At 42.6% G+C, this 127,606-nt stretch overlaps 1 protein-coding gene and 1 long non-coding RNA gene across 6 annotated transcripts; both read left to right on the top strand.

Annotated features, from left to right (window-relative positions):
• The first annotated feature begins 46,840 nt into the window (after positions 1-46,840).
• On the top strand, positions 46,841-119,421 carry LOC310754314 (uncharacterized protein). Of its 5 annotated transcripts, none has more exons than XR_014543704.1 (5): positions 46,841-47,028; positions 47,129-47,308; positions 49,485-49,597; positions 54,366-54,523; positions 88,664-88,843. XR_014543704.1 is itself a non-coding variant. In XM_083596154.1 (5 exons), exons 1-5 carry the CDS (start codon positions 46,896-46,898, stop codon positions 119,293-119,295), a joined length of 543 nt encoding a protein of 180 aa, XP_083452280.1. In that variant the 5' UTR covers positions 46,841-46,895; the 3' UTR covers positions 119,296-119,421. The 5 variants fall into 5 exon arrangements, 3 of the variants coding, with proteins under 3 accessions (XP_083452280.1, XP_083452281.1, XP_083452282.1); XM_083596154.1 differs by lacking the exons at positions 47,129-47,308; positions 49,485-49,597; positions 88,664-88,843 and adding exons at positions 96,234-96,294; positions 116,043-116,174; positions 119,237-119,421; XR_014543705.1 differs by lacking the exon at positions 88,664-88,843 and having other exon boundaries at positions 54,366-55,721.
• Positions 119,422-122,907: 3,486 nt separating this feature from the next.
• Positions 122,908-126,817, top strand: LOC310754680. Its single transcript, XR_014543953.1, has 2 exons — positions 122,908-123,035; positions 126,714-126,817. It is a non-coding gene; the product is annotated as an uncharacterized lncRNA (long non-coding RNA).
• Positions 126,818-127,606: the final 789 nt, after the last annotated feature.

The following is a 127,606-nucleotide window of genomic DNA, read 5'->3' as shown; positions in this document are numbered from 1 at the left end:
TGCATAATCAATCACATGATGCCGCACACATGCACTATTTGAATGGCAATACCCATCCACTTTATTGGGGGGGGGCAGCCAAGGGGGTGCAACTGCCCCTCCATCCAGTAAATAAATAAATAAATAAAAGTCTTTAATTAACTAACCAATCATGCTGCAGATAACTCGGTTCTGCCCGCCCCCGTCCAACAAAGCGCCTCTACATCCATGCCTGGCCCCCTCAAATGTTTTTATGGGGGGCAAAGGGACCTCAGGCCCCTAGGAGTTGGCTCCTATGGATTCTGCAATGAAACGTGTAGAACTTGGCGGCTTTGGAACAGGCCTGCTAAACGTGCCTCATACTGTACTGTATTGCAATATAACCAGGGACCAGAAAGGTTCTTGTCTGACTCCCATTTTCAAAACATAAAAAGTTGCTGCTGCTCTTAAGATTAAATAGCATAACCTGAAATGAAAGCAAGCCAAACCACCAAGAAAACAGTTTCCGGATGAGGCAGGAAAATTACCCAGCAACATGTGCTGTATGATAGCACAGCGCCAGCACTCAGTCATCATTTTGTATCTTTCTGGTATCTCTGAATTTCATACAGCGCTAGTCAACTGCACACTCAGAGATGGGTTACCTCTGCTTCAAACAGATAGTGGAAACTTAGTGCAAGATGTTTTTGTGAGATGATCTGATACATTAACCACATGTCAGGGAAACCACATGTAAAGTGTGTGTTCTGTATACATTAGAACTTCTGCAAGTACTGTTTAGATAGGCCTTGGGTGTTTCCACATAGTTTGTTGTGGCCTCAGTGCAGCTCAGACACACAGGTTTGTTTGTTTGTTTGTTTGCAACAATCACATAACTTTATATTCATTAAAAATAGCATCCCATATTTCTTCCTCCCCTCATTTAATCTAGATTTATTGCTTCAGTTGTTTGTATGTACTTACCACCCCAGCAGCTCCTCTTAGGGTCCGTTTTCTGGCATTGTCTGAACACCTCATCTTGCTCTGTGGTCTATCAGCCCCTTGATCTCCTCTGCAGCACCTTCTCTTTCCTAGGCTTTGGAACTTTAGGCCGATGTTTGCCACAGTCCTTCCCCACCCTCTTCCTCATTTATAAGGATCATAGAACCCCATTGCCAACAGCTGTATGTCTCCCTCACCCAGCCCTTTCTTATTTGTCTCATCGGGTCCCACTGCAAGGAGGAGAAATGGTTGTTTGGTTGCAGGGTTGTTTCTCAGCTGATCTCCATCAGCAAGCCTTGCTCACCTGCATATTCACAAGATAGAAGCAGAGAGCAGGGCAGTCCCTGGTGATCCTCCACACCAGGTCTAATGAAGAAAGTCTATGGAAGTTTTTAATGTTTGATGTCTCATTATGTCGTTGTTGTTGTTTGTATTCTGTTATAAGCACATAGGCCTGCGCTTTCCTGGTCTGTATATGAGCACTTTCTCCCCCTCTCCCATTTTTCCCAGGAAGACCCAATATCTACCAATGATTTGGAGCAAATGGCAATTCAAGTTTTCTGTGGATTGTTGTTTGCTCCAATTCAGCAGCAAAAAACAGCACTTTCTCATGGAGAAAGTGTTGGGGCAAAAAAACAACAACACTCTGACACAGACCTGGAAAGCCTAGAAATGTAGAGCATTGGTAAATGTGGGTGGAGCCTTACTCAACCTTTTTCTAAACCAAAAAGTCCCAGACACTGTAATCGTTCTTCATAAGGGTGTTGGCATTAAATCTGGACCAGGACCTGTGTCATCCCAGACAAACTATGAGCAGCGCCAAAGTTTGTTCAGTTGCCTTTTTTGTGCTTTCTGGGCGGCAAGGGGTGGGGGTGGGGAAATAAAAAATGTACCTATTTCATCCTACAGTCATATCCACACCATGTATTTAAAACATATTTATAGCACTATGAGTCATGGCTTACCTCAAAGAATCCTGGACCTAATTGTCAGCGGTCCCTTTACCTTTACCTTTAAGAGTGCTTTAACGCTGCTGAAAAGTTCTGCAGGTTCAGGTTGGAGAGTCAAACAAAGATTATAGCCAGGATATAGAAGCAAAACAGCAGCCAAGGGGCTTGATCTTTATTGTTGCAACGATGACTCCAAACGACAACATTTGTTGTTGTTGTTGTTTAGTCGTTTAGTCGTGTCCGACTCTTCTTGACCCCATGGACCAGAGCACGCCAGGCACTCCTGTCTTCCACTGCCTCCCGCATTTTGGTCAGACTCATGTTTGTAGCTTCAAGAACACCGTCCAACCATCTCGTCCTCTGTCGTCCCCTTCTCCTTGTGCCCTCCATCTTTCCCAACATCAGGGTCTTTTCCAGGGAGTCTTCTCTTCTCATGAGGTGACCAAAGTATTGGAGCCTCAGCTTCAGGATCTGTCCTTCCAGTGAGCACTCAGGTCTGATTTCCTTCAGAATGGAGGGGTTTGATCTTTTTGCAGTTCATGGGACTCTCAAGAGACTCCTCCAGCACCATAATTCAAAAGCATCAATTTTTCGGCGGTCAGCCTTCTTTATGGTCCAGCTCTCACTTCCATACATCACTACTGGGAAAACCATGGCTTTAACTATACGTACCTTTGTTGGCAAGGTGATGTCTCTGCTTTTTAAGATACTGTCTAGGTTTGCCATCGCCTTTCTCCCAAGGAGCAGGCGTCTTTTAATTTCATGACTACTATCACCATCTGCAGTGATCATGGAGCCCAAGAAAGTAAAATCTCTCACTGCCTCCATTTCCTCCCCTTCTATTTGCCAGGAGGTGATGGGCCCAGTGGCCATGATCTTCGTTTTTTGGATGTTGAGCTTCAGACCATATTTTGCGCTTTCCTCTTTTACCCTCATTAAAAGGTTCTTTAATTCCTCCTCACTTTCTGCCATCAAGGTTGTGTCATCTGCATATCTGAGGTTGTTGATATTTCAACCCCACATTGAAATTGTCACACATATGTAACAAACTAGGAGTAGCATCTTGGCTGAAAACTGATGCCTTGTCCATCAGGGATAGTTGGCATCCCCAGCGCTAGTTGAGACAAAAGGTGATACCAGCAATCTCTGTCTTCCCGGCCAAGTCAAATACCCCCCATTGTCTCTCCCAGTATCCCAGTACACTGAAACCGGTTGGATATTGTTCTCAGAATGGGTTTGAGTCTGGCACTCCAGAGACAGGAAGGTGAGACTTCGCACCTATCGAGTATGGGCAGGGGTACGTGACGCCTGGGGGGGGGGAGGTTATGGCTACCCCAGGCCCCACCTCCCTCCTCTAGTTGCCATCTTTTCCCTGAGCAAAGCACCGTTGGAATGGTGAAAATCCGTCACAAACGTGATTTTATATTGAACTTTAAAGCTTTAGACTATAAAAAATAGACTACGGATCTACTGGGTACAAAATAACAAGGCTAGATACAATGTTGCAAGTGAGTTTCACACTTTCACTGACTCTCAGCAGGGTTCCTCTGCAAGTCTTAGCTGCTTTTGCGGGCACAGGCGCAAAACCCGGCCAGCTGTCCATTGTCCTCCCTGGCCGGGGATGGCTCAAAGGCCGGCCCAAGGAGGTGGGAGGCACCCGCCCAGGTGAGCCCCCGCTCGGTGCCGCCAACCCCGCCCACCTGTGGGGAAGGGAGGGTAGAAATTGCAGGTACGTGGTTTGACTGCTACAGCGTCTGACAGCTGCAGTACCTGCGTAGTCTTTGTTAGGGGGCGCTGCCTCGCAAGCAGCTGTCAAAATAACAAATGTCAAGGGATCGCTGTATGCTACGTTGTACAGCCCTTATCTACGGGCGTATGCTTATACTACTATTAAACAATAAAGGGCTTGAAAATTAAGGCGTTGGTTGGTTCATTTCTTTGTGTATTTCTTCTTTATTTTTTCCGGTAACATTAAATGTATGGCGTGGATGAGACCCAAGCCAAACAATGGCATAGCTCACAGCATTGAGCAGCCACACTGTAAGAGGAACAGAGCAGCTGAGATATTCTCCGGGAACCTGCATGTTTGCTTGTCTGCACTAAGCCATGGTTTTGTTCAGAAATAGATTTGACCAGGGCCAAGGATTAGAGTTCAACAACCAATCCCACATATACAGGGTCAAGGGTTAGACTACTTTGCTTCCACTGAGACTTCAGTCAAAGCACACATTCTTTGAGGGTGTGCAACATTTGTTGCAGTACATAAGCTGCTTTTATGGGGAAACATTATTGGCAAAGTTTGGTTGTTTGCTAAATGTTCTTCAAGAGCCACATCAAGCAAGAGTCAGGGGTATGATCTTGCTGAACACCTACAAGACCTTTTTTCTTATCATTTTGTCTGCAAATACTGCATTTCAACTTTGCCCTTCAGACTGTCCTTGTGTCACTTCAGCAAACAAACTTTCCAGATAGCTAGCCCAACTAGCAGCACCAGTTCACTAAAACACTTGTTTTGCATTTGTTTTTCTTTTTACATATTATTAAAGATTTACTAATATTTACTCTAAGGCTGAATACTTGTTTGGCAACAAGCCTAGCTGAACTCATTGGGAAATACTTCTGGATAAACATATGCAGCATCAGCCTTCACAAAGAATTGCTTGATCAGAATGAAGGGTTGAACAGAGAGCAACATGTAAAAATTTAGTGCTTATCCCAACTCAGATGCATACTTTTGCACCACTTAGAGAACAATCATATGCTCCTGGGAAGGGCATCCCAGGAGCCATGGAAACATTGGATATCCCCTTCCAAGGCTGGAAAGTCTGTGCCAACTTCAGAGTAGGGCTGGGCAATGTCTGGTTTTCAACACCATAGTATGTCACCAGTTAAACATCTTGATATACTAATATAACATGATGTCCAAAATAAGAATGGAGCTATATAGCGGTCTAAAACTTACACATTTTTACTTACCTTTAACATATTGCTATAACTGTTATTTTATAGTACAGATAATTTTTACACCAGCACATTTTCTCCAGAATTAAAACTGAAGAAGTAATTAGAAAACAAAGGTAAAGTGAGAGAATGTTCCCCAATCAACATTGGAGGGGGAGGAGGGGGAGGAAAGAGGCTTAAGAACAGGCAAGGTTGGATGAAGCAGATGGCCCTGTCTTAGCTGCTGCTTGTCCACCAGGTTTCTCTTAAGCACAGCAACCCAGGTCATGTGGGCAGGGAGGGGCAGGTTTGCAGTGATTTTTAGGAAGTCACTAGCTTGCATCAGGCATCCTACTGGGAAGACCCAGTTTTCTGAGTGCATGTTCTGGAAGTTGGGCAATAGGGGCAGTACAGGATTGCTTCAGGTCGTGGTGGATGTTCTCCTGGAAACAGGAAATTTTGGAACAAGAGGGAGACAGATTAAAACTGCAGAGTTTTGAAAAATTAAAAATAGAGTGCGAGATTGGCTTCACTATTATCAGATAATGGAGGCATATAATTTGGATAAAATAATTGGCTTCCAGGTGGAAAAATCAAAATTGGAAACAGAACTGTTAGATTCCAAAACTAAGAATTTGTCAAGAATGTATAACTTGCTGTTGAAATGGAATACTCAGGATGAAACGGTGAAATCTGCTATGATTAAATGGGCACAAGATGTTGGACACAACATTATGATGGCTGACTGGGAACAGTTATGGACCACAGGCATGAAGTTCACGGCATGTAATGCCTTAAGAGAGAATATAATGAAAATGATATACAGGTGGTACATGACAACAGTCAAGCTTGCGAAAATTTATCATTTGCCCGATAATAAATGTTGGAAATATAAAGAGACTGAAGGTACATTCTTTCACCTTTGGTGGACATGCCCAAGGATTAAGGCTTTCTGGGAGATGATCTATAACTAAATGAAAAAGGTATTTGAATATACCTTTCTGAAGAAACCAGAGGCCTTTCTCCTGGGCATGGTTGGCCAATTGGTACCAAAGAAGGATAGAACTTTATGTATGCTACAACAGCAGCAAGAATACTTATTGCAAAGCATTGGAAGACACAAGATCTACCCACCCTGGAAGAATGGCAGATGAAGGTGATGGACTACATGGAACTGGCGGAAATGACTGGCAGAATCTGAGACCAGGGAGAAGAGTCGGTGGAGGAAGATTGGAAGAAATTCAAAGACTATTTACAGAAACATTGCAAGATTAATGAATGTTAGAATGATGTTGGAATGAATTTATGTGATTTTAGCAGAAATGCTGCAAAGATTTAGGAAAAATAGACTGTTAATTGGTGAAAGGAGGGAAAGTAAAATTATATTAATTTTAAGATAAATTTACAGGACAAAAATTTGAAAAGAGGGAAAGGATTTGCGGAAATGGATAATTGACTTAGAATACAAAAAAGGGAGGTGTGAGGAGGTCAGGGAAATAAGTTAATGAAAGATAAGTAATGGGAAGATTTGCTGTATTTTTTGTTGATTTTTCTTTTTTGCTTAATGGATTTCAATTCTCTGTTTTTTTCTTTTTGATTTTTCTTTTTTTCTTTTTTGTATTTTATCTTTTCTTGTTTAAAATGAGGTTTTTTTTCTTGTTGTACTTCTAAAAACTTTAATAAATATCTTATAAAAAAAAAGATGTTCTCCTGGAAACACCTAGTTTAGTTGTCCTAGGGGATTTTAACATCCAAGCCAACACGACCTTACAAGGGGCTGCTCGGGACCGTGGAAAGCATGGCCTCCATGGGGCTGTCCCTGAATAAGTTTGGCCCAACTCATAGTCACGGACATGCCTTAGACCTGGTGTTCACCTCTAGTGACGGGGGTGATCTGAAACTAAGAAAAAGTGAAACAAAAGAAGTGCCATGGTCAGATCACTTCCTGGTGCAACTGGACTTCTCCTTGACCCTTTCCCTCTGCAGGGAGGTGGGACCAATTTGGAGGGTCTCCCCGCCACTTAATGGATCCAATTGGCTTCCAGAGAGTGGTAGGGGATGCTTTATCCCATGTTGATAGCCTTTCAGCTGATTCCCTGGTGGCCCGCTGGAATGTGGAGTTAACCAGGGCTATCAACTGTCTGGCTCTGAAGCGCCCTCTCCAATTGCATGGAGCCCGGACAGCCCCATGGTTTTCTTCGGAGCTGAGGGCGAGGAAACAATTGCTGAGATGGCTAGAGCATTCGGTGGCAGAAAACTCCTTCTGAATCAGACCATACACAGACTAGAGCTCAACGTCGAGCCTATCAAATGGTGATAGCAACGGCGAAGAAGATTTTCTTCACTGCCTCTATTGCATCTGTAGAAAATAGTAGCAGGAGACTCTTTCAGGTGGTTCTCAATTTAACGGAACCACCTTTACCATTGGGGCCTAGTAAAGACCCCAAGATCTTCTGCAATGATTTTGCAAAGTTTTTTGCAGATAAAGTCGCTCAGATTTGGGAAGAGGTAGACACCACCGTGGGAGCAGGGCTGGGGCAGGAGAGTGCTAGCACCTGTCTGGTCAAGTTGCATGGAATCAATTTCAATCCATTACCCCCAAGTATGTGGACAGGCTGCTTGGATGTGTGAAGCCAACCACCTGTCTCCTTGATCCTTGCCCATCCTGGCTAATAAAAGCAAGCCGGGAAGGGCTGGGCAATGGGCTGTGCAGGGTGGTGAATGCTTCTCTCTGTGAGGGAGCCTTCCCAGACCTGCTGAAAGAGGCGGTCATTAAACCGCTTCTTAAAAAAAATCTTTAGACCCAGCCAATATGGCCAACTATCGCCCAGTCTCAAATCTTCCATTCTTGGGCAAGGTGATTGAGCGGGTGGTTGCTGAACAACTCCAGGCACGCCTGGATGGTGCAGATATTTGGATCCCTTCCAGTCGGGATTCAGGTCTTATCATGGGACTGAAACTTCCTTGGTCGTCCTGGTTGATGATCTCAGGAGGGCAAGGGACAAAGGTGAGAGCTGTTTCCTAGTTCTGCTGGATCTCTCAGTGGCCTTTGATACAATCGACCATAACATCCTTCTGGACCGTCTAGAGGAGCTGAGAGCTCTGTTATACAGTGGTTCCACTCCTTCCTCTTTGGCTGTGTCGAGAAAGTGGTGGTGGGGGATGAGTGTTCAGACCCCTGGGCCCTCACTTGTGGGGTGCTTCAGGGTTCCGTCCTCTCCCCCATGCTTTTTAACATCTACATGAAGCTGCTGGGAGAGATCATCAGGGGGTTTGGACTGGGTGTCCATCAATATGCAGATGATACCCAGCTCTACCTCTCTTTCAAATCAGAACCAATGAGGGCGGTGAAGGTCCTGTGCAAGTGCCTGGAGGCGGTTGGAGGATGGATGGCGGCTAATGGATTGAGGTTGAATCCTGACAAGACAGAAGTACTTTTCTTGGGGGACAGGAGGTGGGCGGCTGTGGAGGACTCCCTGGTTCTGAATAGGGTAACTGTGCCCCCTGAAGGACCAGGTTTGCAGCCTGGGAGTCATTTTGGACTCACAGCTGTCCATGGAGGTGCAGGTCAATTCTGTATCCAGGGCAGCTGTTTACCAGCTCCATCTAGTACACAGGCTGAGACCCTCCCTGCCTGCAGACTGTCTCACCAGAGTGGTGCATTTTCTAGTCATCTCCCACTTGGACTACTGCACGGCACTCTACATGGGGCTACCTTTGAAGGTGACCCGGAAACTACAACTAATCCAGAATGCGGCAGCTAGACTGGTGACTGGGGGCAGCCACCAAGACCACATAACACTGGTCTTGAAAGACCTACATTGGCTCCCAGTACGTTTCCGAGCACAATTCAAAGTGTTGGTGTTGACCTTTAAAGCCCTAAATGGCCTCAGCCCAGTATACCTGAAAGAGCGTCTCCACCCCCATCGTTCAGCTTGGACGCTGAGGTCCAGCGCCGAGGGCCTTCTGGGGGTTCCCTCACTGCGAGAAGCAAAGCTACAGGGAACCAGGCAGAGGGCCTTCTCGGTAGTGGCACATGCCCTGTAGAACGCCCTCCCATCAGATGTCAAAGAGATAAACAGCTACCTGACATTTAGAAGACACCTGAAGACACCTGTTTAGGGACGTTTTTAATGTGTGACATTTTAATGTATTTTTAATCTATATTGGAAGCCACCCAGAGTGGCTGGGGAAACCCAGCCAGATGGGTGGGGTACAAATAAATTATTATTATTATTATTATTATTATTATTATTATTATTTAAATAACCAAAGTTTATTTTTTCATGGTGGTGCCAGGGGCTCTGGTATCCAAAGCCCTTGCACTGCCCCTCCCCCAAAGCCAGACTTCAGTAATCTTTTGAGGCCAATATGTGTCATTCCCCCAACTGGATCTTCTCAGTTATGGATCTTTTCAATATTGCACCATCTCACCTCTCCCTGTGTAGGAAAACTGTCAGATCTCAGACTGCAACTAAGCAAGGTGCCAGGGAAGCACTTACTAGGCTTCTGGTTTAGGAAGGGTGGTACCAGGGTTCTGAGAAAGTGGTGCCAGCAGTGCTCTGACAGCATCCCAGGGCCTGGGTGCCGTCCTCCAAAAACCAGAAAAAAGGGACATACTTGGTAAACATTCATGAAATGGTGCCCTGTGTGAGGCCAATATTTGGTACCCCAAAATAGTATTTCTCAGTTATGGATCTTCTCAATTTTGCACCACCTTGGCTAAGCGCCCTGTGCAGGGAAACTGCTAAGCAAGGTGCCAGGCTCTGGGAAGGCAGCTCCAGGGCTCCAAAGCTGGAATCCTAGCAAGTGCTCCCCTACCTTTGCAAAGGAAGGAAGGGCTCTTGGCAAAGCCCTGGCGCGACATTTGCTGAAGCAGGTGCCTTCCTCAGCCACAGACTCAGAGCTGAAGTGCTGCAATATTAAGAAGATCCACTTGGGGGAGCCAAATATTGGCCTCACAAGATGCCATTTTAACACAGATAAGAGATGAACCAGATAAGATAAACTTCATAAAATGGCGCCCAGCGTGAAGCCCATTGGCGTCCCCAAGTGGATCTTCTTAATTTTGCAGAATCTAAGCTCAACCCAATGTTTGGTTTTCAACATCGTGATACTCAACATTGTGATACATTAGCAACTAAACATCGTGATGTACCCATATTGCATGATGTCTGAAATATGGATGGAACTATCTGGAGAAGCACATTTAAGGAGACACAAAAACAGAGAGACAGATAGCCACCTCAGCACCGCAGATTGTGCAAAGAAACTGTTGGCACCACTCTAAATCCACCGTGGCTAAACACTGCAATATCCCGATAAAACATGGTGTTTGAAATTAGGATGGAACCACGTGGAGGTGAGGAGCATAATGTCCTGGCAACTGCTGCTTCTGAGGTTGTCTTAAAGTTACAAATTTCTACTTCCCTTTAATATATTGTTACAACTGTTATTTTATAGTACAGCACATTTTCTCTAAAGTTAAAGCAGTAGAAGTAATTAGTATCATAGACCTCAATAGTAAGGTGGCAGATTGTTCCCTAATAGACACGATGGTGACACAGAAACATACACAGAGAGAAACTCACAGAGAGACACAAAAACAGGAGGTGAAGGGAGGAAATAGGCTTAAAGAACAGGGGAGGTTTTTTTAAAAAAAGAACCTCAGAAGTAAACAATCCCAGTTTATTCTTCCATGGGATCAGCAGCGGCAGCTTCCAAGCAAGTCCTGGCTGACAGCAGCAGCTGTTTAACAGGCACAGCTGGGCAATAATTTGGGGGCCATTTCAGAGGCAAGGGGGAAATCGGGGGACAGTGCCTCATTACAGCAGGTGAGTGGAGAAGTAAATTCAGAGAAGGAGAAAAGGGAAACCCACTCTCCATTTATTTATTCCCCTCCTTCCCACCCCCCACCCCTGAGCAAAGCTGTGGTCAGATGAGGTCTACCTGGCTTTGTGAAGGTGCGGGTGGGGTGGGAAGGAGAGCCCTGACACCACCTATGTGCAGGAAAATGCTGGATCCCGCATTGCAGCAAATAAAGGTGTCTGATTCTGGGAAGATAGTTCCAGGGCTCTGGCTGGGTCCTAGAGCCCTTCTCTCCTTCCCAAAGCACATACTAGGCTTCTGGCTTTGGAAGGGTGGCACAACCTTCACAGAGATCGGCCTCACACAGCTCGCCGTTTTATGTTAGATCACAAATAGACCACACAAAATGGACTTCATAAAATTGCGCCTGGTGTGGACCAATACTTGGCGCCCCCAAGTGGAACTTATTAATTTTGCAGCTGAGCGCACTGCATAGAGAAACTGGTGGCAGCACTCTAATTCTGCACTGCGGCTGAGCATGGCACCTGCTTCTGTGAAAGCAGCTCCAGGGCTCTGGCAGGGTCCTAGAGCCCTTCTATCCTTCCCAAAGCTGTGGGATTGCTTACTGGGCTTTGGGAAGGGGAATGGAGGGCTCTGGGGCTCTGCCAGAGCCCTTTCTCTACTTTCCCAAGATCGTCAAGGAGCCCTCCACACAGGTTTTTTCCGCATACAGCGGAGGTGAGGCAAGGGCTCCAGGACCCCAGCTCAGGAGGTACATGTGGAAGTAAATACAGGAACCAAAGCTAGGATCTGATGAGATTTTTCCCAGCTTTGGGGAGGCAGTGCCAGAGCTCTTGTACCCCATAGCCCTGGCACCACCCTCTCAAAGACTGATAAAATGGATGGAGCTTAGTAATATTTTGAAGCAAATATGTTGCCCTCTTCAAAAAATGGATCTTCTCCATTATGAATCTTTGCAATTTTACACCTGCCCAGATCAACACCTACACATGAAAACTGCAGGATGCTGCAGTGCAGCTAAGCAAGGCGCCTGCTTTTGGGAAGGCAGCTCCAGGGTTCTGGCAAGGTCCTAGAGCTCTTCTTTCCTCCCTAAGGTAGCACTAAGCTTCCGGCTTTGGAAATGCAGCAAGGGCTCCCAGATACGGCCAGAGCCCTGGCAACATTAAGAAGATCCACTTGGGGGCGCGAAACATTGGACTCGCACAGCACGCCATTTTAACAGATAAGAGATGAACCAGATAAAATGGGACTACATAAAATGGCAGCACCTCAGCTCTGCACGATGTTTGGTTTTCCAACATCGTGATATGTTACCTGCTAAACATCGCAATATACTAATATAATAACATGTTGTCTCAAATAAGGATGGAAATATCTGGACGTGAACGGGGGTGATGTTCTGAAAACTGCTACTACTGACGGGGTCTAAATCTTACGTATTTTTACTTGCCTTTAACATATTGATACAACCGGTATTTTATAGTACAGATAATTTTTACATCAGCATGTTTTCTCTAAAGTTAATACTGTGAAAGTAATTAGTATCATAGATACTCCACACACAGAAATAGGAGGAGAAGGGATGAAAGAGGCTTAAATTACAGGGGAAGATTTTATTTATTTATTTTTAACTCAGAAGCAAGTAATCCCAGTTTATTCTGCCATGGGACTAGCAAGGGAGCCCTGGTTGAGGGCAGCAGGGCTGGGCGGCAACTTGGGAGGGTGTATTTGGGACCCACCTTCACTGACATAATGCAACATTCAGAAGATCCACCTGGGGGCGCCAAATATTGGCAAGACGCCATTTTAACAAAGATAAGAGATGCACTAGACAAAATGTAAAATAGTGCCTGGCGTGAGGCCCGTTGGTGCCCCCAAGTGGATCTTCTTAATTTTGCAGCATCTCAACTCAACCCGATGTTTAGTTTTCAATATCGTCATAAATTACCAGCTAAACATCGTGATGTACCAATATAACATGATGTCTGAAATATGGATGGAAGTGGAACTATCGAGAGAAGCACCCTGTACAGAGAAACTGCTGGCACCACTCTAAATTTGGTTACTGTGGCTGAGCAAGGCACCTGTTTCTGGGAAGGAAGCTCCAGGGTTCCAGCAGGGTCCTAGAGCCCTTTTGTCATTGCCAAAGCAAGAGACAGGAGGGGTCTGGGATGTTCCCAGACTTAATGCCACCCTCCCAAAGTCAAGTAAACAGATCTCCACCTTGCTGAGCCCATTCTGGTGTTTTGTGGCTTTACACATTTTCCCCCCATGTACGGGATCCTCCTGTACATACAGTTGAGTGGGGCCTCTGATTTCCCCATCCCCCCAGCGTCCTGCCCTGACAAAACCACAGATGAACATCTACCTGCAGCAAAATGAATAGTGGAGCCACTGTTCATATCCTTCCCCCAATCACCTGTTTCTGTTCTTGTAGCACTAGCTAGCAGGTGGGTGATAATGCTGAGGCAAAGGGATATGCACAAGAAGGACCCCCCACCCACCCTCAATGTTGGTTTGGCTGCAATGGAAAGCATTGAAATGATCTCTCCAGCAGCACACAATCCTGGGCAATGTACATGGAAGTCCTGGACTGCACAGACAACAAGACAACCCCCCCCCACTTGTAGTAAACCTATTCTTCATTTATTTAATTTGACGCACACAGACACACACCCCTGTGCAAAACTGTGATCACATAATGTTTACCTGACTATAGGAAGGCACTGCCAAAGCTCACACAGCCCTCCCAAAGATGAGGGATGTCTATATTTAGCAACCCCAAATGGATATTCTCAATTTTGCACCACATTGGCTTAGCACACTGTACAGGAAAACAAAGCTCCGGCAGGGTGCTAGAGAGTTTCCATCATTCCCAAAGCTGGGCAAGCACTTGTGTAGGCAGTGCCAGGGCTCAGCAAAGCCCTTCCAAAATCAGAGAAAACTGACATATTTGGTGTCCTTTCATAAAATGGTGCCCTGTGTAAAGCCAAAATCTGGGGCCAACAAATGGTTGTTCTCAATTAAGGAGCTTCTCAATTTTGCACCACTTCAGCTGGGCATGCTGCTGGATTCCACACTGCAGCTAAGCAATTTGCCTGGCTCTGAGAAGGTAGCTCCAGGGCATGGTCCTAGAGCCCATCTCTCCTCCCCAAAGCAAGGGAAGCACTTACTAGGCTTCCTGAATTGGGAGGGTGGTACCCAGGCTCTGGGAAGGCAGTGTCCTAGAGGCCTTCTCTCCATCCCAAAGCCAGAGGTGCACCTACTAGGCTTCTGGGAAGCTGTGGAGCAAAATCTGAGGCTCCCTACAGCTGCATGTGTAGGAGGAAAAAATGTGTACAGCCAAAAAAAATTCCCAGAACGGGACCCACCAATTGGGAGGGGTGCTCACCTCACTTTGGGAAGGTGGCACAAGGACTGTGGCAGCCTTTCTGTCTCCTGCCAAATCCCATAAGTGCTTGTGCAGCTTTGGGATAGAATGGAAAGGCTCTAGGACCCAGCCAGAAACATGGAACTTCCTTTCCAGAAGCAGGTGCCTTGCTCAGCCACAGTACCAGATTTACAGTGGATGTAGAGTGATACTAGCAATTTCTCTGTGGTGCTGCAAAATTAAGAAGATCCACTTCAGAGCGCCAAACATTGGTCTAGTGCCAGCCACCATTTTCTGCTCCATTTATGATCTGTCATAAAATGGTGCCTTTGGAGGCCAGTATTTGGCACCCCTAGTGGAAATTCTTAATGTTGCACCTCTTCCACTCCACACCCTAAATCCGCACTGCAGCTGAGCAAAACACCTGCTATTACAAATAATAATGCAATGCCATACTTCCCTGGCTTTTTGAAGGAGCGACGGGCTCTAGGACCCTGCCTGACCCCTGGAGCCTGCAAGAACAGAATGGGCTTTCCCCTGCCACCTCAAATGCACCCCAAGTTGCTGCACAGCCTTGCCTTTTGAATAGTATTGGCCTCTGCTGGAGCTCGCTTGGAAGCTGCCGCTAGTCTGATGGAAGAATAGACTGGGATTATTTACTTCTGAGTAAAAAATAATAATTGAAACCTTCCCCTGCTTTTTAAGCCTCTTTCCTCCCTTCTCCTCTTTGTGTGTATGTCTATGTGTTTCCTTATCCATCCTGTATCTTCTAACAGTTTTAATTTTAGGGAAAATGTGCTTACTTAAAAATTATCTGTATGGTAAAATTACATTTGTAACCATATGTTAAAGGTAAGTAAAAATTTGTTAGTCTTAGATCCCTCAGTAGTAGAAGTGGCCAGGACATTACCCTGATCCCTTCTAGATAGCTCCCTTTTTTCAAACATCATGTTATCTTGGTATATCACAATGCTTAGCTGGTAACATATCACAATGAAACATCGCACTCAGCTGAGGTGATGCCATACTAAGAAGATCCACTTGGGGTGCCAAATATTGGACTAGAACCAGCCACCATTTTTTCTGTAATCTGCCATACTAAGAAGATCCACTTGGGGGTGCCAAATATTGGACTAGAACCAGCCACCATTTTTTTTTGTAATCTGCCATACTAAGAAGATCCACTTGGGGGTGCCAAATATTGGACTAGAACCAGACACCATTTTTTCTGTAATCTGCCATACTAAGAAGATCCACTTGGGGGTGCCAAATATTGGACTAGAACCATACTAAGAAGATCCACTTGGGGGTGCCAAATATTGGACTAGAACCAGCCACTATTTTGTCTGTAATCTGCCATATTGTGGCATCTTGGCAAGGCCAATCCTTAGCGCCCCCAAGTGGATCTTCTTAATGTTGCAGCACCTCCGCAAAGATGACGACATCCGAAGAGCCCTCATGCCGCCCTTCCAGAGCTGGAAGCTTAGTAAATGCTTCCCCAGCTGCGGGAAGGAGAAAAGGGCACTAGGACCCAGTCAGACCCCTGGAGCTGCCTTCCCAGAGCCAGGCACCTTGTTTTGCTGCAATGCGGGATCTGAGCTGAAGTGGTGCAAATTGTGAAGATTCATAATTGAGAAGTTCCATTTAGGCGTGTCACATTTTGGCTTTAAAGATTATTAAAATCTGTCCATTTTATCCTTCTTTGGGATACGTATCCCACAGCTCTGGGATATTGTCAGAGCTAAGGCTAGTCCTCTGAAAGAATAAAACGTGTTAATTTACTTCTGAGTTAAAAAATAATAATAATGAAACGTTCCTCAGCTCTTTAAGCCTCTTTCTTCCCTTCTCCTCTTCTTTTTGTGTTTGTATATGTGTTTCTTTGTCCACCTCATATCTATTATGGAACATTCTCTCACCTTACTTATGACATCTATGCTTCAAATTACTTCTACAGTTTTAATTTTAGGAGAAATATGCTGATTTAAAAACTATATGTTCGGTAAAATAATATTTGTAACAATATATTAAAGGTATGTAAAAATTTGTAAGTTTTAGATCCCTCAGTAGTAGCAGTTGCCAGGACATTACCCTGTTCATTTCCGTGCAGTTCATCTTATATTGGTATTTCACGATGTTTAGCGGGTGACATATTATGATAAACCTTGCATCGCACCAATCTCAGGTGGCACAAAATTAAGAAGATCCACCTGGGGGCGCCAAATAGCGACCTTGAACTGGGCGCCATTTTCTGGAGTCCATTTTCTCGGGTCCACCTGTAATCTGCCATAACATGGTGCCTTTGGGATATTTGGTGCCACCAAGTGGATCTTCTGAACGTTGAGCCACCTCAGCATAGGCGGCGCCAGGGCTCTGGGTAGGCAGTGCTATGGGAGGTGTCAGAGTCCTGGCACCGCCTTCTAAGAGCCCTAGTATCACCCTCCCAAAGCTGGAAGCCTAGCAAGTGCTTCCATGGCTTTGGGGAGGAGAGACGGGCTCTAGGACCCAGCCAGAGCCCTGGAGTTGCATTCCCGGAGCCAAGGATCTGGGATCCTGCAGTTTTCCTGCAAAGGGCTCTAATCTGATGTGAAGTGGTTCAAAATTATGGAGATTCATAATTGAGACGCTCTGTTTAGGCATGCCACATATTGGCTTCAATGATTATTAAAATCTGTCCATTTTATCTGGCTCTGAGAGGGCAGAGTGAAGGATCTGTGATGCTTGCTACAGGAGTTCTGGCACTGCCTTCCAAAAGCTGGGAAAACCTGATTTGAACCCAGCTTTGGTTGCTTTATTTAATTTCCCACACACCTGCCCTGGGACACTGGCCTCAACTTCCAACCCCCCACCTCTTTCTGAGTGTGTATATTTTTCTGTGTATCCCTCCTGTATATTAGGGAACAGTCTCTCACCTTCTGATATCTGTATTGCCAATTACTTCTACACCTTTAATTTTCCAGAAAATGTGCTGATTTAGAAATTATCTGTTCTATAAAATAAGAGTAGTAACAATATGTTAAAGGTAAGTTAAAAAATTGTGCTTAAACCCCTCAGTAGTAGTCGTTGCCAGGACATTATCCTATTTGCGTCTAGATAGCTCAATTTTTTCAGACATCATGTTATATTGGTAAATCACGATGTTTAGCTGGTAACATATCACGATGTTGAAAACCAAACATCGGACTAGACTGATGCCGCAAAATTAAGAAGATCCACCTGGGGGCGCCAAATAGCGACCTTGAACTGGGCGCCATTTTCTGGAGTCCATTTTCTCGGGTCCACCTGTAATCTGCCATAACATGGTGCCTTTGGGATATTTGGTGCCACCAAGTGGATCTTCTGAACGTTGCGCCACCTCAGCATAGGCGGCGCCAGGGCTCTGGGTAGGCAGTGCTATGGGAGGTGTCAGAGTCCTGGCACCGCCTTCTAAGAGCCCTAGTATCACCCTCCCAAAGCTGGAAGCCTAGCAAGTGCTTCCATGGCTTTGGGGAGGAGAGACGGGCTCTAGGACCCAGCCAGAGCCCGGGAGCTGTCTTCCCGGAGCCAGGCACCTTGTTCTGCTGCAATGCGGGATCCGGCACAGAGATCTGAGTTGAGGTGGTGGAAGATTGTGAAGATTCATAATCGAGAAGTTCTATTGAGGCATGCCATATAATTGGCTTGAAATATTATTAAAGCCTGTTCATTTTATCCATGACTTCACTGAGGAAGTGCAACATTAAGAAATTCCACTGGGGGGTGCCAAATACTGGCCTTGCACAGGGTGCTGTTTTATGATAGATCATAAATGGAACAGAAAATGGACTTTGTAAAATGTCGGCTTGTGTAAAAACAATGTTTGTTTGTTTGTTGCCCTGAAGAGGATCTTCTTAATTTTGCCCCACCTCAGATGAGCTACAGAGAAATTGCTAGTAAGGCACTAAACTAAATGCACTGTAAATCTGGTACTGTGGCTGAGCAAGGCACCTGTTTCTGGGACGGCAGTGCCAAGGATCTGCCTGAGACCTAGAACCTTTCTGTTCTTCCCAAAGCAGAACAAGCACTTATGTCAGGGGTCAGCAAACTTTTTCAGCAGGGGGCTGGTTCATTGTCCCTCAGACCTTGTGGGGGGCCGGACTATATTTTGGAAGAAAAGAAATGAACGAATTCCTATGCTCCACAAATAACCCAGAGATGCATTTTAAATAAAAGCACACATTCTACTCATGTGAAAACACCAGGCAGGCCCCACAAATAACCCAGAGATGCATTTTAAATAAAAGAACACATTCTACTCATGTAAAAACACTCTGATTTCCAGACCATCCGCAGGCCGGATTTATAATGTGATTGGGCTGGATCCGGCCCCCGGGCCTTAGTTTGCCTACCCATGACTTATGGGCTTTGACAAGAGGCAGGAGCGCTCTGGCACCACCTTTCCACAGTGGGGCAAGCAGCCCCTCACCTTGCTGGTGCAGGTTCTGAGGTTTTGTGTATTTATGGATTTTTTTTTTACATGTATGGGATCTTTCTACATATTCAGCTGTGGGGGTCCTCAGATTCTCCTCCCCAACATCCTACCCACAGACGAACATATAATTGCAGCAAAATGATATGCACAATAAAGTGTCCCTCCTTTAATGTTTGTTTGGCTGCAATAGCAGTACTGAAGTGATCTCTTTGCAGCAGAAGGCTGGGCAATGTGTGAGAAGGTTATGGGCTGCACAGAGGACAAGACCCTGTCTGAGAAAGTGGAATACAAGGCGCTATCCAACCACCTTAGGGACTCTACTCAGGATTTGTGTAGAGTTTACTCCTGAGCAGTTTCTTCTCTGGAAGAGATCCCCCAACGCTGAGATTAAAGTGAGATAAGGGTTTGACTCTCCTGGGTTAACAAAAGAGCAACCCTTAAATGCCACAAGCTGAAGGACAACAACATTTCTCAAAAATAATAATTAGAAGTACCACAATTAAGAAAAGTGGTTCAATTGTACCTTTGTGTACTATTATATACTTATTCAATTCTGGAATTCCACTTATTCAATTCTGGAATTCCAGTTGGGATATCTGGTTTACTGAAATAGCATAACAGTATGTAAGAATCATAACAGAAATAACAAACTAGAAACAGCATTAAGTACCACAGGAGTATCAAGAAAAGCAGATCCTACAGGCAATGTATTCTATCATATATGAGGTTCTGTTAACTGAAAAGGCATGCAGATTGACAGACTGAAAGAGCATCCTACGCGACAACTTATCATGTATAGGGGAAAATGGCTGTCGGCTACTATCCTGACAGCAGCTCCGCGTTAGTATTGTGTTATTTGTGCTATTTTATTAGTGTTTTATTATTGTTTTAAGTGATAAGGAGGATTAATAGCTGAAGGAAACCTGCTGTGAACTTTTACTGCAGCTGAGTGAGTATAACTCCCTAAAGGAAAAGAACGTGACTAGAGAGAAATCCTTGGGAGGAAAGAAAAATCGCTTACCTGATAAGGGCCTGGGGAGGCCTTGGAACCTCTCCCTTTTTACCCAAAACTGCCTTGCGGAGAGCCTTGCGACGGAGCTAACGACCCTAGTTTAGCTTAATTAAGTTTTTAACTCAAAGTTTTAAGGTACGGAGACCCTGAAAGAAGATATATATATATATATTTTAAAATCCTTTTTAAGCCTCTTGATTATTACCGGGGGAGTACCAGAGCCTCTACGGTAATCACTCTGTAGCAATTGAAGAAGTAAACTCACCCCTGCTTCTCCACCACGTTGTCTTTCTTCTCTTTTACATATACCTCCTGTCCATTTATCTCAGTCAATGCATTGTAGCGTGTTATTACAACAATAAAGAAATAATTTACAACTTTAAAGAAACAATGGTGACGACCAGGAGTGGCTGCAAAACCTCAGGCTTTTCTCTGAAGGCTGTAAGACCCACCTTTAAAAGAGCCACTCTAAAGAAAACACACAAAAAAATCACTCGCTTCTACATGAACAGAGCAAAATGTGGAACAAATGAGGAAACGACTGAAATGAATGAGAACAAGAACAAGAAGTTACAGATAGGTAGCCGTGTTGGTCTGCCATAGTCAAAACAAAAAAATTTTTTTCCTTCCAGTAGCACCTTAAAGACCAACTAAGTAAGTTCTTGGTATGGGCTTTCATGTGCATGCACACTTCTTCAGATACACTGAAACAGAAGTTGCCAGATCCTTCTAAATAGTGAGAAGGTGGGGAGGGGTATTACTCAGAAGGGTGGTGGGAATGGGTGATTGGCAGATAGCTGTGATGAGCCTGTTGACGACTCTTAACGACTGCAATTATACATGACAAAGCCATTTTTCACCTTCTCACCCCTTGCTTTTTCCTGTAAGACCTATTGCAGTCGTTAAGAGTCGTCAACAGGCTCATCACAGCTATCTGCCAATCACCCATTCCCACCACCCTTCTGAGTAATACCCCTCCCCACCTTCTCACTATATAGAAGGATCTGGCAACTTCTGTTTCAGTGTATCTGAAGAAGTGTGCATGCACACGAAAGCTCATACCAAGAACTAACTTAGTTGGTCTTTAAGGTGCTACTGGAAGGAAAGAACAAGAAGGGAAGAGAAATCCTACTCTCTCCTACCAATCTCTCTTACAGCCATAGTGAAGGACTGGCTATGCAAAGAAAGGAGTGTACTAAAAGCAGCGATAAAAGCCTGAATATATTGGAAACAACACAAAATATCCTCGATACAGCCGATGAAGCATCCCCGAAACTGAAAGCCAAATCCCAAGTTCCCCCCGAACCATCGTTAGATCAAAAAATGGAGGAACTAATGTTAAAACAAATTTCGGAATTGGCCTCGGGAAATATTAAACCTTCGAAAGACTCTTATCCTCATTCCCATGAGACAAATGAAGAGGGTCTCTCAATCATCAAATGGCTAGTGCTCCTTACTGAGGACATTGAATCCATAAAGTCCTACTTGGACATTTGCACAAAAATTCTTACCATCATGGCTGACTCCTGTAAAACTCTCTGGAGAAAACCCGTTGGAATGCCTGCAGAATCGGAAAGTAATCATGGCCTCGCCTCCACCCTCTGTAGGAGTGGCCCATTAAGGAAGCGTAAGAAAGCCTGCAGAGCTAATGCTTGTAAAAGGAGATCCATAGTTGTAAAGAATGTTTAAAAAAGTAAAAACATAAAAAATCTTAAGACAGTGCATTATAAAAAAATGGTTTTTAAAAAGCTTTTTAACCTACTCGAGAGCACATCAGCCTCTGGGACTAGAGGGAACCTGGTGAAGTCTTTAGCCAAGAAGTCAGTTAAACAGGATTTGCCCCCAAACGTCTGTGCTGATAAAGCTCTGGATTGTCTAAAACCTTCAGCGCTTGCTCCACCACCAAGTTCTAAGCAAGATTTATTGCCCCAAGATCCATGGTCCTACGTTTTAACCATAGACAACTCCAAATCCAATAAGGAGAGCATACCAACAAATAAGAACTGGAAGCTGGTGTTGCTTCAAAACAAGCTTGTTTTTTCAAGCTATCCTAAGCCTCCAGGATTCTTATCTCAAGAGGATCGCAAAGTCCATCTACTGAACTTCCTTAAGGCATATATGCCAGGTATTTTGAGTAATCCCTCGGAGTTGGACCAAGTGGAATATCTATATTTTGATGGCTTGCTTGCCAGGGCGGTGGCTACATTCCATGATCGGAGATTGGCAAAACTGATATATAAACACAGAGAACACCTAAAGACAAGTGGTGTAAAAATATCAAGGTACTTTAAAAATGAGGCCTCTCCTATCCCACTATTCCCCAGTTCTGCAACTTCGACTGCAGCACCTCATCAAAAGGCTGAATACCACACTTTAATTGATATAAAATCCACTGAGGACTCGCCTAATCACCACCCAGAGTTACTTACTAATGATCTACAAAGACCAGACTCTCCCGGGACTTTATATGAGGCGAGCCAAGGTAACGGGTTCGAAAGTTTTGAAAATAACTTAGTTCACTCCTACTGCGCTCTCCCCCAAGAAACTCAGAACAAAATACTTTATAGACTGAATAACCTCCGTTCTTGTCTGATGAATCTGATGAAGGACCAACCGGGACCACACAACCAAAACATATCCGATTATGTCCCAGATCAGGCTTCATGCTTCTATCGTCACGAGCTGGATTTATGGGTCGGGAAACCCTCCGTTACCCCAGGCCAATTGGTTGCTGCGGAGATGAATCCATCCTCTCAGATCTTGGAGCTGAAACGCCTCTCCTATAACCCAGCTCGCATGCAATCCATCCCAGAGGCAAACCTGATCACTACATTAGCATGGGATAAAATGAGAGAATTAAATGAGACTGAATTGGGTTCCCCAAATAAAGTGCCCAGCATGGGTGTGCCAGGTTGCAACCCTAGCATTCCCCCCTCCTCAAATGTGAGCATACTGAATACATCTTTAAACATCATTGAATTAGCATCTGAACTATCTGAACCCGCTGAAAGGGCTAATAGTAAGAACCAGAGGAACTTGGTGTAACATCCAGAATGCACCACACATACCTCACTAGCACCCTTAAATCAAAGATCTCTCCAAACTCTTTCTATTATGTCCTGGAATGTAGCTGGACTCTCATGTAAATTAGCTGATTCTGATTTTATAAATTTTCTTGTGTCTTATGATATAATACTTTTGCAGGAAACCTGGTCTCTTAAACCTTTAAATATTCCTAATTTTATTACTTATAATTTACCCGCTACTAAAATGTCAACAAAAGGACGCCCTAAAGCCAGTTTGATTTGTGGTATTAAACAGTCTTCTAACCTTAAAATTAATTATATCAGAAATATTGGACAGTATGCACAATTGTTATCATTTTCCATTGTTTACAGGGAAATTCTTCTTTTAAATATATACTTTCCTCCCATAGAGTTGGAAATTAGACCAGATTATGGTTGGAATATAGTCTCTGAAGAGTTGTATTTAATACGCAGTAAATCTCCAAACATCCCCCTGATTGTAATGGGAGACACCAATGCTCGAATTGGATCAGATAATACAGCTCTCTATAAACGCTATGTCTCAAATCTAGCTGAAGATGCCCCACTTCCATTGAGAATAGGGAGGAATTCAAAGGACATCATTATTAACAAAGCGGGAGGAAAACTTTTACAATTGGTTTTAGAATTTAATCTTTCATTTTTGAATGGCTCAATGAGGCCGGATATTCCAGGAAATTTTACCTTCAGCTCCAAAAGGGGTAGGAGCGTAATCGACTATTCTCTAGTTTCCGTTGAAATGTTAAATGAAGTTGCCTCTTTTACAGTTGTACCTCGCTCAGAGAGTGACCACTTCCCAATAGTTTTAGAGATGTACAGGAATCCTAGAAATAATGATATTTGTCCTCTTAATAGTATTGATAAGACTATTTATGCCAAAAGAATTTATATAAGTGATAGAAATAGGGAGGATCTATTAGCAGTATTTGAAAATAACCCAGTTATTCTTGAACCTGTGGCTAACCAAAATTTGATGCCCTTAGAGAACAATGATTGTTATTATAAGACTATCCAGGAATCATTTTCTTCTTTTTTAGACCCTCAGTTCAGCAACAAACCTTTAAATAAGTATAACTGGTTTGATAAAGATTGTATTAACTATAAGAAAGAACTTAGAACTTGTCTAAAAGAAGCCTCTATTAACAACTCCCAAGGTCTCTGGAAGACTTATTTTGAAATGAAAAATGCTTTTAAGAACATGCTCCTGGAAAAAAAATCTGAGTTCGCACTAGCCAAATGGTCTAAAATTGTTACTGCATTAGAAATTAAAGATACTAAAACTTTTTGGTCACTTATCTCAGTAAAAGATATCACTGATTTCCCTGATATAAGCAATGAGGCTTGGATTTCACATTTTACTGCTGTTTTTTATGATCACCAAGTATGTAAAAAGGAAAATTTTAAATTTTCTCTGGCAAAAACCACACAATTTCAAATTACTGTTGAGGAGATGAAAAGGATAATTGTTTCGTTTAAGCAAGGAAATCACCTGGTATGGATGGCATTCCAATAGACCTGTTGAGATTAGATGTAGAATGATGGGCCATTAAACTTGTGCCGCTTTTTAATTCTATCTATCACTCAGCCCTGATACCTGGTACCTGGTACCAGGTTCTGTTAACTGAAAAGGCATGCAGATTGACCGACTGAAAGAGCATCCTACGCAAACAAAGGCAAAGGTGGTTGCAACAAGTTCTGGGCAATGCCTGGTAATGCACAGCCCTGGTAATGCAAAATTGTGTCCAGTGAGGTTCTGATATTTGGTGCTCCCGAGGTCATCTTCTTAATATTACACCACCTCAGCCATCTTCCCAAAGTTGGGTAAGCAGCCCTCCAAACATTTTTTTTCCATATATGGGAAACTCACGCCAGCTCCCTCAGCCAATAAAGTGAGATGAGCACCGCAAACCTAGATTCGGTCACGACTGGACCTAATGGTCAGGGGTCCCTTTACCTTTACCTATGAATAAATGTGAACAGGAATAAAGGACAGGAAACAGTGTTAAGTGCCTCAGGGGTATTGTACCCTTGAAGAAAAGAAGATCCTACAGGCAATATATTCTTTCATATATGAGGTTCCACTAACTGAAAAGGTATGCAGATTGTCAGACTGAGATTAGCATCCTACATAAACATAGTTAAGAAGAGAAGAGTGTTGCAAGGAAGGTTGGGCGATGTTTGGCTTTCAACATCATTATATATTACCAGCTAAACATCATGATGTGCCTATATAGCATGATGTCTGAAATAAAGATGGAGCTCTCTAGAAGAGAATGAGATAATGTATTGGCAACTGCTATTACTGAGGAGTCTAAAACTTACACATTTTTACTTACCTTTAACATATTGTTGCTATATACAACAAATACAACATTTTCTCTCAAAGTAAAGCTACAGAAGCAATTAGTAGCATAGACATCAAAGATATGGTGAGAAAATATTCCCCAATAGACAGGAAGACACAGTCTCTCTCTCTCTCTCTCTCTCACACACACACACACACACACACACACACACACAGAGAGAGAGAGAGAAGTAAATGAGGGGGAAAAGAGGCTTAAGCAACAGGCAAGGTTTATTTTCATTTTTTAAACTTGAAATTATATAACCTCTGTTCCTTCTTCCATGGGACTAGCTGCAGCTTCCAAGCCAGCCACAATTGATGGCAAGAGCTGCTCAAAAGGCAGAGTTGGGCAGCAACCTGGGGAGGTTTGGAAGAGGTGAGGCAAGGGCCCCAGGGCCCCAAAGAAGGTGTATGGGGCAGTAAATAAAGAAACTAAAACTGTGATCAAATGAAGTGTTCCCAGCTTTGGGAAGGAGGTAGCATCTTGTAGCATCTCTGATACCTTGCCCTGTCCTCCCAATGCGGATAAAATGAACAGGCTTTAATAATATTTCAAGCCAATTATGTGGCATGCCTCAATAGAACTTCTCGATTATGAATCTTCACAATCTTCCACCACCTCAACTCAGATCTCTGTGCCGGATCCCGCATTGCAGCAGAACAAGGTGCCTGGCTCCGGGAAGACAGCTCCCGGGCTCTGGCTGGGTCCTAGAGCCCGTCTCTCCTCTCCTCCCCATGGAAGCACTTGCTAGGCTTCCAGCTTTGGGAGGGTGATACTAGGGCTCTTAGAAGGCGGTGCCAGGACTCTGACACCTCCCATAGCACTGCCTACCCAGAGCCCTGGCGCCGCCTATGCTGAGGTGGCGCAACGTTCAGAAGATCCACTTGGTGGCACCAAATATCCCAAAGGCACCATGTTATGGCAGATTACAGGTGGACCCGAGAAAATGGACTCCAGAAAATGGCGCCCAGTTCAAGGTCGCTATTTGGCGCCCCCAGGTGGATCTTCTTAATTTTGCGGCATCAGTCTAGTCCGATGTTTGGTTTTCAACATCGTGATATGTTACCAGCTAAACATCGTGATTTACCAATATACCATGATGTCTGAAAAAATTGAGCTATCTAGACGCAAATAGGATAATGTCCTGGCAACGACTACTACTGAGGGGTTTAAGCACAATTTTTTAACTTACCTTTAACATATTGTTACTACTCTTATTTTATACAACAGATAATTTCTAAATCAGCACATTTTCTGGAAAATTAAAGGTGTAGAAGTAATTGGCAATACAGATATCAGAAGGTGAGAGACTGTTCCCTAATATACAGGAGGGATACACAGAAAAATATACACACTCAGAAAGAGGTGAGGGGTTGGAAGTTGAGGCCAGTGTCCCAGGGCAGGTGTGTGGGAAATTAAATAAAGCAACCAAAGCTGGGTTCAAATCAGGTTTTCCCAGCTTTTGGAAGGCAGTGCCAGAACTCCTGTAACAAGCATCACAGATCCTTCACTCTGCCCTCTCAGAGCCAGATAAAATGGACAGATTTTAATAATCATTGAAGCCAATATGTGGCATGCCTAAACAGAGCGTCTCAATTATGAATCTCCATAATTTTGAACCACTTCACATCAGATTAGAGCCCTTTGCAGGAAAACTGCAGGATCCCAGATCCTTGGCTCCGGGAATGCAACTCCAGGGCTCTGGCTGGGTCCTAGAGCCCGTCTCTCCTCCCCAAAGCCATGGAAGCACTTGCTAGGCTTCCAGCTTTGGGAGGGTGATACTAGGGCTCTTAGAAGGCGGTGCCAGGACTCTGACACCTCCCATAGCACTGCCTACCCAGAGCCCTGGCGCCGCCTATGCTGAGGTGGCGCAACGTTCAGAAGATCCACTTGGTGGCACCAAATATCCCAAAGGCACCATGTTATGGCAGATTACAGGTGGACCCGAGAAAATGGACTCCAGAAAATGGCGCCCAGTTCAAGGTCGCTATTTGGCGCCCCCAGGTGGATCTTCTTAATTTTGTGGCATCAGTCTAGTCCGATGTTTGGTTTTCAACATCGTGATATGTTACCAGCTAAACATCGTGATTTACCAATATACCATGATGTCTGAAAAAATTGAGCTATCTAGACGCAAATAGGATAATGTACTGGCAGCGACTACTACTGAGGGGTTTAAACACAAATTTAACTTACCTATAACATATTGTTACTACTCTTATTTTATAGAACAGATAATTTCTAAATCAGCACATTTTCTGGAAAATTAAAGGTGTAGAAGTAATTGGCAATACAGATATCAGAAGGTGAGAGACTGTTCCCTAATATACAGGAGGGATACACAGAAAAATATACACACTCAGAAAGAGGTGGGGGGTTGGAAGTTGAGGCCAGTGTCCCAGGGCAGGTGTATGGGAAATTAAATAAAGCAACCAAAGCTGGGTTCAAATCAGGTTTTCCCAGCTTTTGGAAGGCAGTGCCAGAACTCCTGTAGCAAGCATCACAGATCCTTCACTCTGCCCTCTCAGAGCCAGATAAAATGGACAGATTTTAATAATCATTGAAGCCAATATGTGGCATGCCTAAACAAGGCACCTGAAGCTGTGCTGCCTCTTACTTGGCATTGGCAGGAGGCAGGAGGGCTCTGGAACGTTATCAGAACCCTTATGCTACCTTCTCAAAATTGGGTAAGCAGTCCACCATCTTGCTGCAGAAGCCTGGGCAGTGTGCGTGGAGGTCCTGGGCTGCTGCCCGAAGGTGGAGTACAAGCCACAACCGAAAGCCATCCCGTAATGTCCCACTTTTCCTTAGAATGTTCCTATTTTCTTTGAAGAAATGTTGGAGGGTATGGAGTAATTTGATCCCTGAACCGTCTGAAGGCAATCCTGTATAGGAAAGTTTTTTTAAAAATGTTTTATTATGTTTTTATATATGTCAGTAGCTGCCCGGAGTGCTGGGGCAACCCAGTAAGATGTGGGGGTGGGGTGTAAATAGTAAAATTATAATTTATGGAATGGTACAACCCTATTTTCATCAGAGAAATGTTGGAGGGTATGAAACAGCAGCCCTTAAAGCCCACCAGCTGAAGGGCAGCATAATTTATCAGAAATAATTATTAAAAGTACATAGCACCATTAAGCACAGTGCTTGAATTGCACATTTTTGTGCAAAGTACACATGCAATTCTGGAGTTCCACCACCAGAGGTGCAGTTAGATTACTGAAATAGCATAGCTCTAAGTAGAAATGAGAACAGGAATAACAGACTGGAAACAGTGTTAAGAACCTCAGGGTGAACATACCATACAAAAAAGCAGGCCTTCTATGCAATGTGTTATATTAAGGTTCTGCTACTTGCAAAGGCATGAAGAGCCACAGACTGAGCATCCTACAGAAAATAGTTCAGAAGTGAAAAGGGCCACAAGGAGGGCTGGGCAATGTCACTGTGATATATCACCATCTAAATATTAAGATATACTGATATAACATGATGTCTGAAATAAGGATGGAGCTATGGGGAGGCAAATGGGGCAATTTCCTGGTGACTTCTACTATTTAGGTGTCTAAAACTTACAAATTTTTATTTACCTTTAATATATTGTTACAACTTCTAGATTCAGGTAGGTAGCCGTGTTGGTCTGATGCTGTTGAAATAAATTAAAAAATTGTCCAGTAGCACCTTAGAGACCAACTAAGTTTGTTCTGGGTATAAGCTTTTGTGTGCATGCACACTTCTTCAGATACCTTCAGATATATTGTTACAACTGTTATTTTATGGTACAGATAACACTGGGCAACAATTTTTTACTTTTTGAATGTTGTCTAGATTTCTACAACTGATTTAGGGTATTTTTGCACTGCTGAATCAGGAAATGGCATCCGTTTCTCTCCATCAGGTCAGGTTTACTGTAAACTGAATGGTGGGCATTGACAAAGGTTAGTACATGTAAATTGCATGTTGCTTCACCATTTTTCAGACTTCAGGGCTTGAACTTCCATTTCTTGGAACTCCTGGAATGCTCAGCAGCAGGGAGGTCTCTCTTCAGAGTCCAACAGTAGTCAGCCATCATGACTGCGTCCCAGCGACCCTGATACCTGGTCTCCATCTCTTTCATGTCCTGATGGAATTTCTCCCCCTGCTCGTCACTCATTGAACCCAGGTTCTCAGGAAACTGGTCCATATGTGAAAATAGGTAGTGCATCTTGACGCTCATGCTGCAGCCCAGGTTTCTGAAAGAAGTCAGCATGTTGTTGACAAGTTCTGCGTAGTTTCTGGCCTTATTGTTGCCAAGAAAGTTCTTCACTACCAGAACAAATGCCTTCCACGCTTCCAGTTCCACTTCGTTCACTGAGTTTCCAAACTCTGGATCTCTGATGAGCTGACGGATCTGAGGACCGTCAAAATGCCAGCTTTCAACTTATCCATGGTCAATCCTGGAAAAGCCTGGCACAAGTAAGTGAAGCAGTCACCATCCTTGTCCAGAGCCTTGGTGAACTGCTTGATTAAGCCAAGCTTGATGTGCAGCAGTGGGAAGAGTATTCTGTCTCTGTCCACCAGAGGGTCGTTGATGACGTTCCTCTTTTTGCAAGGCACCAATTCCTCCTGCACAGGCCAGCCCTTCTTCGTGTAATGCTGAGCACGGTCCCTACTATCCCACATGCACAGAAAACATGGGTACTTGGTGAAGCCAGACTGTTGTCCCAACAAAAAGTTCACCATCTTCAGGTCAACACAAATAAACCACTTATGCTGATCATAACCAATTTTCTCCAGCACATACTTCACCGCTTCACAGTTCTCCTTCAGTGTAATCGAGTGAGCCAGGGGTATAGAGGCAAACTGGTTGCCGTTGTGTAGCAGAACACATTTCAGTGATCACTTGCTGCTGTCAACGAACAGTCTCCAATCTTTGGGTTCGTACTGTGGCACTCCAAGCTTGAGCAGAAGCTGCGCAATATCTGCACAGTACACCAAGTCCTTCTCTTCCGAGAAAAACGGAGGTACTCTTGATTCCTGTTGCGGAAGAAGCTGATGCGAGCACTGTCAGAGAGGAGGTTGTTTTCCTTCAATCTGGATGCCAACAGTTCAGCAGAGTCCTTTGACAAGCTGAGGTCATGAACTAGATCATTCAACTCCTTTTGGGAAAATGGATGTGGAGCATCATCTTCAAGAACCACTTCTTCTTCATGTCCTTCAACACTGGAGGCATCTTCGTCACTAATGTCAGGAAGTTCTCTGAAGATAGGCACTGGAATTTCATCACAATGAGCTACAGGATGACGTGCTGATTGAAGATCAGGATACTTGAGCCTGCTCCAGTTCTTTCTGTTGACCCCAGTCACATCAACAGCGCAGAAGTAGCAGTCAGTGACATGGTTTTATGACTTCAAACTGATCCCTTTTCGACATAATCACCCAGAACTATTGGACCTGAATACTTATTGTCATTAAAATAATCATTTCCAATCAAAACAATTATTCGACATGGCATTTTACCCCCACCAACTTCTTCTAAAATGCTCCACACAAGCGTACATGTGAACAAACACGTAAAAAAACGACATGTGGCCATAGCTCAAAAACTTGACCTGATTGAGCAAAACCAATGTGATTTTTGGATTCAGTGCATCAGATTCGTCCTAAATCAACTGAAAAAACGCAGACAACAAATTTGTTGTTGACCAGTGTCATTAATACATCAGCACATCGTCTCTAAAACCACCAAAGTAATTAGTAGCATAGATATCAAAAGGAAAGTGGGAGAATGTTCCCCAATAGACACAAGGAAGACACAGAAACACACATGCGTGTGTGCATGCGTGCACGCGCGCGCGCACACACACACAAACATATGGGGGGGGGAGAGGGGAAAAATAAATTTATGCAACAGGCCTGGTTTATTTATTTTTTTAAATTAGAAGCATATAACCAAAGTTTATATTTCCATAACTGGCAGGGGTTTCTAAGCGAGCGCCAGCTATGGACAGCAGCCATTCAAAAGACAAGCCTGGGCTACAACATGGGGGGATTTCATGAGGAGAGCAGGAAAGGGCTTTATTCTCTTGCAAAGGCCCTGAAGAGTCCTGTTTGTATGTTATTTTCCCCTTTCACACACACCTGCCCAAAGCTGGGATCACATGAGGTTTACCTGGCTTTGGGAAGGTGGTGCCATCCCAGAGCCCTTGCAGAGTCCACCCAAAGATGGATTTTAGCAATCTTTCGAGTCCAATATTTGGCACTCCCTATTGGATGTTCTCAATTTTGTGCCACCTTAGTTCGACTCCTTATGCAGAAAACCTGCTAGATCCAGCACGCAGCTAAGCAAGGAGCCTGGCTCTGGAAAGGTGGCTCCAGGGTCCTAGAGCCCTTTTCTCCTTCCCAGGTGCAATGTTAAGAAGATCCACGTGGGGTGCCAAAGACAGTATTGGCATGGACCAGACAAAATGGCGACCAGCGCAATACCAGTATTTGGTGCCCCCAAGTGGATCTTCTTATTTTTTCAGGCATTTGTACAGAGAAACTGTACAATAAATCTAGCACTGCGGCTTAGCAAGGCACCTGCTTCTGGGAAGGAAGGCCAGGGCTCCAGCAGGGTCCTAGAGCCTGTCCATTCTTACTAACACTGTGCAAGCGCTACCAAGCTTTGACAGGAGACAGTAGGGCTGCCAGAGTCCTTGCAGCACCTTCCCAAAGTCAGGTAAGCAGCCCTCCACCTTGCTGGGGCCCTATTCTGGGGCTTTATTTGGGGCACAAGCCTGGGCAGTGTGTGTGGAGGTCCTTGGATGCCAAGAGGGCAAGACACACACACACCCTTGACCTCACTGATGTGGTGCAAAGGAAAGCAGAGCAATACATTTGGCACCAGCTTGTCTGCAGGAGTTGCACAAAGGAATCGTACAAGGTGGCATCTAACCGCCTTAGGGACTTCACTCTGCATTTATGTGGGGTTTTCTCAGATTGTTGCAGCATTACAAACACCCTCGACATGAGAGACAGCAGTAGGTTAAAGTGAAATCAGTTGGTAACTCTCCTGCAGTAACAAAACAGCAACCCTTAAAAGCCACCAGCTGAAGGGAAACCTCATTTATCAGAAATAATAATTTGAAGTAACATAATTAAGCTCAGTTATTCAATTGTACCTTTTTGTACAATTAAGTACTTACTCAATTCTGGGGTTCCACCACTAGAGGGGCAGTTGGGATTTTTGGGCTGACTGAAATAGCATAGCACTATGATGCAGGGGGCGCTGTGGGTTAAACCACAGAGCCTAGGACTTGCTGATCAGAAGGTCGGCAGTTCAAATCCCTGCGATGCGGTGAGCTCCCGTTGCTCAATCCCAGCTCCTGCCAACCTAGCAGTTTGAAAGCACGTCAAAGTGCAAGTAGATAAATAGGTACCGCTCCAGTGGGAAGGTAAACGGCATTTCTGTGTGCTGCTCTAGTTCGCCAGAAGCGGCTTAGTCATGCTGGCCACATGACCCGGAAGCTGTACGCCAGCTCCCTCAGCCAATAAAGTGAGATGAGCACCGCAAACCTAGATTCGGTCACGACTGGACCTAATGGTCAGGGGTCCCTTTACCTTTACCTATGAATAAATGTGAACAGGAATAAAGGACAGGAAACAGTGTTAAGTGCCTCAGGGGTATTGTACCCTTGAAGAAAAGAAGATCCTACAGGCAATATATTCTTTCATATATGAGGTTCCACTAACTGAAAAGGTATGCAGATTGTCAGACTGAGATTAGCATCCTACATAAACATAGTTAAGAAGAGAAGAGTGTTGCAAGGAAGGTTGGGCGATGTTTGGCTTTCAACATCATTATATATTACCAGCTAAACATCATGATGTGCCTATATAGCATGATGTCTGAAATAAAGATGGAGCTCTCTAGAAGAGAATGAGATAATGTATTGGCAACTGCTATTACTGAGGAGTCTAAAACTTACACATTTTTACTTACCTTTAACATATTGTTGCTATATACAACAAATACAACATTTTCTCTCAAAGTAAAGCTACAGAAGCAATTAGTAGCATAGACATCAAAGATATGGTGAGAAAATATTCCCCAATAGACAGGAAGACACAGTCTCTCTCTCTCTCTCTCTCTCTCTCTCTCTCTCTCTCTCTCACACACACACACAGAGAGAGAGAGAAGTAAATGAGGGGGAAAAGAGGCTTAAGCAACAGGCAAGGTTTATTTTCATTTTTTAAACTTGAAATTATATAACCTCTGTTCCTTCTTCCATGGGACTAGCTGCAGCTTCCAAGCCAGCCACAATTGATGGCAAGAGCTGCTCAAAAGGCAGAGTTGGGCAGCAACCTGGGGAGGTTTGGAAGAGGTGAGGCAAGGGCCCCAGGGCCCCAAAGAAGGTGTATGGGGCAGTAAATAAAGAAACTAAAACTGTGATCAAATGAAGTGTTCCCAGCTTTGGGAAGGAGGTAGCATCTTGTAGCATCTCTGATACCTTGCCCTGTCCTCCCAATGCGGATAAAATGAACAGGCTTTAATAATATTTCAAGCCAATTATGTGGCATGCCTCAATAGAACTTCTCGATTATGAATCTTCACAATCTTCCACCACCTCAACTCAGATCTCTGTGCCGGATCCCGCATTGCAGCAGAACAAGGTGCCTGGCTCCGGGAAGACAGCTCCCGGGCTCTGGCTGGGTCCTAGAGCCCGTCTCTCCTCCCCAAAGCCATGGAAGCACTTGCTAGGCTTCCAGCTTTGGGAGGGTGATACTAGGGCTCTTAGAAGGCGGTGCCAGGACTCTGACACCTCCCATAGCACTGCCTACCCAGAGCCCTGGCGCCGCCTATGCTGAGGTGGCGCAACGTTCGGAAGATCCACTTGGTGGCACCAAATATCCCAAAGGCACCATGTTATGGCAGATTACAGGTGGATCCGAGAAAATGAACTCCAGAAAATGGCGCCCAGTTCAAGGTCGCTATTTGGCACCCCCAGGTGGATCTTCTTAATTTTGCGGCATCAGTCTAGTCCGATGTTTGGTTTTCAACATTGTGATATGTTACCAGCTAAACATCGTGATTTACCAATATAACATGATATCTGAAATAAGGATGGAACTATTTGGAGGCGAAGGGAGGGGGGAGGAACTAGGCTTTATTTCACCCACGTCAAAGATGTAGTTTGGCAACTTCCAAATGCATTTGTGTACACACACACAGCCTGGCAACCTCAAAAGCTCCCCTCTGGAGGCTTTACCTGGGGCAAAAATCCTGGTTAGCCCCTGGAGTGTTTTGTTTTGTTTTCAAAACTTGCCAATTTTTACTTCTGTTTATTTATTTATATATTTAAAATAATTCCCATTAAAGATTTCTTATTTTACCAAAATACGTGCATTGTTTATTTTTTTACTTCCATTTAACACATTGTTACTTTTATAGTACAGATAATATTTCTAATGAGCTTATTTGCTCTAAAATCAAAACTGTAGAAGCATAGACATCAAAGATATGGTGAGAAAATGATCCCCAGGTGACATGAGGGAGACACAGACACACAGAAACAATCACAAAAAGGAAGAGAAGGGTGGAAAGAGGTTTAAACAAGAGGGGAAGGTTTAATTTTATTTTTTAAATCTCAGAAACCAATAATCCCAGTTTATACTTTCACAGGACTAGGTTTTTTAGGGGGTAATCAAAGTAATTAAATCATCTATATATTATCATTATCTTTCCTTACTAATTTTGCTTTCATCCAGTACTTCACATTTTATTCTGGGCATATTAGCGGATCTTTTTTTGAGCAATATTTTGCCATATATTCATAAAAACATTTCCACTCTTTTTTAAATTTTTGACTCGACTGATTTCTTATTATAGCAGTTAATTTTGCCAAAATTAAATATTTGTTTAGTTTACAAATCCATTCCTCCTTTGTGGGTAGTTTGTGACTTCCACCTAGCAGCAATTACTATTTTAGCAACTGTACTTGTGTATAGAACCCGCCCCCGTGGTATCTCTTCATCTATCAATCCAAGGAGATATATCTCTCGTTTCTTTGTTACTGATATTTTCAAAAGTTAGTTGAGTACTTTCAGTGCTTTTTAATATTTTTTGTGGATCAGGAGGAGGGGACAGGAACCTGGGGTCTACCTGGCTTTGAAAAGGCAGTGCCAGGGATCTAGCTTCTCAGAATAAAGCCGCAGGGCTCTAGCAGGGTCTGAGAACTCTTCTATTCTTGCCAAAGCTACACAAGCAGTTTCTGGGCTTTGGCAGGAGATGGGAGACCTCTGGGGTACAGCATCCCAAAGTTAGGTAACCAGCCCTCCACACATTTCCCCCCACATTCAGCAGAGTGGAGACTCAGATTTTGTCACCCAGCATCCTGCCCTGACAAAACGATACACTAGCACCAAAAGGAATAATCACAGTTTATTGTTCCACACCACTAGCAGCAGCTTCTGAGTTACTTTCGGCTGAGGGCAGTGGCTGCTCAAAAGGCAGAGCTAGGCAGCAACCTGGAGGGTCTAGGGGAGGTGGGTCAAGGGTCCCAGTGAAGGTGTGTAGGGCAGTCAAATAAAGAAACCAAAGCTAGGATCAAATGAGGTTTCCCCAGTTTTGGGAAAGCACTGCCAGGGTTCTGGTAACACCCCAAATCCCTCACACTGCCTACCCAAAGGGGGATAAAATGGACAGATTTTAATAATCTTTTAAGCCAATATGTGGCATGCCTAAATGGAACTTCTCAATTATGAATCTTCGTAATTTTGTACCACTTCAGCTCAGATCCCTGTGCCGGATCCCCAAATTGCAGCAAAACAAGGTGCCAGCTCTAGGGCTCTGGCAGGTCCTAGAGCCCGTCTTTCCTTCCCCATCTTCCGGCTTTGGAAGGGCAGTGTGAGGCTTCCCGGATGTGGTCAGAGCCCTGGCAGTGACTTGCCAGAGCCCGGGCACTGCCTTCACTGAGGAATGCAACAGCACCATTTTATGACAGATCGTGATAGGAACAGAAAATGGACTTAATGAAATGGCGCCTGGTGTACAACATTGTGATATGTTATCAGCTAAACATCGCGATATACTGAGATCACAAACTTGTACTTTAACATATGGTTAGATATTGTATAGTACAGATAGTTTTTTTACATCAGCATATTTTCTCTTAAAATAAAAATTAAACAACAGGGGAAGGAGTGATTTAATTTTTTTAAGCTTAGAAGCAAATAATCGCAGTTTATTGTTCAAAGGCACTAGCAGCAGCTTCTGAGTTAGTTGCGGCTGAGGGCAGTGGCTGTTCAAAAGGCAGAGCTGGGCAGCAACCTGCAGGGTTTGGGGGAGGTGGGGCAAGGGTCCCAGTGAAGGTGTGTAGGGCAGTTAAATAAAGAAACCAAAGTTAGGATCAAATGAGGTTTCCCCAGCTTTGGGAAAGCACTGCCGGGGTTCTGGTAACACTCCAGATCCCTCACACTGCCTTCCCAAAGGAGGATAAAATGGACAGATTTTAATAATCTTTTAAGCCAATATGTGGCACGCCTAAATGGAACTTCTCAATTATGAATCTTCGTAATTTTGTACCACTTCAGCTCTGATCCTGTGCCAGATCCCCACATTGCTGCAAAACAAGGTGCCAGCTCTAGGGCTCTGGCAGGTCCTAGAGCCCGTCTTTCCTTCCCCATCTTCCGGCTTTGGAAGGGCAGTGTGAGGTTTTCCGGATGTGGTCAGAGCCCTGGCAGTGACTTGCCAGAGCCCGGGCAGTGCCTTCACTGAGGGATGCAACAGCACCATTTTATGACAGATCGTGATAGGAACAGAAAATGGACTTAATGAAATGGCGCCTGGTGTACAACATTGTGATATGTTACCAGCTAAATATTGCGATATACCAAGATCATAAACCTTTAGTTTAAGATATGGTTAGATATTGTATAGTACAGATAGTTTTTTTACATCAGCATATTTTCTCTTAAAATAAAAATAAAAATTAAACAACAGGGGAAGGAGTGATTTAATTTTTTTAAACTTAGAAGCAAATAATCGCAGTTTATTGTTCCACGCCACTAGCAGCAGCTTCTAAGTTAGCTCCGGCTGAGGGCAGTGGCTGTTCAAAAGGCAGAGCTGGGCAGCAACCTGCAGGGTTTGGGGGAGGTGGGGCAAGGGTCCCAGTGAAGGTGTGTAGGGCAGTTAAATAAAGAAACCAAAGCTAGGATGAAATGAGGTTTCCCCAGCTTTGGGAAAGCACTGCCGGGGTTCTGGTAACACCCCAAATCCCTCACACTGCCTACCCAAAGGGGGATAAAATGAACAGATTTTAATAATCTTTTAAGCCAATATGTGGCACGCCTAAATGGAACTTCTCAATTATGAATCTTCGTAATTTTGTACCACTTCAGCTCAGATCCCTGTGCTGGATCCCCGCATTGCAGCAAAACAAGGTGCCAGCTCTAGGGCTCTGGCAGGTCCTAGAGCCCGTCTTTCCTTCCCTATCTTCCGGCCTTGGAAGGGCAGTGTGAGGTTTTCCGGATGTGGTCAGAGCCCTGGCAGTGACTTGCCAGAGCCCGGGCAGTGCCTTCACTGAGGGATGCAACAGCACCATTTTATGACAGATCGTGATAGGAACAGAAAATGGACTTAATGAAATGGCGCCTAGTGTACAACATTGTGACATGTTACCAGCTATACATCACAATATACTGAGATCACAAACTTTTACTTTAACATATGGTTACATTTTTCATAGTACAGATAGTTTTTTAAATCAGCACATTTTCTCTTAAATTAAAAATTAAAGTTAAACAGGGGAAGGAGTGATTTAATTTTTTTAAACTTAGAAGCAAATAATCGCAGTTTATTGTTCCACGGCACTAGCAGCAACTTCTGAGTTAGTTCCGGCTGAGGGCAGTGGCTGTTCAAAAGGCAGAGCTAGGCAGCAACCTGGAGGGTCTAGGGGAGGTGGGGCAAGGGTCCCAGTGAAGGTGTGTAGGGCAGTTAAATAAAGAAACCAAAGCTAGGATCAAATGAGGTTTCCCCAGCTTTGGGAAAGCACTGCCGGGGTTCTGGTAACACCCCAAATCCCTCACACTGCCTACCCAAAGGGGGATAAAATGAACAGATTTTAATAATCTTTTAAGCCAATATGTGGCATGCCTAAATGGAACTTCTCAATTATGAATCTTCACAATTTTGTACCACTTCAGCTCAGATCCCTGTGCTGGATCCCCGCATTGCAGCAAAACAAGGTGCCAGCTCTAGGGCTCTGGCAGGTCCTAGAGCCCGTCTTTCCTTCCCTAGCTTCCGGCTTTGGAAGGGCAGTGTGAGGCTACCCGGATGTGGTCAAAGCCCTGGCAGTGACTTGCCAGAGCCCGGGCACTGCCTTCACTGAGGGATGCAACAGCACCATTTTATGACAGATCGTGATAGGAACAGAAAATGGATTTAATGAAATGGCGCCTGGTGTACAACATTGTGATATGTTACCAGCTAAACATCACGATATACTGAGATCACAAACTTTTACTTTAACATATGGTTACATATTTTATAGTACAGATAGTTTTTTTTACATCAGCACATTTTCTCTTAAATTAAAAATTAAAATTAAACAACAGGGGAAGGGTTGATTTGATTTTTTTAAACTTAGAAGCAAATAATCACAGTTTATTTTTCCACGGCACTAGCAGCAGCTTCTGAGTTAGTTCCGGCTGAGGGCAGTGGCTGTTCAAAAGGCAGAGCTGGGCAGCAACCTGCAGGGTTTGGGGGAGGTGGGGCAAGGGTCCCAGTGAAGGTGTGTAGGGCAGTTAAATAAAGAAAACAAAGCTAGGATCAAATGAGGTTTTCCCACCTTTGGGAAAGCACTGCCGGGGTTCTGGTAACACTCCAGATCCCTCACACTGCCTTCCCAAAGGAGGATAAAATGGACAGATTTTAATAATCTTTTAGGCCAATATGTAGCACGCCTAAATGGAACTTCTCAATTATGAATCTTAACAATTTTGTACCACTTCAGCTCAGATCCCTGTGCTGGATCCCCGCATTGCAGCAAAACAAGGTGCCAGCTCTAGGGCTCTGGCAGGTCCTAGAGCCCGTCTTTCCTTCCCTATCTTCCGGCTTTGGAAGGGCAGTGTGAGGCTTCCCGGATGTGGTCAGAGCCCTGGCAGTGACTTGCCAGAGCCCGGGCACTGCCTTCACTGAGGAATGCAACAGCACCATTTTATGACAGATCGTGATAGGAACAGAAAATGGACTTAATGAAATGGCGCCTGGTGTACAACATTGTGATATGTTATCAGCTAAACATCGCGATATACTGAGATCACAAACTTGTACTTTAACATATGGTTACATGTTTCATAGTACAGATAGTTTTTTTACATCAGCACATTTTCTCTTAAATTAAAACTGTCGAAGTAATTAAACAACAGGGGAAGGTTTAATTCAATTTCTTTAAACTTAGAAGCAAATAATCACAGTTTATTGTTCCACGGCACTAGCAGCAGCTTCTGAGTTAGCCTCTGAGTTCTGAGCTTCTGAGTTATGACAGATGGGAGACCTCTGGGGTACAGCATCCCAAAGTTAGGTAACCAGCCCTCCACACATTTCCCCCCACATTCAGCTGAGTGGAGACTCAGATTTTGTCACCCAGCATCCTGCCCTGACAAACCATACACTAGCACCAAAAGGAATAATCACAGTTTATTGTTCCACGCCACTAGCAGCAGCTTCTAAGTTAGCTCCGGCTGAGGGCAGTGGCTGTTCAAAAGGCAGAGCTGTGCAGCAGCCTGGAGGTTTTAGAGGAGGTGGGGCAAGGGTTCCAGTGAAGGTGTGTAGAGCATTTAAATAAAGAAACCAAAGCTAGGATCAAATGAGGTTTTCCAACCTTTGGGAAAGCACTGCCGGGGTTATGGAAACAGCCCAGATTCCTCACACTGCCTCCCCAAAGGGGGATAAAATGGACAGATTTTAATAATCTTTTAAGCCAATATGTGGCACGCCTAAATGTAACTTCTCAATTATGAATCTTCACAATTTTGTGCCACTTCAGCTCAGATCCCTGTACTGGATCCCCGCATTGCAGCAAAACAAGGTGCCAGCTCTGGGGCTGTGGCAGGTCCTAGAGCCCGTCTTTCCTTCCCCATCTTCCGGCTTTGGAAGGGCAGTGTGAGGCTTCCCGGATGTGGTCAGAGCCCTGGCAGTGACTTGCCAGAGCCCGGGCACTGCCTTCACTGAGGAATGCAACAGCACCATTTTATGACAGATCGTGATAGGAACAGAAAATGGACTTAATGAAATGGCGCCTGGTGTACGACATTGTGACATGTTACCAGCTAAACATCACAATATACTGAGATCACAAACTTTTACTATAACATAAGGTTACATATTTTAGAGTACAGATAGTTTTTTAACATCAGCACATTTTCTCTTAAATTAAAAATTAAAATTAAACAACAGGGGAAGGGTTGATTTAATTTTTTTAAACTTAGAAGCAAATAATCGCAGTTTATTGTTCCACGCCACTAGCAGCAGCTTCTGAGTTAGTTCCGGCTGAGGGCAGTGGCTATTCAAAAGGCAGAGCTAGGCAGCAACCTGGAGGGTCTAGGGGAGGTGGGGCAAGGGTCCCAGTGAAGGTGTGTAGGGCAGTTAAATAAAGAAAACAAAGCTAGGATCAAATGAGGTTTTCCAACCTTTGGGAAAGCACTGCCGGGGTTCTGGTAACACCCAGATCCCTCACACTGCCTCCCCAAAGGGGGATAAAATGGACAGACTTTAATAATCTTTTAAGCCAATATGTGGCACGCCTAAATGGAACTTCTCAATTATGAATCTTCACAATTTTGTGCCACTTCAGCTGAGATCCCTGTGCCGGATCCCCGCATTGCAGCAAAACAAGGTGCCAGCTCTAGGGCTCTGGCAGGTCCTAGAGCCCGTCTTTCCGTCCCTATCTTCCGGCTTTGGAAGGGCAGTGTGAGGCTTCCCGGATGTGGTCAGAGCCCTGGCAGTGACTTGCCAGAGCCCGGGCACTGCCTTCACTGAGGAATGCAACAGCACCATTTTATGACGAATCATGATGGGAACAGATAATGGACTTAATGAAATGGTGGCTGCTCGATGCGATGTATTGTTTTCAACATCGTGATATGTTACTAGCTAAACATCGCAATATACCAAGAAAACATGAAGTCTCAAAAAAGGACAGCATCAAGTGGATGTCAACAGGGTAATATCCTTGCAATGGCTTCTACTGAGGGGTCTAAAGTTTACAAATTTTTATTTACCTTTAAAATATTGTTACAAGTGATATTTTATAGTAAAAATGTCAAAGTAATTAGTTGCCTAGATATCAAATGTAAGGTGAGATAGACATAAACACACACACACACAAACAGGAGAACAGGAATAATGGACTGGAAACAGAATTAAGTATCTCAAGAGTATTATACTCTACAGGAAAAGCAGATCCTACAGGCAATGTATTCTCTCATATATGAAGTTCTGCTAACTGAAGAGGCATGCAGATTCACAAACTGAAAGAACATCCTACATAAACAGAGTTCAGAAGATAAAGGGTCTTAACATCGGATATAACACATGGTCTAAAATAAGAATGGAGCTATGTTGAGGGGAACGGGGCAATATCCCACCATGTTCTACTCCATAGGAGTCTAAAACAGATTCCAAGGAAGCTCCAGCTAAAGGCAGAAGCTGTTCAGAAGGCAAAACTTGGCAGAAACTGGGGGGGGGGGCTTTAGGGAGATGAGGTAAGCGCCTCAGTGCAGGGGTGTAGGGACGTAAATAAACCAAAGCTGTGATAGTATGAGTTTTACCCAGTACAGTGGTACCTCAGGTTAAGTACTTAATTCATTCCAGAGGTCCGTACTTAACCTGAAACTGTTCTTAACCTGAAGCACCACTTTAGCTAAAGTTCTTAACCTGAAGCACCACTCCCACTGCTGTCACGCTGCCAGAGCATGATTTCTGTTCTCATCCTGAAGCAAAGTTCTTAACCTGAAGTACTATTTCTGGGTTAGCGGAGTCTGTAACCTAAAGTGCATGTAACCTGAAGCGTATGTAAACCCTTGCACCGCCCTCCCAAAGACATATAAAAAGGAACGACAGCTGACTCTGAGAAAGCAGCTCCAGGACTCAGCATGGTCCTAGAGCCCTTCTTCCTTTACCAAAGCTGGGCAAGCTATGACTAGGAGGGTTGTGCCAGGGCTCTGAGAAGGCGGTGCTAGAGCTCTGACACAGCCCTGCCTTCCCTGAGCCCTCCCACCGCCTTTACTGATGTGGTGTAACATTTAGAAGATCCACTTGGTGGCGACAAATATTGGCCTCGCTCAAGGTATCAGGTAATGGCAGATTACAGACAAAATATACTTCATATAATGTCGGCAGGTGTGGGTTCAATGTTTGGCGCCCCAAGTGGATCTTCATAATTTGACATCACCTCAGCTTGGTACAATGCCTGGTTTTCAACATCATGATATTTTATTGGCTGATACGTTATCAGTTTAACATCAAGATATACCAATATCACACTATATCTGAAATAAGGGCGGAATTATTTGGAGGAGAAGAGCAGGGGCAAAACTAGGCTTTATTTCTTCTGGGTCAAAGACCCAGTTTGGCACACACCCCACACACATCTGTGATCACATACACACACACAGGCTGGAGCCTCAATAGCCCCCCTCTGTAGGCTTTACATGGGGCCAAAAACTGGTTAGCCCCTGTTACTACTCATGGGGTATTAAATTTATAATTTTTTACTTACCTTTAACATATTTTTGCAATTGTTTTTTATGGTACATATAATTCTTAAATCAGCACATTTTCTCTAATATTAAAACTGCAGAAGTAATTAGTAGCATAGATATCAAAAGTAAGGTGAAAGATGGTTCCCTGGTAGACAGGATGCAGGCACAGAAACACACACAAAAATATATTTTTAACTCAAAAGCAAATAATCCATGTTTATTCTTCCACAGCACAAGCAGACCATTGGCAGATTCCAAGAAAGCTGGAGCTGAGGGCAACAGCTGTTCAACAGACAAGACTGGGGAGCAACTTGGGGGCCATTTGGGAGGCAAGGGGGAAAGGACTTTCTTCTCTTATGAGTTCCCTGGCTTTGGGAAGGCAGTGCCAGCCTTATCTCCTTCCCAAAGCGGGGCGGGGGGACAGGTGAACAATTACTAGGGTTTTGATGGTTAAATATTTACAAAATCCACTTGGAGGTGCCAAATATCGGTCTGTACTGGCGCACTTTGTGACAGATTACAAATGGACTAGACAAAATATACTTCTTAAAATGGCGGCCAGAGCAAGACCAATATTTGGCGCCACCAAGTGGAATTTCTTAATTTTGCACCAGCTCAGTGCCCTGTACAAAAATACTGCTGGCACCACTTCAGCCCTGCAGTGGATCAAGGCACTTGTTCCAGGGCTCCAAGAGGGTCCTAAAGCCCTTCCACTAGCTGCACAAGTGCTTACTGGGCTTTGGCAGGAGGACTCTGGGACATGGCCAGAGCCCTTGCACCATCTTTCCAAAGTCAGGTAAGCTGTCCCTCACCTTTCTGGGGTCTGTACTGGGAAATTTGTGGCTTTACACATTTTCCCCCCATATACGGGATCCTTCTACACATTCAGCTGAGTGGGGCCCCAAATTTTGTCTCCCAGTGTCCTGTCCTGACACAGTGACAGACAAATATATACTTGCAGCAAAATAAATAGTGGGTCCACAGTTCATAAGCATATGCTCCACTCTGCCACCTACTTCTGTTCTTGAAACACTAACTAATTGGTGGGCAATAAGCCTGAGGCAAAGGGATATGCACAATAAAGATCCACCCTTAATGTTGGCTTGGTGGTATTAGCAGCACTGAAGTGATCAGTCTTCATAAACCCCCTTGACATGAGAGAGAGTAGTAGGTTAAAATGAGATAAGGCGGTGGCTCTTCAGAGGTAACAAAACAGCAGCCCCTAAAAGCCACCAGATGCAGGCGACCTCATTTCTCAGAAATTGTCATTAGAAATATGACAATTAAGCAAAGTAGTTCAGTCGTACCTTTTTGTATGATTAAGAACTTATGGCATCACATGTTTCATCACTAGGGGCGCAGTTGGGATTTTTGGGCTGGCTGAAATAGTATAGAACTATGTAGAAATGAGAGCAGGAATAATGGACTGGAATCAGTGCTAAGTATCTCAGAAGTATGATACCCTACAAGAAAAGGAGATCGCTACAGGCAATGTATTCTATCATATATGAGGTTCTGCCGATTGAAAAGGCATCAAGATTGACAAACTGAAATGAGCATCCTACATAAACATAGTTCAGACGCTAAATCCACTGCAATGAAGGCTGGGCAATGTTTGGTTTTCAACATTATAATGTGTCAACAGCTAAACACTGTGATATGCCAATATAACATGATGTTGAAATAAGGGTGGGACTATGTAGAGGCAGGGCAACATTTTTCCCAACATTAAAACTACAGATGCAATTAGTAGCATAGATATCAAAATAAGGTGAGAGAGTGCTCTCTAATAGTCAAACAGGAGACTCAGACAGACACACACAGAGAGATAGAGAGAGAGAGAGGAGAAGGGAGGAAATAGGCTTAAACAACAATGCAAGGCTTATTTTTATTTTCTTAACCTCATAAGTAAATAACACCAGTTCTTTCTTCCATGGGACTAGCGGTGGCTTCCAAGCGAGTCATGGCTCTTGGTGAGTCCAGGGTCCTAAGGTCCCAGTGCAGGGGGTGCAAGGGAAAGTAAATAAAAAAATGGACAGTGAAGGAATCCCACACTGCATTTATTTATTCCCCCATTTCCACACACACACCTGAGCAAAACTCAATCATATGAAGGTGGGGCCATGGCTCTGTTGGCATCCCAGAGCACGGGGCTCTAAGAAGGAGGTGACAGCTCCGCACCATGTGCAGGAAAACTGCTGGATTCCGCATTGCAGCAAAACAAGGTGCCAGGTTCTGAAAAGCAGCTCCAGGGCTCTGGCAGGTCCTAGAGCCCGTCTTTCCTTCCCTAGCTTCCGGCTTTGGAAGGGCAGTGTGAGGCTACCCGGATGTGGTCAAAGCCCTGGCAGTGACTTGCCAGAGCCCGGGCACTGCCTTCACTGAGGGATGCAACAGCACCATTTTATGACAGATCGTGATAGGAACAGAAAATGGATTTAATGAAATGGCGCCTGGTGTACAACATTGTGATATGTTACCAGCTAAACATCACGATATACTGAGATCACAAACTTTTACTTTAACATATGGTTACATATTTTATAGTACAGATAGTTTTTTTTACATCAGCACATTTTCTCTTAAATTAAAAATTAAAATTAAACAACAGGGGAAGGGTTGATTTGATTTTTTTAAACTTAGAAGCAAATAATCACAGTTTATTTTTCCACGGCACTAGCAGCAGCTTCTGAGTTAGTTCCGGCTGAGGACAGTGGCTGTTCAAAAGGCAGAGCTGGGCAGCAACCTGCAGGGTTTGGGGGAGGTGGGGCAAGGGTCCCAGTGAAGGTGTGTAGGGCAGTTAAATAAAGAAACCAAAGCTAGGATGAAATGAGGTTTCCCCAGCTTTGGGAAAGCACTGCCGGGGTTCTGGTAACACCCAGATCCCTCACACTGCCTCCCCAAAGGGGGATAAAATGCACAGATTTTAATAATCTTTTAGGCCAATATGTAGCACGCCTAAATGGAACTTCTCAATTATGAATCTTAACAATTTTGTACCACTTCAGCTCAGATCCCTGTGCTGGATCCCCGCATTGCAGCAAAACAAGGTGCCAGCTCTAGGGCTTTGGCAGGTCCTAGAGCCCGTCTTTCCTTCCCTATCTTCCGGCTTTGGAAGGGCAGTGTGAGGCTTCCCGGATGTGGTCAGAGCCCTGGCAGTGACTTGCCAGAGCCCGGGCACTGCCTTCACTGAGGAATGCAACAGCACCATTTTATGACAGATCGTGATAGGAACAGAAAATGGACTTAATGAAATGGCGCCTGGTGTACAACATTGTGATGTGTTATCAGCTAAACATCGCGATATACTGAGATCACAAACTTGTACTTTAACATATGGTTACATTTTTCATAGTACAGATAGTTTTTTTACATCAGCACATTTTCTCTTAAATTAAAACTGTCGAAGTAATTAAACAACAGGGGAAGGTTTAATTCATTTTTTTAAAACTTAGAAGCAAATAATCACAGTTTATTGTTCCACGGCACTAGCAGCAGCTTCTGAGTTAGCCTCTGAGTTCTGAGCTTCTGAGTTATGACAGATGGGAGACCTCTGGGGTACAGCATCCCAAAGTTAGGTAACCAGCCCTCCACACATTTCCCCCCACATTCAGCTGAGTGGAGACTCAGATTTTGTCACCCAGCATCCTGCCCTGACAAACCATACACTAGCACCAAAAGGAATAATCACAGTTTATTGTTCCACGCCACTAGCAGCAGCTTCTAAGTTAGCGCCGGCTGAGGGCAGTGGCTGTTCAAAAGGCAGAGCTGGGCAGCAGCCTGGAGGGTTTAGAGGAGGTGGGGCAAGGGTCCCAGTGAAGGTGTGTAGAGCAGTTAAATAAAGATACCAAAGCTAGGATCAAATGAGGTTTTCCCAGCTTTGGGAAAGCAATGTCGGGGTTCTGGAAACAGCCCAGATCCCTCACACTGCCTCCCCAAAGGGGGATAAAATGGACAGATTTTAATAATCTTTTAAGCCAATGTGTGGCACGCCTAAATGGAACTTCTCAATTATGAATTTTCACAATTTTGTGCCACTTCAGCCGAGATCCCTGTGCCGGATCCCCGCATTGCAGCAAAACAAGGTGCCAGCTCTAGGGCTCTGGCAGGTCCTAGAGCCCGTCTTTCCTTCCCCATCTTCCGGCTTTGGAAGGGCAGTGTGAGGCTTCCCGGATGTGGTCAGAGCCCTGGCAGTGACTTGCCAGAGCCCGGGCACTGCCTTCACTGAGGGATGCAACAGCACCATTTTATGACAGATCATGATAGGAACAGAAAATGGACTTAATGAAATGGCGCCTGGTGTACAACATCGTGATATGTTACCAGCTAAACATCACGATATACCAAGATCACAACTGCCTCAGAGCCCTTGCACTGTATTCCTAAATTCAGGTAAGCAGCCCTCCACCTTGCTGCCACCCCATTCTGGGGATTTGTGGCTTTACGTATCCCCCCCCCCCCATTATGGGGATTACAGTTTATTTTTCCACAGAACTAGCATGGCCCTGCCTGCAGAGAGAGCCCAACGGAGGAGCAAGAAAGAGGGAAAGAAGTTCCTAGCAAGAACCGTAAGGCATCTCGCACTGGCATCTCCCTCATATCGTACCAGCCTGGTGCCTGGTGCTTAAAACAAGAAGCTCATGGTATCTATATTACTAAGGAAAGTTCCCCAGTAGGCTGCTTTCTTGAGTGCCTGCTCTTGTGGTTTGCTGCCCTCTGCAGGACGCAGGGGACAGTTGAGGCAGCAGGAACCACAAGAGAAGTGATGACCAGCTTCACAGACCGGCTCTGACACTGATTTTTTTGACATACCACATGCACACATTGTTATGTATATCACCACATGGAGTATGATGATCTAATGTTGAACTCCCCCTCTCCACTGCCCTGGAAACTTCCACAGCCCTTGTGCTACTAGGGATGTTGGAGAAAATCTGTTCCGTTCACTTTTAATGGAGAATCTCGCTAACCCACACTTCCTGAATCAATACAAGAACCAAAATGCAGCCATCCTTTGAAATTCACGTCTCCAGATTTTGCAATGCAGTTCTCCAGCCAACAAATCACTTTTGTTCATTTTCATTCATACACACACACACACACACACATACACACACACACACACACTGCTATATCATGAAAAATATCAAAGTGGTTTACAATAATATCTATATAGTATAAAACCACATAAAATTATAAGCTTTTCTGAAAGATGCATAAGGTTAGCTGAGCAGAACTGATTAAGGACTGATTTAGGAGGCACCTGTTGAATCTCTATTGGCAGAGTATTCCACAGCATTGGGTGGATGTGTACAAAATGTCGTATACCACGTGTACCAAAATGCTGAGGTAATGTGCACATAAAAAGGGAGATTCATGGAAAAAAACATACAAAATGCATTGTAGTGGTAAAATTGCTTTCCAAGATGTATATATTAAGATACATTTCCACTAAATGCTGATGAATTTTCATGAAGTGTGTGTGTGTATCTCACAGACTGATGTGGAAATATGAATAACTGAATTTAAGATTTTTTAAAACAAAACAAAACAGGAGAAGCTGAGAGAAGCCAAAATGTACATATTCACCCAGTTCTGGGCCCTACTGAAGTCAGAATCCTGATGTCAGTAGACACAAAAAGTAAGAGCATGGCTCTGAAGACTGTTCAGAAACTTCAGCTGGTGCAGAATTCAGCGGCCAGGTTGTGGGCAGGATGGTTTGAGCTTATAACACCAATTGCAATACCTCAAGGACCGCCTCTCCCCATATGACCTACCCAGACCTTTAGATCACCTTTTGAGGCCCTCTCCTCCAAGAGAGGTCCAGAGGGTGGCAGCATGAGAACAGGCCTTTTCTGTAGTGGCTCCCTGCTTGTGGAATGGCCTTCCCAGGGAGGCTCACCTCACGCTCTCATTACATATCTTTCCTCTTCTCAGACTCTGGCTAGTTAAACAATCTCTTAAACTGTGCAGGAGAGTTATTGATTTGTTTGTTTGTTACTATGCTATGTATTTTTGCCTTTTAATATTGTAAACTGCCCTGTGATCCTCAGATGAAGGGTAGTATAGTAAGTAAGTAAGTAAGTAAGTAAGTAAGTAAGTAAGTAAATAATAACTGTGCCCTGCACATTACCTTTCCACAGGCAATTGCTCTGGCTGTTTCTGCTGCTTCAAGCTCTGATAATGGAAGTGAACCAGGATGAAAGGAAAGTTGTGCATGACCCAAAAAGACGATACAGTGGTACCTTGGGTTACAGACACTTCAGGTTACAGACGCTTCAGGTTACAGACTCCACTAACCCAGAAACAGTACCTCGGGTTAAGAACTTTGCTTCAGGATGAGAAAAGAAATCGCGTGTCGGCGAAACAGCAGCAGCAGGAGGCCCCTTTAGCTAAGGTGGTACCTCAGGTTGAGAACAGTTTCAGGTTAAGAACGGACCTCCAGAAAGAATTAAGTTCTTAACCCGATGTACCACTGCACCTCTTTTGCATAAAATGTCCATGTGTGTGGACACACATATATTAGGGTTGCCATATTTCATAAAGTTAAAATCTGGACAGGAAAGTTGTTGAGCTTTTTTTTTTTTTTGCCTAAAGTTGAGTTTTGTTTTGTTGCATGCAAAATTTCCCAAAGAATTTTTTTGCCTGGACACTGCTTGGGGTTGCGGTATTCCAGATATGTCCAGATGCATGGCATTCCTAATACACACACACACACACACAAACACACACACCCTGCAAATTTTAATATGATATAATTTAAATATGTAAACACACCTTACTGTAACAGGGAAAACTGTGTCTGGGTGAGCTGTGTCTTTATTTATATATTTATTAAATTTCTACAGGAAATTGCTGCAGGAGATTGTAGGATATGGTGACTTCAAGCTGCTGCAAACACCCTTTGGATCATCATTGCTGCAACTGCCCAACACCAGGTCACATAGGAAGCTGCCTTAAGGTTAGTCAGACTCCTGGCCCATCCAGGTCAGTACTGTCTACACTGATTGGAAGTGTCTGTCCAGGGTTTCAGAGGAGTCTTAACCAGCTCCATCTGGAGATGCCAGGGACTCAAACTGTGACATTCTACCATGTTCTCTGCCACTGAGCTACCACCTTTCTTCAACCAGGAGGTACACAGGAAACTGCTTTACATATTCAGACTGTTGGGCCATCTAGCTCCATATCATCTACACCAGGTATAGGAAACTTATGGCCTTCTGTATGTTGTCAGACTACATCACCCCTGACCACTGGACATTGTGCCTGGGGCTGGTGAGAATTCAGCTGTAACAAGTTTTGGAGGTGCACAAGGTCCACGTCCCTGGTATCCACTGACTGCTGGAAGCTCTCCAGGATTTTAGACATGGGAGATACTGGGGGTTGAACTTGAGACCTTCTATCTGCAGAGCATTTGCTCAACCACTAAGCTATTGATCATAAAACACTAGACCGAGAGTTCCACTTAATCCTGGAATTGACTCTGCCAGGCTACTCTCTACTTCAAACATAAGCAGGAAGCCAGTGCACAAAGAAGGACATGTCACTTGGCTCTCATTTTTGCACCATCTTCACCAACCTAGTGACTTTCAGCTCTTTTGGATTCCAACTCCCAATAGCCCCAGGCAGCATGCGGCTGGTTGGTGAAGCCTGGCCTAGCACCTCAAGCATCAGAAAGCTCTTAAGATCTACATAGGGGTGTAGGGGCATTCCGTCCAGAACCTGAAATTGTCTCTGTTTCGAGCCCAGATTAGGCTCTTTGACTGTAAGCCTGGGTCACCCTGATGCTGTGGGTGTTTTCCCATATTGCAACAGGAAGCCAACAGAAATGGCGCAATGTGGTGGTTATTGCTAAGAACTTGAGATCAGAAGTACCATGTCATAGTTCAAATCTTGCCATAGCCATGCATTCGCTAGGCCTTTGACAGTTTCAGCCCCAGAGTAGTAACAATGCTCCCTCTGTTTGAGTGTCTTCACCTATGCAGTCAAAAGCAGCCCAATAAGAGTGGGGAATCAGCCAACTAGGGGAAGCCCTGAAGTTTGCATAAGTGCAAAAATATATTTGGGGGTGGGCCTAAAGGGAAGGAAACCCCTGAAACAGTCCAACAAGGACTGAACATATTAAGTAGCCACATAATATTGGGTTATTTTATTTTTTAGGTGGGGTGGGGAGAGAGGAGAAAAATCAGGAGGAGGAATTGAATGGAGTGTCTGGAACAGGAGAACTCCTCCATACAGCAATATTTTGATTATAATGGCTAGTTGTGAGAGGCATATATTAGTTCTTATGCATGCGAAGGGAATACAGTACAGTGGTACCTTGGGTTACATACGCTTCAGGTTACAGATTCCGCTAACCCAGAAATAGTACCTTGGGTTAAGAACTTTGCTTCAGGATGAGAACAGAAATTGTGCAACGGCGGCGCAGCAGCAGGAGGCCCCATTAGCTAAAGTGGTGCTTCAGGTTAAGAACAGTTTCAGGTTAAGAACAGACTTCCAGAACGAATTAAGTTCTTAACCCGAGGTACCACTGTACAGATAATGAAAGCTCTTTTATCAATGTTCGCCACCCTGTTCTTATATCTTTTTGATACAGATGTGGAATTGTTATTATTAAAATAATTTGTTTTCAAGACTGAAAAGTGACTTGAGAAGTGAGGAAAATCCTCACCTTTACAGGAAAATCATATAATGATAAATTTTGCTTCTTTTGCAATTGGAGAACTGTGTAGCTGAAGAAAAAGGAGAAGAGTCTGACTGAGATTACCAATTGTGCAACATAGTAAAAAGGAAAGGGGGGGCAAATCCCCCAACATATACACCTATGTAATTACTGTATTCTGCTAACCAAACACTGTGGAGAATTGTAAAAGCACTGAATCGCAAGACATTCCATCAATAGCTTTTAAAGTTTCCATGACAAATCCTGCCCTATAGCAATAAGCCAAATGACTGTGAGCTAAAGGCCATTTCAAAGGCAAAGTTCCTCTCATAAGGCACACACTGCCCACTGGCAAGCAGCAGCTTTCTGCTGTTTCAGACAGGTGACATTCCTAGTCTTACCGGGAGATGTAGAGGATGGAACCTGGGACCTCCTGGTTACAAATCAGATGCTCTGCCACTGAGCCTGTAGATCTTCTCTGGGCCTAATGAACTGCAGTGAAGGGGTGTTGTGCATTTGGCTCTGGGATAACTAACTCAATGGTAGTGCATATGCTCTCCTCCCATATGCATGTCTCAGGCCAGGTCATCCTTGCATAGGGATGGGTGGGAAATTGGATTTAGTCTGCATTTAAAGGCGAACCTACCAAATCCACTCTTCCTGACAAACCAGAACACAACCATATTTCTAAATGCACACTACCTCAAATTTTTCAGTAGAGTACCACAAGTAACACGTAAAACAATGCATTTATAAAGTCTGCATCAAAGTGCATACATTAGTGAAAACAGCATGCAAAAATGCATTATAATGGGAGAAGTTGCTTTGCAATAATTTACATTAGCAAGATTTGCAATGGTCTCTCCCAGCCCAACCTGGAGATGCCGGGGACCGAACCTGGGACCTTCTGCATGCAAGGCAGATGCTCTGCCACCAGTCAGCTTCTGTATATGGAGCATGTGTGTGTTTGTGATACTATTTCATCCTTCACACAATACATTAAAAATAATGGTCTCAGGTTCCAACCTCAGGTTCCAACCCCAGAACCTCTAGCTAAAAAATCTGAGGTGCCAGGGCTGTGAAAGATAGATGACAGTTGAAGTAGGCAATTCTGGAATAGATAGCTGGGTTTACTGCACAACAGCTTCTTCTACCTGTCATGAGCCCAATGGTGTTATTGCACCAGAGACCAATTTGGCCAAAGAATCAAGTGTCTAGGAAAATATTTCCCAAAGAAATCCAATACAGAATCCCTCTCTCAATTGCCAAAAAAACCCTACTATTGTTGCAATTTAAAAACATATATATGGGGTGTGGGGAAAGCCAACCAATACTTCTACTAAATTCATAAGGAAATGAAGAAATACTGCAAGAAACTGGATTTCGGCTGAACCAAGCAAAAGAAACCCAAAACACCACATGTTTTACCTTGGCTTTCAGGGGTGTCACTGGAGACCTTTCTTTCTCCCTCTCAATTGCCTTTGGCACTGACGCCACCCTCAGGGGCTCCATTTTCCAGCAACCCTTTTGTTTCTGCCACAAGTGGGCAAGAAGAACCAGCTTGCTCCTTCTTCTCTCATCAATCTGTTGGTCCTGTGCATTGTTGGCCCCGAGGAATAGCTATGCTGGAGAGCAATTGCAGACGGCCCTGTCCAATCTCCTGGCCCTCGTGCGGCTGAGCGGAGATTTACCTGTCAAACGCCTCCACCCCACCCCACCCCACCTTCTTTATCCTTGGGCTTCTCTTGATTTCCCAATGGCCTCTTGCTTGGTGGCTCTAGCAGTGCAGTGTCTCACCTTTCACCCGGAGTAAAAGGACAACTCCTTGGTCGGTTTGTTTTAGTTAGGGCTAAAAACTGCCTGGAATGTAGTGAGGCAGAGCAATAAGGTTGCTGTCCTGCCATAGGCAACTTTTTGCTCTATCTCACTCCTTGTTGTCCACACCAGGGAAAGTACCTTGATGACGAGGGTGCCTGTTGATGAGGGAAGCAGCTGAAATGGCACAAGCAAAATTTTTTCCCTGCAAACTAGTCATCGGTTGCTTTTCCCTCCACAAAGGAGGGGAAAAAATATGTCTACAAGAGTCAGTGGTTGCTTAGTGGGGAAAAATTAGTCCTTGTTAAATTCAGCATCATTTTAATGCAAATGTTTCATAATATGCATATGCTTGTATGCACTTTGTCTAATATACACATTTTGGAAAGCGGTGTAACTTCATACAATCCATTTGTGTATATTGTTTTCATGGGTACATTCATTTTTATGCTCACTCTCCCCCAAAATGTGCATAATGGAGTACTGAATTGCTAAAAAGGAAGGAAGGAAGGAAGGAAGGAAGGAAGGAAGGAAGGAAGGAAGGAAGGAAGGTGTGAATTGTGAACAATGTCTGTTTTCTTGTTTCATGTATTGTTTTGGAAAGTGAAGATTAGGTATAGATTCATCTTTAAATGCAAACTAAATTGAGTTTCTCCCTCATCCCTATGGGAGAGACAGTGTGGACAGACAATTGGATTCAGATATGGAAGATGTGAATTCACTGGGGTTTCCCCAAAGATAATGCAGTTCCCTAGTCTCCATTTGTAAAAAAGGGGAAATGGTGGTTTACAGGTTTGGCAGGAGAACAAAACTATGAAGCAGATATTGAGAACTTGTGGTCTGTCTTATGTTTGTTTGTTTGTTTGTTTGTTTGTTTGTTTATAAAGGCATTATAAAGGGTGCCCCCAAAGTAGGTATACAGTTGAATAAATGAAATTCATCACAACAGGTTATATGGGTACACATTAGTGGCACACAACAAAGTGGCAGTTAAATTTCAGGTTGGTAGTTGGAAAGAACAGTGGAGTCAGATAAAAGGATTATTTTTCTTTACTGATACTGTGACTGATGACAGTGAACATGAGTCAAGAACAAAGAAAGTGGATTCTAAAGCAGTATACCTACCTAGGGGCCACCCTGTATGCTACCATATGATGAATCAGGATAGTGTACAATGATAAAACACAATGAAAAGCAGTACAAAACGATGGTTAAAATGACTGGCTACTTGTTGGTCTTCATCTCCCATCAGCCTCACCCAGCATGACTGATAGCCAAGGAAGACTGGAGCTGGAGCTCAGCAACATCTGTAGTGCCCACAGGTCCCCACCTCTGCTGCAAAGCATTCAGTGGTGTTGTCAGAACATGACTTTGGGGCAGATGTCCAAGGCCCCACTCAGCAATTTTGCAGTAAGTGAAGTAACACAAATTTCCATCCAAGGACCTTTCTAATCCAGAAAAGACTGGTGTTTTATTGCAGGAGAATTCTGCAACATATGGTTGACATAATATTAGTGCATGGGTGGTGAGTTTATTCTGTTTTTGTTGGTTCTGCAATGTTTCCCTGTTGTTAACACATTATTGCTGCCTGTCCAGGGGGGCTACGGCAAAACAAAAGCAGGACATAAATAAACCAGTTATGGATTTTGGCAGGAAGTTACAGGATATGCAATGACTGGATGTCAGGTGTGCAGCGGGTAAGAGCAGGGCTTCAAAAGAACAAGCAGCCACTTAGAGTGGGCTGCTGATTGCTCCTTTGCTGGCAAAAGGTGTGCTCCCAATGGGCCATAGGAGCATGCCTTGCTCAAGGAGTGGAAAGCAGTTTAGAATCAATATAAACTGCTTCTCCTTCTTAGACTGCTCTTTGAAACCACAGTGTGCTGCTCATTTCAACCTCCAGTTTTTGAGGCTTGCAAAGGGCTTTGTGAGCCATTTCCCGCTGCTCCTTTCAACCCCTGAAATTAGGCTGACAACGCCCCTTGCACTGTGGTTTCCGAGTTTGGGGATCCCACGCAAAGGATTTTAACAGGTGGGGAGTACAACCCAGCTGTCAATCCTGTGATATCATATTGACACAATGTGATTGAGAAATAGGTTGCCTCACCTGCCTGTCAAAGCTGGCACCCAGAGTAAAAACCCCCAAACTGATTTATTGTCTCTGCATTTGCTAGCATAATCCTCTGTGTCTTAGAATAATAGAATTGTAGAGTTAGGAGGGACACCTAGTCCAACCCCCCACAATACAGGAATAAATTGTATATCCCAGTGATATTCTGAATATGCAACATATTAGTGTTTTGATGTATTTTGTTATCACTTTGTTGTTTTATTGCTTTGTGTGGTCCCAATTTTTAAAAATGTAAGAAAGAGAACAGAAAAGAATTGCAGCCAATTTTTATTTTAATTAGGACAGCCTTGTTGTTATTTCACAATCTTTTGTAAATTTACAAAATTGAACGTACCCATTTCATTATAGGACTGCCCTATTGCAGATCACCATGCCACACTGAAACTTTCTTAAATGATTCATTTATTTACTTATTGTATTTATAAACCACCCAGTTTGAAAATATTGTAGTATTGTACAAAAAAAGAAATAAAAAACTAAATGCTGCTACAACAATAAGAATACATTAAATCCCTCTGCAAAATCAGCATGAAAAATATCCAAAAATGCTACCCCTAAAAAGTCTGACTATATATATATATATATATATATATATATATATGGCACTTGAAAGAACAAAATGTTGATACCATTCTGATTTTGGGTGTTGGTGTGTTCCAAAGTGCAGGTGCAACTTACACCTGCTCCAGTTAATTCTTAAACAGGCTATGTGAAACCCACACAAATGGCTTATATTTGGATGTTATCCCTGAACTGTTACAAGTTAGAACCTTCTGTACACTGAAGGGTAAATTTTGTTGCTTTGTGGTAAACCCAAAATAAGGCTGTTATGTCAAAAATAGAAAGGGAAAAAAATCGCAGGTACACCTGCAAAGCCTCTGGCCTTCTGTCTCCTTCCTGAAAATTATGTCAAATACAAAGGGCACACTTCGCCGGCTGTTTCACACTCACAAGGTCAGCTGAAAAGAGTGCGAGGGGCACATGAATAAGCAGCTTCCTAAGCATGAGACAAATGAAGAGAATCCTGCTGGATCATATTAGGGACCAATCTAGGGCAGTATTTTCTTTCCTAAAGTGGTCAATTGGACACATCCCTTAAGTAGGGCAAGAAGGCAGTACGTTTGTTTGTTTGTTTGTTTGTTTGTTTGTTTGTTTGTTTGTTGCATTTATGTCCCATCATTTCCCCCAAGGAGCTCAAGGAAACATAAATGGTTCTCCCCCCTCCTCATTTAAACCACAACAACAACCCTGTGAGGTCAGTTAGGCTGAAACACAGTTACTGGGCGCAAGATCACCGAGTGAGCTTAACAGCTGAATAGGGATTTGAACCCTCATCACCCAGGTACCTAGTCTGATACTCTAACCATTACACCACACTGGCTCTCAACAGCCCCTCTTCCATTGCTGGCCCTATCATTAAGCAACTGCCTCAGGTGGTAGTTGCGGTTATTCCTCCTGAGCCCCCAGCTGTTGCTACATGGCCTCTCCAGGGCTCACTAATCTGGCCCTGCTGCCTCAGGTGCGGTGGACAATGCTGCCCCACCAAAATAAGATTCAACTGCCAGCCCAGTTGGCTCTGAAATGTGGAATTAGGAGGGGGCACCATCTTGTCCTTCACCTCATGCAGCAACATTTCTGATCTTCAGTAACTGCCATGTGTCATACTGCCTTTGTGGTCGGCCATCATGGCTAACAGCCACTGGCAAGTGGAAGCTGCCATAAAATATTGCAATATATCCCCTCAGGGACAGGGATTTTTTTTTTCCTGTCAAGGACTGCATTCTTCATAAATTATCTGTCAGGGGCCATGCTGATAGTGGGCAGGGCAGAAGTCAGCGTGTGTGTGGGGGGGTGTCATTATCTGTCCTCTCTCCCTTACTCTTTCAGCTTTTCTCTGCCATCCTACACTCCACTTTGCCTTCATTGAAACTGGGGCAGGCCCACCAATAAAGTGGGTTGAAGCACCTACCTCAGGCGGTGGAAAAACAAAGGACATTTTCCCACCTGCCCCACTGCTCCCACCAGTGCCAGAAACCACCCCCCCCACTTCTTGCCAGTGAGAGGGAGGCATTCTGGTGCAGTGTTGCCCCTCATCTTCCCCCCTCCTGTATCACTCTAACAACTACATCATAGAGGCTGTCTTCTGGCATCTAAATTCATAATCGGATGGAGAATTTTAAAGCATTTGATAGCAATGAGGAAGGCAAATATAAAAAGCAACCTCCCCCGCCCCCCGTGCTGACTGAATGCTCCATAAAGAAAAATTTTTTTAGATAGAGAAATTGGCTATGTGAGCAAAAGGTTCCTAGCAGAGCCAACTTAAATGCCCCTTTCCTCATTGTTTGTTTGTTTATGTGCCTATCTGGACCAGAGAGCTATATCTTCAGTACAATGGTAACCACAGTGTTGAATTCAGGGAGTGTTGCTGTAAAATATTGCACCAAAGGAGACTCAGGAAACACTGATGATGATGCAGGCACTTTATTTAGAGTTAACTTTCTCTCTCTTTTTACTGGCAGAGTTCCAGGTCCCTTAACACAATTGCATGATCACATACCGAAACTGAACTTTGGAGCACCCTTATATGAAGGTTTAAAATTACTCCAGCCAGGGTTGGCATCAGTTTTGAGAGGTCCCCTGGTGTCAGGGAGGGACCTAAGATGAGGCAGGCATTGGGAGTCATAATGGGCAAGCCAGTGGTCAGGGACTGAGGAGCAAACCAGAGGCAGGATCTAATAAGCAGTAGAAAGTGAGGACTAAAAAATAATAATAACCAAGGATGGAATCCCAAGCCCAGGAGCCAAATATAGGCCTCTAGTTCTTTCTGCTTAGTCCTTAGTTAACCCTAGTTGTGGGCAGGGTTGGTGAGGTCTCACAGGTCCCATTTAACACCCAGGCTGCCATGCTAAGCATCCTCAGGCTGCTGGATGTAGCCACCCTTTCAATTCCTTTTCTGATTAGAGCATTTATTATCACAGGCAGGCTCACTGATGTGCCACCTGTGAGTGCAAGGGTCCCTCTGAGTTGCCTCTCGCTGCTCAGAAAGCCTCTGAGCCCCAGCTCCCCTTTCTCTGTGTGACAGCTCACCTGCAGAAAAGTTCTGCTGAATTTGAAAGCCTGTCACAATTTTGTGACCTTTTGGTCTGTCCTAATAAACATTATTTGCCCAACAGTGGAGTTGGGAATTTTCCCTCAAGCTGACATTAATACCACAGTCCCTTTGAGGGTTAATAAAAAAATTGTAAAAGTGGCTGTCCATACAGTGATTTTAGGTGTTTATCAGTGAAGTAAATAAATAGGCTTGGATTGTTTCTCAGTGCCATTACAGGCTTTAAGAACCTGCTGCTGTGGTTTTTGTTTATATCAAGTGAATCTATGGTTTATGCACAATTACAGACCTTTACTTAAGTCAATTAATTTTCTCCCCCTAAAACAATAAATTCATATGCTTTGTTAAGTAAAGCTGGAGCTAGACAGGGTTAAAAGCAGTTACACACATACACACATATATTTCTTTCCCCCCAATATTGGATTTTGGTCAAATACATTTTCAGATTTTTTGAAGCTTTAGGGGGAAAACAATGAACCTGTTTACTGGAATAAAAAGGTGGGAATTGTATACCACACATTATAACTCACAACCCCTTTCTAACTACCTTCCTTTTTCTTGGGGGGGAAATAACATTATACAGTAATATTATTGCATCCCAAATGTATTTGAATGCTCCACCTTGTGGCAGTTTGGAACAAGTGCAACTATACTCCATTCATCAATTCTGAGACTTGTATGAATTCAAGTCTGTGTAGCCCAAGCGTAGGAGCCAATTCTTGGGGGCTGAGGTTCCTTTGGCCCCTCCAATAAAATATTTGAGGGGGCCAGTCCCTGCAGAGTTTATGGGCATTGCCATTCAAATGGGGTGTGTGCACCACATCTTGTGTCGATTATGTGGGGCAGGGCTTATCTGCCCCTCAATATTTTATTCAAGTTGGCAACCCTGAACCCAAGACTTGCTTTTCTATATGAATATAGAATTTGTTGCTGAAGTCAATGAGGTATGAAAATTGCCTGCATAAAGTAGTTATAAGAAATATTTCATCCAATGAAATCAATGTACAAGAGATTGAGGACAAACAGGGAAATACCTTCATACAACACATAAACCTGCCCAGGTATTAAGATCATCAGGAGAAACCCTGTTGGCAGTGCCACCACCCTTCATAGTTCAAAGGGTGAGAGAGAAATTCAATTCAATTTGCATTTGAATGAGAACCTACCTAATTCACACTCACTGATAGATAGCTGCAAACCAAAATGCATTTGAATGAGAACCTACCTAATTCACACTCTCTGATAGATAGCTGCAAACCAAAATGCAACTATCTATCAAAATTTGAACTTATCCAAATGTTGTGATGCAGTTCGTCCATCCCTGGATCATGGGCATAGCCAGGGTGTGTGTGTGGAGGGGCAGCTCCCCCCATCAAGTAAAACAATAGAAATACTTAACTAACTGACCAATCATGTCGGTTCTGCCCCCCCTAACAAAAGTCTGCCCATGCTCTGAATAGCTTCCCCATTTACTTTGATGAACCCGATTGCTCTAAGTGAACTGAGGTAAAGGTAAAGGGACCCCTGACCATTAGGTCCAGTCATGACCGACTCTGGGGTTGCGGCGCTCATCTCGCTTTATTGGCCGAGGGAGCCGGCATACAGCTTCTGGGTCATGTGGCCAGCATGATTAAGCCGCTTCTGGCGAACCAGAGCAGCACACGGAAATGCCGTTTACCTTCCCACCGGAGTGGTACCTATTTATCTACTTGCACTTTGGATGTGCTTTCGAACTGCTAGGTTGGCAGGAGCAGGGACCAAGCAACGGGAGCTCACCCCGTCGTGGAGATTCGAACTGCCGACCTCCTGATCGGCAAGTCCTAGGCTCTGTGGTTTAACCCACAGCGCCACCCGTGTCCAAGCCACTTTAAAATAGGACAACCCCATATGCATATCCAGAAGCCCCCCCCCCCCCAGAAACACTCTTATTGGAGTACTGGGGTGAACTGATCAGCCCTTATCTTCCACCCCAAAAAATAATATTTGAGACATCCTTGTTTGATGGCTCCTGAGAGCTGGGGACTGGAGCACTGACAACCCCAGGAAGCCATGGCAGCTTTATTTACTTAGTGCGGAGAGAAATATTATGGCTAGGAAACAATTATCGCATTGAAATATCATTCCCTCTGTTTGCCTTTTCATTGCCCTCTCATGCAATATTGAGTTACTAATTAATGTGGCATGGCACTGTACTGGATTGGAGGCAATCGTTTTTCTATGGTATTCTTTAAGTTGCATTATGCTCTTCTCAAGATGGCGCCGAGGTAAGACGCTCTTATCGGAGCTCAAAGAAATCTTTTAGCTAAATGCCTTTGTTGCTGGCTCTTCTCCTTCTTTTGGATTTTATTTCCTCTCACTACTTCGTATCTTATCTTCCTCGGTGCCGGGACTTAATGAAGTTAGTGAAGTTTTAACAAAGGCTCTCAGACATTCCCTTCCGGGCTCTAAGGCACTCCCTTTGACTCCGCGTGACAAACTTATTCCAAGGATTTTGAAGGACTTCTAATGGGCTTTTAACCCTAAAAACTACAAATTCATAAAACCACAAATTTCTCCCACCACCTTCAATTTCGTGGACCCCCAAACATCTCAGTTGTTTTAACAAACTGAGAAGAAGGGGGGGATACTGCAAAGGAGTGCTCTAATTGGACCCAGTTTTTAAACTCCTCGCAGCAGCCCACCTAGGACGGAATGAAAATTGAACGAGATTGCGACCTGAGAACTTTAATACTTTATCACTCTATCTAGAAGTCTGATCTCATTGATTTAAGAAGAATCTGCAATGAGAAGAACCAAAAGACTCAGGTGTCTTGACACAGAAACTGACGCAGAGCCCTCTGGTTTCAAACAGAGTAATCTAGATAAGTATCTGCTACCTCAAAAACAGCACATATCTCCTCCCAAAAACTCCCTCAACTCTTTACATGGAAAGACAGTTGAAGAGATATCCCTAGGAATAAACGAGGACAAGGCTACTACTCCCATAACCGAGGCACAAGTACTAATTGATAGAAAGGTGGAGCTGCTGGAGGAATGCTGCCTACTGACTGCTCAAACAGTTCAAAAAATCTTTGAACAATTACAAAACATCTTCAAGAAGCTGGATAACCCAGATGAAAGGAGGCAACTCACTCCCTTTTTGCCATCCTTAACAAGCCCTGGAGATAAACAGAACAAATGCAAATTTATACCTCTAAACCAGCCAAAAATCAGAGGAAGCCCCCCTCACTCAGTCAACTTGATACTGAGGCCATGTGAGATTGTTCTCCACATTTTTCCATACAGAGGGCCCCTACCTTACTGGGAGTCATCCTTCTGGGCCAGACATCATCTAAATCTGCTCCTAGGCCTTGAGGGGGGAAGGATTGACTTAAAAGCAGTCAAGAGGCTCACTAACGATGGATATTCCAAAAAAATACTACTAAGATTTGGTAGTCAAAGAATCCCAACCGAAATCTTAAGGGAAAAGGCTCATTTAGCCCAGAAAGGAATTATTCCACGTCGACACTTTGAAGATATATCACTCAGACCATTGATTGCACCTAAAAGACAGAACAAGATGAACAAGGCCATTCCAACAGAAGCCGATATCTGCCCTACTCCCGTGGAAGAACCCAGTAGATGGGAGAAACCGCCGCCAGCTACCCGGGAAATCACGCAAGAAAAATCCAAACTCCCAAACCATGCGAGTGTAGCATCAATTAACAGCCTCGCCCTTGACACAACAGACTGGACAGTCCCAGAAGAAGAAGATCTGCTGAGTAACTTTACCAACCTACCAGATAAAGAACAAATAAGCATACTCAGTAAACTGACGAAACTACAGGTCAAATTGATCGAAATTCACCAACAAGGTCAACAAAATGCAGTAGAAACAATACACAATCAAACTTCACACCTACCAGCCCTTTCCCCAAAATGCATAGTCAAAAAGAGAGCTACTAATGGAACTTTTAAATGTATAGATGCAGAGCTTCAAATCCAGCCTCCTTTAAAATATGAAATGACAAAGAAAAACTCCAGTAATGAGACCACAAATTCCTGGCTGAGATATCAAATACTAGCCCCAAACGAAATAGGTACCCCTTATTTAAGTACTACAAAGGATTCTAACATTCCCGAACAAAAGATGACCTCCAACAGACCTGACACATTGAGCTCAACATCAAATGAGACCATAGAAATGGAAGTAGAGACCGAAAACAATCCTACTGTCCATAATAGTCCACCAACCACAGAAATCTCTCAGGAACAAGGAACAGCTAAGGAAGAAAATCAAGAAAGGGAGGAAATTCTAATTTCCCGCACTTTAAAAAAGAATCTAAAAGATCCACCATTATGTTCCCCACCGAAAGTAGCGACAAATGGCTGTATCGGCACAAGACAAAATTCCTCGCTGGACTCAATAACAGAATTAGAATGACTAAATGCTGTCAACCAGCCACCAACTCAAAAACGGATTCTACGCTTGCTGTCCTGGAATATTGCAGGGTGGGGAAACAAAGACGGAGACCCAGACCTAATGAACTTCTTTAAAGATTTTGAATTAATACTTCTACAAGAAACATGGTCAACTAGAGATATTAAAATCAATGGATTCTCCTCCTATACGAAACCCGCATTGAAAACAAACACGAAGGGCCGGCCGAAAGCAGGGTTCTGTTGTATGATCAAAGACAACTTAGGGTTTGAAATTAAGCAGCTAGAAAAATGCTTGCCACTCGCACAAGCCCTACTTTTAACCCAAAAAGAAGATACTTTGCTACTTGTAAATGTCTATATCCCCCCATCCAAAAACAACAGCAACAGCGAAAATTGGTCACAACTAACCTCTTATATAGAAAATTTGACCGCTAAATACCCAAATGCCTCATTGATAATAGCAGGTGATTTTAATGCCAGAGTGGGAACCAACAATGAACAACTATGTAGCAAACTAAATTGGAATACTGACAATGATATCGCACATGCCCTGAAAATAGGACGATTCTCCAGAGATAGGGTTGTAAACAACGAAGGCTTACGCCTACTTGAATTATGTAACAACTTTAATTTGCAGATTGTGAACGGTTCAACAAAAGGCGATAGAAGCGGGGAGTTTACATACTTCTCCCCCCGAGGATGCAGTGTCATCGACTATATTCTTGTCCCTTATAATATTATAAATTCGATCATGGACCTCAAAATCGGAACGCGTACTGAAAGCGACCATCAGCCATTATTGTTGTCTATTAACTTAAAGGATGAAACCAAACTAACCAAGCACAATATTATAGAACCCTCTCAATACAAACAAATGACCCAATTAAAATGGTCCCAGGAAATGAGTGCAGTAGTGGGGCAAAAACTTACAGCCAACCTGAGAAAACAAGTATTATCCAACTTAAAGACCACTAATTCCTACAGCGATATTCCGAGAATTTATAATGAAATCTTCCAAATGTTCGTAGAACTTAGTACTCCACCTAAAGTTTGGGTACTTAAACATAGCGCTAGCCCTTGGTTTGATGATGAATGTTTCCAGCTAAAAAGAAAACTGCGCCAAACATTTAAAAATAATCGCACTAAACTAGAGCCCTCTTATCTTGATGAAAAAAGAAAATATCATTACATTCTGGCCGAAAAGAAACAGAAATATGCAACCCAAAAATGGCTACAATTACTCGACTCAATTCAGAGTAAAAATAACAAAGCGTTCTGGAACCTAGTGTACGGAGGATTGAAAGCCGAAAATCAACTAACTCTACCACCAATTGCAGAATCCAAATGGTCCCAATATTTTACATCTGTATTTAACAATCTACACAGTGAACTTAAAGGAAATGAAACCACTAAAAATAAAATCAATAAACTCCAGGAGTGGCCAAGGGTAGAAGAAGAGGAAATTAGAGAGATAGTTAAAAATTTCAAATCGGGGAAATCTCCTGGGCCAGACGGTCTACCAATAGAATTATTTAAGACCTATATAGATTGGTGGGCAGAACCCTTAGCTCAATTGTTTACTCTCATAGATAAATATGGGATCATACCTGAGATATGGTTAAGATCAATAATTATCCCAATCTTTAAAAATGGCGACCCAAAAGAACCAAGGAATTATAGACCGATAAGCCTATTATCAGTGATAGGGAAAATCTACGCTAAGCACCTTTTATCTAAACTCCTTACCTGGATGAAAAATCTAAATTTACCAGGGAAAGAACAAATAGGTTTCTCCAAAGGTTGCTCTACATTAGACCACTGCCTTATACTTATGCATTTGGTTGAAAAATACAGATCTCAAAGGCAATCTAAGATATTTGCTGCTTTTGTAGATTTTCGTGGTGCATTTGACTCAATTGACCGCCCAAAGCTGTGGAGGAAACTCGCAGAATTAAAAATTGATCAGCGCTTATTGATCCTAATAAAAAATTTATACTCTTCCAATATCTGTCAAGTCAAACTTAACACCAAAGGTCACCTTTCATCAGACATCCCAAACTCGAAAGGGGTAAAACAAGGGTGTATTCTTGCCCCCTTCCTATTTAATTTATTTTTATCAGACTTGCCAGATCACCTTCAAAAAATAGAATCACATGCCCCTAAACTTAATCAGAAACCAGTTTCTCTGTTATTATACGCAGACGATGCTGTTCTACTATCATTAACGAGCTTGGGTCTGAAACGTCTTATATCTTCTCTGATCCTTTACTGCGAATGTAACAAGCTCTCTATAAATTACGAGAAGACAAAAATTTTGGTCTTCTCGAATGGTTGGAAATTAGAGAAATGGAAAATAAGAGGGCAGGAAATCCAACAAGTGAAAATTTATAGGTATCTGGGAATCTTATTCCAGAGCAATTTAGGGTGGGCGAATCATCGCACAAATGCCATAAAACAGGCAAAGTGCACCTCATCAGCAGTTGCCCGTTTTTATTATCAGAAAGGCAATCAATTTATTCCTGCGGCCAATCAGATATTCCAAACAAAAGTGCAATCCCAGATATTCTATGGAATCCCGCTATGGGTCCAAGCATATAATAGTGATTTAAAAAAGATTCACTCCAGCTTTCTGAGACGTATTCTTGGACTCCCAGCTGTGATCAAATATGAAACAATGTGTGCAGAAATAGGCATACACACAATGGAATATTGGGCCTGGTCCATCTCAATAAAGTACTGGTTACGCTGCCATTTTCGCTGCCCTCCATCAAGTCTGCTCGCTGATTTGCTCAAAGACTCCTACAAATCAAGATGGTATCAGTACCTCGAAAAAAAGATTGAATCTTTAGGCATCGAGCTGGAGCCCCTGTACAATTCTAATGAGCAATACATTTTCCATAATATCCTAACTAGACTAAAGGATGTCGAGAGGCAAAATATTATGGCAGCTGTAAACAAAATTTGTTCGCCCATATTCTATGATTTAAATATCTTAGATAGCAGAGCCAATTACGTCACCAAATTAATAATTCCAGCCCAACGTAGGGCTTTTATGCTGGCCCGTTTGAATGTTTTTCCCTCAGCATTTGTCAGGGGAAGATATCAAAACATCCCTAGAAACAAGAGATTCTGCAGATGTTTTATGAATGTCCCGGACACGGTAGAGCACATTCTCTTTCAGTGCCCATTGTACAGTACGCTCCGTCAACGCGTGCTGTCCCCTCTTTTGGGTGGTCTGGAGCCCCAACAAGGTGAATGTGTGGGATTCTGCCTATCCGACGTTGACCAAAGGGTAACGGCGGGGGTAGCCGAGTTTTTGGTAGCAGTCCTCCAAGGAGCAGGTTAACAAGGAAAACTACTGATTTTATATGTACATATATATATATGTATGTAGCCAACTGCTGCCTTTCTGTATATATCTCAAGGCTTTTATATGTTACTTCTCCTTTATCGTTTTATTTGTATAATGCCTAATAAAGGTTTGAATAAGTAAGTAAGTTGCATTATTAAAGATCACTATAAGGAGTGCTAACCTTGAGGGTTTCACCTGGCTTTTAACTAAAAGAGCTGTTGACATGTTACATTCAATGAGTGTTCAAGCTATGCAGAAATGGATGAGCTGTACATTCATTCAGTTATTCATGTGTAACATTCAATGAAGGTATAGTCTGGGTACACAATGGCTGAGCTACACAAATAAAAAAAATACACTCACATAAAAGCTTGTACATGTGGAGAGACACCTTCTTACTCCGTTCAGTGTAATGGTGTGAACAAACCCAAATCAAATCATCAAATAGGAAACTTGGCAAATAGGAAACTTGCTTTTCGTAGTTCCTCACATAATATATGTCCTACTCAGCTCCTGTATGGTCAGAAGATCAAGGGGCAGGTGAGGTGTGCTAAGAAGAGCTTGGTCAACAGGCAAGTTTTGGAACAGAATAGGGTGACCAAAATGATCAAGTGGGGTGGGGCATCTAGCATAGGAGGATAGAGCAAAAACATTTGAGACTTTTTAGTTTATGAGTGAGGTGGGGGAGATGACAAATTATGTGTGATGTACAGAAAGGGAATAGAGATAACTTTTTCTCCCTATCCCTAACCTAGGAACTTTGGATGACCCAGTGTAACTTATTGGCAATAGAACAGATACCACCATGAACGGGGCTCCCCATCTTCAAATCACCTTGTTAGAATTCCTGCTCTGTGATTACAGTCATGGGATTGTTGTCTTTCACATGATGATGTATGTTTTGACTCCACAGAGTGGGAAGTGACGGAGACATGATGTTTGTGTTACTGTGTTCCATGAAGTGGGACTATTGTCCTTTGTTCTCTCTCTTTGCTGTCTGATGCTAGAGAGAGAGGGAGTCATGTTGCAGTGCTCTGTGTGTGTTTATATGTAAATAAAGTAGATTAGCCAAAATGCTGAGTTGCTGAGGTCTGTTACGCGAACTGCGCAGACTCTGCAGATCCCTAAGTGTCCCGGTATCTGTTGGCATCGGTCGCTGTGATGTTTGAAGCTTTTGAAGCTCCCGAAAGATTGACCAGGAGGGAGAAAACATGCCAGTCGGGCATGTGTCTCTGCCAGGGTCCTACTTGAGAGTAGGACGAGCTCCTGACACACCTGACATCATAATGATGTCAGGTGTTGGACACCTATCAAAGTTTTTGGGTTGCTGTAACTGCCAATCAGCTGATCGTGGGTTAGAGCAACTGCCTTTAGAATATCATTTATTATGGCCATAGGCCCATACAGGTAAAAACAACACATAAATAACAGCTTGTGCCGTAAGGAGAAAAAAAAGCAATCGCTAAAACACTACTATAACAATAAAATACTATAAAATGGAAAGGCATACTACGCCTTAATTAACTTGTAGAGCTCCTTGGCGTCGCTTTTGGGAAAGGACAGCAACTAGGAACCTAGCCACCTTCAGGGTCGTGTGGGTATCCTTGTCCTGCAAGATTTGGGCAAGGTGGAATTTTGGTGGGGTACCCTCTAGTTTCTGTATGATTGATCCCAACAAATTTGCCCGTAGCACATTAAACAAGGGGCAAGTGAACATAATGTGCTGGAGCGACTCCGGCGTCACCTTATCACATTCGCACACTGCCTTTGAAGATGTGCTTTCAGTTTATTGGTGCTGGGGGACACACCTTTAAAGAGCCTCCCTGTCCATTGGTCAAGGGGAACTCCTTTAAAGTCTCTACTGTTGTGCTATTGTGCAGTGCTTTCCGAACACTCAACAATGATGGTACAATGCTTCCAAAACACCATGCACAGGGCTTGCAAAGTGTCTTGAGCAGTGCTTCTGAAAATCATCAATCAGTTGCTTGTTGGTGCCTATGGTTCCTTTTCCTGTCTTTGTCCATCTTTAAAAGAATCCCTATCCTATATCCCCTATCCAGAGCTCTTTGTAAGCAGAACATGGATAGGAAACCTTGTGCCTCACCAGATGCTGTTGGATTCTAGCTCCCATCAGCTCTAGGCAGAAACGCCTGTGGTGAGGGATGATGGGAGCTGTAGTCCATCGGCATCTGTACTCAGTACTGAGGGTGCATTCGGACGTGGAGAATATTGCTTTAGTTTTCCAGATTATAATCCTAGTGCCTCTGTCCCATTTTCTAATGTTTCTGCAGACAAGCTGTGTTATGTAACTATGACTTCATTACCTTTATACCAGCATGCCATGCTAAATTTCATTCACACCAGTGGGCATGGTGCGACATCTTTGGACAACGCTGTTACTCCCCCACTCTTTTGTCCATGGAAACAGCAGGAAAGAACTGTATGCCAGTATGCCACCCCAAATTTCCTCACTTTACTCCTATAATTTTCAGGGTTAAGGAGGCTGCAGTTGGATTTTTTTTCTGGAATCAGCACAGAAATTATCTCTAAACATGTGCTATATTCCACCTGTCTTCTAGAAGTGGCTTTTACAACATGCGGAAGCTCAAATATAAGGCAAAAATTAACAGGGAAACATCGGGAAAATGCAGCGTGTGTTAGATGGACCAATGGTCTGATTAGGTATAAAGTGGCTTCCTGTGTCCCTACTGATTGGGGAAGGGTTGTAATAGTAGTAGCACTTGTGTTTTACATGCAGAAAATCTCAGGTTCAGTCCCTAGCACCTCCAGGTAGGCCTGGGAAAGACCCTGATTGGAAAGCCTGGATAGGCACTGCCAATCATTGCAGCTCATACTGTGCTCAACGGACCAATGATCAGTCTCAGTGTAAGGCACCTTCTAATGTCCCCCTCCCCATTTTTTGTATTAGCCTGCCAATAAGCCAACAAATTGCATCTACCCAATGACATTTCCGTTGACTTGAAAGCACACTGATCCCTGCCTTGTCCTGTACAAGTTGAAATGTGATGCTAAACCCTCCGTCATCTTACATTTTCCAGTCCTTTTGTCCCTCGCTGCGTAGTAATTGCAAATGGCTTGCAAATAAACACCCGGGATTGTTTTTTTCCAGAAGGTTGGGCATTTCCTTGAGAGGCTGTTCTATCTATCAGCAGCCTATTTAAGTGCTTTTGAAGGCTTGTATACAGGTTCCTTTTACAGTGTATTTGAAGTTTGTAATCCTGCTTAAATACACATAAATAGGAAGGATTAACAAACTGCTGTGCAGAGGCCAAAAGAAGACAGAGCTAGAGGCAATCAAGGGCCAGCCTATCAGATGCAGGGAATGAAATGGGGGGAAAGTGGGAAACTGTCAACAAAAATAAAATGTTACCGATCCTCAGCCCTTTCTGTTTATGCTGGAGGAAGCTTAAAATAATCTGTGGTTTCTGATGCTTGATTTAGTTTTCCACAAGCCTAATTAGCACCAGATTAAGTTTGCTGCCACTCTCGCTTAGGACGGAGATTGACAAATTCTTGCTGTTTATTTGTTTTCCGTTTTTAAAAAAAGGACCGGAGGCCATAACAACATGACACATTTAATAAGGCTGAAAGTAATGTGGGGAAAAACATTCATGTATATAGAAGTTTGGCAGCTGAAAGGAAAGTGGAGAGGAGAGAGGATGTATTCCTCGGATCTCTTTGCTCTTTGTTAAGAAGAGTATTCTGTTGACTGACTGTTCTAAGGAACAATAGCGTGATCCAGCCAAGGTTAAGCATTCCTAAATCCCACTGACTTCAAGATTTGAGATGGGCTCATGATCTGTTCTAAGAAGCAGGCTTGCAGCTTGAGGACAACTGCTGGATCCAGCATTGCTGAGAGATTATCAGGTGGGCTGCGGCTTGGGATGAGTGAATCTGTCAATAATGGTTTCTTTCAGTTTCTCATTCTTCCACTCTTAAATTCAGTTCTCCGCATTTCCACAGCAATCTGCCATTAAAAAACAACACAAGTAGCATTTTAGTGCAAAGTTCTCCAAATATACCCACCTTGGAATTAATTTTTGCCTAATATATACTGCACACACACACACACACACACACACACACACACACACAAACAAACATTTTCATATACTTTTTCTGCTAATATTTGCATTTATATGCAGAATTTTTGTACACGTCGCCTGGCTGGAGAACTGCACTGCTAAATTTGGAAATCTTGAAGGATGGCTGTGTTTTGGTTTGGGAAACTGTGAATTAGATGTGTTCATCTATATATGTGAACCGAATCAAATTTCTCTCTCATTCCAATAATAATAAATAAATAAATAAATAAATAAATAATAATATTTTTTTATTTCTACCCCGCCCTCCCCAGCCAAGACCGGGCTCAGGGCAGCTAACAACCAATAATAAAAACAAGTTGATTAAAATACAATTTAATCTAGTTGACAGTAGTCATTTTGCAGGAGCTTGGGACTCACCAGATACTCAGCAATGGCCATTTCTGACAACAATGGCCATTTCTGATTTGCACGCCATTTATGGATGCCAGTTTAGCTGAACAGGCTTGGATTTTAATCCAACTGGAGAGAGGGAAAATGGACTTTAAAAGTTTGCCTCTCACTTGAGGTGGGTTTCTTTGACACTCCAAAGCTCATTCCAAGCTTCCTCAGGAGAACTTTAAAGGTAAAGGTAAAGGGACCCCTGACCATTAGGTCCAGTCGGAGCGGTACCTATTTATCTACTTGCACCTTGATGTGCTTTCGAACTGCTAGGTTGGCAGGAGCAGGGACTGAGCAACGGGAGCTCACCCCGTTGCAGGGATTCGAACCACCAACCTTCTGATTGGCAAGTCCTAGGCTCTGTGGTTTAATCCACAGCGCCACCCACATCCCTATCTCTAATAGCTGCTGCCCATGCATAATCCTCTTCCTCCTTTGCCACTTAAGAGCACAAGAACCCTGCTAGATCAGGCCAGTGGCTCATCTAGTTCAGCATCCTGTTCTCACAGTGGCCAAACAGATGCCTGTTGAAAAACTGAGAACAGGACCCAAGCAGAAGAGATTCTTCCCTTCTGTGGTTTCCAGCAACTGGAATCCAGAGGCATAATTACTTCTGACTGTGGAGGCAGAAGCATTTCCCTTCTGCTGGAAAACTTTTCTGATATGTCTGTCTCAGACTTTAATGTATCTCTGTAACTTTAAGTTTTATTTCCAAACATGCAAGCAGGGTTTAGGTGTAGGCAAGCATGCCTGCAGTGAACCAACTGGGCAGCTCTCTCCAGCTGGGAACTGTCAGCACCCCCCCTCACACTGCCCCTCTGCCTTATCCAAAACTGTCAACAGCTGTTTCATGCACACATACACACATCTGGCCCCTCCCTCATTTGGAGGAGTCATTTTCTCTAAGGCACAATGGGTATCTCCTTCTAAGGCATGGGAAATGTCCAAAGGAAGATCTTATAATCATGAGCTTCCTTGAACCTCTCTAAAGGAACCTTGTTATAAGATAATGTACCAATGGTCCCATACACCAATGGGACTTGGGTAGATTATAAGGATGGATTGTAGGGTGCCTCCAAACTTTCGCTATTTTGCATGAGGGAGTCAAGTGCATATAAGAAATATATGTTTGTGCAATTAAAGTTGATTCACAAGCTTTGTCATCTTAGCACAATAAATCTACTTTTAATATGTGTGTGTATATGTTTGTGTGTTTGCATGACTTTTTATGGTTAGGAAAGTGCTAGTGAAATGCACTGAAAAGTGTGGGTTGCATGAATAATGGGAAGACTTGTAAACACTCTGAAAGTAAATTAGGAGGAATGTTTTTGTCATGTAACCACGCTGTAAACAAATCAGTAAAGACTAAACATCGTCTGAACACCATGTAAGCTTTGTGCAAGCAAATCAGGACCAATGCTGAATACACAGGTCATCTGAAGGGCCATTTATTTATATATGGAGTGGTATTACCTTGTGTCTAAGCCTTTTGGAAGGATGTATAATTCACCCTACAAAAATTAAACTAAGCTGAAATTCTATACACAAGTATCTGGGAATTTTCTCAGTGTATTTCTATGTGTAATTGCTGAGAGGTAAGCCTCACTGGGTTAAATAAGGCTTGCTTGCTAGTACATGTACATACGCTTACAGCCTTAGTGAGATGTCACATATCATCTACACCTTTATTATTCTTCTTAGGTTTTATAAAGGATTGTATTATGGCAGGCAGATCCTAACTGAAATATTGGAAACAAACCCAGTTTCCATTTTTAGGTGTACAGAGTCCAGCTCACAGTGCTTTTGAATAATTTTGTGTCCTATCAAAACTCATGGAAAGGTAACTATAACCCTGTCTCTCAATTGTATGAATAATCACATCTATTTATTTAATTTTGGAACACACTCACACACAGAGACAACTTATAAAAAAAAATGTGCAGGCAGAAATGCTACATTTGCTATTGTGGCCTTCACTTATCCTTTTCTGATGTTAGTTTTCTGGCAAGAATATACTTAATATATTTATTATGGTGACTTTTATCACCATAGCTATATGTGCATATTCATTATTTTTCTTCTTTTGATTAAGAGAACCTTCTCAAATAAAAACAAACACAAAGAGGTCCCCAAAGGCCACATCATAACTCAGGGATAGCCTTCTAGAAGTTGTTGGGACTACAACTCCCATGATCCCCTGACCAGAGACCATTCTGGCTGTGCCTAAGGGGAATTTGCATCCAACAATATCTGGAGGGCCACAAGTTCCTACAAGCTTCCACTTGGTGAAGCACCATCCTATTATCTTGAACAGCTAACCAGAAACCTGCCTAACAGTAAGGAGCCTTAACAATAGTCTAGATCTAGAACATTACTTTCAGCTGGTCAGTCAGGACCCACTATTGGGTCATGCTGTGATCCTAAGCAGGTTGCAACAGAAGCACTACCACCATGCAGATATATGGTAAAGGATAAAGAAATGGGTCCCCAAACACATGTTTGGGTGAAGAGTGGGTCCTGGGTCTGAAAGGTTTGAAAATATGTGGTCTAGAAAGTATGCAGGCAATTTCTGAAGCTCAGGTGGTGATGTTGTTGAGAAGGATTCAGAATTTCTAGCAGGTAGACTGAGTGGGGGAAGATATACCTGAAGGGCTGTCACATAATAAGGGGCAAAGACTTGGGGTTGTATCCTATGTTAGTCATGCTCAAAGGAGATCTACTGAAATTAATGAGCATCATTAGCAAGCCCATAAATTTCAACAGGTCTTCTCTCGGTATAACTTAGTTGGATGCAGTCCTCCTTCTCTGCATCTCCAGAAAGCAGTACTAGAATAGGCTTAAGTTATAGGAGGATAGATTTTGATAGAATATTGGGAGAAATATATTGGATTATGTTCAACAACAGTGCAATGATTTCTCATTGCACAGTGGAACATCCTCCCCTCTCCTCCTCTGCTGCACTCATCTCTAAATCTCTTCTGGGGGTCCCCTCAGCCCTCTGGAGCAGATTTGGGGGTGGCGTGCCCATGGGCAGAGGAGTGGGGGGAAATGCTATAATGCTAGCACTAATAATTGAGTTTTATTTAGCTGAATACTGGCTCCTGACAGTAAGAGTAGTTTGACAACAGAATCAGTTTCTAAGGACCACTATGAGCTCTCCCTCACTTGAGGTCTTCAAACAGAGGACATCTGCAAAACCACACACACACACAACCTTGTTTATTGGCTCCAACAGAAGGCTTCTTTCAAACTTAATATCAGCAAGAGAGAACCCTATAGGTAGGGAAGGTCTCTGTGGGTGTATGTGCATATTGACAACACCCTGGTATACACAAAGAGAACTTTGAATGCTTCTCCCACAGTTTACCACTGGGGAGGTGAGGAAAGACCATCTTCAGGAATGGGGAATGAAGTCTTCAGAAGAAAGAGACTGTCATCATCTTCCCTATCCTTTAAACAATTTTTTTTTTGCATCAACTCTGGGGTGATAATGTTACTGTTAAATTATGCAGCCTGAGGCTTAGCTTGGAGATAAACAGAAGGAGAAGCGGGGGGGGGGGAGATGGGGGGGGGGACGACTCCACTCTAAGCCATCTCAGATGTCTGATGATAAAGGCAAAAGCCAAGGACTTAAAAAGCATTTGTTGCCTATTCCGAACTCTGCTAATAATACAAAACCCTGATTGAAACAGTTTGTGGTTTGAGGTATGACATAAACGAAAAGATATTTCCCGAAAATCAAGGTGCTGCTTGAGCTCTTCCAAATGGAAACGAGAAGGAAGTCTATCTGGTAAGGTTTTTCTTCAAAGGTCACTGCTGCAAAACACATTAAGACCCAGGAAAGATGTGCAACACCATCCAGTAGGTAAGGCTCTTATCTAAGGAAGAAGTTTCCATTTGAAGTGCGGGGGAAACTGAGAGCATGTTAATTAGAAGTTAGTAAGGAACTGAAGAGAGGGACTATGGTGAGGTCAGTGAGATATAATAAAATGGCTGAGAAGCTGGAAGCCATCCAGGGAGCATCTGAAGATAGCCATCATGTGCTGAAAGTGGAAATCATGCAGACAGGAAGAAGAATGGCAGAGACAATGGGTGTGTTCACACTTCCCTCAGTGATACCAGGATAAGTACAACTAGGGATGGGGGAGAAATTCAATGCAGTTCACCAGACAGATGTACCAAATCAACATTTTTTGAAATAACATGTGGACTGAAACACAGCTGTTCTTGAATAGTCACACTTATCCATATTTTGCAATGCACATATACATTTATATGTGCCCTTTCCCCGCCCACCCACACATAACCTGGTAAAGGGTGCATACAAATGCATATATTAATGAAAACAATATATGGAAAAGTATTTTAGGAGGGAAAATGGCTTTGAAAAAAATGTATATTAGGCAAAAATGCAGATAAAATGTGTATAGTAAGAGAAAGCCACACAAAAAACGTAGATGAATTTTCATGAGGACTTTAAGGATTTTTTTTAAAAAAAAATACAAAGTGATGTAGAAATGTAGAGAACTGAATTTAATATTGGAAAAATGAAGCAATGAGAGAAACTGATATTGACATATCTGTCTAACTCTAAATACAGTGGTTTGTGGCTGTGAAAGAATCTCTTCGTTTCAATTTCATATCAAATGTGTATGTCAGTGAGAGAGAGAGAATCTTCGTATATACATAAAATTGTAAGGCTGTTGTCATGCTGCAGTTCACATGACCACCAGCAGGACACACCAACTCCAGCATGATGACAGAATGGCAGGCAAACAGGCAAGCAGTGTGAGTGCAGGCAGCCCATGTGAGCTATTTAATGGAAAAAGGAGTTGTTTCACAAGTGTGGTTTGGCAAGTCTAGGGGTACTCCATATATGTCACTAGAGGCCCAAGTGCCCCCTGTGGTCAGGAGTGATTTTCAGTAGCACCAGGTGCAACTGTTCCTGGATCACACCAGCCTGACCACAGCACCCCATGCTTTGGTAACCTCAAGGCTTGATTGTTGTAACATGCTTCATGCAGGGCTGCCCTTGTATCTGGTCTGGAAGCTAAAACTAGAAAAGAATACAGTGGCCAGATTGCTCAGAGGAGCATCAAAATACAGTCAAACTTAGGAACTTGAACATAATCCATTCTGGAAGGACGTTCGACTTTGAAACGTTCGAGTTTCGAGGCGCGGCTTCTGATTGACTCTTGCACTTATCAGAAGCTGCATCGGACATTCGTCTTCTGAGGAACATTTAAAAAATGGACTGTTTTCGACGTTCAGGAGCTGAAACATTCAGCAATGGAGCAGTTCGAGAACCAAGTTTTGACTATATTAACATAACCAGCTAATATTCTGCAGTTCTACATGTGCTCTCCTGGGAGTAAGTACCATTGAACACAGTGCAACTTGCATAGTCATGCATAGAACTGTGACAGAAAAAAGCAAATAAGTCAATGTCCATACCGAAGATATGGAGCACAGAGGCTAACAGTTCGATCCTATACATGTGTACACAAAAGTAAACCCCACTATAGTCAATGGTGTCTACTCCCAGATATGTGCACTGCAATCCTATATAGGCCCCAATGAACTGAATAGGACCTGGGAAAAGGTGAGCATAGGACTGCAACCTAAGATTGTTGACTTAATTCCATTTTTAAACCTGTACCAAATGAGCTTGCTTTTCGGGGATGCAAATATAGAAACAACTGCATCAAGGACTTAGCTGCTAAATATTTTCTAATCCTGTTGCTCTTGTTGTTTGTTGATCCTGCCACCATCTGCCACAGAAAATGACATGATATAACAGTGATTTCTCTCCTGGGCAAAGTTCCTGGAGCCTGGAGCATTTCAGGCCTTTCTGCCTGAGCCAAAGTTGCAGCTCTGAGCCTTTGATGTCTGCTGCAAAGGCATCCAAGGACAGTGTTTTGAGACTTTTGAATCTGTGTGAACACGGAAACTAACCTTAAGACTCCAGGATTGGGAAAATGTTTTCAGTGCAATAGTGGCATGTCAAGTTTGTGTTTTTGTTGAGAAAGACTTGGAGGCCTAGAGAGTAAGGCATGGGGAAACAGCGGCGTAACTAGCCGCTCAGGTGCCCGGTGCGACGCGTGCGTCCTGCAGCCGGGGGTGGGGTGAGCCACCCATGGGGGCAGGTTGCACTGCATGGAGCCTCTCCGCCGCCTCCCCCTCAGCTGTGGGGTGGCTGAGGGAGGGTGGTGGGCAGACGCAAGCCCCACACTGCTGTTTCAGGCAGCACAGAGCTTGCAGGCACCCAAGCCGCCACATCACTTCCAGGAGAGACGTGTGGCTCAGGCATGCTGCAGACCCCGTGGTAAGTGCTGGCCCCTGCGGTGTGGCGCCCAGTGTCAGCCACGTTCCGTTCCGTTTGTTGAGTGAACTAAAAAGTTTTGTGAGTCCAATTTTTTGTAATTTTGTCACCCCCTCCTTCAGTGATGACACCCGGGGCAACCAGCACCACCCGCACTCCCTTCTTCTGCCACTGGGTGGAAGGTACTGCAGTATTAGGAGAGCTAGAGCAAAATTAAAAAGAGAGGGAGCAAGAACACAGCCCTGTTTCACACCTCTATCTATAACAACAGGGTCTGACACCTCGTCCCTTGGCATTATTCTTATACGACAGGTATTATTTGAATAAAGCTTTTTAATCAGGTAAAGTAACCTAGGATCTAGGCCCAGTGACTCCAGTTTGGACCATAACAGCCCCCTATCGACTGAATCTAAAAAGGCCACATATAGGCCTTCTTTATGGTGCCGTGAGTACTTGGGGGCTAAATGGGGTAACACTAAAAAGTTCTTATGAAAATTCATTGGTATTTGTAGTGTGATTCCCCCCCCCCCAGATCATTTTTTAAACATTTTTTACCTTTTTGTATTTTATTTTCATTAATATGTGCATATGTATGCAGACTTTATCCTAGTATATATATTTTTGTGACACATTACTTGGCTGGAAAATTGCAAAATTCAGAGAGGTGCAAACATTGAGGGATGGCTATGTTTTGTTTTGCACATTGTTTCAGAGAGTGAGAATTAGGAAGGTTTGCCTTTAAGTGTGCACTGTATCGAATTTCTCTCCCATCCCTATATTGGAGGACCATTTCCTCTATTTCTATAGCACCTTTACAAAGAAACATATGCACACATTTTAAAAAGACTGGGTGGGCCATGCCCCAAGGAACATACATTCTAGCATCGTAATAGTGCAGCTATCACAAGTCCAGGTAGTGCTTGCTGACAGAAGCATATGAAACAATAAATGTTTTCTGACCCACAACAAGCATACAGCAGGTGCATTTTTTTAAAAAAGCATGGCAGTTACTGATATCGCTGCCAAAATTTCAGATTATGGAGGCCACAGGACCTAGTGTGTAAATTTAGATGTCCCAAGTGATGCAGCTGCATCCTAAATTCAAGCGCACAGTCTTGTGCAGGCAGTGAAACTTAACTTCTTCAACAAGAAAACTTTACCAAAGAGAATCTCCAGATGCTGTAGTTTAGCCATTGCTTTGTTCCCACGGTTCCAGCAAGATTTGAAGCTTGTGTTGGTTTGTCTTCCCATCTGATTACTAAGATAGTTAATTAGCCAGCTCTCAGCTGCAAGGCTGATGGCAGTGACACAATTACTTTAATCAACTTAAAAAAAAAACAACCACAAACATTTTTGAGTTGGCTTACCTGTAACAGCTAGTTCTCAACATCATAATCCAGCTGCTGCATTTAAATTGTTGACTGAGATGTATCAGGATGCACTTCATTACTGGAACTTCCCAGGTCATCTCGTTCCAACTAATTACTAAGGGATTCCAAGGGTTCTTCAGCCACAAGGACACTCACGCTACGGCTGCCAGAGAAATGCTGCCTTTCTTTTTCTCTTCTTTACACATCTGGGCCAGATTTATGTTCAGAGTTGAGTGAAATGATCTCATGCACTTGGAGTCATAGGATCACAGAGTTGGAAGGGGTCTTCTAAGGCCATCTATTCCATCCCCCTGCTTGATTCCAAAAATCTTGAGCTAGAGAATCCTCAATACAGGGTGGTTCAGCTCCTAAAGGAAGGCCTCAAATGAGGTACACTCTGCCACCAGGTTATTGGTTCCATTGCTGAGCAGCTCTTATAATTTCTCCAAGCATTCAGCCTAAATCTGCCCTCTTTCAGCTTAAACCCATTTGATCTAGTTCTGCCCTTTGAGGCAGAAGGCACCAAGTCTGTTGCCCTCTCCTATGTGCCAGCCCTTCAGGTACTTGAAGAATGTGATCGTGTTCCCTCTCAGTTTTCTCTTCTGCAGGCTAAACATACCCAGTTCTTTCAAACTTTCCTCATGGAACTTGTTTTCCATACCCCGAATATCTTTGGTGTTCTCCTCTGAACACATTCCAATTTGTCTATGTCCTTCTTAAAATGTGGCAACCAAAAATGCCCACAGTACTTCAGATGCAGACTAAACTGAAATTATTTCTTCCGTGACTTGGAAGCAGTAGCTCTAAGGATGCAATCTAAAATTGCTCTAGCTTGCAGCTGCATCACACTGTTAACTCATGTTGTGCTCGTGGACCACTACAATCCTAATATCCAAGCATTAAAGTTGTATGTTTGATTTGTTGTTGTTGTTGTTGTCTAAATGCAGGACTTTACACTTCTCTCTCTTGAATTTCATTCATTTTAGTTTCAGCATAGTTTTCTATTCTACCAAGGTCACTTTGAATTTCATTCTTAAAATTCTGGATTCACTGCTTTGAATTGCATCCCTGCATTTATCCCCCTAGTAGGGAAGTGTGGAGGATGGTGGCAAAGAACAGGGCTGCATCTACACAGCTATTTTTAAAAAAGGCTCTGGAAACGCTCTGGGGAAAAACAGTTTTAAAGCTCACAATGGAAAATTTTATAGAGTTCTGATTTCAGCTCTACAGTGCCATCTGGTGTCACCGTGTTATAACGCATTTACAATGTTTTATTTTTACTAACATAGCTGAGTCCCATGACTTTTCAGTGGTGGCTCTCCATTTGGGAGTATTCTGCCCAGAAATACTCTGCTTGGTACCATCACTGTCTGTTTTTAGGTGCCAGACAAAAGCATTCTTATTTACCCAGGCTTATGGTTTTTAATTGGGAGGGTAGTTAGATGTGTCAGTAGCTCCTATTCTGCTCAACCTTTAAGTGGGGTGGGCAGAACTTGTTCCTTTTAAATGGATTGTCAGATGCAAGCAGTGCAGTTATTTAACTATTTTATTATGCATTTTGTGTTTTTTATATTATAATTTTATGTTGTGAACCACCCTGACATCTATGGGTATAGAGAGCTATACAAATTTTAATAATAATAATGGTGGTGTTACATGGTCACAGCCAGGAGCTCTGCTCCACATAAATGCATCTTGCGATGTATAAAAATATATTAGTTTGAGATTTGCCATTATTTCTCTTCTTCTTTTTGTTGCAAGGTTACTAGTGTGAAGTTCTGTGGTCAGTGCAGACTGAACTCTCCTACTCCTGCAGATACAGAGATACTGGGTTTCAAGGAGATGGGATGTTAGGCTTCAATCCTACACAGACCTCACTTGGAAGAAAGCCACATTGAACATTATGGCTTTCTTCCAAGTAAGCATGCATTGAGTTGCATTGTTATTAACTTATTACATGTTTATCCCACCTTTCCTCAAAGCAGGCCAAGAAGACATTCACAGTCTCCTCCCCTTCCCCCATTTTATCCTCACAAAAACCCTGGGAAATATGTTAAGCCAAAGGATGGTGACTGATCCAGGACTACTCAGTGTACTTCATGAAGGATATGGCCATCAGTGGCTGCTAATGTTCTGCGTCACAAGTTGAAAGACGGCTGCTGTGCTCAGGTTCTGCTATGGGCTTCCCCAAGTAGTCATCTAATCAGTCACTGTGAGGACAGGCTGCTGGACCAGATAGGTCTTTGGTGTGATCCAGCAGGACTCTTACTTAGCTCTTATTAAATCACCGCATAGTGTACTTCAGCGTTGATCAGCCAAGTCCAGCAGACCTCAAGGGAAGCCACAGAGATGCATTTGACGTGTTAAGCACAGATTAAAGGAAGCTGTGCAGACATTATTTCATTCCACATTTCACATTATTACCTGGCTGGCAAGTGAAAGGAGCTTCAATAAGATTCCTTTAATGGTTGTGAGTTTTGCATAAAATATGCCTATATTACGGAAAGGCAGGGAGATTTTCACACCCTAGGGACTCCCCAAAATTGCAATTGCTTCAGGGCCCCTAATCTGTCCCACCTAGAAATATAGTCATCCTGGAAGGGCAGAAAATTATTTCAGTCTGGCTAACATTAATGTGCAGGCTATTTGCTTTCCTCTTAATTGCCTAATTAATTCATTCCCCTCTGCAAGTTTGTGCTTTAGATCATCGTCCAACATTTCAGTTGGAGTTTGTTTAGCTAGTGACAAAAGATTAGAACTGATAGATGGAAATGCATTTGAAGTGGCTTTGATAATCGCAGATTTAGAACAGGTTGATGTTTCAGTGGTGGAAATCCTTCCTGGGGATCCCCTCCATATTCTTTCTACTTAATTTCACTTGCTTCATGCCATCTATTGTACGAAGTGATCCATATGTTCAAACTTTTCCATTTAATTGCCATGGAAATTTGATAATTTCATCCTAAAGGAAAGTGGAGGAAAACTCAGGAAGAGCTCCAATTACTTCAAGGGGGGGTGTAATCTTGATTAAAGCACTTCCCCCATGGAAAGAGGGACCTCCTGAACTTTGCGGAGAGCTGACTGCAGAGAAGCTTATCAACCCCCACTCTTTTTTAGGGCTTGCATAACGGTACAGATTTATTATTCTAGATGTTGTTTCCCCTGCCCACAACCAACCCTGTCCCAGTAGTCCTGAAATGTAAGCACCTCACAAAAGCACCTCAAAACCTGTCAAAGTTGCTGAATAGGATTTATATTGTTTTCTTTCTAGAGCATTTATTACTTACTTATTTAAAGGCTTTTTATGAACCGCTTAATATTTCAAAAACCTCCAAGTAGTGTATGGTGTCGTATAAAAACCATACAATGTGTCATCAAAGCATTAAAACAAAAAGATAACCTCAAACCAGTAAAACAGTAGTATAAAAACACATAAAAGGATGTAAACATGTAAACCCGGGTCAGGAAAAGCCTAGGCAAATAGTAAGTCTTCACAAGATGTCTGAAGCAACTGAGAGTTGTTAAATGGCAAAGAAAATAGCATTCCCCAATCCAGAGGCAATAGCAGAAAATATTCATTTCCAGGTCGCTGCCCTATGATTTGTTGCACATCACCCCAATCTTGGAGCGGTGTAAGATTCCAAGAGTTCCAGGCACTTACCCAGGGTTCATGTTTCCTTTTTAGAATGAGGGATATCGGAGACTGTGGCGTCTTTATGATATGTGCTTTATTTACACATATATACAACCTGAGTCTATGATGGAGGGGCTCACAAGCATTGACACCCCGAAAGGGTCTTGTTTCTTCCACAGCAGCAACCCTGGATTCAAACTGAAATCAAACATTGCTCTTTTCAATGCAGCTTTTGATCCTAAACCCTGGCTTCATCTGTTGAGGGAAGGAGCCCCCACACACTTTCCATCTCGTACAGAGCCTCTTTTGTTCCCCCATAATGGCTCTTCACCCAGGCTATCACCTCACCAGGAGGTCAGCCTGGCGATTCCAAGAATTAGAAGACATGATTAAATTTTAACACTTGAATTCATAACAATATTCTCTATGGCGTGGTCCCATAAGTGGAATTTTCCAAGATGGTCTATTAGCTCTTACAGGGTGGGTGTTTCTCAAACACCAAAAGGGTTTTCTGAACAGGGAAATTTGTGCAGACATGCCGGCAAAAACTATTACCACCAGTCACAGTAGGACTGGTTCTAGATTTGATGGGGCCCTTGGTGTGTACATAGGCCCAACTCACACAGAAGCAACCCTACTATGAAACTGAAAGTTGGGTTGGCCATTATTGGCTGTTATCTTTGAGGTGTGGAAGATAGATGTGACCTCAGGACCACAATTTGTTGGGAAGATGGCATAGAAAATCCTGTAGATTGGGGATGGGAAACTTTTTCGGCACAAGGGCCACATTCCCTTCTGAGCAACCCTCCCGGGGCCACATGCCAATGGTGGTCAGGGCCAGAGGCAGAAGTGGGTGGAGCAACAAATGGAAATGTAAGATCTCCCTTTTCCCCTCACCTATATGGCCCCTGTCTCTGAATATGTGAACCTAGGTCTCTGCATCAACACAGATTGTAGGATGGCCATCTGTCATGGATGCTTCAGTTGAGATTCCTGCATTGCAGGGGGTTGGACTAGATGACCCTCAGGGTCCCTTCCAGCTCCTCAATTCTACAATTCTATTATTTGTGCTCTAATCATATTTAGGGTGAATGCAGATATTGTACAGATGCCCTCTCCAGATGGTTTGGACTACAATGGCCCTGCTGGGTGGGTTTGATGAGACTTGTTGCCCAAATCATCTGGGGTGATGTTTGGTGAAAGTTGTTCTACAGGATGGTGGAAAAACAAAAATGCAAGGCATGGTTTTTCAAAATTGGTGGGTGGGTGGGGTATTGTTTTCATTTGTTACTATGCTATGAATTTTTGTGTTTTTATATTGTAAACCACCCTGTGATCCTTGGATGAAGAGCAGTAAAGAAATAAAATAATAAATTTAATTATGAGGCTTTTGTTTTCGGAGCAGGGAACCTAGGTTCAAACTACTTCCTGTGTCCCCACAGATCACCACACCCTCTGCTGCATGGTTGGTCTGAATGAACAGGTAGTGGGGGTGGCTGTACATATGTAGGACTGGGAATCCTGGCTGGCCAAACTGTATGCACATAGGAGTCTTCTTTGTGATAAGAAACCCTGATTGGCCAGACTACATACACGTAGGGCTTGTTAAATATAGTTGTTTAATTGTATGTTGTTTAATTGTATATTGAAATGGAAAGTAACTTTGTATGTGTATTGCTAAAGGTTTAACATCGGATAATTCCACTGAAGCTAAGCAAGACCAGCTGAGTGCTTAACAGTTGATAATTAACTTAGAATGTATCTCTGCCAGCTCTCGTGATGTACAGTCATACCTCAAGTTACGTTTGCCTCAGGTTGCACATTTTCAGGTTGTGTCCCGTGGCGACCGGAAGTACCGGAAATGGTTACTTCCGGGTTTCGCTGCTCGCGCATGCACAGACGCACAAAATGACGTCACACGCATGCGCAGAAGCAGTGAATTACAACCTGCACGTGCACAGATGTGGGTTGCATTCTTTTCAGGTTGCGAACAGGCCTCCAGAACAGATCCTGTTCTCAACCAGAGGTACCACTGTATTTAACTTAGATCACATGGGGTATTCAGTTGCTAATCTCCATTTTGTGTGATTTCATCATTGTTCTCTCTCTGAAGCAGTTGGGTAGAAAGGTATGCAAATGATTTTCTCTAGGAATACATTCTTAGGCTGTAATGGAGGCTGCGACAGAGACAGAGCTCTGTTTTCAGCTCTGGATGAAGTAATTTCATATATCTAAGATGCTGTACCTGTGCTTGGAGAAGCACGTGATATTATGCAACTATTTGGATGCAACTTTAATGTTTTGAGTGTCTGTTTTGGAACAAGTTCTGTTAGTAAAGCTTTGGAACCATATTTGTGGACTGGACAATGTTTTTTTCAAGAAGAGTAGTTTTTATGCATCCTATTGCTTCCATATGCACAATATTAATAATTGCAATAGAGGTTTTCCTCACATTTAGGAATCCTGATTGGCCCAAAGCTACCAACTTTCCTTCAGTTTTCCCAGGACATGTTAATCTGTAATTTCCAGGATGCCCCCTGGACCAGTTTTTTTTTAAAAAAAATATGGTGCTCCATTGGCTACTTTCCAATCTTCCAATCCTGGAGGCTGATCCGAGGAACAAGTTACATAGAAGACAAGCAATTTCTCATTTGAGTTCCTTGAGAACTCTCAGGTGGACACCATCAGGGTTCAGATATTTGTCAGCCTTTATTTTGTCCATTAGGGACACGGGTGGCGCTGTGGGTTAAACCACAGAGCCTAGGACTTGCCAGTCAGAAGGTCGGCGGTTCGAATCCCCACGACAGGGTGAGCTGCCGTTGCTCGGTCTCTGCTCCTGCCAACTTAGCAGTTCAAAAGCACGTCAAAGTGCAAGTAGATAAATAGGTACTGCTCTGGCGGGAAAGTAAACGGCGTTTCCGTGCGCTGCTCTGTTCCGCCAGAAGCGGCTTAGTCATGCTGGCCACATGACCCGGAAGCTGTACGCCGGCTCCCTTGGCCAATAAAGCGAGATGAGCGCCGCAACCCCAGAGTCGGCCACGACTGGACCTAATGGTCAGGGGTCCCTTTACCTTTACCTTTATTTTGTCCATTAGGCCTAGAACTTCATCTCTCATCTCCACTATCCGCCTCAGTTCCTTCCCATTATGTAGTTCAGTCTCTTTTCTGTATCGAGCACACCTTTCTGTGGATATAATCTATCCAACCGGGTTTAGTTGCAATTCAGGTTTGATATGTAAGCAAAAACTTTTAAAAGGGTGGCAATTTAATCTCACTTCCACCCTGATGCAGGGATGGCATTGCCCACTGCACCTAAGGGCAGCCTGCTGTCTTAGGAGATGACAGGCAGATGAGGTGGCACAGACACCTGTGTCCTCCAACACCTTGCCACCACTCCCATTCCCCAGCATCAGCCACCTGAGATAGCTGCCTCATTCTGCCTAATGATAGGGCTGACCCTAGCAGCTGTGTTGGTTGGCCTGGCAGTGGCATGGACTGGAGCAGCTGACCCTTTCAGCTGTATTAGGCTAGGCATTGCGAAACAACATTGGCATTGGGAACACACCGCCAATGAACAGGATGCTGCTTTTCACTAAATTTGCCAAGGGACTTCTCCCAGATTTTGGAACTTGCTCCCTAGGGAAGCTAGACTGGCTTCCTCCTTGCTGTCCTTTTGCTGGCAGGTGAAGCTCTTGTTCCAACAGGCTTTGAGGAACTGAGTGCTTTTCATTAAAGGGCTGGTGCCGTGCTGTTTTTATTGTAATTACTGGTATGTTTAAAGCAGATTTTATATGTCTGTAATTTGAATTCTATCAATGTTTAATAGCATTTTAATGACTGATTCTTCTGTTTTTAGCAGTCCTTATTTTTTATCTGTATGTTGCCTTGAGTCCCATCAGGGAAAAAGTCGGGGTATGTATAAATAAATAAATAGTCCGTAGGGTTGCAAATTTAGAAATAATTACCGTAATTTAAATAGAAGTATAATACATCATTTATGGATGCAAATTTCTAAAACAGTTTCTTGAACAGAAGTACAGTACCTTTCATCCTAGCAGAGGAGACTATGGTCTGTGTGCCTTCTTAGTCTGCCATCCAGGAAACCATGGCTGATGGGCAACTTCAAGGCCCCTCCTCCTGCTCGCCCTCCTTATGACTCTATATCTTTAACCCAGACTTTGACTGAATAGCCTTCCAAAGAGGAGACAGTCCAATGACAGCTCTTCCAATAAACATCTGCCCTCTACAAAGTAGGACACACAGCCACCATCATAGGCAGGGAGGTTCCTGCAGAAAAGATCCACATGAGTTCTTAATAAGCACCTTGAACGTGCTTAACTTTGACTGGGTCATGCCCAAATTTGAAACAATTTTGAACCTATTAGCAAGCAAGATTTCCATCGCCCATAACTCAGCCCTGTAGGGAAGGCATTTGGTTCCGTCAATAAGCAGTAGTAATTTGAGGCCTGCCAGGGTTTCTTGCTTGTAAAGACGTGGGTTTTTGTTTTGTTTTGTTTTGTTTTAAATACAGATGTGAATTCTCCCTCTACCCTCCTTTGGACCCAAGGCTAGCATACTATGAGCCCTCTAGAGCTCAGACCGCTTCCAGGGACAGCTCCCCCACCCCTCCCTGGACTTGATTATTTCATTGACAGCAGTCAATATCTCCCTGCATAGGAATGCATTTACTTATAGGCACATAAGTAATTCATTTATAAAATTGAATTATCCGACTAAGGGAGATTGTATGTTTTGATTGTGTAGCAGTACTTCTGAAACTGACTTAAAATTGATAAAAGCCAGATGGGAAGCGGAAACGGTCCATTTCATGACTCTTTAAACGTTTAAATTTCTTAACCCTTGGACTTTGAAAATTTCCCTCCAAAAGTTAAGAGTGTAGTGTGGAAGCAATTTGTTGAAAGGGTTCGTGGTATGCAAAACAGGTAATAAGCACTTAACAACAGTGTGTTGTGGAAATCGGGGAAGGGGGGTATTAAGTCTTTACCCCCTGGCTAAAATTAATCTCTTTATTGGGTGAGTGGAGGAGGTATTCTGAAAAGGAAGATGTCTGTCCAGAGAGGTATTTGTGCTGGCAAAAAAAGTGTGGGGGGGAGAGTTAGACTAAAATACTGGGGGTGCCACTTCCATGGAGGTCTCCAGGCCAATAATTCAACAATGGAAGAAGTGTTGTGAAGGCAGAAACTGTTTTTTTTTTTTTTTTTTTTGCAGTGTGGAAGGCAGTTTGGAAAAGGATTGTGGGACAACAGGCATTGGATAGGAGAGGGTGCACAGGTCTATTTCTGAAAAATCAGACCCAGACAACCATATTTGATCCAGATAGCTTTTTTGGTGTTACTTTTTCTGTCAAAAGAAGAAGAAGAATGGGCTGATTCCCTTTTAATTGACTGCCAGAACAATTTAGAAAAATGAAAGAGGCTGGAGAATGCCCAATAGCAGGGTTGAATAATACACACACACACACAGCCTTGCTGGGTCAGGCCCAATAGGGCTGGCCTTGTGATGAGGCAGAGTGAGGCAGCTGCCTCAGGTGGCAGATGGTGAGGTGCGGGGAGGGAATGCAGTTGTGAGTGCCATGTGGTGTGCACTGTACCCTCTGTGCTAACCTACTGCCCTCCAGTGCAGTGGAAGGCCTCCAGTGTAGTTTTGTCCTTCACCTCGGGCAGCAAAATGTCTTGAGCTGGCTATGTGGCCAAAGGTCTATATAGTTCAGTGTGCTGTTCACACTGTGGCCAATCAGATGCCTGTGGGAAGTCCATAGGTATGACCTAAATGTCACAGCAGTGCTCTCTGCACTTGGGATTTACAGCAAGCAGTATTCACTGCCACTGGTCGTGCGTGCAGGTAGAACGTAGGTGTGAGATGCTGTTTTAGACACTTCTGTAATGAGTATTATGGGGGGGGTTAATTGTAAAGATACTGGATATATATTGGATATTTATAGCGGACTGTGTTTTATCTCCTTTTTTCATTGTGCTATTGAATGGTGATGGCCTTGGCTGAGCAATCAAGATCTGGATTTCGGAAAGGGAACATTAGTTTTGATGTATTTATATGTATTCTGGTTTTTTTCTGGAAAACAAAACCATGCAAAAAGAGGAGGAGGTAGGGCTGCCATTAGCTCAATAACTTTTCGGGTGTCTTGGTTTTTACTTTTTGGAATATGATAACCCTAGGAGGAGGAGGAGCTGCTTCTGGCTTCTTGCTCACTAGCTCTTGCCTTATCTAAGAATGAACATACCAACTTCTCTCATCCACACAAAAAAAAAAAACACCTGGGACTGGCACAGTCAACAGGTGAGGTAGAATCATATCTCCATGACAGAGCACATGATTTGCACATCAAAAGCTCTAGGTTCAGGTTCAAGCACCACCATCTCTAAGTCAGACTTGGCAAGTCTTTTGTAGAAATTAATATTGCACAGTTCAAAGCAACTGGAAGCATAAGAACTGCCTCCTTTTGGAAATGACTCATTGTCCAGGCCCTTAAATATATTATTCAAACTTTTACTGGCAGAATTCTTCGAAACAAAACATAAGCATCATAGACACAGCCGAAATATCCATACAATGTATTGTGCTGTCCGGTACAGGTGCAGCATCTTACAAAATATGAAATAATCCAAACAGACATATAAACAAAGGTCTCTCTCTCTCTCTCTCTCTCTCTCTCTCTCTCTCTCTCCACAGCCTGCATTCCAGCCTCCATTGGCCTTAGGCCTTTTCCTCTTCCTTCTGGAGAACTTCATTTACATCCTTCTACAGCCACCAGCCTTCCAAGATGACGGATTTGCAACTCAATACCTTAGTTACCTGATCTAAGGTTATAACAGTTTAGAGTTACAGAAAACAACCAACAGTTATGCATTAAGGAGCTCAGAGTCCTTTAGAAAACAACTGTGGATAAACCCCAATGTGAGCAATACACATCTAGCCATTATCCATTTTAAACCTTCATTAATTCATATACATTTTCAATGTCTGTGTAACTTAACGAAGTGTCCTATCAGAAACCCTGGATCGCCACTATCAGTCAATGTGTAGACAATACTAATCCTGATTTACCAATAGTTTCACTTGGTACAAAGCAGCTTTCTATGTTCCTTACTTGGGTAATGCAGTAAAACAAGGGTGGGGGAATCTGCAGCCTTCCAGGTGCTGCTGGGAGTGCAACTTCCATCATCCCTGTTGACCAGGTTCAAACTGATGGGAGGCCACAGATTGCCTGCAGTAAAGAGAACGTCCTCACCTGTTGTTATATCTATACTGACATATCAAAAATTGTGTATCACTGTCCTTGTATTGATTTCCTGGGGATTCTAGAAACTGCCATTTGTCCCTGTGCTCTCAGCTGAAGATGGGTATCTTTCATGTGTCCAGGAACACAGTTTGTAGAACTGTATTAAGCTTCCTAATGCATTTGCCTTCAGTCAGAACAGGGTCGCCTTTTTCCAGTTTGGAGAAACAAAATCTATCAACAATGCCGTGTTTAAGATTTTGTCCTTCCTGCTCTATTCATATTTTCCAAAACAGTTTTCAATTTTCCTGCTTCCAGCCATTGCCAAAAAATATATTTTGGCAGACAGCAGGATAAATTGCATAGCAGACACGGGGAAATCATTTGTTTTTATCTTGAGGCATTAGAGAAAAGCCGATAATTTTTGATCACTTGCAAACATGTTATGAACCATGCTGACATCCAGCGTGCTCATCGCAACGTCTCTTCATTTTATCTAAACTTTTCTGACAATGCACTCTGATGTTTGGCATAACAGGGAAGAAATTAAAGAGGATAGATTGCTCCTGACTAGGACTGGATTTCTAAAGCCAATTGCTCAATTTGTATAAAGTAATGGCATATGTTATTGCTATATACTATTATTATTTTTGAAATCATTGTGAAACAAAGGCAACTTGCAGTTGTAAACAGCTGTCAAGCATCACTGCTCTTACTCTAAAGCAGGCAGATGGAACCTGGTGCCCACCAGATGTTGACAGATCACGACTCACATCAGCCCTGACTGTTGGCTATGCTGGCTGGGGCTGATGGGAGTTGGAGTACAGTAAGACCTGGAGAGACACAGTTTCATCTCTCCTGTACTAAAGATATACAGTAATACTCATATCAACATTATAAGTATCATTACCTGCCCTTCACCATTAGGTCTCAGGGGTGGTTGCAACTGTTTAAGATGCAACTGATTTCATTTTGGTTTAAACATAATGCTATTGCAAAATATGGTCTGAAGCTCAACATCAAAAAAACAAAGATCATGGCCACTGGTCCCATCACCTCCTGGCAAATAGAAGGGGAAGAAATGGAGGCAGTGAGAGATTTTACTTTCTTGGGCTCCATTATCACTGCAGATGGTGACAGCAGTCACAAAATTAAAAGACGCTTGCTTCTTGGGAGAAAAGCAATGACAAACCTAGACAGCATCTTAAAAAGCAGAAACATCACCTTGCCAACAAAGGTCCATATAGTTAAAGCTATGGTTTCCCCGTAGTGATGTATGGAAGTGAGAGCTGGACCATAAAGAAGGCTGATCACTGAAGAATTGATGCTTTTGAATTATGATGCTGGAGGAGACTCTTGAGAGTCCCATGGACAGCAAGAAGATCAAACCTATCCATTCTTAAGGAAATCAGCCCTGAGTGCTGACTGGATGGACAGATTGTGAAGCTGAGGCTCCAATACTTTGGCCACCTCATGAGAAGAGAAGACTCCCTGGAAAAGACCCTGATGTTGGGAAAGATGGAGGGCACAAGGAGAAGGGGACGACTGAGGACGAGATGGTTGGACAGTGTTATCGAAGCTACCAGCATGAGTCTGACCAAACTGTGGGAGGCAGTGGAAGACAGGAGTGCCTTGCGTGCTCTGGTCCATGGGGTCACGAAGAGTCGGACACGACTAAATGACTAAACAACAACAATTGCAAAATCTAGAGGAATAAAAACAGCTTTCAGGGGGAAATTGTCATTTTCTCCTCCTGCTACCTTGTCTAAGAAATGGTAAATCTACCCAGTACACATAGGTTTCATTGTGTCATACCCTCCAACTATGTTTCATCATGCCACACCCTCCAGCATTTCTCCAGTGAAAATAGAGACATCCATGTTCAATGGAATACTAAGCTTGTATTGGGATTGCAGCTTTAGTTGCTCAAAATTAATGCCAAAGAACCATGCACATTGGGTTCTTTATTGCCCCTTTTTGCTTTTATCTGCAGGGATTTGCAATCAATTGTTCTCTTATAGTGGAAATAAAGGTTCAGAAACTCTTCTAAGCTCTAGTCCAGACTCTGCCAGCTTGGCACTCTCAAATGGTTTTTGAATTTCAGCTTCCATTAGCCCCAGTGAGTACATAATGGCTGGGGTTGATGGAGGTCACTGTCCATAACATTAAATATTAAACATAAAAAACCCATCCCAGAAATAACAAAAAACCCCAAAAAGTTGCGGTCCAAAACACTAAATTCTAAATATAAAATAACAAGACACTAGATACTAAGATTATAAATACTAAATACCAAGACATAAAATACAAAAAAAAAAAGTCTCTAAGCGGTTTACAAAAATAACAAGTGTGTGTGCAATGAATCTGTAAAATCACAGTAGAATATTATAGAAAACTGCAGTTCAATAATATTAGCTATCTGGTTATTACAGCAGCTCTCACACTATTAATTAGCTAGGACAACCTTTGCCAGTGCTGGCTGGGGCTGATGAAAATTTCAGCCTAAAATACAGAGAGCACCAGGTTGGCAAAGGCTGTTCCAGTCAAGGGTGCTCAGAGAGAGGGGGAGATATTGAGAGCAGAAAAATGGTTGTTTGCATCCCATAGCTGCTCCTGGTAATATTGCAACTTCTTTTCACATAGCTAGAGCAGGCTGCATGTTTACATCCTTTGCAATAGTAACATTTCTTTTTCTTTCTTTTATGTGGGTGGGGGTATACAAACAAGCAAAAAAATATATCATAAAGGAATTACAAGAGTATGCTTTCTCACTGTTTTCTTTTTTCTGTTTGAAATATTTTTTATTTGATTTTACAAGTGTAAAGTTATAACAATACCAAATGTATATCCATATTTAGATATTTCTCTGAATCTCCTGACTTCCCACCATGGGTCCTATTGTCAACATTTTCAACTGCATATTATTTCATAATCCATGGTATTATGCCACACTGTCCATAGTATTTATTACAAGTGTTGTTAAAATCCTGCTAATGTTTTCATCTGCCTACAGTGGTCACTTTCTCACTGTTTTCAAACAGGACAGCTGGCAGTACTTGGAGTAAAAAGTACCAACTCACACACCTTGACAAAGGTAGCTCAGTTAACGGAAAGTTTATTGAGAGACACGCAGTAGAGTGTCTTTAATCATCAGTCTCAATGAGTACACATTAAGGTGGGTTATACCAAGTCAAACCATTGATCCAACTAGCTTCACTGACTAGCAAAGACTCTCCAGCGTTTCAGACAGGGGCATTCCCAAGCTTACCTGGAGATGTCAAGGAATGACATGCAAATCAGATGCTCTACCACTGAGAGACAACGCTTCAAATGGTAGCCAATCTCAGTCACCTGAACGACTTGCCAGATTTCCTTAAATATCCATGGGTATGTTGGGGAGATAAGGCAAGCCAAACTTCCTGGGGAAAAGGGCAAATACTCTTGCACTGATTCCAGAAACCACCAGCCACAGGCATGGACAAAACCAGTAGTTTCTTCTTCTTCTTTTTACCCAGGAAGCAAAACAAATTGGTTCTAAGCCTCAGCAGAACCACCAGCCTCTTTTCCCAGAAAGCAAACAGTAGGTATCAACTTTTGGAGAATACTTGGGACAGTCCTATGGTTTTCTGCTATACACTGTTAATCACAGCTCTTTTTAACTCTACCACCCTCAAATAAAAACCACCATCAGCAACAAAATGCTCACAAGTTATCTCTCTCTTTCTATAACTATGTCTTCATTGCACAACCACTTTACTCATGGTGCAGAAACATTCATTGACTCTATGCCTTCATTTATTCTCATTCTCTGCACACATTTCTTAGTAATGCCCACTAGGTGGCAGACGAATACATTTAATTGACAAAGGTCTATAAGGTGATATAACAATATTATTTTGGGATTTTCAGGTATCAAAAAATCGTTTATCACAGCTAGTGCAGTTCTCCAGAAATTTAGGATTAATAGGCCAAAAAAGGAAAATAGAAAAGCAAAGGAAGTAAATTTGCATTGATCAAACCACAAGGCCTGTTCTCAATCTATGCAGTTTTGTCTGTATAATGCAACTGCTTGATAACTGCAGTGCAATTTCAAGAGGTAACATCAAACCCCACATTTGGGAGTCCTGGATTGCCTAAAGCAAAATGGACCGATAAATGGAATAGTAACCCCCAATCCCAATTGTTCTGATGTTTATTTCTGAATGTATATAAGGCGCCACATGCACACTTCAGCACCAATTATCAAATCTTCAGTTCATTACCAATGTGCAGATATGCATGAATACAACTCAGCAAGAGAACAACTTTGTTGTGATTGTGCATCCAGTTGCATCCAGATTCTTCTGTGCTATGTTTTACTAATTGGCAGGGGTGCCTGTCTGTGTGTGCACCAATAAAACAAAATGAAATGCCTCATGCAATTATACCTATGATTGTATCAGAATTGCTTCTTCTTTTTGGCAGTGTTTTCTCAGTAGGCATAAGTGTAAGGGAAACAGTTTTGCCGAAATATGTCAAGGAATTTGAGGAACAGAGATCTATGACGTATTCTGCTTGCTTCAGTTCTGGAGTTAATTGGAGTGAAATTCATCAATCTAAACCAGAATTCCTTCTTTCAAAGATGTGTTTATTAAATTTTCAAAAACAGCAACATAAAAACAAGACGAACAACAAAGAAACAAAGAACAACAACAGCTGTGTGAAGCACGTTATCGCAGTTAAAATAAGCAGAAGATTCAACGAACGTTTGCAGAAGTAATGAAACAGATTCCTAAAAGGGACACTTTTGGCAGTAAGAACCACGCATTGATACGGTGGCCTCACCCCATAGAGGCATATGGTGTTTGTGGGGCTATACAGCATGCTTTTCTTTTTCTTTTTATGAATATAAATAGATACTATACAGTATCCAAATTGTTTTGTTTTTCAATCCCCATTAAAGCCAACCTAAACAAGTGACTCTTTGGGCAGAGAGGACTAGAGTAATGTGGGATGTGGGGCCTGTGGTCCCCCAGATGTTGGAGGCATTTGACTCCCAACCAGGGGCGTCTTATCCTAGAGGCTATTGGTGTTGGGTGCCAGGGCAACAAGTTCTGGAGGGCGCCAGGGAAGAGGCAGAGGCTAGATACGCTACCTCCTGGCATCAACTCACCGCCCTCGCCTGCTTCTGCCATGCTACCTGCGCTAAAGCAGCACCGTGCCCGGAGCCTCCATCTGCCATGGCCACTGTGGCACAAAGCAGTCAGCTGAGCCGGGAGACGCCGCGTCCAGCCTCCGCCTCTTCCCCACCAGAGGAGCCACCCTCCAGCTACTGACCGCCTCCTCCAGCCCCGCTGGCAGTGCCGTCCTCCCTAAAAAAGGTCGACAACTCTGGGGGGTGGGGTGGGCTGCCAGAGGGAGCTTTGCACCATGGCGCCAGATATGCTTAAGGCGGCCCTGCTCCCAACAGCTCCACCATCAGGGCCAATGGCCAGGATTATAAGAGAGAGATATATACAGTGCTTTTCTTCTAGAAAAAAGGTGCCGGTACTCACCATGGAGTTGTTACGAGTGCCACATTTTAAACCAGTGCATTTCTTCTAGGGAAAAATGGGTTGCTGGTACTGCGTACCCTTGAGTGCCCCTGCCCAAAAACTGTACTGTATATACTGTGTAGTATATTGGTTTTCATGAGAAAACAACAGTATAGAAACAGGTAAGTCCTACCCCACCCTCACAGTAGAACAAGCAGTTGAAAAGCTTCTTGAGGATATCCAAAGCAAAAGAAATTACAGCGCCCAATGGCAGAGGACAAAAGCCATTTCAGCTGGTGTTCCACAGTCTCAGGAAAGCAGATAAAAGAGCCTTGTATGTGTATGTCTCCCTTAACATATTTCATGAGTGGAATCCAGGTAGCAAAAAAGGTCAAAAGGTTTTGCTTTTCCTTTGGCTAATTTTATACGGAATGTTAATTTTCCTTCAATGTGCCAAAATTCATGGAGCCATTGCTCAAAGGTTAAGCTAACTGTCGGCTTCTAGGTTTTTGCAATTTCTAGTCGAGCAGTCAGTAATATGAAAGTTTTATGTACCATCTTCTCATTGTGACTTCTTGCCAATACATGATAACTGCAGTGCAATTTCCAGCAGTAATATTAAACATCACATTTGAGAGTACTGGGTTGCCTAAACCAAAAGGAACCAATAAATGAAGCAGTAATTCCCCAATCCCAATTGTTCTGCTGTGGAATAAGAAGAACCACCTGACTTGTTGCTGTATTAATTTCTTTAAATATCCAATTCCAGTTGGATTTGGAGTCCAATGGCATGTGGGGGATGAGAGGTAAAAGTAATGATACTTTGAAATTCAGCATTCTTTTTTAAAAGAATAATAATAATAATAATAATAATAATAATAATAATAATAATAATTTTTATTTATACCCCGCCCTCCCCAGCCAAGGCTGGGCTCAGGCCAGCTAACAAGCAATAATAAAAACAAGTTGAATGAATACAACTTAAAAACAAAATTAAAATACAACATTAAAATATTGAAACATTAAAATATTAAAATATTTTAATAATTTTATTATTAATTAAAATAATTAAAATATTTGAAATTTTACTGCTAAAATTTGACTTTCAGAGATACTCTTAAATCGACAAATGCAATGCTTTTACACTTTCCACCCTCCCTCCCCCCAAAAAAATCTGACTTGGATCCTAAAATAAGATAAGGAAGTTCCTAGAATAATGTTCCCCATTCCCTTCTCCCCACTGCAAACATTCTAGTCCCCTACCCCGATTAGCCCCTGGGGGGGGGTCCCCGGTGTGGTTGCCCTGAACAATGTGGGCTGGGGTATGGGAGCTACTGAGCAAGAGGGAATCACTGAAAATTGGTCTTTGATTCTAAGATATGATACATTAAGAAAGTTTACAGAAAGAACATTTATTGTGTCTTATTCCACAGTGTTCAGGAAACAGGAAAGGGAAGGGTGAATATATTCATTTCTGAGTCTCTCTGTTTCTCATTTTTTCCTGTCTTAGGTTCTGTTCTCCACATTTCTGCATCATTTTGGCATTTTCTTGAAGAAAGACCAGCATTTTAGTACGTATTAATTTCTCCTCTCACTTACACATTTTTGTACGCAATGCCCCCTAATATACACATTTTCACAAAGAAATTTTCCATAATGTAATGCATTTCAATATGTTACTTTCACAAATACAAGCATTTTTATGCATGCTCATATGCAATTTTGTACACATTACTTGGCTGGAGAATTGCATTGCAATTTTTAGAGAGGTGCAAATTCTGCAAGGTGGCTGTGTTTCAGTTTGTATATTATCTCAGAAAGTGTGTACCCATCTCTAGTGGTAGTTGTGGCCACTCAGGGTGGGCAAAAGAGGGCAAGTTGGGAAATTTTTCACTGATTAATTTGCTTCCATTCATTTCCTTAAATTGTCTTGGGGTCCAAGCCTCTTCCTTACAAGTATCTTCATTTGTAGTTCATTTGTAGTTCAAGTGAAAGCAGAAGAGTCTTTTCAGTGATGGCACCATTCCTTTGGAATGACCTTCTCACTGTGTTGTGTCTCATCCCAATTCTGCATAATTTAAGATGCCAGTTAAAAACTCACCCTTTTCACTGAGATTTTAGTGTCTGACATGTTTAAGTCACTTTTATGGAGTACCTAACCATGCTGTTTATACAATTTATTATAATTTTTTGAATGCTTTTGTTTATTATGTACTATGTTGATAAGGAGATCTCTTACTAAATAAATAAATGGACTCGAATTAAAGAATATATACATTGGGGGGGGGAATGCTGTAAGCACTCTCAAGTTAGGAAAATGTGCTCTAGAATCCACACACACCCCAACTCAAAAAATAAATAAAAATCATCTACATTTTGGTTAGTAATATAAACCATTTCGGTTCAGGAAATTGTAAAGAACTCCTTATATTACTCTTCCTGGGACAGTAAAATTAAATTGATCTTGAATTATCAGTATCAAGGAATTCTGCAAATGAAATTTGTTGATGAAATCCCCCAACCGGAATGGACAGGAAGCTGGACCTCCACTGAGTCCTTCTGGAGGCAATGAAATTTTCTATTGACCACAAACTGTGCCCCTGGAGGTATATAAACTGATGACAACCACAAGTTCTCGGAACAGAAAGCAGCATCCTCAATTGTCTCCTCATCCCAGTGTAAGTCAACCAACTGCGATGGGGAGAATTGAGCCAGCAGAAACTTAAAACTTTACAATCTTGAGGAATATCCCCATGAGCAATATAAAGCACAACAGTCTCATTTAAATTTAGGACCGTGGGAATGACAGGCTGTCCAGTGCATGTGTTCAGTCGCTATTGTTCTAACAAGAGGCTAAGTGCCTGCCAAGCGTTTGCATATGTTCAGCACCTGAAAGTCGTATTGCTTCTGACAGCAAAGAAAAGGCACTTTAAAAATAAATAATAAATAAAGATAGCAGTTGTTAGATGAACTAACTTGAATTGCTGTTGCAAGGAGTTGCCACGTGCCATTTCATGTATCTCTGTTTTCTGAAAACTAAGGATTGATCAGCATGCTTACCCGTTCATTCATTTCTTATCTCTTAAGACACTCGGGATGCATCCAGACTGTTGCTTCCCCCAGGAGGGATTCAAATGCACACCAGAGTACAATTAAAGCGTTTTTATCGCCCAGAGAAGTACACGTTTGCTGCAAAGTGAGCAAGTATTGAGGACATCACACTGTATCTTTAAAAGCTCGGTGGTAGGGCATGGGAACTGTTGGGACATCTTTGTTGCTTCTGTCCAGTTGTGCACATCTTGCCTGATCCGTAAACTCCAGAATCATGCCTCTTGAACTCTGTCTGCTGCTAATCCTGTGCTGTTACTTGCTTGAATAAAGAACTCTTTCTTACATTTAAGAGCCTTATTGTGTGTGTTGGGTGAAAAGCAGGACAATGGGCACAGTTTTTGTTACCTGTGTTTGTTATCTTTTGGGGATGTTTTTTTTGGGGGGGGGCGGTTGGTGGCAGCAGCAGCAGCAGAACCGACTTCATTCATTGCTTCTAGCAGCTGCCATTTCCCATTCAAAATGCAAGTTGCATTTTTCTGAGTTGGTCCTGGATGGTAGTGGAAATGATGGCTGCCACCAGAGTCCTATGTTTCCCCTCCTTCCTTAAACAAATGAATGGTGGGATGAAATAAATTTGTAGTGATGAAATAAGGTAATGCAGGGAGAAACACATACCCCTAACTGAGAACTCTTACCCAAATGTGAACTTCCCATTGAGTAGATATTGCATTGGATCCAGATTATAGGGTTGGAACCAATGAATTATAAATGGAAAGAAAATAGACATTATTGCTGTTCTACAAATTATTATTTATTAAATTTGTATACTGCCGTTCAACCATAGATCTCAGTGTAGTTCATTGCATAAATGCTAAAATGTAAAGTACCATGGTAGATATGTTCAATAACAATTCTCATACATTGGCATATTTAAGCAACTCCATGAAGTGTATTACACTAGCAGAACGACATTTGTTGATTTAGTTTCACTTTTCTCATATGGTATTCTATGGCAAGGAACAAAATCAGATTTTGTGAGCTGAAGATTCTTTTGTGAGCAAAAGGACAGCCTTGGATACTGTCAATTGTGCTTGTTCTGACGTTAGGTGTTGTGAAACTGCTCTTTGCTACACTCTACAAGTGAGAGAAAAAATAATGTGATTTTGTTTAGCCATATCCAAAACAAAAACAACAACCACGATCAACCGACAAATAAACAAGCAACCCAAACTAAAATAGAACGCATAAAACAGCAGAAGAGCTGATGAAGCATCTTAAATTTACGAACATGAACAAAAGCTGCTTTTAAAAAAAAAAAAAATAAGATTGTTGTAATAAGTATTTCATATCCAATGCTCCATTTATTATCAAGTTTGAGAGTGATGTATGCCAGAATGTACAAAAATTAAAGCAGTATAAAATAGCAGAGAAGATAACAATCAATCTTACACTTGAAAACACTCTCGCCAGTGAATTTATATGGGTGTTTGCAAAGTCTAATTTTGGTTACTTCTGGGTCATCCATCTTGCAGAATCCCACAAAATTGGATAAATAAATTTCAGCATTGAAAGAGGTACTCAGATATGGGATTATATATTCTAGCACTGTATCAACACAAAAACAAAAGCTCACTTTGGATAGAGTATGAGAATAATGCTTATCTAACAATGCAGAAACCTTAAAGCGACAGCTGTTCTTCTGAAGAAGTATGGATGATGTATTAATATTTCTCCAGTTCCTACTTAAATTTAGAGCAGCCAGTGAATGATGGACAATGGTGTCTGAAATTTAGGAGAGTCTTTGCTTGATAGGAGGGATAGTGCTGGTTTAGATTTAGGGGTGAGAGAGAGAGAGATTCAGTTCAGTTCTCACTGTTTCATATGCAAACTGAAACAGAGCCCTCATTGAAAACCACACTTCTCTGAAATTTGCTGTGCAGTTTTCTAGCCAAATAATGTGTATGGAAATGGACATATTAGTGAAAATTGTGTATACAAATGCATTATAAAAATGAAATTGATTTGCAAAAATGTGTATATTAGGCAATCTGCTTACAAAGAAACATATATTAGGGGGAAATCTATGATCAACTATTTGAACTCTGAATATGTTCAAATGCTGATTTTGAGATTAGAATTTGAAATGAACTTTCAAAAAATGTTAAGTGCCATCCTAGACATGCCTACTTAGAAATAAGTCTCACTGAGTTTAAAGGGACTGTGGGATCCAAAGAACTATTTTAGTTTCATCTTGTCAGCTTAGATATGGTGCATCTGAGGCAACATTTTCACCAGATTTCTATTTCATCAAAACCCAACCATGTCTTAGAAAGTTATCTTTATGAGTTGACATCTCCTTCTCTGAAAGATGCCCTTTTTGGCATACAAGTTTCAAGCCATCAAAAGGCAAATTTTGGAATCTACCTGTTTATAGCATTCTGGTATATGGGAAATCAAATATGTGTGTCATATAATGATTATATGGTTTCATTCATATTTGCACCAGAAGGGGGGAAATGTATAACAGTACTGCTTGTAGATCACATTAATTACAGGGATTTGCTGAAGTGTGTTTATCAAAATAGGGGATGTTTATCACTGCTGGAGTTTGTGTTTTGATGTTGCTACACTTATTTCTTCATTTCATTTTGGTTTGATACCATCATCAATCCTCATGGTGGCCCCAGATTTTGCATCATTATCTTAGAGTTACCATACAGCTGGAATTTCCCGGACATTGCCAGGATTAGGCCGTCAGAAATTGTGTCCGGGCAGAAATCCCTGAAATGTCCGGGGAAATCTAGACGTATGACAACCCATGTCGGTAATGTCAATTTTGGCGAATTTCCTTAAAAGGTATTTTGGTTTTGAGATTTTGCTCATCAGCTTTTGTGTCTGGATTTTCACCTTTTGAAATATGGCAGCCCTACGTTATAGGCTGCTAAATCTAAAATGATGATCTACAATTAGACTCTAGTGTATTTGCAGAAAAGGAAATACAGAGGCCCTTATGAGCACTCACTGCACCTGTGCACCTGTGTGCACAGATCAATGAGCTGTGCAAATGTACATTCTTTCACACACATTGCACATGTGTCAAGACAGCTTACACCTGTGTTGGGAGGTGTTCTGGGAAAATAAACTGTTGATGCTGTTGAAGAAGAAAAGTAAGCCTATATATGCACACAGAGAGACATATATTGGGACAATATAAGTTTGAATTCTTACAGGCAAATTTGAGTAAGGAAGTTTTGCTTTGAGATTGTTTCTGCCTCCTTCCCTTCAAATTAGTTCCAGCCCTATTTTTGAGCATTTTGCTGCTGTCCTAATGAATTGTCCTTGTATGTATTATTTGTTGTTTAATGTAATGCGCAATAGCGCATGAGAAATGTGCATGCATAGTATGCGTGGGAGGCTGTTTGAATTTGCCATGAGCAACAGACCCCTGAGCCTCTTTCTCATTAGTGATGAAAGCAAAATAATTGGTGCAGGAAAGATGCATTTTCTGTGCAGCTAATAAATCACAGATGCTCCATCATATGTTCCCATTACACCTTCCCAGCTCACCCGCTGGACGGTTATTTCAGTTTGCAAGAGATCTGTTTTGTTCCTTGTTCACCAGGAACTTCTGTGTCTTCTCAGATGGGCCCTTGGGGAAACAGCCCTATCTCTCAGCCTGACTCAGTACTCCTGAACTGACTGACTACCTCCCAGAGGTTTGAAAAGAGGAACAATATAAAAATGGAGAAGTGCTTTTCTCAGTTAGAAGAAGCAAGAGTGGCTATAAAAATAAAACCAAAGCAAATATAATAAAGGAACACTGAGGCATCCTTAAATCATGACTAGTAGGGGAAGGCTGCAACACTTATATGCACATACCTGCTTGCTGAAGGATTTGTAGGTTCCTAGGATATGCTCCAGTGGAGAGCAAGTAGCTTGCTTCCAAGAATGGAGTTTTTAGGGGAGGCTGACCCATTGGAGTTTGTAGGGCACAGTCTGCTCTCAGCCAGGACCCAGCTGCCTGTCTTCCTACTTACATCTATTCCACGGGGTGGCCCTGGCTGTCAGCTTCCTCTTCCTCTGTCTCAGCATTGCCTTTGTACAACACAGCAGAGAAGAAGATGGGGACAAAACTAGAATTAGTTGCCTCTGCCCACCACTGACTCTCACTCCATTGGCCATTGGCCTCTCTGCTTTCTGGTCTACCATCCCCTATAGGCATCACCACTGGTGTTTATTGCGGGATCAGTGCTCCTCAAGCATGCATATTTTTCACAGTGTCACATGGCATCGCTGGCCTTAAAATGTGACTCGAGACTCCAATCCCTCAGGGACCACCTATCTCCACATGTACCAACACGGACCATGTGTGGGCCATCTGAGGCCCTTCTTTATGTGCCACTCCAAGGGAGGTACAGAGGATGGCTACACATTGAACAGGCCTTATCAATGGTAGTTCCCCATTTATGGAAGACTCTCCCCAGGGAGGAACACCTTGTGCCATCATAGTCTGTTTTTAGGCACAGACAAAAACATGCTCATCTACCCAGGCTTTTGGTCCTTGCTTTGGAGAATAATCAAGTGTCCCTGTAGCCTCTTCTGTACTCATCCTTTTAATGGGGCAGGATGGACCTGTTTTTTGTTTGTTTTTTAAATCTGTGATGAGCATTTTAGGTAATTGTTCTTCTATTTTAATGTTTCTTATTATTTCCATCCTTATGTTGTAAGTCACTCTGTGACACATTTGTGTAAAAAACTATGAGACAACAACAATTGCCAGCCCATATCTCCTCCCCCCTGCCATTTAATCCGGATTTACCGTTTCTGAGGGAAATCTGGCAAATTAAAAAAAACCACACACACACACAATTTCCTGTTTGTGATATCTGAACAGCCAATATTCAGCCCCCAACTGGCAGCACCATAATGTTGTTTTCCACCGTTCTTCTTGTTAGTTTAATATGCTGATTATTTTAACTGAGGCTCCATCTGCACTACACAATTAAAGTAGTATCATACCACTTTAGGCAGTCATGAGCTGCATTCACATGGCAGTTTATTCCATTTTCACAACATGTCCCTTGCTGCTAATTTTCACATATTTGAGCTTTCCACACACTGTAAAAACCATTTCGGGCACTATAGTGGAATATAGTGCAATTTTCACACTTCCATATTATTTGCAAATGGCTTTCTTCTGGAAGCAAATAACACAGAAATGAGCACTAAACTTGTGCCATCTTCCACTACAGTTCCAGAAGTGGCTTTTATGAAAATTGTAATGGCAGCCTTGCTTTTCCCCAAAGACTTCTGGAAGGTATAATTTGTTAACTGTGCTGAGAGTTGTTAGGAAACTCCTATTCCTTTCCCAAAGCTATGGTTTCCAGAGTTTCCTGGGAAGAGGGGTTGATTCTGGGAATTGTAGCTCTGTGAGGTACCCTAACCCCACGGAAGACCTTAAGGTCCATAAATAGCAACACCCTAGAGGCCCCGGGCACTAAGGAAGTTAGATTAGCCTCACCCAGAGCCAGGGCCTTTTCAATACTGGCTCCGGCCTGGTGAAACGCTCTGTCTCATGAGACCAGGGCCCTGCAGGATCTGATTTCTTTCCGCAGGGCCTGTAAGACAGAGTTGTTCCGCCTGGCCTTTGGCTTGGAATCCCCTCCCCCTCTTTCTTTTTTTCCTTTCTCCTTCTGTGATGGAACTCCTATTTGGGGATTTTCTTGGCTTTTTTCTGGCCCACGTAGGACCAGTCTGGATAGTTAGCCTTGGTGAAGACTTGACGTTTTCATCCCCCAAAAAGTTTTTGATTTGAGTTTCTACTGAAAGGAGGCTGTATTTTAATGTTGTATTTTAATCTTGTTTTTTAAGTTGTATTTCAATCAATTGTTTTTGTATCTGGTGTTAGCCGCCCTGAGCCCGGTCTTGGCTGGGGAGGGCGGGGTATAAATAAAATTATTATTATTATTATTATTATTATTATTATTATTATTATGGCATCCTCCAACAGCTCTCAGGAAATAAACCACAGTTCTCACAATTCTTTGATCCATGCAATTTCTTAAAATTGTGTCATGTGGGAGGCTCCCCCATATGATCTAGGCACAGCCTGAACAATGTGGGGAGCTTCTACAGGGACAGGAAACTTCCCATTTTAGAAGTTTACCCTCTTTGGAAGACAATTGGACTTTTTATTTTATTTTTATTTTAGTTTTTTATTTTTATTGGATTTGATTTGATATGTTAATTGGATGTTCTTATTGGAAAATTAATAAACGCTTTAAAAAAGAAGAAGAAGAAGTTTACCCTCGAGCTCATAGACAGTGCAGGAGACAGTAGCATGGTCATCTGACACCATTCTCCCTGCTAGCACGTTGCTTTACTTGAAGTCTCATTTGCATGATCTCACTAAATAGAAGAGATTCAGGGCCAAACTGATTGTGACCCTCAAATGACATGAATTCCCCTCTCCTGGCCTCATTTCCCTCTTTCTTACAAAGCAGTCATAGGAGACTTCAAGTTTTAGCAACCAGACAGCAAACTGGAGGGTGAAAATGCTGCTAAACCCACCCCCACCCCAAGACTGTTTCCTGCTCAGAATCAGCCCAACATGCTCTGCAAGAGAAAAGAGGCAGGCAACTATGTTTGCTCCCTATGGATGGAAAGTCAGCTGGAGGGGGCAATGCTGAGTGAGGAAACAATAAGAGGTGAAAAGTCTATTCTGCTCATGGTTGCAGGCTCTGTGGCTGCTAGCTCCAGCAGCCAGCTGATTACCAGTGCTTGCAAAGCACCGTGCAGAAGCACTTTGCAGGTGCTTGCAAAATGCCTTTGGCCCAGTTCTGCCTTCACCTGATCCACATCTGATCCACATCCACATGAGACATCAGGTGTAGAGCAGATGGGCTTGGTTTGGCGAAATGGAGAGGCCTGGTGGGCCTAATTAAGTCCAAGGGTTGGAGGTTCCTCATCCTAAATGGTTGGATGGGGGATGAAGCAGGGGACACATATCTATGCATCTATATCTATCTGTCTCTATATCTATCTATCATCTATCTATCTATCTATCTAATCTATCATCTCTATCATCATTATCTATCTATCTGTATCTCTCTATCTATATATCATCTATCTTCATTATCTATCTATCTATCTATCTATCTATCTATCATCTGTCTGTCTGTCTGTCTGTCTGTCTGTCTATGGCTTGAGGCCTGATACTGATGACCATGAGAGTAATTTTTCAGCCAGTTTTACTTCCTTAGCTGAGTGCAAATAGTCTGTTCTTCTGCCTTCTGTGGAGCTGTTCTACATCACTGATCTGGACCGTAGATTTAGGTTTTAAAGGACATTCACTGCTGTGCTGTGCTGGATACAGAACCCGTTTTGGATTTCATGCATTTGCACTTACTGACCCAATAAAAATATATAGATACAATTTCACTCTGTTTTGTGTTGCTTTGACAAAGCAGTGCAGTTAAGTAACCCTAGACTCTGAACTTAATGGTGTGGCGGGTGTTGGTGGTGGAGATCTCTTAAGATGATCTTGTGTATTACTTTACACACTTCAAAATGTGCTGTGTTCGGCAGCACTCCTGCTCAGCCTGCTGAATGGGGCCCTGAGCTCCTGTCCCAAAGTCCTGCCCCAGAGGCACTACTGCCATTGATCATTACTATAAAGAACAGGTGGATCAGAATTCAAAGCCCTGGGTGATTGTGAGCTTTTAGCAATGAAGTGCTCCCTTTTCTTTGTAGAGGTAGGATCTGCCTCAAAGAACCAAGGACCCCACAGAGCTGGCTCTCCCCATATGAACATGCTTCAGTGGAGTGTTGTATCATTTGTTATTAATTCTATCATCTATGACTGAGACGGGAGGGGGAGAGGGAGAGGGAGAGGGAGAAAAGCAAGAAATGAATCTCATTTCATGCATCCAATTGTTTGGGCATTGTATGCCACAAAACATATGGCCCTCGTTTGAAACTCCTCCAAACCATAGAGGTCCATGTGCAACTGATAAAGCCCAATTTAGCTGGAAAGGTGGGGAGGAGAGTGGGGGGAGGACAACTCTCAAATCAAATTCGAGAAGGACGCCCTATATGCTTCCTAAGTGCTAAACCCAAGGGAAATTACTTCATCAAACCTGATCCAGACCACAGTAATGAAGACTGTGATATAGCTAGTGTTCGGCCATGTTGACTTTACAGTACTGGAATTAATCCATCTGCATAGCAGTTCAGTGAAATCATTTCCAGGCCGTGGAGTCTCTAGGGGTGACCATTTCTTTTTAAACATTTTTTTTTCCAGGCCCAGATGCCTAACCTTTCTAGCTGGGGGAATGAATGTTATAACTGATATATTGTTAACTTTTTTAAAAAATGAAAAGAAAAAGAAAATTAAAAGCAGTGACAGCTGTCTGTCTTGATGGGATCTTGTCAAATTTTCATTAAGAGGATCATAACCCTCAAGTTCCAAAACGAATTTCAGTGGCAGTTTGCACACCGCTGTCAGCCTCTTCCTCTTTTCAGCTGCACAATACTGTAGGCGACCTTTGGGGGGCTGTTTAGCCGTTCCAAAGTTCTGCTAATTTGCTTGGATGGGTTTTCATGCCGCTTAACATTTCGCACAGCTGGAGACAGGAGCACACTCAAATTTGGGGAGGAGGGGTTGGGAGTTTCCCCTCTGAGAAGGACTTCAAGCTAATCCTGTTGTGATGTAGGTCTATCCAATGTGTCATTAACATAGTCTGATCTTTAGTGCAACTGGTGCTACTCTTACAGATGGGTAAATCTGTCATTTTTTCGTTCTCTCAGTTTCTCATTCTTCCAATCTTAAATTCAGTTCTCCACATTTCCACATCACCTCTTGCTTACTATCCGCAATTTTTTTGCAAATATAATATAATGCATTTCTATGTTGTTTTCACGAATATGTGCATTTTATGCACACTATATGCATTTTTGTGTAGACTACTTGACTGAAAAACTGCACTCCAAAATTCAGTGAAGTGCAGTTTTTAGAAGGATGGTTGTTTTGGATCACACATTTCTTTGGAAAGTGCAAATTAGGTAGGTTCACCTTTATATAAATCTAAATAATAATAATAATAATAATAATAATAATAATAATAATAATTCATTGACTACGCAAAAGCCTTTGACTGTGTCGACCACAGCAAACTATGGCAAGTTCTTAAAGAAATGGGAGTGCCTGATCACCTCATCTGTCTCCTGAGAAATCTCTGTGTGGGACAAGAAACTACAGTTAGAACTGGATATGGAACAACTGATTGGATCAAAATTGGGAAAGGAGTATGACAAGGCTGTATATTGTCTCCCTGCTTATTTAACTTACATGCAGAATTCATCATGCGATGATGGACTGGATGAATCCCAAGCCGGAATTAAGATTGCTGGAAGAAATATCAACAACCTCAGATATGCAGATGACACAACATTGATGGCAGAAAGTGAGGAGGAATTAAAGAACCTTTTAATGCGGGTGAAAGAGGAGAGCGCAAAATATGGTTTGAAGCTCAACATCAAAAAAACGAAGATCATGGCCACTGGTCCCATCACCTCCTGGCAAATAGAAGGGGAAGAAATGGAGGCAGTGATAGATTTTACTTTCTTGGGCTCCATGATCACTGCAGATGGTGAGAGCAGCCACAAAATTAAAAGACACCTGCTTCTTGGGAGAAAAGCAATGACAAACCTAGACAGCATCTTAAAAAGCAGAAACATCACCTTGCCAACAAAGGTCTGTATAGTTAAAGCTATGGTTTTCCCAGTAGTGATGTATGTAAGTGAGAGCTGGACCATAAAGAAGGCTGATCGCCGAAGAATTGATGCTTTTGAATTATGGTGCTGGAGAAGACTCTTGAGAGTTCCATGGACTGCAAGAAGATTAAACCTATCTATTCTTAAGGAAATCAGCCCTGAGTGCTCACTGGAAGGACAGATCCTGAAGCTGAGGCTCCAATACTTTGGCCACCTCATGAGAAGAGAAGACTCCCTGGAAAAGACCCTGATGTTGGGAAAGATTGAGGGCACAAGGAGAACGGGATGATAGAGGACGAGATGGTTGGACAGTGTTCTCGAAGCTGCCAACATGAGTTTGACCAAACTGTGGGAGGCAGTGGAAGACAGGAGTGCCTGGCGTGCTCTGGTCCATGGGGTCATGAAGAGTCAGACATGACTAAACAACAACAACAATAATAATTAATGCAAACAGAATCAAATTTCTCCTCCATCTCTGCCTACTTCAATTTCATGCATTCATATAAAACTTAAATTTTTCCAATTAAAAAAACCCAATAACAACAAAAATCTCCAATGGGTTTTCTTGTTCACATCCTTCTCAGTAATCCTTTATGGTGGACCTATAGAGTTTTAAATGGTGTAGATAAAGTGGTTGTGAGACATTTTCTATTTAACCCTCCTTCTCCCATAATATTAGAGGTCACAACCACTTCATGAAGTTGACAGGCAGTTGATTCAGGAGAGAGGGAAATGGAGTGTTTCTTTAGGCAACGTGCAATTCATATGGAACTTGTTGTCACAAGATGCAGTGATGGGACAAAACTTAGGTTACTTTAAAGGGAGATTAGACAAATTCATTGAGGAGATTGAGCCTCCCAAGAGCTATTTGTCACACAGTTAGATGTTCAAGAGCAGTATACCTCTGAGCTGCAAATACTTGGTCATGCGGCAATAATGAGAGAGAGCTCTATATGTGGTGCCACATTTACACACAGTTTAGAGCCTCAGATTATGGGCTTGTCCACATTTCCATCTGTGCAGTGATTTCTAGGCATGAATCCAAGAGGGGCCCCCCCAACCAGATACCACTCAGAATACCCATGGTTTATTATTGATTTAGAACGGGTTTTCTGTAGATTGGCATTTGTTCTGATTCAGCAGTAAAGGACAGATTTTCCTCGGGAAAGTGGCGGGCTGAAAGAAAAACCTCTTGACCTCTTGAAATGTGAATGAGCCTTATGAGGCACATCTAACTGGCAAAAAAATCACTGAATTGCAACTTTTACCTAAATGGTTAAAAAACTCAACAGCGAAAACAGAGTCAGAAGCAAACATTATCATTCAGACATGGCAAAAATATACTCAATGGCTAAGTGATTTCTTTTCTCATATTTTGCTTATTAGTATGTGTAGAAATGACTATAATTTATATCAAAAATTAATTAGTTCAAGTGTCCATTTCTATTTTCATTGCCCTTTCTGTTAGAATACTATACATTTTTTATAATGCTATGGGATTTCTTAAACTTGGCATAGCTTTGGGATTCAGCATGTCTTAATCCAGCCTTGGCCATATAAAATAAGAAATAAAAAAAGTTCAACATTTGTCAGTCATTCCAATGCTTTTGCACTCATTGGTCAGGTCACTGGAAGGCAAGAGCAGGTTTACTTCCTACTAAGCAATTGGGTAGTACACTGTGTATAGATACTTTTCCTTATATCTCCAATAACCAGATATTATTTAACAAAAATACTTGTAGAAATGTGTATTTTGCAAAGAAAGGTCTTTAAAAATATGTGACTAAACGTTCATTCAAATGTGTGCTTTAATGTGTGGATCTGTTGTTTCTTTCATTGCAGGCTAACTCATAAACAGATTGGAAGGGACTTATGAGTGAACACCTGCATATGCAGCACAGACCAAGGATAGACAGATTCTTATACCTTGGAAAGTTGGCTCCATTCATACTGACAGTGCTGGGGAGATGGAACACTTAATCTGGTTCAGCAAAGTTCCCTAGAATTGCCAGATGACACAGGTCAAGGGTGTCTTTTGATGATGGTAGAGATTTAGGAGCTGCATAAGCTAGCCCCTTCTAGATCTCTACAATAATCCAAGATGACATTTTGCCACATCATCTAGCAATGCCACTGAAACATACCGAACCAGATTAAGTGTTCCATCTGCACTAGTACTGTCAATCATGAAAGGCAGCAACTGTCCAAGCTCCAGAACAGAGAAATACACACACTTCTTTCTAACCTTATACATGTCCTGTTCTTCCTTGTAGAGTTGCCAGATCATAACACAGAGGTGCACAGTGTCTCTTTAACAAGGTCTCCAGCTGTGATAGAGGATGCAGCTGTGGACTCCTCTGCCCTCCTCTTCCCTATGGTCCCTTTGCTGTCCCCCATACTCCACTCAGGATAATGTGAGAGTTTGGTAGGAGAAGAGATAATTATACTAATGGAGGAACAATATGAGGGAGGCTGCATCTGCATTACCTTTCGCTGTGGTCTGATTATGTGACAGGGACAGGACAGCCTCTTCCCCAAAGTAGGAATGCTGTTGCTGGGCCTGAAGAGAGTGTGGCCTCCATAGGTGAGTATCAGAGTGCACGCAGAAGACCCCAGGTCCAACCCTTGTCATTTCCAGTTTAAAAGAAACAGGTATCAGGATACTTAAGGACCATCTCTTTCTGTATTAACCTGCCTGGATCCTTAGATCATCACCTGAGCCATCATCTGTGTGCCACATGCAAGGGAAGCCTGAAGGCTGCCAACAAGAGAATTGGCTTTTTCTGCTCCTGATCTATGGAATGCTTGTCCTAGCCTTCATTTTTAGTGTTTGTATTTTCCTGGGCATTTGGGCAGCACCAATGATTGGATGCACAATATAGGAATTGGGCTGTTAGTGTTGTGGCATCTGCCTTCTGGAATCCCTTCCCATTAAAGCATAGACAGGCACCATCTCTGCTGTCTTTTCAGCACCTACTGAAGCACCTGCTTCCCTATTTTTGTAATTTTAAGTTGTTTTAAAACTGTTTTTTTATTGTATAATCTTGTGCTTTGATTGTTGTAACCTGTCCTGGGACCTTCAGGTGAAGGGTGAGCAATAAATTCTATAATGATAGTGATGATAAGCCATCTGTATCCTGTTGCTTCTAGAAGAATACTCTTCGATGTGCCTTCCCTCCGCCCAGCTTCCTTGTGATTCGAAAACCACAAGGAATTGTGCTGCAAAGAGGAGACTTTTGCACATGTGCACATGAAAGCTTTGCTTGGCATGCAAAAAGAAGTCATCAGGCGAAGGCATCCCTGCCCTTACTCTGATGCTAACAGCAATGGGAGAAAGCGACTTGGAAACACAGCAGGGGGGAAATGACCTTGCAGCATTTCAATCCACAGATGTGAACATAGGCCTAGTGCAGAAATGCCCTATGAACGGGGGTCGCCCAGTCAGATTGATGAGCAGTAGATTCAGAAAAGGCAAACCAATGCACTTCCTTATTTGCACAATGCATACTTAATTCATGGAGTTCACTGCTACAAGATGGAGTGATAGCCTTTTGCTTAAATTAAAATAGGAGTCAATAACCTGTGGCCCTCCAGATGTTACTGGACGCCCAACTCCAATCATTCCTGACCACTGGCCATGCTGGGTGGGGCTAGTAGGAGCTGGAACCCAAGGACTACAGGTTCCCCATCCCCACTTTAAAATGAGATTTAGTAGATTCGTGGGCATTAGCCATCACTGCTGTAAGAGCTTCCATCTCCTGTCATTGCTAAGATATTGGCAGTGGAGCAGAAAAAAGTACAGTGGTACCTCAGGTTAAGAACTTAATTCGTTCTGGAGGTCTGTTCTTAACCTGAAACTGTTCTTAACCTGAGGTACCACTTTAGCTAATGGGGCCTCCCGCTGCCACGGCACGATTTCTGTTCTCATCCTGAAGCAACATTCTTACCCTGAGGTACTATTTCTGGGTTAGCGGAGTCTGTAACCTGAAGCGTTTGTAACCTGAAGCGTTTGTAACCAGAGGTACCACTGTATATGGTATAAGGCATTTGCCAGTGGGAAGCATTTAATTCCCATTCAATTCCATGGGGCTTTGACAGAAAAGTTATTGATGGAATCCATCCCACATGAGCAAAACAACCAGGCCTTTGTGTATGAAGAAATTAAGCAACTGAATAATAAGCCATTTAATTTATTTAACTACTTCCAAGCTATGAGCAAAAAACCCAACTTTTTTTTTTTGGTCACAAGTTGATAAAACTTGTTTCATACAAAGGTTTTGAGAAAGAATGACCAAGTTCACTTAAAAAAAAAATTAAAGCGATCAGGTTACTCTTACAATGCTAGTATAATCCAGTACTTTTAAATCAAATTACATTGGACGGCTTACCAGTATTCCTTCTAAATTGAGTTTACTCATCTGTGTGCTTTCCTTTTTAGAAAGAAAAACAAATGAGATGTACATAATAAAGTTTGCAGCTCAATCCATAGGCAACAAGAGAACAGTTTCCAAGGTCAACGTCCAGGGCACTGTCACAGGACATTGACAAGGAATCATGCAACTATTTGGGGCTACTTCATTTCAAGCTGTTTTATCCTTATAATTATTTACTTTGTGTGTTCACTCAGCTGTTTTGAAGAAACCAAAAGATAGGCTCATGGGGCTGTCAACGTGTTTTGGACTACAACTCCCATGAGTCCCAGCCAGCATGACTGGATAGCATCAAATTGGAGAAGGCTGACATATCTGAAGGATCACCTTCTCTTTGTCAAGGCTGGGTGATAGACAGCTTTCAAAAATGAATCAGGAAATCAGAGCCAAGAAGATCACTCCTGCTCAGCCCAAACAGGAAGGCCTTTAGAGACCTTCTGGTCCAACGGAGCCCTGTGGGTAGCAGTTCAGAGCCTGAAATTACTTAATTTGTAGGAAGGTATTCCTATCTGCATCTGTATTGGTTCATCACAGCGTATAGTGGAGATGGGGACTAATAGGCCCCCTTCTCCCTGCTGAGATCTACAAGGGAAACACGGAGACTAAGCATGAGGAGGAAGCTGACAGCCAATGCCACCTCCTGGATTCGTTTTAAGTAAGAAGGTGAGCAGGTGGTGGCAGACTGAGGTTGGTGTGGCAGTGCCCCATTTTCTTTAACAGACCAACTTGCGCTGCTTGCCACACAGTGGGGTCGGGACCATGAGGTCCAGGGGCCAAATGCAACCTTCCAAGTATCTCTGTGTGGCCCTTGTGGGACTCTCCACAGTTCACACATACTCTTGAGCCACACCATCTTTCCCCAGTCCACATCTTGCTGGCGTTGTTTCAGATATTGCTTTAGTGTCCTTGCCCAGCTTGAATGTGCCCTTGAACTCTCTGAATGAGTCTTGCTTATCTGGATGAAGGACAGAGAGGAGTGTGTAGAAACAAGCCATTTGTACAAAGCTGAAATTTATATTGCCCTGCCCTGACATGTAACCTCCAAAAGGTTACACAGAAGAGAATGTGGCCTTCAGGATGAAAAGGATCCATACATTGGCTCTACCCCAGCTTCCCTTCTGACTTTTCTGAGCTTGGAGCCCCAATGTGGAGCCCATGGGCACTGTGGCGCCCTCATACATCCCCCTTGGTGTCTGCACCAGGGGAAGGGAGGCTGGCATCTGACACAGAAGAGGGGGGCAGTGGTCTGTGGGGACCTGTCCCATCCAGGAAGCAAGAATCAGAGGCAGGCAAAGCTTCATAACTGGAGGAAGAGGCATGCCAAGTAAGTGCAGGGCCAGGTTCTTCCCCAGGTTCTTTTGCACGACTGTCTTCCAGAACCAATAGAGAATTGAAGTGAGAGACCTGAAGCATCTTTCATGCAGATGTAGTCTCTGACTACGTATGCACAGCTCGTCAGGAGAAGGTATATAAACTGGGAGTGGTCTCCAGTTGCTGCAACTGCTCCATAAAGAGCAGACCTGGGAATAGCTGCCTATATGCTGAATTGGTGTGCATAGACCTCCAGAGCTGCAGAAGTAGAGTTACTGCTGTGCTGTGTGCTTTATTGGCTGGGAAGTGCTCTTGAAACCATGGCTTTTTTCTTACATTCCCTGGGGAGAGTTTTCTACAAAATTGGGGCCGCCACTGCAAAAGCCCATTCTCATGTACCCCCCCCTTGGATGAGGCACGTAGAGTGGACCCTCTGATGAAGACTGCAGGCTGGTTCATGTTGTAACAGTAACAATTCCAAATGTTTGTCTATACATATAAATGAGCATATACACAATTTATCCAAATTAGTGACCTCTTTTGTCCTCTCTTCTGAAGATGGATGCCATCTTTTTGCATGACACCTAGAATGCCTCTAACCAGGTATTTTGCTTAAGGGTGCACAAAAACTTGGAATCCCTGCAGGCTGGGAATATGACATAGTGCCTCTAGATGGAGAACTACACCTTCTTTTGATTTTGCAAACGCTCAATGGTTTTCCATTTGCAAACATTCTTCTGGGTTCTAGGAAACTAGAATAAAACTGGAGTAATAATTTAAGCATTAAGGAGGTAGGGGGGGGAATACAAAACTTTCCCTATAAAAACATTGATTCTATGATGACTAACCTGAAGCCTGTAAATCTTGTGATTATTTTCAGATTTGATGGACACTGGACTGCTTCCTTCGTGACCCTGAATTCTGCAGAATAAACACGCAGGGTCAAGTGATTACGTCTATGAATTTATACATGCATAACCACTAAATTGTTCTCTGTCCCCAGTTCCGGGATAGCATCATACAACTGCAAACCTCGTCAGCATTTTGAGTTATTTGTTTAATTTCCAGCAGGCATATCCCAAAGGCCACAGTTTAAAGGAAAAGTTTGAAACACAGCCCTGGGCCATATGTATTCACTATTCATAAAATCAGGGATTTGATATTTCTGTTTTTTTGTTTTCCAGGGAAATTAGAGTAAATCCATTATCCCATATGTGGAAAGGCTCTGAAGTCTAAAGAATGAAAAAAATAACAAGAATAGCCTGATGGTATGGGAGGGAAGTACACATCTGAAACAGTGGGGAAAATCTGCCTTCCCATTAGCCTCTGATTCAAGGTTTTCTGAATTAAACCAGTTGCTTAGATCCATTCCTGTCTGGCTTTAAGACTGGTATTTGAAAAGAAACTGCTTTGATTTCTTTGATGGGTCACCTGCAGTGAAGGATAGATTGGGGGAGTTCTCTGCCTTGTTGGTTCTCCTGGACCTCTTAGCAGCTTTTGAGACCACCAGGCATGACATCCTTCTGAGCTAAATGATAAGGATGGAGAAATATGATACTAGTCTTCAATGGTTCCTTGGCTTGGTGGTATTCCCTAAACCTTTGCCATCCCTGGATGCCCAATTCTACATGGAAGTGCCTTTTGAAGCCAGTCTGAAAGCTTCAGTAGTGCATCAGGCAGCTGCCAACTTATTTTCTGGTGGTCATAGGGCCAAACATACATCTCTATTTTTACACCAGCTCAGCTGGCTTCATATTTGCATCTGCCTCAATTAAAAGGGCTGGTTTGAGCCTTTCAAGCCCTAAACAGCTTAACACCAGGTAACATAACATGTCATGCCTCAGTCAGGCCCAAGCCAGGATAATATATCATTTCTAGCTCCAGGGGTTCCTGTCTCCTGACACAGGGGCGTTTCCACTGGGACTAGCAGCTATTCTGTGTGGTGCTCCAGCAGAACATCAGACTAGGACATCCTCTTGGGCAGTAAAATATTCTTAGGTTCTTGATTGGCTTCACCAATTGAGGAAGGAAGGAAGGAAGGAAGAGATAAAAGGGACGTTCTGTTTGGGCTAAAACTGTGGCCCTCTTCAGGCACTCTGCTTGCATGCAAAAGTAACATGCAAGCAGGAATGACTGCACCAAGATCTGCCTGGGTACCGGGGATAATTTTTATTATTATTTTCCTTTCAAAACGCAAACCTACCTAATTCTCATTTTCCCAAACACTATGCAATCAAAAATGAAGACACCCTAAATTCACATTTCTCTGAATTTTGAAATGCAGTTCTCCATCCAAGTCATGTGTACAAAAATGAATTTATTAGGGTAAAGATGATGGGTGGATTAGAGCACAGCTTCTCTCTCTCTCTCTCTCTCTCTCTCTCTCTCACACACACACACACACACACACACACACTTTTCATTCAAGCTACAGAGGTTTGAAGGAGAAGTTGGAGTGGAGTAGCTTTAAAGCCCTTTGTAAGCTGTCCCACAGTTCACTTGCTTTGAAGTACCAAGAATCTGGACCTCAAACAAAGGAAAACACCTGATGTCTCTAGGATGTCCTATGGGGTAGAGGAGATGAAGATCTGGCTCTCTGGCCAGAAAATGTTCCCTACTTCTGGGGTACACTGACTAGTAGCATCTCACCAGGATATGAACATAGAAAGTTGCTTCATACCAAGTCAGACTCAGCAGTCCATGGAGTTCAATGTTGTCTTATACTGACTGACAGTGGCTGTCCAGTGTTTCAGGCAGGGTTCTCTGGCAGTGCAACCTGGAGATGTTGGGGAATGAACTTGGAACTTTCCACACAGAGTGTCGTTGCTTTGCCACTAAGCTTTGTCCCTTCCCTGAATATGGGAATAAAACTACTAAACTACTTGGTAAGTATAGTAAGCGTGACTGAGATTATATGGGCTACTATGGGCACTCCATGCTGGTATGATTCTATTTGTTATTTGCTGCTGCTGCTACTACTACTACTAACTAGGGTAATACATGAATGAAGTAGAATATAAGTGGGAATTTGATCCTCAAATCACCCTTCCACTCAGCATAGATTGTTTCGTTGAAACACTTTGAAAAGTCCCTTGTTACTGTTTTGCTGGATGAATGCCCAAAAGCTTTAGCCAAAGCAAACAAAAATCAATTGAGAAATTTTCCCATTCACATCCATTCATATCGGGCTTAGATCAGTTCTCAAATGCAGAGACCTTGCAACCGTTTTGCATGCAGTTGCCAGAGGTTTTGGCAGATTGACTGTGTGCCCCTTTGTATCTCCTTGAACCTTGGCAGGATCACACAACCTCTCACACAAAAGCAGAACGCTTATCTTAAATTGCTTGAATTTTGGATGGTTTGCTTTCTTAAAACTAAGCCACACTTCACTTTGACTCTGCTGTGACATAGACGACCCATTGGCTAGGTATAAATGCAAATAAAATAAAATTATCAGTTCCATAATTAAGATGTTGTTGATTTAAGAATAGCCATTCCCTCCAGCCTTGGGGTGGATGTAAACTGTTGTTGTTGTTAAATGAACAAGAACTTTTTAGACACTGGCTTTTGGGTTTTCTCCAAAGCACAAGAGTTATCATGACCTTCAATCTCAAAGCCCACAAGTTAGGAAGCTCAAGCCCAGGAGCCAAATGCAGCCCTTCAAACCTGTACATCTGGCCCTTAGAAACCGACCAAACTCCCTCACCAGCCACACCCTTTACCAGCTTTGCTTCACACCCTCTTTGAGCATTTTTGCATTTTGAATCAGAATCCATGGCGCAAGTCAGTTGTCGGAGACTGAGGAGAAAACCAGAGGCAGGACTGAGTGGTGAGTTCACAAGTGCACACTCATGAAGAGATGAGTATGGAGTAGATTGAGAGTATATGGGTAAAACATGTAGGAGACAGAAACAACAGTGACCTTACTGTGGGTGTCTGCTGTAGACCTCTAAGCCAGACTGAATACTTGGGTGATGCCTTCCTAGAGCAGATTGTCAAACATTCAAAAAGGAGAGATAGAATAGTCATGGGAGACTTCAATTTCGCCGATATCTGTTGGAACTCAAACTCTGCCAAGAATGTAAAGTTCAAAAAATTCCTCCTTTGCCTCACTGACAAATCCGTTTCCCAGAAGGTGGAAGCAGCAGCAAGGGGGTCATCTCTCTTGGACCTGGTTCTCACAGCAAGGAAGGACTGATTGATGAAGTGGAAATACTGGGAATCTTGGGAGGAAGTGATCATGCCCTCTTGGATTTCGTTATAAGCAGGCAAGGGAAATCTGAGTGTAGTCGGACATGCACACTGGACTGATTTCAAAAAACTCAAGGAACTACTGGGTAAGATCCCATGGTCAGAAATACTCAAAGAAGAAGGCAGGCCAAGATGGATGGGTGTTTCTTAAAGGTGAAATACTGAAGGCACAAATGCAGACAATTCCAACAAGAAAGGAAAGGGGGGCATCTAAATAAACTGGCATGGTTGCCTAGGCAACTTACAGATGGCCTGATTTAATATATAACATGTATAACAAATGGAATAAAGAGGAAATCATGAAGAAAGGGAATACAAGAGTAGCCACGGTTAGGCAGGCCAAAGCTCAGAACAAGCTCAGGCTTGCAAGAGAGGTTAAAAATATGTTTTTAAAGTTTCTTTGACTATATTAGAAGCAAAAGGAAGAACAACCAAGTAGGAAGTCCTCTTTATGAAGAAGACAGAGAAATGTCATCAGGTGACAAAGAGAAGGAGGAACTACTGTTGTATAGTATAGTAGTTGAAGCAGAGTTCTGATCCTCAATTATCCTTGGAGCTTAGTGAATGACCTTGGGCCAATCTAGCCTTACTAGAAATGGGTACATCTGTCAGTGTCAGTTTCTCTCATTTTTCCAATCTTAAGTTCAGTTTTCCAAATTTCCACATCACATTTTTTAATCAGGATTTTAATGGAAATTTGTCCATTTATACTCAGCAGTTATCCCTAATGCATTTTTGTATGTTATTTTTAACTGATATATGCATTTTTGGTACACATTACTTGTTTGGAAAACAACATTGCAAAATCTGGAATGGTGCTGATTTCAAAACGTGTCTGTGTTTCAGTCTGTATATTGTTTTGGAAAACTTGTTAGGTTCACCTTTAAATACTAACTGAATCAAATTTATCCCCCATTTCTAAGCTTCACCTACTTCACAAGGTAGTTTGAAGCTCAAAATGAGTGTTTGTGTAGATGCTGCTTTGTAGGAACAGTGTAGTAAAGAGTAATGAGTGTTAAATAATGATGGTGGTGATGGCAACTGGCCATCCATGTAGAAAAATTTGTTTACAGACAGTTTCCTGTTTGTAACAGAGTCTTGATGAAATTATGCCTTTAAAAAGCATTCATATAAATCTGAGACAGGGACCCTGCGGCCCTCTAGACTCCAGCTCCCACCATCCCTGTCCCCTGGCCTTGCTGTCTGGAACAGATGGGAGTTGGAGCCGAACAACACCTATAGACGCAGATATTCCTTTTTATATAAATGACGATTAATCATATTCAGGATTGTCAGAAAAGAGACTGAGCCACTAGCATTGGGCCTTTGTATGAATTTGTGGCACGGCCTCATTTGGAGTTAGATTGCACTACTTTGCTTTTATCATTGTGCTGGTTTGTGTACTTTTTGGACATATTAGATTTTCCTGTGTTTTCATTGTTTATTGTTCAGTTTTATGGTTTGAGGGGTGACCCGCCTGAAAAGATTTCTAGAAGCCTTTTAAACAAGCAACGGTGTGTACAATTTCAGCCACTCCCCATCTCAAAAAAGGACATTGCAGAGATGGGGAAGATGAAGGAAAATGTCAACCGAAATGATAAAAGTTAACCTTCTATAAGAACATAAGCAACTGGTATTCATAGAATCCAGAACTGTAGAGTTGTAAGGGACCCAACTCTTCCCTCCCACAATGCAGGAATCATCACTGACCCAGCAGGAATCACCACTGCCTCTGACCGCATCTATGGCTACTAGCCATGATGGCTATGCTCTGCCGCCACAGGAGGAGGCAGTAACACTTTCTGAATACCAGTTGCTAAAAACCACAGGAGGAGAGAGTGCTCTGGTGCTTGGCCCCTGCTTGCAGATTCCCAACAGGCTTATGGTTGGCCACTGTGAAAACAGGATGGGGGACTGGCTGGACCATTGGCCTGACCCAGCAGGCTCTTCTTGCATTCTTATGTCAACCCAAATGATAGAGTGCACATTTCCCATGGGAGAAAGCTAAAATGTTTGGAACATTTTAGTTTTAGGGTTTTTAAAAATGACTATGGAGAGGTGAAAAAAAAGGCACAGAAGACCCTAGGTTCATTCCCTGTTGTCTCCAGGTTGGGATAGGAAAAGCTCCTGCTCAAAACCCTGGAGAGCTTCTGCCAGTCGGAATAGACAAAACTGAACTAGATGGACCAATTGGTCTGACTCTGTATAAGGCAGTTTTCTATGTTCCTCTGTTTGTGGATGTATGTGTGGTGTTTAATTCAGGGATAGGAAACTTGTGGTCCTCCAGATTGTTGGACTATGAGTCGCTGATAATTGGCCCTGCTGCCTGGGGTTGATGTGAGTTGTAGACCAATAAAATATATGGAGGGTCACAGTTTTCCCATCACTGATTTGTTTAAACTTTCAGCCTTCACCCTGCCATCTTATAGCAACGGGTAAAACATTGTGTTCTGCAGTAGTGCAGAGCACCATCAGAAGTGGGACCCTTCTTTACACCTCCCCTAAGCTGACAAATATTAGGATTTCATTTGTAATCAGTAAAGTTGCAGGGTTGGGGGGAGTTGAATTTGCAATACAGTAGAGAGGGGATTTAAAATTCAGGCACTAGTTAATCTTGGCCTCTTGAGTTTGCCTGTCAAAATCAGCTACATCTAGTAATAAAAACCACCTAAGGACCTTTTTGTACTGACCTTGACTCCCCATGATCCAAAGGTGGAGCTTCTTTCTGCCAAGTAAATCCCTTGTTAATGTTGCTGAGATTGAAATTTATGGTCATGGAAGGTGTTGAGCCACCAGAACAGATGGTTACTTACTAATTTGGGGGCTATTTGGAATGTTTTTTGAATCTGAGCAAAACTGTCCCATTTTGCAAGCTGAAAGGGCCATAAGTTTAAGGGGCTCGTATATTAAATCATTGTGTGTTTGCCTTATTGCAAAAGATTATTTGCAGGATAATTTACAGCCCATTGTCTGATCATCTGCACAGCCGGAGGCAACTGAGATAATACTTTAGGGACAGATTTTTCTGTCCAGTGATCAAACTGACTCATGAAAATGTACAGCCTGCTGATCACTGAAGCTGTAGTTGGTTTTTCTGTTTCAGGATAACATCTCTATTAATCCATGTTATAAAAAGAAGAAATACATTTTAAAACTACCAACATCCTCATTTGTATTCAAAAACTACGCTGATCTATGTTTGTCCAAATAAGCTGGTGTTTCTAGGTGTCTGGTCCATCACTTGCACTTATTTATTACTTTAAAATTAAAACCAGGAAATAATAACCAGAACCCCTCAGGGGATTATCTTAAAAAGCATGCTTTCACTCATGTTTTCATACAGAGGGTTCATGCGGTTCTAATTTCCAATACAAAGAATATATAGCTCGCTTCATGGTTGACATCACTTTCCACAGAAAGTTGCTTGGTGGTTCTTCCACCCCCCTCTTCTTTGTTTCAATAAGATATTATTATTTTATCCTGTTGTCAGATGTTTGCATTGGCAGATCTCATGCAGTGCAAACGATCGTTCTGGCTGCATTTCCAAAAAGTTGCTTTGAATAAAATGCTTAGCAAATTAACATGAAAATGAAGATGGAGGTTCTGAGTACAATGGAAAAGCTTCATTAACTACAGATTCTATTGTTCTTTAAGTAAGATGCTTTGACCTTCCCTATTTTTTGCTTTCCCCTCTCCTCATAATGTTACTTTTCCCACTTTTCATTCATTGGAACAAGCCAGGATCCAATAACAAAATAAAGTTGAGTAATGAAAATTAATAGGGAGTCTTAATATCCAGGCGTGTGGAGTCTATCCATGGCAGATGAATTGTGCCAACCAGTAATAGCATGATATATTTACATGGGCTTTTGTACTTCTCCAGTACACAGCTGAATCAGATGGATTTGGAATGCTTCAATGTGTTGCCAGCTATAATGGTCAGCAGTGGAGGGGACCTGAAAGTCTTCCTCACTTGGACCAATGGTAATTCTTTCACCATATGAAAGTTACAAGATTCCTCCAGGGAGATGGACCCAGCTGCAACTTGTTTTAGCTGTTGAGCAAAAGAGAAATGTTGGGCCTTTGGAAAGAAAAGGTTTCATCAAGATCTTAATACACACACACAAAATGAAAGATACAAACAGCCCCTCTATAAAACACAATTGATTGTCCCTGTGGGTATTAGGAGATATATCATAACTCCAGCACTTTCTGCAGCTGTTCTCTACCTTCTACATCTGGCTTCATAGGTAAAAAAGAATGGCGTGCATAGTAGAGTCATCATCACCACTGTCCCAGAGGGGGGGGAAAGATCCAGTCAGGGGCACGGGTGAAGAGGGAATATATTCCCATGGAATTCATTAAATCAGGCAATCAATTTATGAGCATCAGCTATGTCCAAGTAGCTACATTGCAGACTTTAGGACTAGCCAATTTGGATTCCCTACAGACTACATCCCCCATCAGCCCCAGCCAGAATGGCCAGTAGTCAGGAATTGTGGGAGTTGTAGTCCACAACATCTGGAGGGCACCACATTGACTTTGGTCGTTTAGCTGTTGCTGTTTTTGCTAAGGATGCTTGGGGACTATAGGTTTTTCTTTTGCTTCAGCATCAAGGAGGAGGAATAATGGGTGTACTGACAGTGTAAAAAGAAAAAAGTCAGTATCATAGTTAAATGATTCTCATATCATTTGAATATTTCCAGCAACTCTCAGCATAGTGCCTTAGAAAAAAAAGTAAGCCATCACTTAAACAATGTAACACCATTATATCTCCAGGGCTACCAAACAATTAAAGCAACTAGCAGCCCCTTGGGGGTTCAAGAAATACCATTATTAATTTCTTAGCAATGATGACTGCATACATCATTTTTAATGAAATAGCTGAGGCTCAACTCTGCAACATGATCTACAACTGTTGCTGGTCTTTTTTCTGGTAAAAGGCTCCATAAACTTTGAGCTAATAAGCAGTATTATTATCAGTGCTTTTTTTCTAGAAAAAATTGGTGCCCTCACTGTGAAGTTGTTACAGTAAGTGCAATACTTTTTAACAATTAAAGTGCCCCCTGAAAAAAAGCACTAATTATTATCATTTATTGCTTTTTATATAAAAAAATTGTCTCAAGTTGATATACAATAACCAAAAACAAGCAAGCAAACAATTTTAAAACCATGCAAAGTAGACATTTGTTGTAAATATTCATTTATTTAGCTGGAAAAGCCTGTTGGAATAAATGTATATTCAGTTGTTTCCATGAAGAAAGCTAACAAGCACTTAGCTTCCTGAGTCTCTGCTACCCAGGCCTTTTGTGATGTCACAACAGCTGAGCCAATGGTGACCAGACATCATGGCTACATCAGCTGATGATATTACCAGTGGTGTGGCAGGCAGCAAAGTCAGAAGTCAAAGATACTGAAAGTAAAAGAACATGCTAGCTGGGCTGATGGTAGTTGAAGTTCCAAAGATCTGGAGGATTCCAGGTTGAGCAAGACTGGTAAACCTAATGATGAATGGATGTTTAAGGCAGCTTCCTATAGATTTACCAGTTTATCTAGCTGCTAGGAATGGGGGAGAAATTCACTTAAATTTGCATTTACTGGCAAATGTACCTACTTCACACTTTCTGAAATTATTTGAGAAACAAAGCATCCTGAATTTGCTTCTGCCCATATTTAATGAAGGTCATATTTTTGTAATAGCTGCATAAAATGGGCCATATGTGAAATTTGCTGCCTTGCTGATTTTAATTTTCCATTAAATCCAATTCCAATTTACATCTCCCCCAAGTATAATCTCTGCTTAAGTAAACTTCCCCTATTTCTTAAGCCCTTTATGAAGAAAATTGAGCTGTCTCTTCACTTGGTGCCTATAGCGACAGTAACGTGACCATTGTGTGTTTTTCCAGGACTTCTTCAACAAATAGGCGTTGGCCATTTTTATCTCAAGAATTCCCGCCCCCTGCCCCCCAAGTCTAAATCTGCACCTATTAGTATTGCCACACCCATCTTGTATTTGAGGCAAGGACAATATTTACCAGTTCTTTTGTTAGTAAAGATGTTATTTGAGATGTTCATTCTGTAATAAACATCTCTAACTATTTGGTCTATTTCCCAGTCTTTATCACTTTAAGCCTTGCTGCATGTCTGTACTGTATCTGTGGGGTGTTTAAGCTCTAAGCATCCAATGTGTTTCAATGCCAGTCATACCTATTTGGAAGAACTCTGAGACTCGAAACTCCATTTCCCCCCTAATCCTAGCTGTTCGAGGGCTTACTACTTATCAGCCTTCTTCCTCCTCCAAATCACCATCATTGTCTTCTTTGTCTAGGCCCTCAGCTCTTATTCCTTCAGGTAGTTCCAACTGCAGAATCTATACTTGGTTGCTGTGAGTGGCACCTTTGTGGGGCACCACTAAATGATAGAGAAATCCCTAGTAATATCAGAACCCCACTTCCTGGAGCTTTAAAGTAATTGACATCTGTAATGTTTCTGGGGCTATGTCTGGGGCAGTTTCATGTTTTTTCCTATTCTGGTTTTACCCCCTACTCCCAGCTTCATTTTTGATGAGGTGGCACAGCAGTCTATTAATTCTTGTTGGAAAGTCTTAAACTTCTGTGCCACCTCCTCCTTCATAGCTGATTTCAAGGCCGCTGAGGTTACTGGCGTGTCCTCATTCATTTCTTATGGCTGGTCCAGCTGGGTGTTCTGACGCCATTTTAGATGCTGCGCCATCACCCTCAGGTCCCAAGTGACATTCTTTGTATATCATCGCAAAATGGACTTGAATGTTATGCTCCTTAGATCTGCTTGGTCCCTACAGCATACCCCATTCTAGAGACAAGTTTCAGGGATGATTTTCATAAACAAGGGAGCTATCAGCCTATGCCACCATCTTGTTGGTGGTCAAGCTCCTTCCCTTTCAGGAGGATTCTTTAAATAAATAAAAATGTGGAATTGTTGAGAAAAAAAGATCTGAAAAATGAGAAACTTAAGAGAAACAAAAATTGACAAGTTCACCCATCCCTTCTAGCTATTGATTAAAATGGACCAAATCAATGCACAAGCCAGGGAAAAGTATAAATTTCCTATCTAAACATAGCCTTTTCCTACCAGGTTTGATTGCTGTGCATGTAGAAGTTCATTTTAACCCATTACATGAATGTGAAGGGACACCCCAGGTGAAATTATGCCGGAAGGACAAAGCCCTAACCTGATATGCAATGGTGTCAATCTATAGTGACCCAATTTTGGTTGGTGAAGGAAGTATGGATTTATGTCTGAGCAAAGGAAATGAGTCAAAATCATTTTTTCCCTCTCTCTCTCTCTCTCTCTCTCTCTTTGTTAAATGCCTAGGCAAATTTCTTTGAGGTGGTTTCCCTTAAATCTCTCTGTGTTTTTTTCCCTTTTAAATACAAAAAATACCATTTGATTTTCCTGGACGCTAACCAAGACAGCTGATAGATTTTCCCTCATTACATGTGACAGGTAACCCCCCACCCCACCCCAATCAAGTGGCCTTCAGAATATTTTTTCATTTGCACAAGAGAGAGCCTAAGTTCACTTACACACACACACTCTGTCCTGGAAGCAAGAGCACATTCTATCTATCTCCATTCCAGTACTCCTCCCCAGGGTAAAATTGGACAGAGTACATTTAAATGTCACTCAAACCCCCCTCTTTTTTCCCCTCCGTTTTAACCATATGGGTTAATTTTACCCTCTCTCTAATTCCCCTATTATTACACATTCTTTAAGTATTTTTTTAAGTATTATGAGGAGATTCAACACATGTTGAGGATTTCCCCCTTCAATTAATGGGAGAAAGGGAGGCTGTTAGGTCTCTTTTTGCAATGTTTCAGAGGGAGGGGTTCAAGAGAAAGGGCCTTTCATTGGGGATTGCAAAACATCTCATGGCAAAGGTCAGCAGGGTAACAGGAAAATGATTTGTGTTTGCTCTCTGAAGAGGTGCATCAAGAAAGAGTCCAGAAATGCTTGCAACTTTTGTTTAAAAAGCAAAATAAAATTGCACACTCCTCCAAACATGCTGTTTTTAAAAGTATGTCCCATTCTTTTCCATTATTTGATTAAATTTAGTTGAGGCCCTAAAGCAGTAATAATTTTGAGGATCCCTGTTCCACCATTAATACTTATTTTGCATTTAGGAAACCCAGCCAGATGGCGGAGTATTATTATTATTAATATCAACAACAACAATAATAATAATAATAATAATAAAAACATATTTCCTTATCGCTTTTTCATCCCCAAAATGGATACTCAAAACAGCTGGTAAAATTTACATTATGTGGTGTGGCACTTTAGAGCAGCTGTGGGCAAATTTCAGGTTTGTGGCATCTACTTTGTAGTCTGTAGTTTGTCACATGGAGAAGCCAAGTGCAAAATATTGGTGGGACTGGAGCCAAAAGCAAAAAATTAATAATTGTGACACGGGGGATGGAAGCCATGACCAACACATCTGGCTGGTTAGAATGCTCCTTTTAGGAGTTAAGGAAAAACTGTAATATCTGCTTGAGATCCCTTTGGTTAAAACCAGTCCATATTCATACAGACCTGGAATCAACAGTTGGCATGGCTTCTGGGCTCAAGTTCTTGCATGGGGACCCAATACCTATCAGATCTAGCCGTAGCACCGATGCTATGTTGTGTTGTGATAAAAACAAACTGAAAAATGTACCCACCCACCTACTAATTCCTCTTTATCTGGAAAGAGCTCGTATCTAAAAACAGTTTTAGGGATGGAGGAGGAAAATCCTGGAATTTTAACATGAATGGCTAAATTTAAAGTGCATCCTATTGCAGTCTACTCAGTGGTAGTTCAGTGGGACTTACTTCCAGGTGCATAGGATTGCAGCATTAGATCTATCAATGGTTGGGCGAATGGTTAATAATCCTGCTCATGGTTTCATCCAGTGCTCATTATTTGCTTACTTTTCTGAATAGCACCAAATAACAGATTATAATTAGGATTTCCATTTTTATTCATGGGTGGAATATACTGGTGAGGGGTGCATGGTCAGAAGAAACATTTCCTGAGAACCTATCAGTGAAAATTACTCCCCTTTTTGTCCTGATACCCCTACATGCTGTTGCTTCTGCAACATCCACCCCACCTCCCACCCTTTTCCTTTCCTCTTCCTGGGTTTGCCACATAGGAAATTCTAACCAACTGGGGATCACAGAAGTGGATGACATCGTGCAGGTCTTCAGCCAACCGTGTTTGGCTATGCAACATAAAACCATCAGTGAGGACAAACAACATTAACTGAGAGTGAATGTATTGCTTCCTGGAATAGTCACACACAGAACCCCAATGAGTCAAGGATCGTCACAATGAGTGAGATGTTTTCATTATACTATTTAGCCAGGTTTGGCTATGTGTCCGTATCACTGAGGCCAAATTAAGGGAAGGAAGAACGAAATGAGGGCAATGTAGATGAATAGGAAGAGGGGGCAAGGGGGCATTTTTTTCAACACTGCCCAAATGTTTTCCCCAAAACACTAAATAGTTATGGCATAACCTTAATTACAGTGCTAGTGAATTTATGGAGCAGGGGCTTATTAAAGTTCATTATGAGCCAGATAAATTGGAGGATGAAATTATAGCTATCCTGTGGGACTTGACATTTGAGCACATAAAGGAAAAATAACTTGGGCATGACTGAGACTGGACTACTAGGGATGGTTACTGCCAAGTTTTTACTACCTTTAAAAAGAAATTAAAGCAAGCCCAGAATGCAGAGAACCACATGATGGGAGAGACACACGCAAGAGATCATTAGACATATAGCAGTTTGTATTTTGACTCATAGCCTGAAATTCAGTTTACATTTTTCCTAATCAATGAAGCTAATATTGCTTACAGCTCAGGCATATGCCTCTGCTTGGAAGCAAGTCCTGTTGATTTCAGTGGGGTTTGCTACCTCATCCGTGGGCAACGAGCTAAGGCTCAAATCTCCCATAAACAACAGTAATTACATGTGACAATAAATTGTGCCGCAATGAAACCAACCACCATTCCCGCCCCCAAATGGTAAAAACAGATCTG

This window comes from Podarcis filfolensis (genome assembly GCF_964270895.1).
Source record: "Podarcis filfolensis genome assembly, chromosome: Z".
Lineage (NCBI taxonomy): Eukaryota > Metazoa > Chordata > Lepidosauria > Squamata > Lacertidae > Podarcis > Podarcis filfolensis.
This window is presented reverse-complemented; position numbering and strand designations above follow the sequence as displayed.

Coding starts and splice junctions, on each gene's coding strand:
- LOC310754314 (XM_083596154.1), top strand. CDS start 46,896: ATGATAGGAACAGAAAATGGACTTAATGAAATGGCGCCTGGTGTACAA. Junction 54,524..96,233: donor CCCCACTCAGCAATTTTGCA/GTAAGTGAAGTA, acceptor TTCCTGTCTTAG/GTTCTGTTCTCCACATTTCT. Junction 116,175..119,236: donor TAAAACTACTAAACTACTTG/GTAAGTATAGTA, acceptor CCCACAATGCAG/GAATCATCACTGACCCAGCA.